The 117,850-nt window shown below is 38.7% G+C and overlaps 1 protein-coding gene across 2 annotated transcripts; it reads right to left on the bottom strand.

Moving 5' to 3' along the window:
* Positions 1 to 10,737: 10,737 nt before the first annotated feature.
* ALCAM (activated leukocyte cell adhesion molecule) lies at positions 10,738 to 86,417 on the bottom strand. Of its 2 annotated transcripts, XM_072136068.1 has the most exons (16): positions 85,915 to 86,417; positions 45,903 to 46,009; positions 44,517 to 44,736; positions 42,739 to 42,803; positions 42,553 to 42,640; positions 41,036 to 41,218; positions 38,585 to 38,712; positions 37,238 to 37,367; positions 34,890 to 35,002; positions 33,299 to 33,431; positions 32,415 to 32,548; positions 29,737 to 29,869; positions 29,073 to 29,111; positions 28,434 to 28,539; positions 13,642 to 13,757; positions 10,738 to 12,401 (listed from the first exon to the last, which is right to left on the bottom strand). In XM_072136068.1, the coding sequence occupies exons 1-15, from the start codon at positions 85,970 to 85,972 to the stop codon at positions 13,670 to 13,672; spliced, it is 1,725 nt and encodes a 574-aa protein (XP_071992169.1). In that variant the 5' UTR covers positions 85,973 to 86,417; the 3' UTR covers positions 10,738 to 12,401; positions 13,642 to 13,669. The 2 variants fall into 2 exon arrangements, with proteins under 2 accessions (XP_071992169.1, XP_071992170.1); XM_072136069.1 differs by lacking the exon at positions 29,073 to 29,111.
* Positions 86,418 to 117,850: the final 31,433 nt, after the last annotated feature.

Below are 117,850 nucleotides of genomic sequence, written 5' to 3'. Positions count from 1 at the left end.
TGGTGCTCTCTATCGGAGCAGTACAGAGGATGCCAGATTTATGAAGAATGGGTGCCACAAATCATGAATCTGTCACACCCTGCACAGTAGACATGTTTTAAGTAAATGTGCCCCCGTGTTTTGTGAAACGCTTTACAGCAGCATCATGGCCATAAGCAGACATTGTTGGGAGCAAACTGATTGGTGTCTGTAGAGACTTTTCTATGCATGTTCTGTAGAGATCTTGGGTGTATATAAACTGTTATATCATCAGTAGTGTAGATAATGATGGTGTTTTTGTATAGATGTTCTATATTCTAATGTAATCTCGTCTGCTGATTAAATGAAATTGCACAGAAGTCCCCAACAGAATTAACAAGGGTCAGTCTATTATTAAGCCTACTGTTCTGAGTGAGAATTGCAGGGTAAAGTACTTTTTATTAAATATAGATAGTGCCATGTAGACTTTTTATTTTTATGGTTGCGGCGGTGACCTGCCCCCAAGGATCATCACAGCTGACATAAGTTGTAAAATTTAAACAGGCTAGAAATAGAAGAGCAGGGAGATATGAAGACATGTTGTATTTTTAAATACCCACACTAAGTAGCAAAATTAAAGCATAACTAAAGCTTTGAAGATTTTATCTTATTTCAGAAATTAACAGAGCAGCTTTTCTGCATATTTTTTCTGCTTTTCGTCTTGTAGTGAGCAGGGTATCTAAAAGACTTCTCTTTCCATAGAGAATATTTACCTGGATGAGTAAACCTTGATTATCCAGGGACAGTCTGTCATTAGTCAGTTAATCATGTTCCTTTATCTCTGAGCTATCAGTGGAGTAAGGAACAAAAGCTAATTTACACAAACGGTTTGAATGTGGAAGAAAGGCAGGGGAAAAATATATATTACAAAGTTTACCATTATCATCTACACATAGTTACCCTTTAATAATAGAAACAAATTGTAGCCCGTCAGTTTGAACATGAGCATTGAATTATTTTAATGAATACAGTTTCATTTGTTCAGTTTCCTCTTTTCTTCTCTTGCCTATATTGCTAACCTGGTCGGAATGTTATGTGTTACTTTTATTTTATAATACGACCTTTGCACTTTCATTGTATGTTTACATTTTTTGTAAATACCATCTGCCACATAGATAATATAAACAATACATTACTTGACCTTCCAGTCTCTTTATTTGACCCTGTCTATTGTCAGACAGAACAGCTGTAACTTCCATAACAGGTTCTTCATCACTTGATGAAGGAGGTCAATTCTGACTTTGGTTTAGTGGAGGAAAATGTGCATTAGCTCCATAGGGAGTAAGCATTGTTTGTGCAAAGCTTGGTTATTACCCTGTTTTTCAGGATAAGAGTTTGACCTATAATTAATGAAGTATAAAAATAGATCAATTAGAGAATTTGTTCTGCAGCCGCACATGTAAGAACGCATTATGAGATGCCCACGAAGCTCACAGCTGCAGTACTGGAAATGAACCTACAGGTTTATGCTGTGATATGACAAAGTTGGCCGAAGACTTGTGTAATCTAATTAATTTGAAGCCATAGTAATTAATCCTCCCTGTAATGACCTCAGCTGGCTAGCACATATTAATCTCTATTGGAATATACAGCAACAGAGGCGCTTTGAAACAATGCGGCACAGTACCATATTAGACTATCAAAATGACTTTAAATGATTATTAACAAGGTCAAATAAAATATTAATATGTGTGTCAAGAATTGTACAATTTACTCAATGTATTGCAGAAACATCCTTTGCATTAAACATGTTGTAACCCTAGGGAGGTAGAAAAGCAGTTATAGTCACATCTATGCCCTAGTTAGGGATGATGTTAGCATCGGGCAAGGTCTTGCAAATGGTAGGTAGACATCAGGTTGTATTCTCACAGGGCTTTAGGAAAGGGGATTCTCATACTTGATTTGGCTATCTGTGTTTAAAAGATGTTATTGAATTTCATTTAAATATTTAACAGAATAATTTAGAATTCTTGGTTCTAAACCAACAGGATTGAGGTCACAGAGTAGTCATTCCAATTACCTGACTTCAATTACATAGACAACATGTGGGGTGACATAAAAATAATGCAGAGTAATTATAAATTAAGGTCCAACCTTTTGGAACTGAAATACCTGTTCATTAGTTACAGAAGTTGGCTGACTCCATGGAAAAGCAGAAACAATGGCTGTACCACTAAATATTAGCCCAGTAAAGTGAGTAATTGAGTTTCTTATTTTTTAAGTTTTTAATGAACAACAATGAACCTGCTAATTTTTGAACAATATAATATTTATTTTTCTTTACTCCTCGTAAAGGGCTGAAACACACTTAATTCTATATGTTTTTCTTTTAGAACTAAAAAGATCTAGTATTTCCAGCGCAATTGCGCTAAAACATTTTATTTTTCCATGTACAGAGCTGTGTGAGGGCTTGTTTTCTGTGTAACAAATTGCACTTCATAGTATTTTATATTGCATGCCGTGGAAAAAATTCCAAATGCAGTGAAATTGGTAAAATGCATTTGCGCCATTTTCTTGTGGGCTTGGATTTACCGGTTTTCTTTGTGCACCCCAAATGACATGTCTACTTTATTATTTGGGTCGGTGCAATCACGGGGTTAACAAATTTATATAAAATCTCCTATTCAAGAAAATATTCTTCATTTGGCCATCTTCCGGCTTTAATAACTTTTTCATACTTCAGCGTATGGAGCGGTGTCAATTTTTGGTGATGTTTTCAATGCTACCATTTAAAGGACTGTATGGCCTTTCAATCACTTTTTATTGATTTTTTAAAATTATTTTCAAATTGGCAAAAAAGCGTCATTTTTGACTTTCAGTGTTATATTTTGGGATGCAGCGATATCTAACGTGTATTATTTTTACTGTTTACTTATATTTTTATGAGTTATAGAGAGAGTGGGTGATTGAGTTTTTAGGTTTTTTTAATTTAAATTTTTAAAGCTTTTTTAAACATTTTTTTACTATTTTTCAGACCCCCAAGGTCCTTTAACCCTAAGCTGTCTGATTGATCCTACCATATAATGGCATACAACAGTATGGCCATATATGAGGATTTTACACATCACCTATTACAATATGGAAATCGCACAATGTAATAAATGGGTCAAAACCAGACAGCCCCGGTTTGACCCAAGGTTGTCATAGTAACTAACCACCTCCCCCGAAGACCCTAAAGGGGGCGGCGTACAAAGTCAATATGGTCGCACCCACGTGCTGCCAGGATTTAAATCCCTCTGGCAGCTTTGCCGAGTGCATTTATGGCTAACACCCAATTACATACCAGCACCGACCATAGGTGTTATATGCAGCAAACGCCCACCTTGTATGGAGAGTGCTCAGCCTGTGAGCCCTCTTCATACAGCGGGAGCCGATGTGTGAAGAACTATTACATAAAAATCTGAAACGGGAACAAATTCAAATTCTCCAGGAATTGTAGCAACCTACGACTGAAGTCATTATCATTGATAGATGGCACTATAATCACCAAAAATCAAAATGGGAATATCTCGAGAAATATACAGTATATCGGATCTAAAAACAAAACTTTCTCTGAAAAATGGCCCTTTCTTTTTACCCCCTGGAAGTGAGGTGAGGGGGGGGGGATCTATTTTTTTCTATGTAGAAACTATATTATGCATAACCCAGGAAAAACGATGTGCACATGCTAGTTTTCTGTTTTTTCAGGTGCTGGTTTAATGTGAGGCTCCTCACACATGCTCGATACATGATCTGGTCATTGCTACTTTTCTGAACACTCTTATATCTGTATAATGCTGTGCATTGTATGTTAACTCCTCTCGGAGAGCCCGCTGACTATAGGCATCAGCGGGCGCAAGTCTGGAGTCTTTAGACGTCGCTGCAGAGACACCTGGAGACCCTACGGAGAAGGGAGATGCGGTTCATTACCGCTTCTACCTTCTCCACTCCTCACAGCATCACGCTGAAGTATCACAGAGCCGCCGCCGTCTCTATAGACTGCCGGGGTCTAAATTGGTTACTCAGAGCTGCTGAGCCAAATTAGACCCTGTCTAACTCTGATCAGCAAATCCGGTGACAGGTGGTGGTTTCCCTCTGCAACTGAGGCTCTTATAGATGCCTCAGTAACAGGGGAAAACTTGTAAAACAAAAAGAATAAAGTAAAATAAGGAAAAAGGTGAACATGTTTTTTTATGACCTCATGGGGGACATATAAAGTAAAAACACGCACACAAAAAAATTAACAAATATTCATAAAAAATACATTCATATTTCCCCAGTGAATGTGAAGAACAATAAGTGTGAAGAATCTTCACACATATTGTTCTTCACTTACTACTGTGAAGAACACCTTTCTGCACTAATGTCTTCTGATAAGTTAGCAGATGGAAAGAACACAGTGAAGAACACATTGCAGATGTTTACATACATCTGCTAACTTATCAGAAGACATTAGTGCAGAAAGGAAGGTGTTCTTCACAATAGTATGTGAAGCACAATATGTGTGAAGAACACATTGCAGATGTTTAACACGGGTCATTCTCCTTTTTGACGTTCTACGAATATTCCATTGAATAAAAAAAACGAAGAAACAGAACTGACTTCCTTATTTCTCAATAAAATGACACATTTTATTGGTCTCCTTGAAAAAGTTTGACTCAAGTAACGAGCACTCGAGCACTTTAGTGCTCGCTCATCTCTATTTATTACAGATCCTGCCAAGATCCAGTCAGCTATGCAAGCCTCATAGGGGTCAACAATCTCCTACAATAAGGCAGAGTGCTCAATTTAAGGGCCATAGTTAAATGTTGAAAATGCATTTATATTCCATGATTGTAGCTGAACTTGAAGCACGCTGGTACACTGATGTGTGACATCTTCACACAGTAATGCTGTACAGCTACTGTAGCAGGTTTCTGCATGAATACTACAGGATTTACTCAGGAGGGAGGGGCTGTGCTGTGTTTAGCGAAGAGACCTTACACAACAGTGCGCCAGGTCCAGTTACAATCCTGGAATATGTGGTGCTGCTACTAACAGACACAATGATATGGCTAGAAAGGCCTGCAGACCAGCTACCTAACACTGTCTGCAGTTTTGCATGCATAATAATTGTATAAACATTGTACGACTAATAATTGTAACCCATAGTAGTTGCATAGAGTTAACAATATAATGCTGCTGAAATTGGCTGGTCTATAGGAAAACTAATAAAATAACTCCTGTGATTGCTGTCAAGTTTTCCTCAAGAGGGTAAAAAGATGCTTATTTGATCTGACAACTCTGCAAGAACATAGTGTTATCAGATGATTGAAAGTGAACCCAAATATAATAATAAAACATGAGACAAAGGGGTGGCAATAGTCATTATAAACATCTCCGACTATATCCAAGTAGTGAACAGCCATCCATTATTGAAGCTTGAAAGTGACCGCAAAGAGAATTACAAAAACAGCTTTTTGACATGAGCAAGAAGTTTCCAATAGTCAGCACATGGTAAAACTACTTATCCCGGAGAATCCCAGGTTGGGTTGGTACTATTTGTTCCCCAAGTTCCACAAAGAGGCTAATCCACAAAGACCCATCATTTACGGTATTAGCAAATTGATGGAAAACATCTCAGTTTGGGTGGAAAATATTTGTAAGCCACTGGTCTCATAAATAAATGCAATGCCTTAGGCACATGAATCAGCGGTACCATTCTGGCCACCATGGATGTGGAATCCTTATAGGAACACAATCCCCATAAAGATGGAATTGCAGAATGTCAAATACTCTTGATGAAATAAAACCTACAACAACAGAGCTTTGTGCTAACTCTGTGCCAACTTCTTGGCCTTTGGAGAGCACCTGTACCTACAGTAAATGGGAATATCAATGGGTTTAAAGTGTGCACCACAGTATTCAAATCTTTTTATGGCAGAACTGGACGTTGCATAATTATCTACATACCCCATGAAACCCATGACTTACCTTTACTACAATGGTGATATCCTGACCATTTGAACTGCACTTGAGGAGGTGCTTATAACCCCTTTAGGGCACAGGCAGTTTATGGCTTAAGGCGCGGCCCCATTTTTTGTAATGTGGCATGCGTCGCTTTATATAGTTATAAGTTTTGAAACTTTAACTTATCAAAATGATTTTGAGATTGATCGTTTGTCACGTGTTATACTTGACGTTAGTGGTAAATTTTGAATCATAAGTTTTGCATTTATTTATAAAAAAAGACTAATTTTATGAAAAATTTGCCATTTTCGGAATTCAAAAGTATCTCGTTTTCAGACAGATAGTTTTACCGCCCCAATTAGTCACTACATAATATTTCCCATATGTCTGCTTTATGGTTTCATCATTTTTTAAATGTCTGGATATTTTATTTTGAAGGCAAGGACAATGGTTTCCGTATTTTTGGGGGGATCATTATTGTTTTTGACGAGATGTGAAGTATAAAATCCTAGAAACTCCCTACATATCAACCCATTTTTAAATCTCCAACCCAAACTATCAGAAACAGCTTATAGGAAGATTGTTAACCTTTTTAATATTTTCATAGTAATTAAAACCAAATGGAGGTGAAATTTAGAATGGTCCAATTTTGTCAGTAATATTTTCATTTAGCCCTAAAGTTTATACATTCACACACAAAAAAACAAACCCATCTTAAAATTTGCGATTTCTCTTGAGTATTGATCCACACTTGTGGATGTTACTTGTTGTAGGGGCATACAATGGGGTCATTTACTAAGGGCCCGATTTGCGGTTTCCCAACGTGTTACCCGAATATTTCCGATTTGTGCCGATTTCCCCTGAATTGCCCCGGGATTTGGGCGCACGTGATCGGATTGAGGCCCATCGGCGCTGGCATGCACGCGACCGAAATGGGGGGGGGGCGTGGCTGAACGGAAACCTGACGGATTCGGAAAAACCGCCGCTTTTAAAACAAAAAATGTGTCGCGGAGCTTGCACTTACCTTCACTAGGAATAGGCCGGTGAACTTGAGCGTGTTCCGATGCTTTTCAGCGCAGCAGCGCCATCTGGTGGACGTCGGAGGAACTGACTTAATAAATCCCGGCCGGACCCGAAACCAGCGCAGAGAACGCGCCGCTGGATCGCGAATGGACCGGGTAAGTAAATTTGCCCCAGTGAGGCACAGAAGGGAAGGATGCATTAGCCACTTTTGTCATATAGAAATGAGTGATTTTTAGTTGGTTCACAGGAGCTATGTTTTTGTTTATGATGCCATGTGAAGGTTTAATTTTTGTGGGATGAGATGCATTTTTCAGTGTTACCATTTTGGGGTGGATATGCCATATTGCTGAAAAAGTATTAACTTTTTTAAGGGGGGGTTGTAGAAAAAAATTCATTCTGTAATTGATTTGCCTATTTTTTTTTTTTTCCTCTGGTGGTCACCGTATACCCTAACTAACATGTTTTCTTTATTCTATGGTTCAGTACGATTACAGTTATATCATACTGCTATATTTCTGCTTAATTTCTGAAAATTTTGGGGGGTTAAAATATAATTTTTGCATCACCATTTTCCAAGTGGCATAACTCTTTTCATTTTTGGTCAGTAGAGCTGGATGAGAGTTTATTTACAACAGTACCATTTGTTTAGATACCTTTTTAATCCTTTTTTATTGCATGTTATGTGGGACAAGATAGGTAAAATGATAATTAGTTTTTTAACATGTTTTACAACATTCATTGTGTGCCTTAAATAATCATTTTGTTTTATTGTACAGGTCATTGTAGACACAGCGATACCTTATATGTATGCTGATTTCTATGGTGATTTTTACTTTTTTGTTTTATATGTAAGTGTTATATGTATTGGGGCTTTTTAAATTAATGTTATTATCCTATTATTATTTATTAATTTTTTAAAAAAAAATTCTTTTACCCACTATGGGATATGAACAAGCAATTGTTTGATTGCTTGTTCAATACAATACCCTGAAATAATGATGTACTAAGGGGCGTTAGAACCTCAACCTATGCTGATGCATAGGCTGACGCACTGCCTGTAATTTCCTTTTATAGAGAGGACCTTACAGGCATTTAGTATGGACAGTCCTGGGGTCTTAGATCAGACCACAGGGTTGTCACGGAGCCCATCAGAGCCTCACAAAAATGCTTTGGGGCACCATTCATGCAGGGAATCTCCCTGCAGGCAGATTACTGCTAAAACCTCATTTTCCCTAATGACAGTTCAGATCAGACGTAGAGCTGAACTTTCATCGGGTCCATATACAGTCTACATGATACAACTGAATATGGTCAGAAAAAACAAACCTGGAAAAACACCTCCTAGAACTAAGTACTGAACTTCTCCAGTTGGACTACAGACGAAAAGTGATTGACAACAAAACAAGTAAAGCAGCAGTCATCAACAGAGACATCTTACCTACAGCCCACAGTTGGAGATCCTATGTCAAATTTGCCAGGGAACTCCAACCTATTTTATCCTGAGATAGGAAACTTAAAGAAATATTCCCAGTCCCTCCTCTCCCTTTCTTCTAGGAAACCACCATATATTAAACTTGCTGTTTAGAGTGCCCTGAAGCCCCCATCTGAAAATAGCACCTAACCAAGCCTTCATAACAGGTACAAAACTTCTTGACACATTTACACAAGTGACAATGTACCTACCCCACAATCCCAGCAGGTAGGATCAAGGGTACATTATCAAGCAGGTATTCCAAAGGGCTATAACTTATTATGTGTGTACCACACATATAATAATACTGCATGTCCCACCACAGGTCTATATGTAGGGGAATTAAGCCAGAGAAATCTGCACATGAACTAGTAACATTCTAATATTACCAAGAGCAGGAAAGATCTCCGACTGGCTGTACATTTCACCAGAGGGGACCAACATATTGAAAATATGAAAATGGATACACGTTTACTGTGCCTATAAGTAAATTTTTTACTTTATTCGCAAAACGATAATAAAGCGCACATATTGTGAATAAGTGGGCTGTCAGGGAACTTGTGATAGTTTGATGTGGCTTTATTATGGCATTGTGTCCATTTCTAAAGAGTTATTGTGACAATAGATTATGCAGGTCCTAAATGCAATACTCTGGGTTCTGAGAAGAACCACTTCAGATGTTTGATGCAAAAGGAACAATTTCTTTATCTTGCTAAGTAAACACACTTTAACATTTTTATTTTAACTTGGTGAATAAATAATTGTTGCTTAACCCCTTAAGGACGCAGGGTTTTTCGCTCATTTCTCGCTCTGCACCTTCAAAAATCCATAACTTTTTCATTTTTATGAGTACAGACCTGTGTGAGGGCTTATTTTGTGTGTAACAAATTTTACTTTCCTGTAATGTTATTTATTTTAACATGCCGTGTATAGGGAAGCAGGAGAAAAATTCCAAATGTGGAAAAATTGAAAAAAAAAACGCATATGTGTCACGTTCTTGTGGGCTCAGTTTTTACGACTTTGACTGTGCGCTCCAAATAACACCTCAGCTTTATTCTTTGGTTCGGTGCGATCGCGGTGATATTAAATTTATATAGGTTTTATTGTGTTTTAATACATTTTCAAAAATGAAACGAATGTGTACAAAAAAGAAAAAACTATTTTGCCATCTTCTGAAGCTAATAACTTTTTCATACTTTGGTGCACGGAGATGTGTGAGGTGTAATTTTTTGCGAAATGAGCCGACGCTTGCATTGCTACCATTTTGAAGTCTGTGCGACATTTTGATCATTTTTTATTCCATTTTTATGTGATGTAATAAGGTGTAAAAGTCGCATTTCGGACAATTTGGGTGCCATTTCCTGTCTCGGAGGTCACCGCCGCCCGTAACCGTTTTTATATTTTGATAGATCGGGCATTTTGGGATGCGGCGATACCTAATATGTTTGTGATTTTTACTGTTTATTATGTTTCATATCCGTTCTAGAAAAAGGGGGGTGATTTGAATTTTGAATATTTTATTCATTTTTTAAATTTTTTTAAACTATTTTTTTTTCACTATATCTTAGACCATCTAGGGTACATTAACCCTAGATGGTCAGATCGTTACTACCATATACTGCAATACTTCTGTATTGCAATATATGGCATTTTTGCAGCTCATTCATTACAATGAGCGACTGGCTCACTGTAACGAATCTGCAGAAGCCATTAAGCCTCGGGTCAAACGAAGACCCGAGGCTACTATGGCAACCGATCGCCACCCCCCGATGACGTTCAGGGGTACGGCGATCGGAATAAAGATGGCGGTGCCCGCACGGCGCCGTCTTTTAAATGCCGCCAGCGACTTTGCCGGTGGCAATAAAAGGGTTAATGAAAGGCAAGCACCGACCTCGGTTATTAGCGTTGGGGGTTTGCTGCAATATGCAACAACCCCCACCTTTGTATGTAGAGGACTCAGCCCGTGAGCCCTCTTCATACATTCCCTATACCTCTGCGCTGTAGAGCTACGGCTCAGAGCGTTAAGGGGTTAAACTATCTTGTCTTTTGCCTAATGTTTAAAGAAAATGTATACATAGTATCACTTTACTCATTCATACATGTAAGACAAAGGAGAATATGCATAGGAATAATGACTTAGAACTTTACTAATTGCCGTCTACTTTAACCCCTTATTCTGAGAACAATATACTGTACACATGCATTATGCAATTGCAGCGTTTTTCATTTTAGTTCACAGAACAAATAAAATAACTAATAAGAAGTTTGAACGTTGAAATAAAACACAATTCCACAAATTCCAAAAGAAATAACTATTATTTTTTAAAATCCAAGAAATCAGTGACAATCAACCAACTCTGACCCTTTGTAGTAAATACACTTTATATGTACAGTCTCTGGAAACATTTCTGGTTTACAGAGGATCAAATACATCCTGTGATACTCAATGCATTTGTTGCTGTCCATTTACAATACCATTTTTACACGCATTGTAGAGTCCACATTATTTTTTTTTTATAAAGTTACAAATTTTAAATGTAACAAAAAATACTCAGACATCTTATTGTTTTGTATATTTGATGATAAATTATGTACCGGTTAACACAAGACTGTGAAGTAGTGTCAATAAAACAAAACAATAATGCAAATTAACCCATTCACTGCTGCAACGCACTGCGAAGCAGGCAGCTCTAGAATTACAGTGGTAAAGGACAGAACATTACGAGTTGCAAGTGGACTGTTCTCATTGATGTGCACAATACAGATGGAGCATGCTTATGGATCCTTTAACTGAAATGGAGCACCTGAGTGTCCTTCTTGCATCATAAGACAGATGCCATGGATCTGAAACAAACATGCTCCATCACACGGTGAACAGTCACAAGCCTGCAAGCTTCTTAATGCTGCCATCTTTACAGCAGCAATTCTAATTAGCAAAGCACACAGAAAATCAAGATCAACATAGATTTGAAGTGTCTTCTACCTTTGTATGATGTGTTGCATTCTGAATATGGCTAATAACAACTTTAACTGTTCATACAACAAACAATAATAATGAGGAATGTGCAAAAAGCAGCACTGCTGGAGATGTACAGACCACGTGATACAGAAATTAAGAATGAAGTTTAAAGCTTAAGCCAGGCTACGAGACAATGGCAATCACTCATTTTACCCTGGAAATGTTACAACAGTTGGTGATGGCGGAAAACACAATTAAAACTCTAATTATGAAAAAAAAAGCGTGAAAGAAAGCATTAATTATAAGTTAGGTAGGTCCTTCAATAATTAGTCTTCTTCAACCATGTGAATAAAACACAGTTTTTGAATGCAGAGCTGTGGCGGTACATGTTTCCTTTCTTGAAGAATGCTGTTCATAAGGCAGTGGATAACCAAAATCAAGATTCCAGTCATTGTTAAATTAATGATATGAAAAACTCGGTCTGTAATGCTATCGGTAAAATAGGTGCGTTATCTGGATTATTTAACAGATAGAGGTTATTTAAGAATAGGGTTAAAATAAATCTTTATGGAAAGTCTTTTTTTTAACCACAGTATGTATCTTTTTACCGATGGCATTCAGAATTAAAAATGTACCTGCGCGTCAAAACAGTGTCATAAAAAATAATAACGTTACACTATACAACTGATTGACAGCAACTCTTGGAACAAAGCCTTACAGTGTATAAAAATAGCTACGTAAAAAAATTTACATAAAAGGCAAACAAAACAAATTTTCAGTGCAGACATTTACATAAAAATAATAGAACACAACATGGTAAGCTATCATCATGGCTGTTGGAACAGTTTTTCTTGATCCTTTTCATAGATAATTTTCCTCATAATCCTGGGACAACTTGGTACAAATGTTTAATACTTTGACTGTGAACATTTGCAGTTCCATTGTAAATATTCCATTGAGTACAATCCTTATTCATGCTTCAAACTGCTCATCATGGTTTCCCTACAAACAAGAAACGGTATGCAAAATATCATTAGCTTTAATATAGCTGCAAATCTGTTAAAAACATCAACTTTCAACTTGTGTGCCAATGAACAGGCATGAGTTATTTACTATATATAATGTGGGGCATTTATCAATTTTGGCACACAAATCATGCTATAATTGTCACTGGGATGTTATATTGTGGCGCAAAGGGTTAATGAATTGGTGCAGAACAGAAAAAGGTTTAGAACTGTCTCCAGATTCAAGATGGTGAACTCCATAGAGCAGCTTTTTGCAGCTCTTAGAGTGCGCCAAAAACGTGTTAAGAAACTATAAGCACGGGAGAAGTGTCAGTTTCCCAAGTGGTTTCCAAGTACATTTTGTGAGTGTCCCAAAAGCACCAATATTGTGATGCTTACATTTCATATATAAAGCACGGGGAAAATAACAGCTTTCTGTTGAAAAGTCAATAATGAATGCCCCCCAATGTCTTTCACCACTGCACAAAGAGTTACTTGTGTTTCTGCCAAGTGTATGGCTGATATTACACCTCCCTTAAGAGGCCATTGCCAAATTGTCTTTGTTTGCTTAGAATACAAAGACCTCCAAAGTTAAGACATAAGGAGATTTACCATTCAAAATGGAATAGTTGGGTACCAATGGTCCACATGCTACAGAAAACATTATAAATAAAACCAAGGACGGGATAGACAGAATTTTAAAGATCTGACCTCACCTCAAGGACCAATATGTACTATATTTGATTTTGTGGGGTATTGTTGAAGCTTAATATTACCCATAAACACCATGACAAAACTCTATTTTGCAAAGTATGAATGCACCTGTAAACATATCAGTTATTGTAATGAAGATTGTTTTTGAAATGTAACATTACAACTGTTGGAAAACCATATTTTATTATAAAATTTAAATTTTTGCTTTGGTTGACATTTTTTCAGGGCATGTATTGAAGCATTATGCCTCTGTATGTCCTATAAATCAGTGACATCACAGACATTTCATTTCAAATATTTATGAGGCTCCGGCTGCTGACAAATGATCAGACTCATGAATTCTGCAAAGTGGGTATGAGCCAGGTGCAATATGAGAAGAATCTGCAATTCTCTTACACAAAAGTTTAATCTGTACTTTGAAAAGATGGAGTAGAAATGATGAAAGCGTTGGATTACAGTCATCCCAGTAATACTGCTTTGTGAAACATACCATTTTAACTAGAGGTCTAATTCGAGGAAATTACCTTGAGTATTGTGTTATTTATGTACTTTTTATGCTTCTAATTTATGATTATTTTCTTCTAGCTTCTTGTTTTCTTCTGTGTTTCCAAGTTCTTTTCCTACATGTTTAGAAGCCGGGCTGAAATATAACAAAAAAAAAATTGAGATCTGAGTGCAAATAAATTGGTAAAATGTTTAATGAAATGAAAAAAACACACACCATATATCTTGCTTTGAAATGCACTGTAGGAACATGGTTCCTCATTTATTACTACTCAGGGTACAATTACATGCTATATTCTTGAAATTACAGACATAAAATTAAGTTACGTAGCGGCAAATAAAATATTAAGTAGAACTTAACCTGAATGTGCAGGCTTCTTTCCAAAGGACCATACACCCTATTGTCCCACTGCAATGCATTAGGAACACAGCCAAGATATCCACTAACCTATTTCCCCTTAGTTAAATTAATGTGGTTTGAGAAAATAGGATTTATGATTCTTTAATCCATAGAGAAATGTAATATAGGGAGATAGAATACCCCAAAGCCTGAGTATCATCGATTAGACATGAGGTACAGTAAATCAATCTTGTATTTTATGTGAATAAACACATTGATGAAAGCGACACAATGGGAAAGTGTCATTTCCACTGAACTGTAAGAGAAGCAGCAATTTGTATATATGAAAGAAAGTCCCTTTATCACCTAATTTTACATTTCCAAAGTTAATTCAAACAAGAACCGCAGTGCTTCATCTTTCTGCATAAGATTTATATTAAAAAATAACCACACAAGCCACTGTGAAACTCTCTCCATGCCCTGCAAGGCACGGGAAGGAATGTCAGGGATAAGGTTATGACTGTTTACCTGCATACATAGGAAGAGACAAATGAATCAAAACTGTCAGAAGAATAACCTTCACAAATTTTGTTAGCAAGTCAGCAACAACATGTCTGCTGTGAAAGATTAGTGAGGAACAACGTTTTCACTTCAGGCTAAGGGAAAAAACACTTTTCCTTTACAAATTCAATGTAGAAGCCATGTGTGTATTTACACTGCACTAGGAGCCATAATCTTTCATTCGGGTTGTATTCAGAAAGTGCAGTTACAACAAACAAATAAAAAATCATGTAGGTTCTATTGTGTTTTAATACATGTAGAAAACAAAACTTTCTGTACGAAAAAACTTTTCTTCTTCCCCATCTTCTGATGCTAATAATGTTTTCATACTTTAGCGTAAGGAGCTGTGTGAGGTGTAATTTTTGTTGCAGGACGAGCCGAAGTTTTCATTGCTACCATTTTGGGAACTGTATGACCTTTTGATCATATTTTACGAGATTTTTTATACGTTGCATGGTGAGAGCGGGGTTTTGGAAATTTGGGTACTAATTTTCAACTCCCACAATAACCGTGTTTATGATTTTGTTTTTTTTTAAATATTTTTATATCAGTTCTCAGGAAAGGGGGGTGATTTGAACTTTACATTTTTTAAAAATGTTATTAACTTTTTAAAATTATTTTAACTTTTTTTCAGACGCCCTATGGTACTGTAACCCAAGGTTGTCTGATCAATCCTACCATATACTATAGTATATGCAGATTTTGCACATAATTGCGGCACATTCTAACAGATCTACATAATTGACATAGCTACGGCTCTTACAAAGGCTGTCATGGTAACAGACTGATGCTCCTGGATGACGTCCCAAGGGGCAACGATCAAAGCCAGTATGGTGGAACGTTCAGCTTTTGACTGTCGTCAGCAGCAATTTTCATTGTGTTCCTAGAACCTAGATTTCTTCAGGCCCTGCACAAGGTATAATTCACTTGAGGTCATTTATCTTTGAATTATCTCTTTTTTTCTGCAACCCTTTTGGCACATTTGATATATTTGCACCTAAATTTGAGACTTTTCTATTTGCCCAGCAAAGTTAGCCGTGCAGGAATTTTTCAGTGTTACGCCTTATATACATTTAAAATCCAGATGTGAGCGTATGAAAAAGGAACGTAGGAAAATCTTTAGAAGTGGCAGAAGAGTTTGAGACTTTTTAATAAAAAGTCACAAAAACCCTACAGACAGCTACCGCATACTGTATATCAACCTCTAAAATAAATGAAACAAGTCCAAAACGGAAAAAAACAAGAAAAGAAAAGCACAAATGTCCCGACTAAAGATAAATGACCCCCAATAAATTGGCTTCAACTTAAATGTGTTCTTTTAAAGTATAAATACCAGCACAAAATAGCAAAAGGTCAATCTGGCATACACTGCCAACTTTTCAATAGTAATATTAAGGGCAAAGAAGGTGTAACAATAGGGGGTAATATATCATCAAGCAGGCTCCTTGTGACAGTTGTATATCTGTCTTTGGAGCTCTGCTGCCTTCAGATTCATTAGTGACTTTTGTGGAATTGTGGATCTTTGCTGGCTGTTTTGTTCTGCTATGGGCCTTGTTTGCATAAAAAACAGCATAGACCAATGGGGAGGGGTGCCTGGAGTGGAAACTTGGGGCTAAACGGAAAGTCAGAATACATGAATTGTGAAAACTAGTCTATGGAAGTTTAAAGAATTTTGGGCCAGCAGGGTCCATGTCAAAGAGAGTTTTATTAGCCTATGTTTATTTCTCGTCATGGAAAACCACAACTGCGCAAAAAAGCAGCCACAACACAAAACAGGTGCAGATACTTCTTAAATACATGTGCAAGCAGTTTGCACTTTCTTTGTAGTGCAAAGTCAGGCAGAAAACTGGCGGAAACACTTTAATATATGTGGGCCATTGTGTTTCCTGCTAGCCTTTCACATCATTCTCTGAGCGGTGTATAATGCCAATGTGTGGTATTTGCATTTTTTACAGCAGATTATGTTGCAAAAAAAAGAGAGACATAGTAAAATGCTTACCTACCATACAGCCAGTTTTAAAATTTGCTATGGCTAGAAAATGTGCACAGACATCAAATTGTGCAGTTACAGATATTTGTTGATCCTTGAGATGCTCGTTTAGTGCTCTAAAACCGTACAGCACAATAATAATATGCAAAAAACCTCTTACTAGGCTGATCCCTCAAATGCGACCGATAAAATAGAAATAAAGCAATAACATTGCAGAAAAAGGCGCTCTGCATTTCATGACTCACGGCTCAAGGGTAACACATGATAATAGAATGTACTATTCTTATGATAACACAAATGAGCATTAGATAGCTGATAACTGTCATAGTGTAAATTTACCTAGTGTTATACTGATCAAATTAGTATCTCTTTATTCCTAGTTCACAAATATACAGCAAACACTTTTCATTTTCTTCCCAGCACCTTACATTTCAGTACGGTAATTCATCATCCAGTGGAAAATGATATCACACAGAACATAGCAGAGTAGATATCACTTTCTGACAATCTGCTAAACTACTAGAAGGCTTGCTTCTCTCTAATCTTTTAGAGACATGGCAGCTTGTTCTCTTTCCTGTGAGGTTTTACAGGCAAAAGCAAATTTATCTTTGAGTTTTTACAGGATTTAAAAATCAATAAATATGAGCTGAACGTGACAAACTAACAGCAACTGAACTACATGATATGTCAAAACTATTTTTACAGGGCATGATATTGTATGCAACATACAGTCAGTTATAGGCAAGTTCACCTTTATCAGTGGGTTGGCCATGCCAAAGTATTTTGGGGGGGATTTTGACAAAATATATAGATTTCTTAATTCCAGAAAATGCATTAAAGCACATATACACTCACCGGCCACTTTATTGGGTACACCATGCTAGTAACGGGTTGGACCCCTTTTTGCCTTCAGAACTGCCTCAATTCTTCATGGCATAGATTCAACAAGGTGCTGGAAGCATTCCTCAGAGATTTTGGTCCATATTGACATGATGGCATCACACAGTTGCCGCAGATTTGTCGGCTGCACATCCATGATGCGAATCTCCCGTTCCACCACATCCCAAAGATGCTCTATTGGATTGAGATCTGGTGACTGTGGAGGCCATTTGAGTACAGTGAACTCATTGTCATGTTCAAGAAACCAGTCTGAGATGATTCCAGCTTTATGACATGGCGCATTATCCTGCTGAAAGTAGCCATCAGATGTTGGGTACATTGTGGTCATAAAGGGATGGACATGGTCAGCAACAATACTCAGGTAGGCTGTGGCGTAGCAACGATGCTCAATTGGTACCAAGGGGCCCAAAGAGTGCTAAGAATATATTCCCCACACCATGACACCACCACCACCAGCCTGAACCGTTGATACAAGGCAGGATGGATCCATGCTTCCATGTTGTTGACGCCAAATTCTGACCCTACCATCCGAATGTCGCAGCAGAAATCGAGACTCATCAGACCAGGCAACGTTTTTCCAATCTTCTACTGTCCAATTTCGATGAGCTTGTGCAAATTGTAGCTTCAGTTTCCTGTTCTTAGCTGAAAGGAGTGGCACCCGGTGTGGTCTTCTGCTGCTGTAGCCCATCTGCCTCAAAGTTCGACGTACTATGCGTTCAGAGATGCTCTTCTGCCTACCTTGGTTGTAACGGGTGGCGATTTGAGTCACTGTTGCCTTTCTATCAGCTCAAACCAGTCTGCCCATTCTCCTCTGACCTCTGGCATGAACAAGGCATTTCCGCCCACAGAACTGCCGCTCGCTGGATGTTTTTTCTTTTTCGGACCATTCTCTGTAAACCCTAGAGATGGTTGTGCGTGAAAATCCCAGTAGATCAGCAGTTTCTGAAATACTCAGACCAGCCCTTCTGGCACCAACAACCATGCCACATTCAAAGGCACTCAAATCACCTTTCTTCCCCATACTGATGCTCGGTTTGAACTGCAGGAGATTGTCTTCATCACGCTAAATGCCTAAATGCACTGAGTTGCCGTTATGTGATTGGCTGATTAGAAATTAAGTGTTAACGAGCAGTTGGACAGGTGTACCTAATAAAGTGGCCGGTGAGTGTATCTTGTCATGTGGCTATATCTCTACCCCCCTCACTCACCATAATGCAGAGTAATCAGACATTAACATGCACCAAACTTACACAACTGTCCTTTGGATTTGAGGAGATCACACTAGAAGAATTTTCACTGGTTAGATGTTAGGGAACTTGTCAACCCTATTTGGAACACTAATCCACCCACAGGTCCTTAAGGACCAGTGGTTTATTTTCCCAAATCGCCCTTTATTATTTCAATCCTGACCCAATATTAAAGAAATAAATCATGTATACCTATCTCGGTCCTGGGCTCTGTGTCTGCACAGTAGTTCAGTGAAGCCAGTGCATGCACAAGGAGGCTGGGGTGCACTATCCCAATTCCATTGAAAAAACGTACAGGTGGTGGGGGGAGCACCAAAGATGCGTTTGATGTCTTATCGGACTCATTTCTAGGCAAATATATATATCTATATATATCATCATAATGCTGTGAATTTCCCCACTGTGGGACTAATAAAGGATTATCTTATCTTATATATATATATATATATATATATAAGATAAGATAATCCTTTATTAGTCCCACAGTGGGGAAATTCACAGCATTATGATGATATATATATATTTTAAATTTATATTTTAAATTGGTCACTGAATTATAAGCTAAAGGGTGACACTAAACCACAGGTTGATAAGTACCTGTAGTCGGGTCACAAATCCCACTGACAGACCCTCTTACACGATATAGCCCATCAATAAGGTATAATTTAGGCCATGAAAGTTGGCTAACGGCATTGAACATTTTCTTACTGAATATTCGATATGGTGAGCATGCAGTTAACAGAATAAGACATTTAATCATAAATACATGCATACAGAAAACATAGCTGCCTGTAATTATGGTGGGATATAACCCCCATGGCACTAAGAAATATGCACATGTGTTTAACAATAACTACATTGCCCACAGATGCCAAAGGAAACCCATATGCATCAAAAATGCATTGTAAGTATTGCATTCATTTCTACATTTTCTTTAACTACCGTATATACTCGAGTATAAGCCGACCCGAAAACAAGCCGAGACCCATAATTTCAACACAAAAAACTGGGAAAACCTATTGACTCGAGTATAAGCCGAGGGTGGGAAATGCATTGGTTACAGCCTCCCAGTATATAGTCTGCCAGCCCCTGTAGCATACAGCCTGCCCAACCCCTGTAGTAGGAAAAAAAATAACACTGTACTCATCTTTCCGACGTCCCCCATAGGTCCTCTTCTGTCTCAGACAGAAGAGGACCTACGGGTGACGTCAGAAAGGTGAGTTTTGTCTTATTTTTTTAGTTGACTCGAGTATAAGCCGAGTTAGGGTTTTTGAGCACAAATTTTGTGCTGAAAAACTAGGCTTATACTCGAGTATATAAGGTATGTCATTTAGGTTTATTTGGCAGTTACATTTTGAGGAAAAGAGAAATCAGAGAATATTGTGCTGTCAACTTTAAATATAGAAATGCTTCTGTACAGTGAAGTATCCATTCTTGTGCATTAGAGCTACACATGCTGACAGAAGTGGAGTTCTGATAGATGTGTTCTTAAAAATCAGAAGGTAAATGCTTTAAATCTATGTAGGCTGCTGGTTTTGGCAAGATGCAGTGCTGTTCTTTGAATGCTTGCCTGCTGCTATGTGATTCTTTTCATAGGCTACCTTCCATAGAGCTAAGAGGGATTTCAGCTCTAGCAGCCAATGCAGCAGGTGGTCTCTGAAAAATGATGCAGTGTTATCAATAGGATTCCAGACCCATTGAAATGTGAACACCTTCCTCAACACACAAAGATGCCCTGGATGACTTGGAGCCCAACATGGCATGTATGAAAGCCTACGATTTTACCTAATCAATTAAACATTTTACATGATACCAATTATATGAAGAATATTATACTGTTATTCATAGGTTTATTACTTTGCCACTAGAGCAACAGTTTTTCTCCATAATGATCTGATTTTACATATTTTACACATTTCACGTTTAGCACTGGCGAGTTAAGTCCATCGAACAAAGCAGGACCAAGACACCAGGTCTAGGAGTATATCTCAGGCACATGGATGAAAATGAAAGGGGATGCTATGTTCTTCAGGAGCCAGGAAGAATATTTCATACATCTAAATTACTAGTAAATACTGAATGACGGAATGATGCAGACATTTATATGAAATATTGGGATTGGTTATTGATTGTAATCATAATGCTTTGAACATAATTGTGAACCGTAACTGTATAGTGAACATTTGCCTGTATATATGAGACTTATTATTTGTCTTATAAAGTTAAACTCTACGCTGAAAATGGTCCCCAATGAAAGTGTATGACATATGATAATACCTGCAATGCACGTTACACAATGGCCCAGATGTATAATTGTGTCTGCGCCAGTTTTTTGTCAAAGTTTGTACCAGAAAAAGTAACTTTGAAGTTTGAAGTTTTTGCACCACAATTGTGTTGCGGTCGCATTTTGTCTGAAAATTTCGAAGGAGCGTGGTAGTGCTTTGTCAGAGTTTGTGACTGTAGAGTTTGTATTACTGCAGCCAGCATGTGATGTAATACTACGTCAAATGTCGGTAAGGGGTTAATTAACAGTGTGCGCCAGTAATGGATTATCTGGTGCAAGATGCACAATAGTGAGGCAAACTGTACTAAGGTGATTTGTACCACTTTTCATATGTTTGGGTTAGTGTCTCAGATTTAAACTATTTCACAGTAACACTTTGATCTCTCAAATTGGCTAGTGGCCAAGAAGTTCCATATCATGCAGTATAAAGAAAAGCAAAGTAAAATTCAAAAATAAAAAAAAACTCAATTTTTACGACAGTGGTCTCCAACAATTACTTTAGGCTTGTGTTGAGCTATGATGTATATTTGAAGAAAATGCTATATGTGACCAGTAGAAATCTTCCTTCCATTGGAATCTACACCGGACTTTGCATCATAAAACTAAAACAAAACCTGCACCAAAACAAGCATCAAAAACTTTGTGAGTGTCTAAGGGGCTGCCTTTGCGTCAACATAGTGTTAACGTAAGTTTACGTAAATGCAATACAAACACAATGATAATGTGTGAACACAGCCTAAGAAGCTTTATTAAATTCTGCTCTTTACTACAAATCCCATCCTTACTAACAAGTACCATGCCCCATTTCAACCTCAGTATATTAATGGGAAATATGCAAATACTATTTCCAAGGTGGGAAATGGAAAACAGTGCTTCCTTTTGTTACCTTGAAAGGCAGTCTCCTTAACCCCTTAAGGACGCAGGGTTTTTTTGCTCATTTCTCGCTCTCCACCTTCAAAAATCCATAACTTTTTCATATTTACGTTTACAGACCTGTGTGAGGGCTTATTTTGTGCGTAACAAATTTTACTTTACTGTAATGTTATTTATTTTAACATGCCGTGTACTCCGAAGCTGAAAAAAAATTCCAAATGTGGAAAAATTGAAAAAAATTCTTGTGGGCGCAGTTTTTTCGACTTTGACTGTGCACTCAAAATAGCACCTCAGCTTTATTCTTTGGTTTGGTGCGATCGCGGTGATACCAAATTTATAAAGGTTTTATTGTGTTTTAATATATTTTCAAAAATTAAACGAATGTGTACAAAAAAGAAAAAAAAATTTTTTGCCATCTTCTGAAGCTAATAACTTTTCATACTTTGGCGCACGGAGCTGTGTGAGGAGTCATTTTTTGCGAAATGAGCCGACGTTTTCATTGCTACCATTTTGAGGTCTGTGCGACATATTGATAATTTTTTATTCCATTTTTTATGTGATGTAAAAAGGTGTAAAAGTCGCATTTCGGACATTTGGGCGCCATTTCCCGTCTCGGAGGTCTCCGCCGCCCGTAACCGTTTTTATATTTTGATAGATTGGGCGTTTTGGGACGCGGCGATACCTAATGTGTCTGTGATTTTTACTGTTTATTATGTTTTATATCAGTTCTAGGGACAGGTACATTAACCCTAGATGGTCAGATCGTTCCTACCATATGCTGCAATACTTCTGTATCGCAGTATATGGCATTTCTGCACACTATACATTACAATGAGCCACAGGCTCATTGTAATGGATATGCAGAAGCCATGTATCCTCGGGTCAAACGAAGACCCGAGGCTACCATGGCAACCGATCGTCGGCCCCTGACGGCGGCAACGGAGGGGTTAATAGCCGCGATCAGTGCAAGCACCGACCGCGGTTATTAGCAGTGGGGGTTTTCTGCAATATGCAAAAACCCCCACCTTTGTATGAAGAGGACTCAGCCCGTGAGCCCTCTTCATACATCCCTTATACCTCTGTGCCGTAGAGCTACGGCGCAGAGCGTTAAGGGGTTAAAATTAAGCATGACCTACATGAAGCCTAATAACATGATGTGGGATTAAATTAAATAAATATATCTATTCCAGTGGGAATGGATTCCCAACTGTACAAACTCTCCATTAGGAGAAGTCTTACTTCCAGACCCTAGTTAATAGCCTCTCACCAGTTCCCTACACTGTACTGAGGAGACCCAACCAGGTCAAACCGTGCTGTCTACAGTTGGGAATCTATTACTTCTGGAATACATATATTGGTTTGGTTTAATTCCACATAATGCTCGATGTTAAGGGTCTGCCTTTCAAGGTAACAAAAGGAGACATTGGGGCACATGTATCATAGTTTCAGCTAGGCAAATTGTCAAATTTTAGCGACTTTTGCAGTTTTTGCGACTTTTATCTCTGTTCTTTTTCAAGTACGCCTTGTCTGCACCTTTGTTTTTATTAAAAAAACAAAAGGTGGCCGGGAGGGGGCTGCTTAAAAAATAAAGATGTACTTACCTTCCGACGCCCTCCAGGTGTCCCGCACGGCCATGGCCGGTAGCTGAGTCTAGCACTGCTCCCGCGGTCATGTTTGTTTACATGGCACGCGGAACGGAGCAACAGCAGCGTGCGACACCCGGAGGGCGCCGGAAGGTAAGTACATCTTTATTTTTTAAAGCAGCCCCGTCCACCTTTTATTTTTTTAATAAGGCTTGGAAAATCCCTTTAACCCCTTAGCGCTCAGCGTCCGATATATCGGACGCAGATCTGATGCCGATTCAGCTCAAGATCTGAGCCAAATCCGGATACACGGGATGCCGGCTGTTACCAATAGTCAACACCACAGTGTAACACCGGTGGTCAGAGTGGGCTCCAATTGCGGGTGTTTAACCTGTTAAATGCTGCGGTCAGTGTGACCGTGGCATTTAACTTTGGGGGTCTTTCCCCCACGATTGGCCCCCCCACACCGTTTTAAATCAATAAAAATGCCCATAAGCCCCATAACATATAAAGAGACACATAACCCCCAAAAAAGTCTAAATATAATAATTCTTATAATTATAATAAATCATATTAAAACCCCACATATATAGTATCACCGCGTCCATAACAATCCATAGAACTAAAGTAAATCATTATTGAACGCGCACGAAAAAGTACAAACATGTCCCGAAAAAATCAAGCCATTAAGAAGGCTCCATAGCCAAAAAATTAAAAATGTTATGCCACTTGGAAGACGGCAATGCAAAAATGATAGATTTTTCCCACATTAGGGTTTTATTTGACAAATTTAGTAAAACGTAAGAAAAAATATTCATGTATCGTATCCCTGTATTAGGCTATACGGAGAACACAAAAAAAAAAAAGTAAGAAATCCAGTACAGAATTGATGCTTTTCTACCCCTGCCCTTAAAAAAAAGTTCTTAAATTTTCAACGATAGGGGATAACAACCCCAAAATGGTAACGCTGGAAAAAGCATCTCATCCCGAAAAAAAATGCCATCCAATGGCCCCAATAACGAAAAAGTGAAAATTTTATAGCCTACAAAAGGGACCAATGGGAAAACTAAAATCCTGGCAGCTGCAGGGCACTCCTTCCCTTCTGTGCTTTGCTGTGCGCCCAGAAAACAAGGAACGGACGCATGTGGGGGGGTCTTGGAACTCGGGAGGAATTTCAGAACAAATTGTAAGATCTTTTTATCTTTTGCATATGTGTAACTTTTAGGGCTAAATGAATGTATAACCGACAAAATTTGACCATACTAAATTTCACCTCCATTTTGACTTGATTACTATGAAGATCTCAAGGGGTTAACAATCTTCCTAAAAGCTGTTTCTGATCATTTGAGGGGTGCAGGTTTGAAAATGGGTTGATTGTATAGGGGCATTTAGTGTTAAATATGTAAAATTTCATTCATGGGTATTTATCTATTCTGAAAAAACGGAAAATCGATATTCGATTTGTAAGCCACGTGACATCAAAATAAATTATCCAGACATTTCAAAAATTATAAAAATGTAAAGTAGACACATTGGAAATGTTATCCAGCAACTGAAAACGCAATGATTTAGAATTTTGAAAATGTCAAATTTTTTTTTTTTAAATCCTTAATTCATTTTTTTTTTTTTGTAAATAAACACAAAACTTATCATCCAACATTTACCCCTAAAATGAAGTACAACATGTGGGGAAAAAACTATAAAACTATCTCAGAATCGCTTTGATAAGTAACAGTGTTCAAAAGTTATAACCATATAAAGCGACGGAAGTCAGAATCCAAAAAATGGGACTGAGCCTTAAGCTATAAAATGGCTGCGTCCCTAAGGGGTTAAGATACGTGTGCCCCAATGTTTTTTTTTTACTTTATAATAAACTTTTTAACAACATATAATACCAAGAATGCAATAAATGATATGCTAAAGATACACAATGCAACCCACCACAACCCACCGATACTAAGTAGAGTGCAGAATACAGGGCAATATACCGTAATACACTATTGCCTGGGCCCATTGAACAGGGAAAAGTAAATGTGAGCCGTCAACTCTAACTCATCACATTTAACCCCTTAACGACCAAGCCCTTTTTGGTTTATGCAATTTTTAATCCCCACCTTCAAAAATCCATAGCTTTTCCATGTAAGGAGCTGTATAAGGGCTTCTTTTCTGTGTAACAAATTGCACTTCATAGTGACAGTATTTAATATTCCATGCCGTGTACAGGAAAGCGGGAAGAAAATCCAAATATAGTTTGGGTAAATTCCGGGAATAACCGTTATTATATTTTGATAGATCGTACAATTTGGCGATACCTAGCATGTTTATGGATATAAATATGTTAATTTATATCTATATCAGTTCTAGGGAAAAGGGGGTGATAAGAATTTTTAGGGTTTTTAAAGTTAATTTTTAAAAATGTTTTTTAAATTTATTTTTTTACTATTCTTACTATTTCAGAAACCCCCCAGGGTACTTTAACCCTAGGTTGTCTGATTGATTCTACCATATACTGCCATACTACAGTTTTTTCACATCATCTATTACAATCTGCCAATCACACATTGTAATAAATGGTGTGAAACGAGACGTCTTTGTGTGACCTGAGGCTGTCTTAGCAACGGATCACAGCTCCCTAATGATGCCAGGGGGAGCAACGATTTGAGCTAAGATGGTGGCGTGCACTTCCTGGTTATGATTTCAGCTAAGGGCTCTGAGGCCAGAGCACTGAGGGCATTCATATGAATTAGGACAGCATGTTTTTTATTGGACAACCTGAAGCATGTGATGAGTCACATACTTGTGACATCCCTCAAGGTCCTGGTTTCTTGCTCTCCTCTATTATTGCCCCTCCCAACAAGCCCCTTATAGTCTCTAGTTTTACTATACAGATTCCCATGGTTTCCAGGCAAGTGAAGTTTAGCCTGGGAGGACAAGGTAAAACATCTGCTAGAAGCTAAACACCTGCAGATAGCTAAATAGAGTATATTACAGAATCACTTATTTTTGCTTAGTTCAGAGTTAGGTAAAAGTTTTTACCTAATACAGTCTGCAAAGTATCTGGGCTGTCATCTTTTGGGAATCTGTTCCTTATGGAACAGATATACTGGTTTGACCATTATCCTGCTTCATGTCATTTGGCCTTCTGTAAAAGTCAAGTTTCATGTTAAGGAGGCTTCCATACAAGGAAGTTAAGAGCCAGTGTTTTCCTTATGCCAACCTGGAAAATATTTTTGTATATTTCTCTTTAATAAAGTCAATACATTTATAGTGGTTAATATAGCCACTGTTTTTTACATAAAAGGAAAAATTTGATTACTCAGTGGCACTAACTAAAGGTTATCAAGGCAAAGATTTTGCTTACAATTCTTAGCAGCAATACTAGCTAAAAGGATGCCAAATTATGTTTTTAAGGTTTCAACAAATTCTCAATACAGAACAGAGAACACGATAATATTAATTTAATATTAAATATTAAGTTATTATAATTGTCTTCACTATAAATGTTATATTTTCCAGACTTTTCAAACAAGCTACAGGCGGTCCCCTAGTTAAGAACACTCGACTTACATACGACCCCTAGTTACAAACGGACCTCTGGATATTGGTAATTTATTGTGCTTAGTCCTAGGCTACAATGATCAGCTGTAACAGTTCTTATAGGTGTCTGTAATGAAGCTTTATTGTTAATCCTGATTCTTATGACAACCCAACATATTTAAAATCCAATTGTCACAGAGACCAAAAAAGTTCTGGCTGGGATTACAACAATAAAATATACAGTTTCGACTTACATACAAATTCAACTTAAGAACAAACCTACAGACCCTATCTTGTATGTAACCCGGGGACTGCCTGTATATGTAAACTATAGTACCGCTTGACCACATACAAATTTCTGCTTACAAAACAAAAAATTCCATATTCTCATTCTCAGCTCAGCTTGCAGCACTGATTAATGTGGACCTCCATAGAAATTTAATATGCAAAAGCCTTCAATGCAAAAGGAAAATACTGTAGAAATTTCAACACATTTCCATAAGGATTTCACCCATTTTTACATCACATTGTGTTATAGAATACAGAAAGCAAAAATGTAACTCATGTTTTTCTATGAAGAAATAAATTGATATGCTTTTTTTCCTTCCCTTATTCCATGTCATATTCTTTTCCGATGTTAACATTAAGAACAAGATCTATTTTTTTTCAACCACATGTTCAACCACTAAGATGTTCAACTAAGAAGCATCACCTTCAAAAACTAGGAAAGATTCCACAAGATGGAGTCTGGTTTTGTAGTGAGCAATGGAAGGCGTTATGTTTGATATTAGTTCTTTTCACTACTCTAGCAAAGCAGCAAATTTCTTTATAGCAGTTACAAGACTTACAGGGCCACATCAAAACTGACAGCAAGAGATAATCCTTGTATGAAATATAATTAAAGGACATATCACTTAGGCACGCTGATTGACAGAGATGGGCCTATTAACACTTCAGAAGCTTGCGTTTCTGATTTTCACTCAGAGAGAACATTTTTTCTAGAGAACATATTTTTAGACTCCAGCTTTTCACTATTCTTAAGCTGGAAGACTCAAAATAATAAACAGGAAAAACACTTGTGAGTTTAATAAAAAAAAAAAAAAAACTGAAATAGCCACCAGCTATATTTTCTTTTTACAGTAACGTTGCCACACTATTTTATAGGAAATCAACCACATAAAAAACCTATAAATAATCACCTCCACTCCTTTTTATGCCGGGGCTGTCCGTCACCGGAGGTGTTAATAATTAGCAGCCCGTAGCGTCGGACATCTTGTCCCTGCACTCCGTGCTGCCAATTTAAATTTGTTTTCTAGGTGATCCTGGGGTATCAAGATAAGCGAAGGATAGCACCGGGATCAATATGAAGAGGAACAGAGGTGAGTATTTGTAGGTTTTTCTATGGGGTTTATTTCCTTTAACTTATTCAATAATTTTATTAACATCATAGAACAATTAAGAAATAATAAGTGTGAATAATAAGAAATGTGCATTTACCTTGATCTCTTACTGTATATCCAGTAGGCTAATCCAGCAACAAGTGCAGCGAGTAGAAGGCCAACAACAATTCCCACAATGAGTTTGGCATGGTCATTACTTTCACCTAATTTTTTTAAATTAAAATAAAAGAAATGTTGATAAAACTTAAGCCGACAGCATATATTTAGAATCGTGCTCTCAATAGAAGAACATGTGAAAACAAACAAATGTGACACATAAAAGTGAGCATCTGCCTGAGCAGCGTTGTGAATTTATCTTTCCATTACAAAAACATGAGATACAAGGATGACTTTGAGACTTGCTCTCAAGCTTCATGTCACTCTCTCAGCCCAGACATACTAATTGTATTTCTTCCCTTGCATAGTCAAGTATTTAGTATGCAAAACAATATACACAAGGGCTACAATCATCCCATCACATTACTTATTCTTCTCACCTACCTAAACTGAAGATTGCTGACTTACAAAGACATCTTTTAGGACAGTTCTATGAGTTAAAGTGCAGCAGAAAGAAAGGTAGTGTCCTTCATTAATCTCAAGCTGTGCAAAATTATAATTAAACTAAGATGTGCTATTCAGAAAGGAAAGTGGAAAACCCAGGAAGAAGAGAAACACCTTACGCTACTACTTTACTTACCACTTCTATCATTAGGCTCAACTGGCTCTGGGATTCTGACTGAAATGAAAAATTGAGAAGTGAAATTAAAAAAAAACCTTCTGATGATGATGTATGAAAGTCACCTTCACCACTTATATGTTCTGTAATCACCCGCAGTAAAATGACTCTTCCCTCAGTGCAAGTAAAACTATTAAGAATGCTTCACTTTTTCACTGATATAATAGGGGCATGACTGACCAAATCTTCTTTCTAGAATGCTCTTCTATTCAGGATGACAAGGTTAATATGGACAAAGGAGAACTGCAAGGTGATAATTCCCAAATCACAGAGAAGACTGTAAATCAGGTCAATCGGGAGGCTTCTTTATCCATTTCATTCTCATTATGCTTTATAGAGGCCCAGTGGCTTCTTTCTGCAACAGTTTAACTCTGCCGTAAACTGCCATCTCCAAATTTGCAAAACAAGAGACCGCCATCCTTACATCCATGCATTCACTGTTCCACAAAATATCAGACTATGGGTTGAACTCATGGCAAAACTGATTAATGAGGACAGAAAGCAGGATTTTAAATGTTGGAAAGAGGAAATGAATGACTGATAGACAAGTCAGGGAGGTGTTTTCTGATGCCACAATGAACCAACATAGACTTACTTCAACATGCATGACCGACAAGCTACTTACTGGCAGAGATATTTAAAGAATGGGATTCTCTCCCCAGTTTGTTTTCAGCACTGCAGATAATAGTGACATTTTCTTCCGGAGAGATGATAATTTTGGCAGAATATCTTCCATTACTTAATGTGGTTTCTTCAGTCTGTGGAATACGAAATATGAAGAGGGTAATACTATAACATCATAAATACAATGTATAAAAAATATCCAGGCACACAAAGTTGAAGTTAATGAACAAAGTTTTATTGCGGTATAAAGTTTTGGCTAAAATAAGCCTTTGTCAAATACTGTGAAAAGTCAAAACAAAACAAAGTTATAAATGAGTCTTAGTGATCTCACATAAACACTTGTTATGACTCACAAGTTGTCCATATACGATATGTGTTCACCAACCATCTTAGTATATATTGTACATCATATTATGTGTATAATCATATCTCTGTATTAAATAACAACATCTCAGATGTAAACAATATCTCAGAGTTAAATAATAACATCATGTGCACATGATGTTATTATTAGTGAGATCACTTAGACTCATTTATAACTTTGTTTTAATTTGTCTTGACTTTTCACAGTATTTGACAAATGCTTATTTTAGCCGAAACATTATACTTTGGTTTAAAATTAAAACTTTGTGTGCCTGGATATTCTTTATACATGTAATGGGGTAGGATCCCTTCCAGAAGCACCAACCGATAATAAGGAGTGCATAACAAGGACATTTGATATATTATAAAAACAATGAGAATTTTTTTTCCAATGCACTTGTATACAAATGGATTCTTAAATAGTGACTTATTTATATCATTATATACAGACTAAAAACATATAAATAAGTACTGTATATACTCCAGTATAAGACGACCAGAGTATTAGCCAAGGACCCTAATTTTACCACCAAAAACTGGGGAAACCTTTTGACTCGAGTATAAGCCGAGGGTGGGAAATGCATTGGTCACAGCCCCCCGCAGTATATAGCCAGCAAGCCCCCAATAGTATATAGCCAGCTTCCAGTAGTATACAGCCAGCCCCTGTAGTATATAGCCTGCCAGCCCCCTTTGGTATATAGCCATCCCCCAGTAGTATTTAGCCAGCCAGCCCCGTTTAGTATGTAGCCAGCAAGCCTCCTTAAGTATACAGCCATCCCCCAGTAGTATATAGCCAGCCAGCCCTCTTTAGTATGTAGCCAGCCAGCCCCCTGCAGTATACAGCCAGCCAGCCCCCTGCAGTGTACAGCCAGCCCCCTGCAGTATACAGCCAGCCCGCCCCCTGTAGTATACAGCCAGCCAGCCCCCTGTAGTATACAGCCAGCCAGCCCCCTGTAGTATACAGCCAGCCAGCCCCCTGTAGTATACAGCCAGCCCCCTGCAGTATACAGCCAGCCAGCCCCATGTAGTATAGAGCCAGCCAGCCCCCTTTAGTATACAGCAATCCCCTAGTAGTATATCGCCAGCCCCCTTTAGTATATAGCCAGCCAGCCCCCTGTAGTATACAGCCAGCCAGTCCCCTGCAGTATACAGCCAGCCCCATGTAGTATAGAGCCAGCCAGCCCCATTTAGTATACAGCCATCCCCCAGTAGTATATAGCCAGCTAGCCCCCTACAGTATGCAGCCAGCCAGCCCCCTGCAGTATACAGCCAGCCCCCTGCAGTATACAGCCAGTTAGCCCCTTGCAGTATACAGCCAGTCAGCCCCCTGCAGTATACAGCTAGCCCCCAGTAGTATACAGCCTGCCTGTCCCCAATAGTATACAGCCATCCCCCATGTAGTGTACAGCCAGCCAGCCCCATGTAGTATACAGCCAGCCTGCCCCTTGTAGTATACAGCCAGCCAGCCCCCATGTAGTACACAGCCAGCCTGCCCCCATGTAGTACACAGCGAGCCTGCCCCATGTAGTACACAGCCAGCCCCCATGTAGTATACAGCCAGTCTGCCCCATGTAGTATACAGCCAGCCCGCCCCCTGTGGTATACAGCCAGCCCGCCCCCTGTGGTATACAGCCAGCCCGCCCCCTGTGGTATACAGCCAGCCCACCCCCTGTGGTATACAGCCAGCCCACCCCCTGTGGTATACAGCCAGCCCACCCCCTGTGGTATACAGCCAGCCCACCCCCTGTGGTATACAGCCAGCCCACCCCCTGTGGTATACAGCCAGCCCACCCCCTGTGGTATACAGCCAGCCCACCCAGCACTTAAAAAAAATAAACTTACATACTCACCTCCGGTGGTTCCAATGTCAGCGTGGCTCCTCTTCTGTCTTCTCCACGATGCTCCAGTCCCCGCGGCTCCTCTTCTTTCTTCGGTATTCTGTAACAGCCGGCAGAGGCGCGGCCATGTGCTCTGCCAGCCGGAGCATACTATGATGCAGCCACTGAAGAGGTCATAGTGTGTGCCGGCTGGCAGATAACATGGGGAAGACTAAAGAGGAGCCGCGCCGACATCGGAGAGCCACACTGAGCATCGGTGGCGCCAGAGGGTGAGTATGTAAGTTTATTTTTTTTATTCACTCATTTGTAAGCCAAGGTGAGGTTTCTCAGCACATTTTTTGTGCTGAAAACTCGGCTTATACACGAGTATATATAGTACTTTACTGCCTCTGTAGTATTCTGAAGTGTCACCTGTTAATTTGATAAATGATAATGAAACCTGGATCATCCATCTGGAATGAATACAGGAAAAACTCACCTTGTTTAAGTACAGTCCATTTCCTAAACTGACACACTGCACTTCAGGTTTTGGAAAGCCATCTACTTCATAGACAATAGTTTTTGATTTCCCATCAGCATTTGTTTTTTTCGACAACTTGATCCGTGGTTTTCCTTTAAAAGGAAAAAAAATATGTTACATAAAGCAACCAATTGAAATATATTCTTTTAAATATTTCTCTTCAGAAATATGGCTATATACTACAGGGGGCTGGCTATATACTACAGGGGGCTGGCTATATACTACTGAGGGCTGGATGCATATATACTACTGGGGGCTGGCTGGCTATATCGAGGGGCTGGCCGGCTATATACTGGGGAGGCTGTGAATGCATTTCCCACCCTAGGCTTATACTTGAGTTAACAGGTTTTCCCAGTTTTTGGTGGTAAAATTAGGTACCTCAGTTTATACTCAGTTTGGCTTATACTCGAGTATATACTGTAAGTAAAGATTGCTAGTAAAGCCTTAAAATAGGTCAACTTGGGACCCTAAAGCACAGGTCCATATGACCTGTAGTTAGCTTAGGGTCCCAAATTAACCTGACAGGTCTTCTTCAAAGCCAAGGTTTCAACAATTTCATACAGGTTTAAAACATCATGGAAGGAAATATACAAAGGATTTTTATCAAAGTGGGATTTGTTGCATTATGTGGCCCAGCCGATTTACTACATTTACACAAGAAATTGTCCTAAATTTTAGTGGTAATTTCACCATTATAGATGGAATTTAGTGGTGCAATCACTGCCATATTGCACTAAATTTTAATGCATCTTAAAAACTCATCTGAAAATCATCTAAAAGGCCAATCTTAAAAAAATCTGCCCCTCCATTGTTAGTATGTTTTATTGGCAGGTCTTACCAACCTTCTACAGTAAGCCTCAATGTTTTTTTTCTCCGTAGACCGTCAACTTCCAATAAACTAGTCTCACATTCATAGACACCTGAATCCCGAAACTGCAGATTCGTAAAAGTAGGCTGTGTAAGAATTTTTTGATTCTGAAAAAAAATGAAAAAATTCCATTATTTTCTTGCTGCCAATGGTCTAAAAATTGTCTACCAGTGCAATACATATGTTTTTCTTAATTTTCTCATAAATCTAAAAAAAATTTTTCATCAAACAAAACAAACAGGAAAAGTTAAACAATTTTCTTTGGAATAATATGACTTTATTCTAGTCACACTGGGCCAAGAAAAACAAAGCCCTTCATATACTGTAGATATGTTAGCTATGGAGAAGGTACATTAATGGGTGTTCCCATAAAGACAAATTTCTTAAATGTACTCAGCATAACAAAATCGCACATTATCTAATTCACAAAAATACAGCATTTCACAGATATAATTCCAACCAGTTGCCAATAGACAAGGCCCTGTAACCATCTTGCATGAGGCTTCACTGAGCTTCTCCGTCTCTCTCTCTGCTCCCTGCACTCTAGCCCGGCAGCAGCAGCGTGAGGAGAACTACAAGCTACAGACAGATATTTACTTGGGTAGGCACAGCAGATCTAATGTGTTGTGGAATGGCAGAGATGTAGGAGAGCTTATTGTCATTGTGTGTAATAGGCATCTTATGGATCTCATGATCTCATCTCTGAACTGTCTCATCTTTCTTTCTATGTGTCAGATACTTGTACAATGTGCAGAAGCAAGATGATAATCTAACTAGACTGTCACCACACAGAACTAAAGGGATCAAAATGTGTCTGCTTCCATAATGTGGAATCTTACACTGACCATCACTGAGTGATTGGAGCTGCAACAGCAATAAAACTGAATACAATTGTGAACTAAAGGGTTAAAAATGATCTTTATCGTGTTAACATCACTAGGGAAATTTGAGAATTTTCTTTCATGGGAAGACCCCTTTAAGATATCAAATGCACCTATGTTATTAGACTAGAGTCACCATGAGACTTTAAAAATAGTGTGTAAATATAGAATATAAATATTAACTACAATAACATATAAATTACATCTAGAGGCGGTCCCCTACTTAAGGACACCCGACTTACAGACAACCCATAGTTACAGACAGACCCCTCTGACCTCTGGTGAAGCTTTCTGAATGCTTTACCAAAGTTCCAGATTGCAATAATCAGCTGTAAGGAGTCTGTAATGAAGCTTTATTGATAATCTTTGGTCCCATTACAGCAAAAAATGTTTAAACTCCAATTGTCACTGGGGCCAAAGATTTTTTTGTCTGGATCTACAATTATAAAATATACAGTTTCGACTTACATACAAATTCAACTTAAGAACAAACCTCTGGACCCTATCTTGTACGTAACCCGGGGACTGCCTGTATATGTGTTTCACATGTGCATGCAGAAGTAATCCTTATGTAAAATGTTTTACTTCTTAGAAGACTCCGCTCACACAATTTAAGGATTTTCTATTCTAGATATGTGTGTATAACAGATGTTTGTGAAGGCCATAAAAGGGAATAAAACTCACTTTCATCCACGTAACTGAAACATTTTTACTGGCAGAAGGAATGCAAGATACCGAAAGACTGTCTCCAATCTGTTTGGTAATATCTCCACTAGGTGTCAAGGACAAGTCTAAATCTAAAAGACAAGAATAGAATTAGAGTTTGCTAGGAGCACATGCTTAATGCTTGCAGGAATCATTTTATTTTCTCTTTACTAATTTACATTAGCATGGAATAAGAACCAGGTAAAATACAAAATAGCATCACAATACCAAGACAAATATTCTCTAATAACCACAATGTGAGAAACAAGCAACTCATTTCATTGTTTCATAAATCTTGACTAATATCTTATTTGTTTTAAACTCAAAATTTGGGAAAAACCTACATAGAACGACCCAGAAACTGGGTAACGTATGTGCTGTAGTGCTCTGGAGCTGTACATTTGTTTTGGACTCCCTATAAGATCCAACAACATAATAATGGCATTGTTTGTAAGGCTGTAAAAGACAATCCAGTAAATTGTCACAATTAGTTCACTGCAGTATGTGCTAAATATTTTATTCATCAGAATGTGTGGAAATTATGGAATGTTCAATAAATGTCTGTTCTATTCATGATCTAAGGATGTAGGCTTTTAGTTGAGATGAATGTGGATGCACTTTTTGCTCCTGCTCATTAGCTCCTCACCTACAGATCAGAGGGGAAGGAATGTCTGCACTAATGTTAGAACTAGTAGAGTGATCAGGAAAACTGGATTAAAGGGGTATTCCCACTTCGGCAAATTAATCTTATTGTTTGTATGACGTAACATAGTATGATTTTCCAATATACTTTCTTTATCAGTTCCTCACAGTTTTCTGGATCCATGCTTGCTGTCCTTCTTTGTTTACTTCCAGTGGACAGAAATCTGACCATGGTCACACAGGTGCACAGCCTGTTAGAATCATAGAGAGTAATCAAAGTTGTGTGCCAGGGCCAGCACTGAGAAAATCTCGGCAAGTGCCAGGGCCAAGAGCTGCTGGGGGGCCCTACATAAGGCTGTACATAAAGAAATCCATAAGGGTGAGGGGGGGCTGTATCTAATGAATCCATAGGGTGCAAGAGGGGCTTATATAAAATAACAATCCATGAAGGGGCTGTTTGGTATGATAAAATAAGGAAATTTTTAATGCCACCACATGAGTTCACTGCAAAGGGGCCCACTGAGTCTCTTTCTCCCAGGGGCCTACTGAAACCTGAAGCCGGCCCTGCTGTGTGTTATAAAGAGCTGTGCACCTCTGTGACCATGGTGAGATTTCAGTCCACTGGAAATAAACAAAGAAACTTTCTATAGCATGTATTGATGCAGAAAGTATATAGAATATTTGCAAAACTTTTAATTATTCAAACAATATCCATTACTTGCTGAAATGGGAATACCCCTATGAGGAGTCAGAGGTTTGGCTTACCAACTCCACAGCCTTGCTGACAGATCATCTTCACATATTCACACATTTTTCAAAATTCACTTTTGGTTAGCCACACTTTTTTTAGTCTTTAAAGGGAGGTCCTATCTCCGAAAACTAGCATTGTGTAGGGCACTTCATGAGCTTTCTAGACCTACCTTTTCTAATTTTGTATGAATTATTTTTGTAAATGCTATTTTTATGTTTATGCAAATTAGCTTCTCAATGTATCGGGGCAGATCCAAGTCTGCAGGTTCACCTATTTTTTTCCATGCTACCCAGCACAGGCTTTTTACTCAATGATTGACAGAGATAAAAACAGGTGCATCAGCTGTCATAGCCCACCCCGATGCACTCACAAACTAATTTACATGAAGATAAAACCAGAATTTTCTCTAATAAGAAAGCTGCTTTGGGAAAAAGCAATGTTACTATGGAAAACTTACTGTCAGAGCTTAGTATTATATGTAAACTGATATGACAATGGCATAGCTTGGGAATGTATCTAGTGAAAGAAAAAAATTTGAACATATAAATTTTTTTCTTAAACTAAATGTCAATACTATATATAATGGTAATGTAATAAAGGCCACAAAAAAACTCCTGAAAATCAAAACATACAATTTTATAAAACAAACAAGCTATAAATAAAAATAAAAAAAGAAATATTTATGTGCTGGAACAATAAGCAATATAAATACAAGCTCCATAAGCCATGTTCTGCTGTAAACATATCAAAATTCATCCCATTTAAATGAAAATTCTTATTATCCTAAGTAGGAAAATTCCATAATGTTTGCTTCTCTGCAATGACCTCAATTTCCAGTATAATCAACATATTACAAAAACAAGCACATTTTACCGAAAAAACTGAAATCTATATTGCAAGGATGAGTCTTGTGCTGTGTGACAATTGTACTTACAATGCACAGTAACCATTGTAGAGGCAATCATGACTTTGTTTAACAATGAGCATTTGTAATCCCCAGTAGCATTTCTTTTTATGTCAGTTATAAGGTAGGCACTTGTACTGCGTATCCCTTCTTCTTGACCCTGAAATGAAGACAGATACGGCACTTTTGTATGCAACATGTAAGGAACAAGGTGATTTACAAGGATGATAAGACAGACTTAAGTAATCCACTCTTGTGTTTAAAAAATGTAAATAGAAACCATCTCCTTTAAATGTCAAACCATTATTTTGCCATGCTTAAAAACTATATAATAAAGTGCAAGTATTGTCTACAGTATAGAGTCAGATTTTTCTGTTGGAAAATGGACCCAAAATACGGTAATTAACCCAAAATGTGTCTACTTTACAGAGGGTAATGATTGCTTTAGGTCTCTACTTCCTTTCCTTAAAGAGGACCTTTCACCACATCCATCAATTCCAATGGTTTGCATTCTGCAAAAGGTTTTGGCCCACTGATTACATTGTAGTGTAAATTTTCTCAATAGCTCTTACCATTTTTGAGCGATGAATGCCATTATTTTTGGGTTCTCTACAGTGAAATGGGAGGAGCCAAATCTCTATTTCAGACCAGGACCACCCATTACACAGCAGGAAGTGTGATAAGAATTACAGGAACTACTATGAAATAGTAGGGTAGGGTGTCGTCTAGGAGGGGGAAGGGGGCGTTGCAGCTTGAAGTCACTGTCTCACTGGATTACTATGAGGCACATGAAAAGTGTAGGGGTTCATTTAATAATTTTCAGAAGCTACTGACTTGTTTCGATATCATCATAGAGATGATGTCACTAGTGTAAATAAGGTAGCGCCCTCAGTTTGGGCGGCTACAAGTTCTCTTTAAACTACACTTATCTCCGGTTCTTTACCCTGCCCTACTTGTTTATTCAAGCAGTATTTGTAAATGAGATTTCTGTCATGTTCTCCACTGAAAGCTAGAGATAAAGGAACCTGAAAAAGTTCCTAATGAATTTACTCTTCACAGTGAGTCTATGTGTAGTCTTATTACTTTAGAGAGCTGAATAATCACGGGAAATATTCTCTGGGTATGGACAAAAATTAGTCTCTAGCTTGCTTTCCTTTCTATGCTAAGTACAGGACTCTAGATACAATGCTCACTATAGAAGAAAGAAGGAGCAAACAAAAGGTATACAGAAACTTCTTTTCCTAATGAAGTATATTAAAACATTTACCATTATCACTTGTACTATTTATATTTGCAAAATTGGTTAAAAGATTAAGTTTTAACAATATCTGCATCTGAATACTACTGTACATCAAGCCATCTAAAAAAAAAACTTACTGGAAGGTAAAACAAAAATTCTTGTGGGGGTGGATTGCCATTTCCTATACACTTCAATGTAATATTATCTCCTTCTTTGATCGTTTTTTTGGGGGACTGTACATGTATTGTCACTTTCTCTGTAGGGTCTAAGAAAAAAATGCACACTTTTATTAGTACACCATTATGCTGTATATAATACACAATTTAAATGATTGAATCACACACATTTTCAAATTAGGCAGGCCAATGTAATTGCTTTAATGCATCCTTTATACATGGATTGAAGATAATGGGCACTTCCTAAACACAACGCCATTATTAATTAAAGAGTAACATGAAGAAATCCTATAATACAAAATATATAACAGAACAATCTCCTAAGTGACTATTTCTCTCAGCAAAGGACTAGCACTAAGAACTTCACCGTAAGTGTTTTATTGTGAAAGGTTTTTTTGTAGTGCTACTTTACTAGACCAAGCTCATCTATTGTTTATACACAGCGAAATAACATGGTTCCAGTACTGCTGGTGGAAAAACAAAATATGGGTCCACTGTTGATGGTATAAAGAACATTTTTGAGCAGCATAAAATAGATGTTATGTTCCACACTTGTTAAGTGTTTAGATCAGAAAATTATAAGGAAGACAAACATTTTACCAACTGTGTTGGTCAATGGTATGTACAATAAATAGTTAGTGCAAATGGTACCCTGATATTTTCCTTTGGATTTTTATGTGTGTTGGTGCTGAATTCTTTTGAGAGAACCAGCAAGAAAAACTACATAAAGCAAGTCTATTTTTTTTGCAGAAAACACCTTTACTTTTAAAAAGCAAGTAAGAAAAAAGTCTAAGTAATTACCAAAGAAGTCCCCTTCTAATGGGACTATTAGTCAGCAGTGTCCAAAGGAAAATTAGAGAAAAACCATTGTATATACAGTTATACTTCTAATCTTTCTATGGCACATACAGATATGCCTTCACGTACATACTTACAAGCATCAGTGACCTTCACCTATGCCTGCATTAGTCAATACAATATCAATATTGAATTAATTTAGTTTGGCCTTTATTTCATTCATATAAAAATCTGTCTCATGTCCACTGAAATGTAAAATCTGAAAATGGGCTATGCTTTTTTTTGAGTGCAGAAAATTGGTAGAAATAGTAATTTCACAAAAATATGCTTCATTAGCTTGAAAGAAAAATGTTCTCAAACAGCCAGTCATACAATTTACATAAATAGTTGTTAGTTATGGCACAATAACTGGAATAAAATAATAAAAAATGATAAAAATACAATCACTCATTTCATGTCTGGCCTGGCACAGATTTCAGCTATAACATATGCCGAGTTCCTAACCCTTGCCTACTTAAAAGAAAAGTGGTACAAGTGGTGCAAAAGGGCCACAAACCCACAAATTCCATTGCACTAGGAATAATATATTAGCCCCAATCAAAACATACTCTTATGTCCAAAACAGGTGAAGCTAGTTTTATAATGATGCAAAAATATTGCTGTGCATTTGCTGTTACCAGCTTGTTTGAACAACATCTATTCCTCCCAATTACTCCCCCAAAGACATGCACCCTCAGCTCAGCCTTGTTCTAGAAATTTGCCCTTTTAGGGAAATCAGCTAATCTGGGTATTTTTTATTTTATGTATATGAACAGCTCTGGAGTTCTGATTACTATTTAACACCTTAATTAAAGGAAAAGCACCAAAAAACCTAGAAATACTCACCTCCGCCCTTCTTCATCTTGATCCCGGCGTTTGTCTTCGCTAGTCTTGACACGCCGGGATCACCCAGAAAAAAGACTTATAATTTAGCTGGCAGGAGTGCGGGGACAAGATGTCCGGCGCTCCAGGCTGCTAATTATGCACACATGCGCCACCTTCCTCACTCATGCTGGGAGCATTGGCGAACAAGGTGACATTACGCAAAAGGCGTGCAATTTATGACTCTCCCAGCATAGGAGAGGGAGGAGGCAGGGAGTGATAATTAGCAACCTGGAGCACCGGACATCTCGTACCCATGCTCCATCCTGCTAATTATAAGTCTTTTTTGTAGGTGAACCTGGCATGTCAAGACTAGTGTAGGACAGCACCGGGATCAGGAGATGAAGAGGAGTTGAGGTGAGTATTTCTTTTTAGTGTTTTTTGAGTGGTTGATTTCCTTTAAGTTTAAAGTAAGTTGTCTTAAGAACAAAGAAATGTTATGAAATACTAAAAAAATAATTATTACATGTCAAGTAAACACAGCATATAAATTAGTATATTGGGTTCCTAATGACCATTAGGCACTATGTTTACTGCTGTGTGATGCCTCAGTTTTCTTCCTTGAAGCAACATTGAAGCATTATTCTGTTAGTTGCCCAACCCAAACATCTAGAAATTTTGTCTAATATAAGCAACATACACAGGCAAAAAATAAATGATACACAATATATAAAATTAATGTATAACACTTACAATAGATATCAAAGATAACTGGATCAGATTCCATTACTGCTATTCCATTTGGCATATAGTACGTTACTGCACATGAAAATTCTGCATCAATGTCATTTTTGTTTGACATGTATTGTAGTGAAGAATGGATATTATGAAGGCCACTTGTTGAGTTTCTCTCTTTTGACGAGACTATAGAAACAACTGAACAAATTCAACACTATTAGTAAGTAATATATGATTATTCCACATATCCTGGAAGTTCAATCACAATTTCATAAAGACTGCTTATTATATCAATTTCACATATGACTTAAAGGGGTTGTACAACTAACAACATCTGCTGGTCTAGACGATCAGGAAAATCTGATTTGACTTACCGTATTTACTGGATGATAAGCCGAGTTTTTCAGCACAAAACTGTGGGGGCTGCTGGCTGCTATATACTGTGGGGGCTGCTGGCTGTAAAACGGGGCAAGGGGCTGCTGGTTGCTATATACTGGGGGGGTTACTGGCTGTAAAACAGGGCAGGGGGCTGCTGGCTGCCATATACTGTGGGGGCTGCTGTATACTGTGGGGGCTGCTGGCTGCTATATACTTGAGGGACTGTGACCAATGCATTTTCCACCCTAGACTTATACTCAAGTCAATAGGTTTTCCCAGTTATTAGTGGTAACATTAGGGGCCTCGGCTTATATTCGGGTCGGCTTATACTCAAGTATATACAGTATGCCTTATACACAGGACATAGGACAAGTGCATGGTTCCTGGCAAAATAAGAGTAGTTGACACCAATTCCCTTTTAGAATTGCATGACCTAGGACATTGCTGGATTGCCAAAATAGGCTATTCTATCCATATGGGAAAAGTCCAATATCATATTGTAAGCAATAAATGTCATTAGTGTGAAAGCCCCAGCCGTAAGTCACAAATATAAAAAGAAACATCATGATGTAAACTACAAAAAAAGCTCCCCAGAATCATCGAATGATTACATGTTAATTATTTGTTTCAGTAAAATGTTGTAAAAATGTGTCATTTGACACATGACTCCAGAATGTATTTCTATATCTTGGCCTGTAAACCAACTGCAAACAAGTTGGATCCCAAACATTATTAAAAAGGAAAATGGAAATAATATTTTGGTACTGAATATTGGATAAAAGAAGTATCTACTTGTAAACAGAAGGACAACCACATTAAGCTTTGTCCTTCCACATACAATTACAGCATTGTGTTAGGATAACTAGATTTTAAGTGACTTAAAAAGAGAGCTCCTGTATGAAAGCAACCGCGGCGCATCTGGGTGTAATTAAAAAGCAATAAAGTGATGCTTGTTATTTCTTCTTTATTAACTTAGTTCTACCAGAAGTGGAGTTAGTCTAACTGGAAACTGTCAGAAAATATTTTCTTCTATTTCTTTCTATTCTATGCCTATGTTCAGAGTGATGGCAATCTATAGATACAGTAAAACTGTATCCACCAATTTTTCTATTTGTCAGTGACATCTTAGTTTATATATAAAAACAAAAACATACCTCCATCTACTGATACAAGAGCTTGGCTATTTCTATACCACGTAATGTTGGCATCTGGGTAACTATCTTTAGCGACACAATCTCCAACCTGTAGAAAGAACAAATTGGAATACAATGTGAACCAACAGACTATGTAAAACTTCATATGACTGAGCATCAGAGCAATAATTTCCTGTGCATACTTACAGTGTTTAGCTTCCCTGTTTCCATAAATGTAGGTTGGTTAGTGATCTCAGGTTTGGAAGGTGGCTCTAAAGTTGTGAGAATGAAAAAGTGCATTTATAAAGCATGGCGCAGCCATAAAATAAAGCAGCAGCATAAAAAATCCCTTTGTAACAAACACCCATCTAACCAAGATTTCTGTACTATATTGTACCCTTTATTCTACGCAAAAGTTAAAATCTGCAGGGACATTATATGTAACAAGTATTCCCCATTTTGGATTTTTATGGCACGCCTTCTTGAGAAGTGCCCACGTTTATTTAGAGATCCCCTTATTTGTTTCACAGCAGACATCAGGGGGGCATGTCCACCTCCACTCACTTCTATGGCACTTCAGTGACTAGCCAGGCCTCCCTGTGCAGCTAAATGGTGGTGCAGGAGTCAGACATAAACGGAGAGGACATCAAAAGGAAAAGCACAGAAAAGCACAGTAATATGGCTAAAAGCGTTATGCCATGTCAACTTTCAATAGAACCCAAACCTAAGCTACATATGAGTAAAATAAGTTAATATACTTATATAATATAAAGCTGGTCCCAGACTTACAGACATCCCCTAGTTACAGACGGACCTTTCTGCCCACTGTGCCTCTGGTGAAGCTCTCTGAAAGCTTTACTGTAGTCCCAGGCTGCAATGATCAGCTGTAAGGTGTCTGTAATGAAGCTTTATTGATAATCCTTGGTCCCATGACACCACAGAATTTTGAAAATCCAATTGTCACTGGGACAATTGTCATCTGGAGCTACAATATTAAAATATACCAGTTCTGACTTACATACAAATTCAACTTTAGAACAAACCTAAAGCTATCTTGTACGTAACCTAGGGAATGTCTGTATATCACGGCAATCTAAACTCACTTTGCAAAAATAAACATTATAGACACAAAATAAACTTTGTGATATGAAAAAAATGATGACCACCCAGTTAACAGTGTTCCCCACATTCTAACTGTAAAAAACTCTTACAGTTAATACTAATCAATGACAATGGATATTGTCAAGGACTGCTGAAAATCTGAAAAAAAATCCACATGTATTTATGCTAATTTTGGTGTATTTCACTACAGTTTCCCTCCTCTGATTTCCACTGTTCACAGCTTTGTAGATGACATTTTTGATCTCATCCACATGACTGGTACTTCAATTAGATGTTTCATGCTTTCTACCTGTGCATTTACACAGAGGCGTGAAACTTGAAAATGTCCTCACAATTGCATCCAGTTGCTTCAGTTACTTACATAAAGAACATTGCTGTTCAGTTCTGTTCAACTCAACAGGTAAAACAGCCTTCATGAATTTACTGTTTGATTTAGTCATTTCTTTCCAGGATAAAGAGGTCTAAAACAATAGTAAGACCTCCACCTGCCTACAGTCAAACAGGCATTGCTATCTATTATTGCTACTATATGCCCCCTTATATCCCATGAATATTTTAAGACTGTTCTAACATGTCTAACAAATGCATGTGATGAAAAGTATACCCTTTCAAAATACATCCTTTTTACTTCCATGGTGCACAATTACCTCCAAACCTCAGGATTTGGCTTTTTAAACAATGCAGCTCTAATGTAAGGTAAGAAGTCAAAATTGCATCTAATGATGAGTATGATTCAGAATTTTCCTGTTGCTTGACAGCGAGTGATGATATAGAACAAAATGTTCCCGTTTTTAATTAAGCTTCCTGGAAACTGTCCCCGGACACAGAATCATAAATTTGGTGTAATGGTAATGTGAACTTACTGAAAACTTTGACTACAGTCGGCACTTCAAATACAGTTTCTTCTGTTATGAGCATACAAACAAATCTCTTCTCATCGCTGATCCTTCCCTTTGAGATGGATAATGTGTAATTTTCTGACAGATCCAACCGTCCATTGTATTCTGGTACATCATCAAAACTGGTCCTGTTTTTTACGGCAGAGCGAGTCGCTACAGATACAGCATTGCCATCTGGTTGTTCCTAAGCAGAAATACATACCTTCAGATACTGTGTATATAGAATGTTTTATAGGTTATTATCAAATCACATTAAAAATGCACTTTTCTTAAAGGGAACTGTCACCAGATTTCACAATGAATAATTGCATCCCTTATTAACCTGATATTTTATGCAGGATGACACTGGTATCTGTACTTGGAAAATCTAATCTACATATTCTGGGAAAAAATGCAAATAGGTTCCAGGATGGGATAATGAAAACCACACCTCTTTTAGCTAACTTCAGAGGCAGCTCCCTTTACATCAAGCATGACCGACAAGAGGCCTTATGACATGATGCAGGATTAAAACCAAACCAGACTCAACTGTAGACAACGCTGTTTCGACCTGGTTGGGTCTCTTCAGTACAGCATAGGGAACTGGTTTGGCTGAGTGAGAGGATTTGGACTATGTTCGGGAATAAGTTTGGATTAGCAGACTGCAGGAGACTTATCCATAATACAGGCGCATAAAAAGTTCCCTTAAAGGGAACCTGTCACCACATTTTTCACAAATACAGGTAGTGACAGGTTCATATAGAGCCCCAGGTAACTGACACCCTTCTTTTAGCTAAAAATAGTTTCCCTCAGATCCCCATACAATCAGAGTTATAAACGTGCCTCTTTGGAGTGAGTCAAGGGGCGTTGCCTAATGTCATGTGACCAGGGTGACATCATCACAGTTCCCTAAGCTACTTAACATTAGCAAACCCCATATACATATCTGACCACATGAACTTCTACTACTCTCCATGCAGGCTGCTGTGATTTCATGTGATACAATATGCTGTGATTTCCTGAGATATATGCTTGGTGTACAGTTTTCTAATGCTACAGGACCTGCGATGATGTCACCCTGGTCACATGACAATACAGCTGCATACCGAGATAGGATGGAGAGGAGCTGCTGGATTCAGACCAAGGAAGCCACCCCACCTGGACTCGCTGTAGCCATGCTTAGATACCCAGTAAAACTATAAAGTTGAATATATGGGAATCTGAGAGGAACAATTTTTAGCTAAAAGAAGGGTGTCAGTTAGTTGCTAGGGCTCTATATGAACCTGCCTCTAGCTTTACTTGTGAAAAATGTGGTGACAGGTTCCCTTTAATACACTGGTACTCTAATTCACTCATAACCATCATACTTACATATTTCCATTTTCCAAACATTAGACCATTAATTTTGTCTTGGCTATGACCACAGGGTATATCAATTGTTTCTCCATAAATTGCATTAACAGTATGTAAACCAAAACCTGCAAATGAAAAAAGAAATATTTTATTTTATGCCGTAAACAAACCTAGGAACATAATCATTCAGCCATGAATGCACTGAAACACGATGTACAGCAATTTACACTACCAGGCATCTCTGGAACTTTTGTCACGTTATTGGTCAGAGTCATTTTTTAAATGTTGACATTTACAAATAAAAACAAAGTTACATAAAAGAGAATTATATTAAACCCAAAGAAAACATATATTTTCTGAAAGCAGACTCTTCCAACATTTTTAAAATTCCATTAAAGAGTTTATAGACATACAGACCCCTTGCTGTAATTTTGATTCAAAGTGTAACATTTTAGGAAAAATACATAAAATATGACTTTGATGGCAAAAAAATGTGCTCCAAACAGATAAGATGAACATGTGTAGAGTTCAGAGATATTTCATAGTCATATGTTCACTAATAATAATATCACTAGAAATGAAATAGCTAAATATCTGCATGAATAAAAAGCAAGGGCACCCCTAAAACTTATACCGTATATTCCGGCATATAAGACGACCTGGTGTATAAGACTTTATACACCTGTTTAAAATATAGAGTTTAAGATATATTCACCGTATAAGACTACCCCTTTTCCAACGCATACAAAACACCGGTAAAAATTTAAAAAAAAACAGATTTGAATTTAACATGGTCCTTTTTTTAATTTAAATTCTTATGACATGCAGGTATATAGCAGGAAAACTGTCGCTCATAAACATAAGGCATACAACAACATTACCATTACAGCACAGCCCCAGTAGTATACAGCACAGCCCCCAGTAGTATACAGCACTGCCCCCAGTAGTATACAGCACAGCCCCCAGTAGTATACAGCACAGCCCCCAGTAGTATACAGCACAGCCCCCAGTAGTATACAGGACTGCCCCCAGTAGTATACAGCACTGCCCCCAGTAGTATACAGCACTGCCCCCAGTAGTATACAGCACAGCCCCCAGTAGTATACAGCACAGCCCCCAGTAGTATACAGCAGTGCCCCCAGTAGTATACAGCACAGCCCCCAGTAGTATACAGCACAGCCCCCAGTAGTATACAGCACAGCCCCCAGTAGTGTACAGCACAGCCCAGCCCAGCATTAAAAAAAAAATACTTATATATTCACCCTCCGGTGGCCCCGATGTGCTGCGCTGCTCCCCCGATGTCCGCGCCGTCTTCTTTCTTCTGCTGGGCGCCGCCATTGATCTTCCCCGGCAGGCGCCTAGTATGACGCGCCGCTGCTGACGTCATACTAGGCGCCGCCCCGGGGAAAGACATGGCGGCGCCCAGCAGAAGAAAGAAGACGGCGCGGAAGATTGAAGACGAGCGGCGCAGACATCGGGGCCAGAATCGAGGGTGAGTAGACATCGAGGGTGAGTATGCGCCGCTATCGCTGTGAAAACACCCGCGATCGGTGCTAGCTGCAATATGCAGCAAAGACTCAGCCCGTGAGCCCTCTCCATGCACCGGGACCCGACCGCCGCCGTGAATACACGGCGGGCGGTCGGGATTACCGGCGTATAAGACGACCCCAGACTAGACAGAAGATTTTTCTGTCTTCAAAAGTCGTCTTATACGCCGGTATATATGGTATATTTTTTGAAAGCAGACAACTAGGTGATTTCATTTCCATTGATAAACAGTTGACAGCCTGTACCACCCTCATGTAATTTTGTGACAAACACAAATTATTAAAAATATATTACACAGAAAGTAAGAAGCTCCTATTCTGTCAAAATCACCACCTACCATGTATACAAAAATATGTTTTAAATTCATGCACATTACCAGTTTCATTGCAGAAAACAGTAATACATTGCAAAAATTACATAAAAATTTAAAATTTCCTTTAAAATATGTACAAATCCAGCATACTTATACTTTATAAAGAAAATATACTTTCCTAAAACAGTAAGATGTGAGGAGATCATACATACCCCACATATGTATATTCACCAAAATATGCAGCAAAGGGAAAGTTAAATCCACAGGGGGCCTCAAACTTTTTTTGTAGAATTGCACTGGAGCTTCACACAGATATTCGGTATTATTGTATGCTCACTTACACAACGGTAACCCAAATTAAAAAACTACATATCCATAAACCAAGCTAATGAGATAACAAAAGTCACTTTCAGATGTGCACCATTGTATTACCTGCACAATAACGGAACCCATTCATAAGAATTTGATTACGAATGCCATAACAAAGGCATAAATAATGGAGGGATGGGGTGAAATAAAAACTTTTTTCAGGAATATGTGTGTGCTTTTCGTGTTACATATAGCTTTATGGACATGTTCTGTTAATATGAAGCCACATTAGCTGAAGAGGATCGAATGTTCATAGTTTTACTCAATTTTCTTAAAAAAAAAAACATTCAAAAATACAAGACAATTAGAGAGCAAGTGTGTTCCCAGATTGCTCTGAATAGGAGAGGTTAAAAACATGAACATTAGTTGATAACCATTAAATGCTAAGTGCCGTTGGGAGTGATTTCTTTATATAAAATCGCACCCAAAATTCTCACTTTAAACATGAATATCTCTGGTTCCCTGACACTCAGAAACACAATTTAGATCAATTTGAAAGAACAGAGTCTCCTCTTTCTTAGGAAAAAGAAGTGTGTTTCTAGGTGCCACAGAGCCGATAATATAGCCCTCTGAATTGAGGAGATATCATGCACATTATTGGCTATAGATATGCTACACTGTGAGGACTTATGGGATGCATCCTTGGCGGGGGAAAGGGCTAAAGAAAAACAACCACTTGAAAAAAGTGTTTTATAGACGTATAGATGGATCACTTCTTGAGAAGGCCAAGGTGGGCCACGATGCAATAATAAAAATCGATAAAAACTAAGGCTGACCACGCTCCCCCATTACATAATTATGCACACCTATAGCTGCATGTGCTGGCTCTTCTATAGGGGAATGGGAGGGAGAAGGAGGGAAGAGCATAATTATGTAATAAGGGAGCGCCAGAGCTTTTCTAGAACACTCAAAGCTGTGATCATTTTTATGGCTTTCACTTGGTGCCCCAAATGACACATATTCTTTGTGTTCATTGAGATACAATTTATATAGGTTTTATTATGTTGTATTAGTTAAAAAAAATGCAGTTCTAAGGCTGTGTAAGGTGTTAATTTTTGCATGACGAGTCGACATTTTTCTCTTTTATATCAACTTGGGACCTATATAATATTTGATTACTTTTTATTTAAAAAAATTTGGATGGTAAAATGGCAAAAAAGAAGCGATTCAGACATTTGGCCTTTATTTGTTACAGCATGCACTGCATGAAAAAAAAATCTATATATTTTGATAGATTGGGTATTTTTTGATGTGGAGATACCTAACAAGTTTGTGATTTTATTTATTTTCTAGGGGAGTGATTTTAATACAAGATGGCAGCAACCTCCTGCAGCACTGTTACCAGGTCAACTGCTGTGGTCGATACCAGCAAAGCAACATGCTATACCATGTGCGTGTAGGGGGTTAAACTATAAATATAGTCTATTCAAGTAATAATGATACTGGTACAAATATGTGTCCAGCAACATACATGAATGTGAATCAAGAGTTGCGCTAGGTAACATAAGACCGGGTACTTAGGGTACTTATTTATCTAGATGACCATTTTCAATGCCCTTTACTACCATATTTATATCTTGGAAAATTGTATTGTAGAAACTGTTGGACTTACTTAATAATATATACATTATATACATTACATATAAACATTAACATAAACATTTCTGGCATTAACTAAGCCTTCTAATAAACTGTGGAAAGAAAATCTAGACACTGTTAAAGGAAATCCATTAAACTATCAGTATTATTATGTCGGGTATAAAACATCCTTTATAAAATCCCCTTTTTATGTTGTACAAAGTGAAAATGAGAAGAGACTAGTCATATTGTGCTCAAGATGATTCAAGTTTAGAGGATGCATGGGGCTTGTCACTTCAGATGCCCCTTTCTTTGGTTCTATAGCACCTAGAAAAGTGTTTTCAGTTGTTATATTAACCCCTTAAGGACCAGGCCCTTTTTCGTTTTTGCGTTTTTATTTTTCACTCCCCACCTTCAAAAATCTATAACTTTTTTATTTTTCCATGTACAGAGCTGTGTGATGGCTTATTTTCTGTGTAACAAATTGCACTTCGTAGTGATGGTATTAAATATTCCATGCCGTGTACTGGGAAGCGGGAAAAAAATTCTAAATGCAGTGAAAATGATGAAAAAACACATTTGCGCCATTTCTTGTGGGCTTGGTTTTTACAGCTTTCACTGTGCGCCCCAAATGACAGGTCTATTTCATTCATTGGGTCAATACGATCACGGGGATACCAAATTTGTATAGGTTTTATAATGTTTTCATACATTTACAAAAATTAAAACCTCCTGTACAGAAAAAAAATTCTTCATTTTGCCGTGTTCTTGCGCTAATAACTTTTTCATACTTTGGTGTATGGAGCTGTGGGTGGTGTCATTTTTTGCGACTTCTGATGACGTTTTCAATGCTTCTATTTTTAGGACTGTTCGACATTTTGATCACTTTTTATAGAATTTTTTCTATTTTTCAAAATGGCAAAAAAATGCCATTTGCGACTTCAGGCGCTATTTTCCGCTACGGGGTTTAACGCAGTGAAAAACGGTTATTATATTTTGATAGATCGGGCATTTTCGGACACGGCGATACCTATTGTGTTTATGATTTTTACTGTTTATTTATATTTATATCAGTTCTAGGGAAAGGGGGGTGATTTGAATTTTTATGTTTTTTTAATATAATTTTTTTTTTTTTACTCTTTTTTATTTATTTTTTTTACTATTTTACAGACTCCCTAGGGTACTTTAACCCTAGGTTGTCTGATTGATCCTACCATATACTGCCATACTACAGTATGGCAGTATATGGGGATTTTGCATACCATCTATTATAATGTGCAGATCGCACATTATAATAGATAGCCTCGATCATGACAGCCTGGGATCTTTGTGTGATCCCAGGCTGTCATGGCAACGGATCGCCGCTCCCCGGTGACGTCACGGGGAGTGACGATCGGAGCCAAGATGGCGGCGCCCACGCGCCGCCGGCTCTTTAATGCCGCCGGCAGCTTTGCCGGCGGCAATCAAAGGGTTAACACCCGCGATCGGTGCAAGCACCGATCGCGGGTGTTAGCGACGGGCGTTTGCTTCATTATGAAGCAAATAATGGGTACGTCTTATTGCGCTATGGGGTTAAGGATAGGAATCGTATCAGGCATGTGTAGACACAGGCAGTTAGAGAAATCTTTATCGGTATCTCACATTTACAATTATGTCTCACTTTCAAGTGACTATGAAGAGTTTTATAGGTAAATGGGTGAGATTTCAAATAAAAGAGAGAATTCTAGAAAGGGCATTTAATTTCCTACCTGAAAGGATAAGTGGTTTAATGGGGTAAAATTTGGTGAAAGGTCTCCTTTAAAGGAAACCTACCATGTGATTGATGCTTTATGAAGCAAACCTTGAGAATGCTGTAGCCACACTGATGCAGGATCATATATTGGTCAATCCCTGAGCTGAGTGGTTTTTCTGAAAAAACAATTATAACATTCAGGACCTTGGGAAAGCTGGGTCAGGCTGGCTGACATAAACACATTACACATGGGAGCTTGTAATTACAAATGGAGGTTAGTCAAGACACGACTAATCAACCTGAGCTGGATAACTAATACACAGCAGCTGGAGGATAGTGCAGCGTTTAATTGTTCTGTCTGGAAGAGAGAACAGTGATTGTATCCTCCTCTCCTGTAGAGAAAAACTCACATGCTAGGACAAGCGCTGAACCAAGTGCTGAAGGAACCATAGAAGTGACAGAGCTTCATTATCATAATGATATATCTGTTTTATCAGCAAAACCACTCAGCACAGGGACTAACCAGGATAGATCCTGCATCAGTGTAGCTACAGCATTCTCAAGTTATGTTTGCTTCATAATATATCAAATCAAAAGGTAGGGTTCCTTTAAATTACATCAGAATTATAATTCCACATCAGACAATTTGAAAAATCTGCTGTATTATAAAACTGACTGTTTATCTTTGCACTGCCTTACTTTTAGACACTTTTGATCTTCCTCAATGTGCAGATTTCCATGGGTAGTTATATTAAACAAATGCAGGAAAGACAGTTCACCCACAGAAGACATCAAATACTGGTTGACCACAGATTAGCAAAATCAATACTTTATAAACCTTGGTCTGTGGAACTATAAGTACCACAACTACAAGTATGTGGAACTACAATTGACTTAAACACACAAGTTCTGGTGAGTGAACAGTCCAGCAGGAATGAACCTAGACTATTGGTAGTTGGGGATGCATGTTTACAGCTTCATGGTTAGTACGAGTGCAGGATTACTAGCACTGTGACCCAGCCTACCAACACTTCCGGAAGAGAAAGAGGGACAAAATCGTGGCACGGCGATTACCCACCTCTAAGCCACGACCCAAACAGGGAGTCCTTCCATTATATTCCCAAAAGTCCGGATATTTCAATATTTTAAAATAGATATTTCCGTTGGCTAACCCTGTAACGGAAATAGCACCCAAATGTCAGAAACCAATTTTTTTTTCATTTACATTGCGACACAAAAAAATTTAATATAAAGCGATCCAAAGATCATATAGTCCCCAAAATGTTAAACGTCATCAAATACTGCAAAAATGAAACTTTAAACATCTACTTACAGAAAAGTATAAAAAAGTTATTGGTCTCGGAAAAGATCTACTAAAACATAATAAAACCTGTCTAAATTTGGTATCCCCGAGATTCTACTGACTCAAAGAATATAGGGCATGTGTAATTTGGAGTGCACAGTGAAAGTGAAATTTGGAGCGCACAGCAAATTGTAGGAGTTTTTTTATGTCAAATTCTCCACAGTACAAGGTCTGGAATATTTAATACCGTCACTAGGAAGGACATTTTGTTATTTTGTGGAAAAAAAAGGAAACGCCAACATTTTAATGGGCTGTTTACTTAAGGGGTTAAGTCACATCTGGTAAAATAAAAGGAGAATATTAGGGCATGGAGATAATTGGGGATGGGGAAGGGGGTCTATGGTAAGAGAAGCATTTAACACTTTAGCTGCTGCCTGCCTATACAGACAGCGGTCACAGGAGCGCAGAAGTACCTAACATCACACTGTAGCCGCTGCACACTCTCGGCCTTGCTGCATCTCCTGTATTCCAAGGCTGAACTTCAGTGAGGAGGAGGGCGCAGGGACCTGCTGCTGCCGCACAGAGGCAAATGTGGTAGCAGAGCTGGTGAGCTACAGCCTGCACCGAGGATGATCCTCCGAGGCCTGTTGGGTAGTGGCAGATCATAGAATATCACCCTCTGCACTGCCACTCATTTTACCTCCATCCATGTGGAGAAACACTGAAACTCCAGCGTGTAGCAGTATCTTGTGCCAGAGCTCCAGCGATAGAACCTGGGGGTAGGGGGGGGGCAGGGCATGCTGCGGGCAGATTGGGCTCTGCCTCCTAGGCATCACAATCGGTAATGGAGATATCATTACTCCGCTTAGCGGCTTCACTGTCGTGACCAGGATGGAGCCCGAACTCGGGGGTGGGACACAGATCCCGCTGAATCTGGGACAGTTGGGAGCTATGTACCTGCTGTATAAGCACCAATGTATATAACCATCACTAGTGTGACAATATAAAATGCTGCCACATTTATCCTTATACATGCTGAGAGTCAATGTGGAGAGATCCCACTGAACCAGTGAAAACCCCCAAAAAAGAGACACTGGTACCACAAGTGCTAGCAGAGCCTTCTCTTCCTAATAATAACACATTGACTATGCTGGGCAGAGCTACAGCAAGAAAATTGTCTCCTTTGAACTGTGCTTATTAAGGGGAATCTTCACTTCAAATGCGGATTAACCTTGTTTTTTAGATATGTGAAATACATGCTGACTGCAAAATATTCACTGTTATATTCAGCTCTTTCATGTGCGGTGACTGTAAATCCTAGAATAGGTGGTTTCAGCTATTGAAACAGGAGCTTATACAAACTGATATATAAGAATATCGGAAGCACATGCTCCTGCAGATTGGATAGTGGCGGGGGGTTCTGTATTGAAAGGGAAGCTATAAAAGCAAAGGTAAACTGTTCTAAGAAACATCCACCTGTAAATACTGTATAACCTAAAACCTTCTTACATGCGGCCCTTGTCACAGACTAGATTGGGAAGAGGCCCAGATCCTGTAGGTGTGTCTGTAATGCTTTTCATCAAACTAAGTGTCAATTATGTGTCACCTTCCGACCTGTAGACTATTCCTTTGTGACAAACATAAATGACTGCATCTGTATTTGGATAAAAGCTACAAGTTAATAACTGAGGAGCTGTCATGTACAAGAGATGGACTAATGAATAAATTCCTTTAAGAAGAAACAGTTGATCCACACATAGCTTCCCACAATGTAAAGAACTGTACATCATAAGAATATGGGCCTTTACGAACAAAGCAGTTATGGTCAGTAAAAACAGATTGTTCAGACTAGAACAGTGATGGTGAACCTTTTAGACAGAGTGCCCAAACTACAGCCAAAATCCTCTTATTTATTAAGTGCCAGCAGTAACTTATTGCTACCTGTTCTTCCACATCGTTCAATCGTATCGGCCCACCGAGGCTACCAATACAGTTAAAAAGGAGGAGGGTATATTCAGACTATCATTGTAGCTTCTCTCCGGGGTCTCTCTGTACAGGAAGGATGGTTGGTCCAGAAGAATGACCTCCAAAGATAATGCAGTGCTGTCAAAGCTTTCTCACTTTTCCCACGGTTCAAAACAGCCAATGAAGTGTCACTTTAAAATAGCGCAGCGAGCAGCATCTCTTAAGTTTCCTGGGACTGCAGGAAGATTCAGTGTTTGGTGAACTCTTGTCCAGTGACAATGGCTCGAGTGCCCGCCCAAAGGGTTCTGAGTGCCACCTCTGCCACCCGTGCCATAGATTCGCCACCACTGAACTAGAACATGCTCTGTTTTAAACCCCTTCATGGCGCAGCATTTTTTCTCAAATTTTTTGCTCTCCTCCTTCAAAAATATACTTAAATAAAGTCTACTTTATTTTTTGGTTCTGTACAATCCTGGTGATACCAGATTTACACATGTTGTATTCTGTTTTAATAAATTTTCACAAATTAAAACAGTGGGGGAAATGTATCATAGTTCTTTCTTTCTTTGGTGAATTTTAGAGACATTTGGCAGCTCTTTTTGCGCCTTATGTATGATCCTGTCTTTTTTCTTATGATACAGTCTTTCCTATCCTGGCAGGCGCAAATTTTGGCTTCTTTTTGATGCAAATGTCTCAAACTGATGTGGACACAAGCCATGTGAGGGGGTTATATGCAGGATTGGACACTACTGTAAATTTTGGATTTGAGTCCATGTTCTGCATCTTTAAGCACTTTAGTCACACTCCAGGGAGATGACCACATGTGAGGCTGCAGTCATAAGTTTGCGTTTACAAAATGCATAGTATGCGGGATGTTAATGTATGCGCTGTCACATTTACATAGCATTTTGTAAATGCAAAAGTTAACAGTAATGTAATTAGGCAAATCACCTCAGCTGTTGCAATGTGATTCTAAACGCTATTAAAACACACGCAAAATACCACATGTGACCATGCCAATAAATTTTTTTTTTAATTAAATGACAAAAAAATTATAATTTTTTTTTTTTTTTAAACTGGTTACTATGCAAAATTTTGAACATTTACAGCATGTGAAATAATGAATTCCAATTTACATGTTAGAATGGGGTCCATGAAAAAATCCTTCCTTTGCACCTGCCCATGACCAGGTGCAGACTTGGTGCACCTAAAAAGTAGCAAAAATGAGCTAAAAAAGTGATACATAAGTGAAAAGTTGCACAGAACATCTGGAAAATAAAGATACATAAGGCACACTGCACAAGGTGCAGACCAAGGCGTCCTTGAAAAACGACAGCAAGTGTTACAAAAATGAGACAATTTGAGTAGCAGAAATAAAGTTACATGTCCCCCAATGTGTAAGAAAAAAAAAATTGGTTTTAGGGGGTCTGATCTTTCCTACAATATAATGCAATACTAGTGTTTTGCAGTATATGGCGTTTCTAAATTGCATTCACGGATCTGCAGAAGTCATACAGCCTTGGATCATACAAAGACCCGAGGCTGTCATGGCAACCGATTACCATTCCCCGAAAAAGTCACAATGAGTGTCAATCTTAACAAAGATGGTGGCGCCCATCCACCAACAGCAATCAGAGGGTTAATGCCTGAAATCGGTGCTAGCACTGATTGTGGGTATTAGTGGTGTGTGTTTGTTGCAATATGCAGCAAACCCCACCTCTGTATGACAAGGGCTCACCATGAGCCCTTGAGACCATCTACATCTTTGCATTTCCAAGTACTACATGATCAGGTAAGTAAAAAGACTCCTTATGGAGACTGTGCCATTAACCCCTTAACGCTCTGCGCCGTAGCTCTACGGCGCAGAGGTATAAGGGATGTATGAAGAGGGCTCACGGGCTGAGTCCTCTTCATACAGAGGTGGGGGTTTTTGCATTTTGCACAAAACCCCCACCGCTAATAACCGCGGTCGGTGCTTGCACCGATCGCGGCTATTAACCCTCTAAACGCCGCCCGCAAAGTCGCGGGCGGCGTTTAAAAGACGGCGGTGCGTGGGCGCCGCCATCTTTTTTTCGATCGCCACGCCCCCGAACGTCATCGGGGGGCGGCGATCGGTTACCATGGTAGCCTCGGGTCTTCTCTTGACACGAGGCTACATGGTTTATGCAGGTTCGTTACAATGAGCCAGTGGCTCATTGTAATGTAAGACCTGCAAAAACGCCATATATTGCAATACTGTAGTATTGCAGTATATGGTAGGAGCGATCTGATCATCTAGGGTTATTGTACCCTAGATGGTCTAAAAAATAGTGAAAAAAAAAAGAAAAAAAAAAGTTTAAAAAATAAAAAAAATTAATAAAATATTAAAAGTTCAAATCACCCCCCTTTCCCTAGAACGGATATAAAACATAACAAACAGTAAAAATCACAGACATATTAGGTATCGTCGCGTCCCAAAATGCCCGATCTATCAAAATATAAAAACGGTTACGGCCGGCGGTGACCTCCGAGGCGGGAAATGGCGCCCAAATGTCCGAAATGCGACTTTTACACCTTTTTACATAACATAAAAAATGAAATAAAAAATGATCAAAATGTCGCACAGACCTCAAAATGGTAGCAATGAAAACGTCGCCTCATTTCGCAAAAAATGACCCCTCACACATTTCCATGCGCCAAAGTATGAAAAAGTTATTAGCGTCAGAAGATGGCAAAAAATTTTTTTTCTTTTTTGTACACATTCGTTTAATTTTTGAAAATGTATTAAAACACAATAAAACCTATATAAATTTCGTATCACCGCGATCGCACCGAACCAAAGAATAAAGTAGGCGTGTTATTTGGAGCGAAGAGTGAAAGTCGTAAAAACTGAGCCCACAAGAACGTGACGCACGTGCAGTTTTTTTTCAATTTTTCCACATTTGGAATTTTTTTTCAGCTTCGCAGTACACGGCATGTTAAAATAAATAACATTACGGGAAAGTAAAATTTGTTACGCACAAAATAAGCCCTCACACAGGTCTGTACACGGAAAAATGAAAAAGTTATGGATTTTTGAAGTTGGAGAGCGAGAAATGAGCCGGAAAACCCTCCGTCCTTAAGGGGTTAAAGGCCATCTCCACAGGCATAAGGAGACTTACAGCCATTGATGTATCAGTAGTGAATTCTGGGTACTAAGCCATCTTGGGAAACTCTGCCTCCTAGATACCCACACACACTGCATAGACGGCTATAAAAAAGTTTTATTAGTGGCTTAGTCTCAGGCCTCTCACCTAAACAAACCAATTCCCTACAATGTGCTGAAGAGATACAAAGACATTGAAACACACATCATTAGTCTTTCTGGAAGAGCAATGCTTGATGTTAAGGGGGCTGCCTTACAAAGTAGTAAGATACAATGGGGCAGAATTATCAAGCTGTCTGAAAGTCAGAATATTTCTAGTTGCCCATGGCAACCAATCACGGTTCAGCTTTCATTTTACTAGTTCTCATGAATATTTTAAAAGGGAGCTGTGATTGGTTGCCATGGGCAACTAGAAATATTCTGACTTTCAGATAGCTTGATAAATCTGCCCCAATGTTTTGCATGTTTGCAAGTACTACATGTGAACTGTGTTGCATTCTATAATGAAATAGAAAATTAATATGGTTGATACTTATTACTTTTCATATGCTAACGTACTTCCACAATGCCACATTACTGGCTATTTAAGCTTGTAGCAGAACATAACACAGACTATGTTAATGAAGTGAGATCTAATAATAATTAAAGAAAGTTCTCACATTTTAATCTCCTAGTCATATTTACACAATAAATATCATTTTTAACCCCCTTACTTTGCAATTTTAGTCAGTTTATAGCTGTTTTAGCTCCTATCACTCAGTGATGGTCATGGAAGATTCAGCAGTGTGAGTGGGGACTATCTTAGCAGACACTTCATGATCCCTTCAGAAAGAAAAAAATCCACGGATCCAGCCCTTGACAAAGTAAAACCGCCTTTATTGGTCATCACATGGCATCCAAAAGCAATATACAGGTATAGAGGTCAATATCAACATGTTTCTAGCACTAGTCCATGCTCTTACTCATGACTGAGCATGGACTAGTGCTAGAAGAATGGTGACGTTGACCTTCTGTTGACCAATAAAGGTTCTTTTACTTTGTTGAGAGCTGGATCCACTGGATTTTTTTCTTTCTGAAAGTGACCCAGCAGCAGGGTAGGATCTGTGCATACAAAGACACAACCATGGATCAAGGTGAGCTGGAGAAACTCTATTCACTCCTTCATGAGATGCTGTGTGCTGACAATATGCTGAGATTATCAGGGTTGTTGTAGAAAATCTGTATTATTACAGATTCTGTTAAAAAAGATGTTTCAGTGCTGAAAAAGGGTTGTGGAATAGCCAAATTTAATATATGAGCATATCTAAGTAAAGCTGCCCAAAGGTAGTCAAGAAACATGCAGTTTGTAGATATGTATTCTCTTTTAAACTGATTTTTGTGAATAAATATGTTGGTAGCTGTATAACTCTTTACAGCATTCAGAGACTTGCTTTACAGTTGCTATATGTAATCTGGAGAAATTACTTAGATGACAGCATTTCTAAGGCCTTATTTACAATCACATTTTTAAACAAGGAATACTGTCTGTGTGGACTGGGTCTATTTAGATGTCCATGTTTTTAATGGGCAGTGAATACATGACAAAAAACACTAAGGTCATGCTAATTTTGCTAGACCAAGGACCTCCATAAAGTCAATGTTCTATGAAAATCACAGACAGCATAATTATACCAGTCATGTGCTAATTGTGGTTGGTTTATCAAGCTGTCTGCGCCATAAATCCTGGAGTAATCTGTGTCAGCTAACTGTCTGCAAGGCCCTACAGTACATATTTAAGGGTCTTAGATAATTTGGAGGCATTTTTCCAACTTAATCGAAAAAGGGGTAAAAAGGGGCTTTACAGCAAAAGGTCAGTGTGACAAAAAAATTGAGCGGTGTGCCCAAAAATTAATTCGTTTGAGCATTAAGCTAGAGCAACTAATAGATGATGCAAAGTATGACTTGACAGCCTTAAAGAGGACCTGTCCAGGCGATTTGGGACACTAAACCACCTACAGGTCCTTATGGACAGATTTAGTTTTACAAGTCTCCCTTTACCAAGTCCTTTAGTGGATGTGAACAGTAAAAAAAAAAGTTATACTTACCTAGAGATGAGTCCGATGAGGTGCATCGGTCTTATCTATTGTGCTCTCTGCATCGTTACTGTTCTGCAATGAATACAGAGCAACCCGGTTTCACTGCACATGTGTCATAACTATGGTGCATGTGCATTGAAGTCGGCTTCACTGAAGGACCGCACTGGTGCACGGAGCACCGGACCAAGGTAAGTATAAAGTTTTTTATTTTAATACCGGCCACAGAGATGAACTTGGCACAGAAGGATCTAGTCCTACTCTGCACTAGTCTAATGTGCAAAACTTTGATAAATCACAACCTATGATGAAAACAATGGTTCAACTATGGGCAACACACACAAAGAAATCAGTGGTATTGTGTACTCCATGAACAACCCAAACTGTACACATATGTAAAATATGGAATTCAGATTGGGCAGGTCTATCACCTAGTAAAAATGGTATAGGTGGTACTTTTTGTAATCCTACATGTGATGATTACAATATGCCTGGTAAACAGAGGCCTCAGTGGAACAGGAACAGTTTACTAAGATTTTTAAGAGGACCTGTCACCCTGAAATACGGCACTAGGAGGAGTTTACTACAGTTAGCAGCTGTAGTGCTGTATTAGTAAGCAGCTTCTAGTGCCGTATTTCAGGGTGACAGGTTTACTTTAAATTTACTTTAAAATTTATTTTTTAAATATCGAGGAATGACATTACATATTTAAAAAAACAGATTCTTAAAAAACTTATAATTAAAATATTAGTCACTTTCGGATGACACTGACTACCGTATTTTTCGGACTATAAGGCGCAACAGATTATAAGGCGCACCTTCAATAAATGCCTAAAACGTCTAGGTTCATATATAAATTGCAAGAGTAATACACGTCGCTCAGTGCTGGTGGTGCGGGTGCACAAGTAGGTTACAACACCTTGTAGAACAATATCAGAAGAAACTCGGCCATCCTGTTGCGGGGTCTCCCGCTTTTCACACACCACAGCGCCTCACGGTCATTGTACCGCTACCTTCCTTCCTTACATATGCCTAGCAATCCGTGCCTGATGAAGGTCTGATGTTATAGGACCGAAACATTGCATATATTATTTACTTGAATAAAAAATATATCTTACAAACTCAACAAGAGAGGAGTGCCGAGTTTCTTCTGATTAGGTACATATATAAGACGCACCTGATTATAAGGCACACCGGAATTATAAGGATGAAGGACCAGCAGACCTGTGCACAGAACATGGCAGCTGTTGTCTGTAAGTGCAGTTCATATATAAGGTGCACTGGACAAGGCGCACCTTTGATTTCAGAGAAAATCTAAGGATTTTTTATGCGCCTTATAGTCTGAAAAATAGGGTAATATCAATGTAGAAAAAAATAATGGTCTAACTGTGGAGAATTGCTTATAAAGTCTTCCCTCAGGTAACAGATTGGGCATAGTGTTCCAGGCTGTGAAAGTAGTACAGTGTGCTTTAGTCCTTTCAAGGAACAGGATACACACATCTTCCTAGCACTGTGTTCTACTGATTTTCTAATGGAAAACTTCTTGTACAGAAGGATCATTGGAAATGTATGCAAACCTGCAGTATCTTACATGGCTATTAAAGGAAAGCATATAATACTGAATACATAACAACCTATGGTGAATAATTATTACTTAATCAGTGTCTCATTTTAAAAGTGCAAAAAAACTTGCCCCGAGACAGCTCCAATAAAGTGGTAAGATCACAGAAACAATAAAGGCACAGCAGGATAAAAGGCTGTATGCCCTACCGTTAACACTTGGAACAGCTCACAATCCATTGTTCTCAACTATAATGTTTCACAATTATTTCACAGAAATGTTCCAATGCGTAACAATATCTCAGTAGACTTCGAGTCACAACCGTGCTTCATGTATGACTGAAACTAACGGATATTAAAACTGTCCAGCTCAATGTGTTTCATGTGGTGAGTATAATACTACAGATGTTATTGAGTTGGATGTGTGCCATCTAGGATAACCTACTAGTTTCTTATAAAACTAGCACGTTTGTCATAAAATACATTTCAGCATGTCAAACAGGCTACTATGTTCATTGATGACAAATATACAACAACACAACAATACCTGACTTATGCATTGTAATATGATGGAAGCAGCACACCCCTGCTCCCTCCACAAATATAAAATAGCAAAGCCCTTATACACTATTACCTAGTAAACACTCAGGGTAGGAAGGTTTTTTTTGAATTTGTTTAAGCCCACTCAAGGGGCATTACTTTCCTTTACACAGACAAATGAGAACAAATGCTCCCTGCAATAGGAGTATGCACAGTGAAGGAAATAATTATTTGCTGCCTGGCTGATTCTGTAAGTTTGCCCACTGACAAAGACATGAACAGTCTATAATTTTAAGGGAAGGTTAATTTTAACATTGAGAGATAGAATATCAAACATAAAATCCAGAAAATCACATTGTATAAATTATAGAAATTAGCATTTTGCTGAGAGAAATAAGACTACAGACCAGTTTGCATCACCTCATTACCTGCATTACAGGCAGCGTCTTATAAGACATAAATGTATAAAAGACTCCTGTCCACAGACTCCATTAATCAGTCAGACACTCTACAACATGGACAAGACCAAAGAGCTCTCTAAGGAAGGCAGCGATAGAATCATAGACCTGTACAAGGCTAGAATGGGCTACAAAACCGTAAATAAGACGCTGGGTGACAAGGAAACAACTGCTGCTGCAATAGTAAGAAAACAGAAGAAATAGAAAATGACTGTCAATTGACATCGATTTGAGGCACCATGCAAAATCTCACCTCCTGGGTTATCATTAATCATGAGAAAGGAGAGAGATCAGCTTAACCCCTTCCCGCCTATGCCTTTTTTTGTTTTTGCATTTTCCTTTTTCACTCCCGACCTTCAAAAATCTATAACTTTCTATTTTTCCATGTACAGAGCTGTGTGATGGCTTATTTTCTGCATAACAAATTACACTTCAAAATGTTGGTATTTAATATTCCATGCCGTGTACTGGGAAGCGGGAAAAAAATTCCAAATGCAGTGAAATTGCTGAAAAAACACATTCGTGCCGTATTCTTGTAGCTTGGATTTTACGGATTTCACTGTGCGCCCCAATTGACATGTCTACTTTATTCTTTGGGTCAGTACGATTACGGGAATACCAAATTTGTATAGGTTTTATAATGTTTTCACACATTTACAAAAATTTAAACCTCCTGTACAATTTTTTTTTAAATTTTGCCATCTTCTGGCGCCAATAACTTTTGATGGCAATAATTTTTAGGACTGTGTGACCTACCAGTATGATGCAAGTTGGGAAGGGGTTAAAGGCCTAACTTGCTCATCAGTGCTCAGCCGCTCGCCGCTCTGTCAGACTAATGGAGAAGAAGGCCACACATGACCGTTTTGCTCCAATAATCTCGATGGAGCTGCCCTATTATTTTTGTTGTAAAACAAGAAACAATGATTTTTTTAACCATCACCAGGAAAGAGTTAATCCAATCGGATTATTAGCGAATGAACCCCCTTGTAAATTATGTACCTGCAAAGTGGATCTCATACACAAAAAAAATGATTCCCCATGTCCAAATTACAAAAAAATAAACATTATATAGCCTTTAAAATGTGACAATGCAAATCTGCTCTGAATGGCGCCTCCTTCCATTCTATGCCTGACTGTGTGCCCATACAGCTGTTTACCAACACATATGAGGCATCCTCATACTCGGCGGAAATTGGGTATCAAACTTTGTGGAGTTTTTTTTTTTTTTTTTTAATCATTTTATAATTTGTGGTGGTGTAATTTTTGCCCAAAAATAATGTATTGTCGAAATAAAATTACACCTCCATTTTGTTTTAACCCCTGTGAAACATCTAAAGGGTTAACACACTTCCTAAAGTTGATCTTTCACACATTTAAGGGTGTAGTTTCTAAAATTGTATAATTTACGGGGTTTTACTGCTATTTAGGCCTCTCAAAGTCACTTAAACCTAAGCAGGTGCCTCTAAGGTTATTTTCGTAAAAATGAGAAAAATTGCACCCAAAATACTGAACCTCCTTACAACCTACAAAAAATAGCAGATGCATAAAACCCTGCGCCGATATAAAGCAGACATTTGGGAAATGTAAGTTATAAAGTTGCTTTGGTGCTATAACTATCTGCCTGAAAAGCAGAAAATTTAGAGCTTTGAAAATGAATGATTTTTAGACATTTTTGCATAAATTTCCATTTTTTTTATAACTAAACACAAAATATATAATCAAAATGTTTCTATTACTTTGAAGTACAATTTGTGACAAAAAAATAGTCTCAGAATACCCTGGATATGTTAAAGTGTTACAAAGGAATAACCTCCTATAATGGCAATGGGCACATTTTAAAAATCAGGCTTGTTCCTAAGTCCCTGAAATGGCTTAGACCAGACGGGGTTAATGGCCCAGCTTTTGAAATACAGAGTATAAACAACATAAACACCAAAACAAGGTCTTTGTCCTGAAAGGGTTAAAGTAATTTCAATTTGATGTACTGCAATAATCATTTAAAGGGGACATTTACCAATGAAAGCTCTGCAGTGCAGTGGTAGCCTAGTAGATTAATCCATAATTATGTGAAGACAGACCAAACACCCCTAAATTCTTTACATACATAAACCGGTTCACGACCACCCGCTGTGTATTCATGGTGCGCTTCGGGTCTCGGTGCATGGAAAGGGCTCACGGGCTGAGCCCTCTCCATAGCCGGTAAGTCTTTGCTGCATATTGCTAGCACCGATTGCAGGTGTTATCCCGGCGATAGCCGTCGACTTCAAAAAGATAACAGCGCATGGGCCGAGGCTGTCTCATTTTAACCCTTTCATTACAATGTGTTATCAGCACATTGTAATGAATGAGGAGGAAAATCCCCTTATGCTGCCAAACTGTAGTATGGCAGCATATGATAGGATCGATCAGACAACCTAGGGTTAAAGTACCCAAGGGAGTCTGAAAAATAGTGAAAAGAAAAAAATATATATTTTTTTAATTATTAGGTATCGATGCGTCCAAAAATGCCCAATCTATCAAAATATAATAACGGTTTTTCACTGCATTTAACCCTGTAACGGAAAATAGCACCCAAAGTTGAAAATGGCACTTTTTTGCCATTTTGAAAAATCTAAAAAAATCTATAAAAAGTGATCAAAAGGTCGTACAGTCCTAAAAATGATATAATTGAAAAAATCATCAAAAGTCACAAAAAATAGCCACCAACAGCTCCGTACACCGAAGTATGAAAAAGTTATTAGCGCCAGAAGATGGCAAAATAAAAAAAAAATAAAAAAATTGTACAGGAGGTTTTCATTTTTGTCAATGTATGAAAACATTATAAAACCTATACAAATTTGGTATCCCCGTAATCGTACAGACCCAAAGAATAAAGTAGACATGTCAATTGCGGAGCACAGTGAAAGCCGTAAAATGCAAGAAAACGGGGAAAATGCATTTTATCACCATTTTCACTGTATTTGGAATTTTTTTTCCTGCTTCCCAGTGCATGTCATGGAATATTCAATGCCATCACTATGAAGTGCAATTTATTACGCAGAAAACAAGCCATCACAGAGCTCTTTACGTGTAAAAATAAAAAAGAGTTATTGATTCTTGAAGGTGGGGAGTGAAAAACAGGAACTGGCCTGGTCCTTAACCGGTTAAATATATCTCCCATCAGACACAAATAAATAAAACTTCCTTTCAAAGGTGGGTGTAGCCTTTTGATTCTTTATGCTAATGAGAGGTTTGGCCAGTGCAAAGTGGTCTTTCAGTCCAAATGCTCATAGGGGACATATACCACCAATGAAGGATTGTAAACCAAAAACACTGACATATTGCTGTGTGTCTCCTCTGGCAGGATCCAGTTTTCTTTAAGCTTAATTACCCATGCTTTTAAGGAAAAAAAGGCTTTAAGAAATATGCAAATGAGCCTGAGAGGATCCATGCTACATTAAAACCTATAGAGCCAAGAGTCTCTCAGGGTAATTTGCATAATTTTAAAAGCCTTAATAATAATAATAATAATAATAAAAAGAGCAGATACTGCCAGAGGAGGCACCCAGTATGTCAGTGTGCTTGGTTTACAATCTTTCATTCCTGGTGGTAGATGCCCTTTAAACATTGAGACACTGTATGATGAGACCCAATCCTTACTCTGTTCAGTGCTCAACTGGTTGCAAAGTTGAAATGATTACCCATGGAGATTCTCTGCATTATCCTGTCCTGTCTTGCATTTGTCTTTTGAGGGCAACCTGTTTGAGATGTTGAGATTGCTATTACTGACAGGGTCAACCCTTTGGCCTTCATCTGGACAACCTATTGCCGGAAGGTTTCACTCGCTTTGGCACAGCACACAATTTTTGCAACTCAGTGCAAAATGGAAAGTTAGGCTGCCAGTTAAATAGGGTTTGTCTGATAATTAAGGAAATTAGCACCAGGTTCCAGATTACCACCAATATCTTGCAAGTATCTCTAGTCTTGATCAGTGTTCTTTCATAATTATCTCATTTATATTTTTATTCTGTGCTTAAGAATATATACAATTTATAAATAAGCTCAAAATACTGCTATTTTACACATGTTAGTATATACTGACATGGGACTACACAATGACCTTGTCATGTTCCTCTTTGTTCTAAAGAATTATTTCATACTATTTATAAGCTTTGCAATTAGTGGTTATCAAATAATTGTTTTTGGTCTTTAGCTTAATAAAAAAAACTGAAAGATGAAATTTGTGGGTTTTTTTTTAATTTGATTCAAATTATGAAAAGAAATGGTGATGGGAAAAAGTGGTTGAATGCTTTATACACATGGGGTAAGTCATGTGGTGGGGAATCCAATATGATTTACAGTTGCTGCAAAGTGAGTGGCCCCCTACTTAAGGACACCCGACTTACAGACGACCCCTAGTTACAGACGGACGTCTCGGCCCACTGTGATCTCTGGTGAAGCTTTCTGGAGGCTTTACTATAGTCCCAGGCTGCAATGATCAGCTGTAAGGTGTCTGTAATAAAGTTTTATTGATAATTCTGGGTCCCATTATAACAAAAAATTTAGAAATCCAATTGTCACTGCTACAAAAAAAATGTACATACAAATTCAACTTAAGTACAAACACAAGGAACCCATTTTGTACTTAACCCGGGGACTGCCTGTATATTACTTAAAAGAACTGTTCTGAAGGCGTTGATTTGATATTTTAGTGGTGTGCTTAGGGCCATTGTCTTTTTAAAAGGTAAACCTTTGGCCCAGTGTGAAGTCCAGAGCACTCTGGAAGACGTTTTCATCCAGGATATCTCTATAAATAACTGCATTCATCTTTCCTTCAATTGCAACAAGTCATCCTGCCCTGCAAATAAAAAACATCCTAATAGCATGATGCTGCCATCACCATGTGTCACTGTTGGGATTGTATTTGGCAGGTGATGTGCAGTGCCTTGTTTTCTCCACACATACTGCTTAGAATTACCATCAAAAAGTTAATTCTTCATTTCATCAGACCAGAGAATATTATTTCCCATAGCCTGGGAGCCTTTATGTTTGTTATTACAAACTATATGCAGGCTTTCATATGCCTTGCACCTAGTTGAGGCTTCCATCGGCAGACTCTGCCATATAGGCCCGACCGGTGGAGGTTACAGTGATAGTTGACTCCATGGAACTTTCTCCCATCTTCCTACTACATCTCTGCAGCTCAGCCACAGGCATTTTGGGATTCTTCTTTACCTCTCTCATCAAGGCTCTTTTCCCATGATTGCTTAGGAAAGCCAGTTCTGTCCTGGGGGGGGGGGGGGGGGTCCTCTTGACACAGTGCAGGTGGTAGCTGAGAGGAGGACACTGTGTAAGTTGAAGTCTATTCTGGAGAATAGCTCCCATCCCTTGCATGAAACTGTGGTGGCATTGGGGAACACATTCAGTGGCCGACTGCTTCACCCCAAGTGTGAGAGGGAGCGTTATCGTAAGTCATTCCTCCCCGCTGCCATCACGCTGCTCAACAAACCAGGCCCAAACAGAAGTAACCTGCGCCCCCCACCTAAAAAGTCCCTGCAGGTCCCATCCACAGACTAAACATCAAACTGACGATCATTGCTTGTCTCTTTTTTGTCTTTTTATCCCCCTTTTTCTTTTTGTTCATTTATCCCTAATATTATTGTTGTCATAGTTTGTACTTCACTCTCTGTACCCTCTCTGCTGCTGTAACACTGTGAATTTCCCCACTGTGGGACTAATAAAGGATTATCTTATCTTATCTTAGTTTGGCTGGACGGCCAGGTCGAGGAAGAGTTGTGGTCATTCCACCCTCTGCAGAAATTCTTTTTGTTCATCTGGACATTTAATAAAATGTATCTGCCATATACATATATTTCTTTAGTTGGATGTTATTAAAATAAATGTTCCTGTCTGAAGCTATACGTATAAATGTAGAAATATGGTCCCTTACAAAGAAGATAGTTGTCCTTTAAAATGGTTTTATCAGTGAGTGCCTGGATTTTTTCTTCCAGTTGGATTGTCTGGAGTGCCACTATTGGCATTGCTCCGTAAACCCCGTATCTTTCTCATATGTGAACTGCTGATTATTGTTGCTGGAAGGACTGTGCCTGTTGGGTTCTCTGTTATTTTGCCAATTTTTGCTAAATCTGCACATTTGTGTGCTTATGTAAGGCTCTGTAAACTACACATATAAACTACATATAGCTTCCATGTTCAACTTCTCTTACTATTACTCTATACTGGAAATTTTCGAGAAATCTGCAATCATCTACAAATAGGGAATAAAATTCTCTTGTGTTGCCATGTAGCCTCAGCTTGATAATTTCTCCTGTAATTTGGGACATCAGTGTAGTCATATATTATTATACATTCCTCCATTTATCATGCTCCTGACCCTGGAGGAAATGTGCAGTGATTTATTTTGACTTCTAATGGTCTTTTTTAATATTAGTAGTGAATAGTGATTTTCCAGCCTTCCAGAGATTTGTGAAACAGATAACCTCGATTTATTTTTTAATATCTTAATAAAAAAAATTGCAATAAAATATTAACCTTTTTATTGGGTGTACTTACTTTCTTGCGGCGCATTAAATAATGTAAAAGAGAGAAGATTAATTCTCAGTAGAATTTCTTACTTTATACATAGTTGGAAATGGTAACCATGAGGATCAAATAGCAATGAGAAATGCATTTTAAGTTTCTACATTCCCTTTTCCGCTGCTTTTTTTTAACCTTACATTAAAAGCAACATACGTCCTAGGAATCTTCAGAAATGACTAAATAAAGGCATAAGCTACAACTGCTAAACACACTCTAACATTTTAGCTAAATCACAGTGTAACACAAATTCTGTTACTTCTTTCCTTGTATTTTCAACAGAAAAAACAAATCTTTAATATAAATGCAAATTACATTTGCAGTTATTTATGGCACCAACAGCTTTTGCTTTTGGGTTGTGTTATATCAATAGTAAGATGGACAAATTAGCACCTCTCAAGTATGCTGTTAGGTTCACTACCTGGCAGAGTCTTTTGAAGACCTCAATCATTCTCTACAATAATGGATAACATTCCACCTTTTACATAAAACATGCTCTAAACATTATTCCTGCGGAAATTAGGATGACTCTTTTAGGTCCATCTCCAACATCTTCCTCATTTGTCGTAAAAAGGTCTAAGCAAGGACAAATACCCCAGTACAAATATCAAGGCTTGTCAGTCACTGCTGAATCATTTTAGCTGTATCCAGTTTCAGGCCATATAACCATCTCATCACATCGTCCTCCACACTACAGGCAAATCAAATAGTAGCTGAACCTCAGCTTCTTTACAAGGTATCAGTTTAATTGACCTGTAAAGTCACATGGCAGCAGAATGTAGTCACTATCACAAATAGGTGAAATATTTATGGATCTAAATTGCTGTAGTGACACAGAAACAATTACACTTACTGAGGATTAAACATATGAACCTATAGACATATAATATCCATTCAAGAAAACTTCTGACATTACTAATCTTAAGGGAAAGAAAGATTTGAGTAAAACCCAACATGTCAGGTCCCTGTTTTGCTGTACCTGAGCTGCGCATATGATATGTAAAATATAATACATTGTAATATGTCATGTGTATAATAGTTTATTCAACAGATGTGACAGCGCTTGCTTTTCCATAACTCCTCATTTCAATGGCGACCAGGACAGCATGCACAGACTTGTGGCTTTACAGGTAGTCCTGTAAAGTCATCAGATTTCACACTGATCAGCTTCTTTGTGTAATATACAGTGGGTCACGCACATAACACTTTTGTAATGTCATTGAAAAATAAAAAAAATAACCTTTTCACCATCCTCGAATTGCTGGGAATTTCTTTCTACTAAATTGATCAGCTTCTTACCAAATCTTATCAGAGATGGCAGCATATATTGCCTGACAAGTTTTATTGTTTTGAGGTTATTGCAAATGAAAAAGGTACATTTTAGTCGCCTGAAGTTACAACCCCAAGACAGAGATGCTTCTGCTTTTGTCTACAGATTGCAACACTTGTTTTATCTCTCTCTTGCAGCCAGGGGGAGCTAATGTCAGAGCAAGAAGCCAAAGGGTATATGCTCTTGCATTCCTTCATAGAAGAAAGACCAAGGTGGAGTCAAGATTTTAATTTAGGTAAAAATTGCCCAGCCTATTAAAAAAGTCTACATGAGGGAATGTTTACATGGCAAAAAGTGGCCATCTGAAACCTACATTTCTACCATGGAACCCGTGTTAGGGCCCCATCCCTTGTTTTGTTCCATGGCTCTCAGGTAAATACAACATTCAACGTGGCTAATGGGTGTGTTAATTCATGACTGTTTCACCACTGTTTTTGTGCAGGATAGAACATAGGGCAGCTATGTGGAGTCAGAGTCATTAAGTGGAAATTGGTGGCTATTTTGGTGGAGTTGTGATAAAATTGGCTGACTCCAACTCCTCAGTCACATATTAAATAATAAAAAAAAATCTTGAAATGTCTGTTCTTTTCCTGATCTAAGTTATGGATCTAATGTATTGGTCCAAGGGCTAAATTGTCATAATGCTCAACTTTGAGAAACTGCACCAGTAACCAACATCCTCGATACACAACCACAATACAACAAAATGCCACCACAGAAATTAGAAATACTGCAGTACACCAATAAATACCACCCCAGAAACCAAATTAATCAGATAATGATAGAGGAGACCCCAGATACAAATAATACTGGAGAGAGCAGAGCGGAAAACAATAATGGAGAGACCCCCAGAGTAGACAATAAAAATTCTAGAGTATTAGAGTGCAGCTGACAGCCACTCATGGGTCCTCTTCTGCACGTGTGGCCGCTCTGCCCTGTGTCTTTACCCCAATGCATACAACCAGTGTCAGGAGTCAGAACACAGAGCAGAGTGGTAGGAAAGCACTGGGGAGCAGTAGGGACTTCTCAGCTTTACTCACTACTACACGGATTCCTTCCCCAATGAACACCGCAACTCATGGCTTGACAAGCTGCATGTGGCCTGTCGATGCAGGTTGTGCATCCTCTTTTAGTTGCAATGAATGTGTGCTGCATGCTAAGTAGTGTAGCTCGTCTGCTACGGATCAGAGGAATAAGACACTGGGAATGAATGGCTGCATTTATTTTAGCACTGCTAGAGTGACCATGAAGTGCTATTACAGTGAGCAGAGCAGGTCTCCCCTCCCCCTGCACTTCCTGCTGCTGCTAGATTACACAGGCAGAGGGAGAGCTTAGGGGGTTGGATGTTCTGCTCATTGTAACAGCCTGTGTAGCTATTGCACTTTGCTTTGGTAACACCTCCAGAGCCCTTCTTAGCATCATTTTACAAGTTGATTTTAGAAGTAAGGATTTAATGGCTAACAAATTTAAGTAGATTTCCACAGTCACTGTGCCTAGATCTGTGAGTAACTTCCCCTAGTTTAATCATGGTGGATTGTGCAGGTGGATTTTCTTTAACTGGAGTTTATCTGCTCCTAAAAGTCCCCACAAGTAAAAATAGCATGATTCTGGGCACTTTACAGGCATACATTTGCTGTTTTCCCTTAAAACAGAAATGTCCATGAGATGTTGCACTACAAAAATTCCAACTTCTGCTGTTGTTGCTAAAAATAATAATAACATGAATGCAGTATGTAAAAGCTACACTGTAATTCCATCCACAAAAATATCAGCTAAAACGAAAGTGCAATTCATTGTATTTGTATCCTAACACATCACTTCCCAGACTAGCACTGAGGACACTGGAAAAGGCTTCCACTGTTAGGCTTAACTGAAACATCATTGTATCCACATCTGGCTAAGCCCAAGTAGATTCTTTATTTGCTGAAAGTGCTGTTTCACCATAGAGGAAAATGAAAAGCGTCACCTGCTAATTGTATTATGGGAATTAACTGAACTGATTTGTTGTTGTACCTATTCTAAAAGGCAGAATTTTAAAACACCAGAGATACTTCATAGTAAAATATGATTTGTTTCCCAATAATAACATAAATTAAAGATACTGTACAGAATTAGTTATTTATTCTGATGTAAAACTATCCATGTTAAGAATTGAAACAGATGGTAAAATAAAGTACATGATAAATAAGACATTTAATCTATTATTGGCAAGATTAAGTACAGGTAATAGGGTAAATGCCCTCAAAAGTGTTTCTAATGTGAATACATCACAGAAGCATAAATTCTGCAATTAAGGCAATTTTTTTCATACTCTGTAGATGCTGGGTGTGGATTAGCGGGAACCGAATTTTCAAAAAACTGTCCTAAAACTTAACTTAACGAAAAATAGCAGCCCAGCATGTAACATTTTAACACAGTTGAGTGTGATTATTTAATAATTTAATAAAAGATAAGTTTTAAGCCTGACCAATAAGGCTTTTTTTCTGCCTCAGGACAGTTTTGAAAATTCGGTATATATCGCCTTGGCAGTCCTAAAGGGCTATCACTGGAGGAAATTGTTGGATTAGCGGGAGGAAGCATAGCTTGAAATATAACATTCTCACATTTTGGCAAAAACTAGGTTAAACATTAGATGATATTAAAGGGGGTTGCCCATGGAAGAAAGTTCTAAAATCGCAATCCCCTGGTGGTGCTAAATTGAATGTTTAACCCCTTACTTTGCAATTTGACTCAGTTTTATTGCTGTTTTTGCTCCCATCACTGAATTAACTGCTCAATCTAAGATTCAACTCTGTGAGCACTAGCTAAGCAGACATTTCCTCAACCCTCTTTGCTGGAGCAAAAGATGCTGTGTGCTGACAGTGTGCTTAGATTATCATAGTATATGGTTTAACTACACTTTCGTTTAGCTTTAAAAGGTTTTAATAATATTGGACACATAGAAAGAGAGATGAGACGATCAGTCATGAGATGGATATAAGATACAATGGGGGTCATTTCAGTTTTGGTGCAAGTCACCCTAAAATGGCCCAATTTTGGCACAAATAAATTCCAGTCAAGCAGGCCTAGGCAAAAGTTTATAAGGGGGTTGCAGAATAATTTGTGACTTTTGTGAAAGTGTTTTAAAACAAGGTGCAAAAAACATATCTAATATAACACCTTCTAAGATAAATGCCAGTCCAAAACAGAAAAAGCCAAAAAAGACACACAAATTTATTGACATGTTCACTTTTGTTATCTCACCTAACCAATAAAACACACAATCCAAACTGCTATGCCCCCTTAGACCAACACAACTCTTCTCCACATGCTGCTCCTCTCCCTCCCCCCTGCAATACAGAAGATTTGTGGTCATGTGAAAGGAATCTGAGAAGACAAGACGATCTTCCCGACCATAGTCAGGACTGAGCTTATGGTTGTATCAAAGGACAAAGAAATATATATGAAATATAGTATTTTTGTCTGTTAAATTGGGTCCATAAAAATAACTTATTTTTGCAAATGAGTGGAACCATTAATGTTAATTATAAAAACATATGGGGACAGTGTATTAAAAAGTCTATGGAAGCCTGTCATTAGGTAAAAAGGTGTGTCCTGATGAAAGATTCATTTTAAAGTGAAGTGGACAACTCTTTGTTCGGTTAGTGGTCCGCTCACATTCTTCTGTAAGGAAACTAAGCTGCAGTGCCTTCGTTCTTTCGCTACGCACAGATCGGCTTCCTGTTCTATTGTCTATCATGTGTTGAGGCCGGTTGGGCTAGTGCACATGAAAATTGCAAAAATCATCTCTGCAAAATGGACATTAACAACCCCTTTTCACAGCTGAATTGCTCCACTTTTTCAAGCATCCTCATATGCGCCATGTGAGACCACACCCACTAGCTTAGGGACCCACTAAAATGAGGTCACTGTGAAATGATTAGTGGACTTGTGTTGTTTGATCAAATTGTATCTAAGAACCTATTTCATCTTCAAAATTTTGGTATAGTTTGAATTCTGTCCCCTCATTTATTTAGTTTTTTTTTTCCTGCAATCGGCAATCCACCACGTTTGGACCTGGTGGAGACTGCATAAAGTGACTGCCTACTTGTTCTCAGACGATTTCTGAGACCTCATGGAATGATGAGTATTCAAGACCTGTTCACACTGCATGGCGTCTGCTGTTCGTGTGCTGCAGTGCTGGTGGGGAGCCAAGGCCCAGAACATTCGGGTTTAGCCTGCCAGAATGTATACTTGGAGGCTGCTGGTGGTCACTGCTGATGGAAGTGTTGCAGTAACAGTGGACATCATCTGATACAGCACCCACTAGAGAAGGGACCCACTAAAACAAGGTCAAAGTGAAGAGGTTAGTGGCTTCAAAATGTATCAAAATGTAACTAAGAACCTTGGGTTCATCAAATCATTGTACAATGTGTGGATGTGCGGTCCAGATCTTTCTCTCTCCAAATGCTCATAGTATATCAGTAATCCATTAACAGTTCTAACCAGCAGCCGTCTGTTCAAAAAATGGACAGCACACACACGATTTTCCCTGTTCTGTTCATCTGGTTTTACTCTGTGGTGATTCTGCAAGTTGGCTTTTTACCAAGTTGATATATATGACTAATTAATTTTATTAACCCAAGCTTACTTTCAAATTGGATCTGGACCGCACATCCACACATTGTACAATGACTCTTATACTTACTTCAAAAGGAAATCCACCATCAAAATCCATCAAGATAAACCCAAGGACACTTACTCAGGCACTGTGACTGTTGTAATCTTCTTATATAAATATTATATATTTATAATTCATGGTCTCTTTCCTTCTAAACTTCCTTCAACTTTTATAATTATGCTAACGAGCCTGAAAGGCTGTTCCAATGAGCAGATCCCTCCCCTGTACTTTCAGTTGCTGCTAGTTTACACAGGCAGAAGGAGAAGGGAGAGCATGGGTTAGGTGAGATATATTCTGCTCATTGTAACAGCCTGTGAATCTGCAGCACTAAGGGGCTCTGGTAATGTCCCCAGAGCTCTTCAGTCTCCTTAGCATAATTTTAGGAAAAGCTTATTTTAGAAGGAAAGAGGGCATGCATAACACATAAAAGAAGAAGATTACCACAGACACGGTGCCTGGATCTATTAGTAATTGTCCCTGGTTTATCATGATTTTGATGGAAGATTTTCTTTAACTCATAGTAAATGTTCTTTCCACAGACTCTTTTAAACAATAAATTTTGCTTTAAAATATTTTATAGCCATGTCAAGACAGAAATCAGAAAATACTTTGGCACTGAAAACCCTAAGCAAACACATATATGCAGTAGACCAGGAGTGTGACCTTGTAGCAACCTGCCAGTAGAAGCGTTACAACAAAGGATGTACAAATGAATGACAAGCAGTGGTAAAAGCAACTGAGAAGTAGTCAGTATGTTATCCCTTATTTGATTTTAATGGTATGGAATTGACCAAAAAAGGTTTGCGCTTTTAATGCATAGCACTTATTCATCCCTCCACCTAGGCATCTGCTCTAAGGCTAGTGACTGTGTATACAGAATATGCAGCAGGCAGGCACCAAGGCAAAAAAAAAACATCAGCTTCTTTGAGTTCATAATATAATATCAACCTAAATAATTAAAACCTTGGTTCTGCAATTATTGTGATTGTGATATAGAAATTAAACGCATCAATGCACAACCCAACAACATATAATAAAGATTATCAGAATGATGACTGATCTACATGTCTACACAAAGCTCCACTGGAAGAACAATGATGCCCACAGAAAAGGCACATCCTGAAAATCTAGCCTCTGTTTGTTCCTAACCTTATGCAAACACTGAACTCAAGCATTCTGTGTGAGTGCTTTGCAAATAAGGGCTGTAATACACTGAAGAATAAAATGCTTAATGTGGATTTCTGTCACCAAGTTCCTACCTGCGCTAATATCGGCTGCATGTGATTTCTGCTCATGACAACCAAACCCCAAGCTTTACATGCAATAAATGTTACATTAGACACTTAAAGGGAAATGATCTGACTACTAGTTAGACTGAATCTTCCTCCATAAAGCCATACCAAAACCTGCAGGTTGAGGACACTTTCACATTGCGCATTTTGCTACTTATTTTGTATTAGTCCAAAACAGATCCAGGTCCATTACACAGAAGTGGTGCCAGAGTTTCCATTTTCATTTTCTATGTGACTGTTCCACTTTTAGTTTTGACTTACAAATAAGGATGTTAAACACTGACCAAAATTTGCAAGAGTGAAAATAGCCTTAGTATTTCTAGCGGCAACCTGCATTTCAGAATGAGTGAACCATAAAAGAGAGATTTTCTGTAAGCGCCTTTAGCTCATTGTCAATGGTCCTTACAGTTTCTATTATAACCGATGATTGAATATGGAAACATGGATATATTATATTAAAAGGTATCTATTTTGTCCCTCAGACGCTTTCTCCAATACGGTAAATAACAGGGAAGCTGCCACTGGCCCCTCAGGTACAATATTAAAAATCCTTTTAAGAATTCCTTCTTGTATGTTAAATATCACCTGTTTACCTATAATAAGAGAGGGGGATGCCACAATATTGGGCTCTACTGCACTAAGAAACATGCTTCCATGCTTCAATATAAAGATTAAAAATCTAACCTAAATCTAATCTAAATAACAAAATCTTCTGTTCTTAGAAATACTGCACTAAAAGACATAATTAGAAATGCAAGCAGCTGATAAATATCACATTCTAAGTCTTTAACTGCCCATTAATTTCAATTCAACGCAACAGAAAACAATACTGAGATTCTCATTAAAAGTTCACAAGAATTTTGATTATATGTACTATAAAGCCCATGATAGGGTGTCTGAAATGGAGGTCAATTGCATGTAAAATATGGATGCTTATAAAGATATTTCATACCCTCCCGAAGTACTTTCATGGCAAAAATGCTGGTGATAGGTTCCCTTTGAGACTGAGGTCTATGGATTTGGATGTCGCAGGCACGACATGTAAATTACCAACCTCAATATAGGAAGGTTTGGGTCAATACCTTTATTGCACCTTAAACGAAAGTTAGCCAAGCACAGGTTCTAATGGTAACTTTTAGGTTCACTGGAGTGTGTTATTACTGGCAAATCCCTAGTCGCATACTGAATGTAACTTCTTCCCAACATGCCCATAGGACCTTAAGTGCCACACTGCTTGAATAACTGGAGAATTTTTATCAGTATGAACACCTTTAAATTAGGTCACTGCGCATAACACTTATGTTTAATTCTATCATTAACGCTTATTAAATTATGTCAAGTATAAACTCTTTAATGACTTATTTAATTAATGTTGTCAAGTACATCTGAAACATGTTAACTACCAAAAGAACTTATGAATATTATGATGTAATGCACTCAGCTGAATGTTGCAACTACTGAAAGCAACTGCAACTATGTATTGGCTGGGTAACCATGGGTTTACTGCAAAATGTAAAAAAATTTAATGCTCTAGGACCTGTAATTACTGAAAAGTTCTACAACTTGTGGTAGAACGCTTTCAATTTTTCTTTCAAGTGACAACCAGCCTAAATATTTATATTTGTACTAATATTTTACAGGCTTAGGGCTATTACTTTTCCAGAACCAGAAGCTTTGATTTTAGTGACAAGGGGGAATATTTATCAGGACCTCTGCGCCACGCCCCATGCTGGCGCACTCGCTGCTGCCGGCGACTTTTCATAGGCGGAAACCTCTTGATGTATGGGGCTGCGACTATGCAGCGGCGGGGCTATCATATTATTAATAAAACCATTACAGAAAAAGATAAAAAAAATTTCATAGCGCTATAGAAATATATTATAATGTTACAAGTGGCAATTAGGGATGATATATTTACCTATGTCCACTGACAAATTTAGATCTGCAATTACTAGAAATCGGCAAGGTAAATATGCTTTACAATTAAACTTACCGTATATACTCGAGTATAAGCCGACCCAAGTGTAAGCCGAGACCCCTCATTTTACCACCAAAAACTGGGAAAACCTATTGACTCGAGTATAAGCCGAGGGTGTAGTATACAGCCTGCCAGCCCCCATGTTGTATACAGCCAACCCCCATGTTGTATACAGCCAGCCCCCATGAGATATACAGCCAGCCCCCATGAGGTATACAGCCAGCCCCCATGAGGTATACAGCCAGCCCCCATAAAGTATGCAGCCTGCCCCCATAAAGTATGCAGCCTGCCCCCATAAAGTATACACCCTGCCCCCATAAAGTATACAGCCTGCCCCCTGCCAAGCGTATAAAAAAATAAAACGTAATACTCACCCTTCGGTGTCCGGATCGTTGGCGCAGGTCCCGATCTTCAGCGCGAGGCTCCCGATCCTCGGCGCAGTACCAGGCGGCTCATCTTCTTTCTTCAGTAGCCGGCAGATCGCGTCCATGCGATCTGTCGGTGGGCGCGCACTATGATACGGCAGTGTCGCGGCTGATGACTTCATCAGCCGTGACACCGCTGCATCTTATTGTGTGCCCGCCGGCAGATCGCATGGACGCGATCTGCCGGCTACAGAAGAAAGAAGAGGAGCTGCCGTATGGTACCTCGCCGAGGATCGGGAGCCTCGCGCTGAAGATCGGGACCCGCGCCAACGATCCAGACACCGGAGGGTGAGCATTACGTTTTTTATTTTTTACTTGACTTGTGTATAAGCCGAGGTGAGGTTTTTCAGCATATTTTTGTGCTGAAAAACTCAGCTTATACACGAGTATATACAGTAAATGAAATCCAACATTATAGCCCAGCCTGATAAACCAAGAAGACTTACTCATAGATCCAGACACTGTGACTTTGGTTATCTACTTATATTTATTATCCATGGCCTCCTTCCTTCTAAAATTAACTTTTACAATTATGCTAATGAGCCAAAAGGGGTTACTAGAGCCACTCTGTGCGGCAATTACACAGGTTGTTGACACTGTCTCCCCTCTCCACTACTTTCACAGCACTTTCTGTCTCCCTCTTCCTGATGTAAACTTACAGCAGCAGATAAAGTTTCAGCACACAGTGGGAGGGAGGAATAGCATTGAAGGGCTATGATAATGCCAAGGAGCCCTTCAGGGCCATTGGTATAATTTTAAAAGTGTATTTTAGAAGGAAGGCCATGGATAACAAATATAAAAAGATTACCACAATGACTCTCCAAGCTACAGGCAAAATAAGATCTTTATAGAAGGGGAAGGAGGCATATAGCAGAGCTGACTCTGTGTGTGTTATAGATGAGATATCTATAAGAGCTGACAGTGTATGTCATGGTTACGATAGCAGAGCTGAGAGTGTCATTGTGTGTTATTTCAATCTCATGGATGTCATCATTGCTCATCTCTGATCTATCTCATTTCTATTTTTCTATGTGTTAGATACTAGTAAATGTTCAGAAGTGTAGATAAACCTTGCACCTTGATGATCTAAGTACATTGTCAGCACACAGCATCTCATAGCACAGAGTAATCATGAAGTGTCTGCTTAGAGAATCCCCGTCCACACTCTGGAATTTTACACTGACCATCACTGAGTTATATGTGCTAAAACAGCAATAAAACTGAGTAAAAATGTAATGTAAGGGTGTGTAAACATTTTAGGGGGTTAACATTTCAGAATATTCTTTAATGAGCAAATCCCTTTAGAGGGAACCTGTCATCAGGAAGGTAATTTTTTCATGATGACAGGTTCTAATAGCCTCTTACATGGTGATTTCAAAACTCAAACAGCACCAGTCATATTCTCCTTAATGCCACCCCTCCCTCAGCTTCCCCCCTGCCCCCTCCCACTTATGTCAACACACTGCCAAAAAGTCAAGCCAAATCAAGCAGGTGTTTGCTATATGGACTTTTAATGGACATTCAATAATTATAATATGTGGAGTTTTAAAGGAAAACTACCATCAGGAATCTACCTAATAAGGTAGATAAACCCTAAACTATGCTTTCCTAACCCTATAACAATTTCTAACCTAATCTAGAGTTTATCTGTCTAACATGCAAAGTTTTCAGAGAGGCTACCGAGGCATGGAGTAGCTTCTCTGTGGAGCAGGAGAAAAGGCTACTCCAGGCCCAAGAAAGCCTTTACTGTCCCTGCCTACCTTCATGCTGCCGGAGCTCTGTGCACGCTTTCAGTGCTGGGTGCAAGTGATAACGTGCGCAGGCATGCCCAGTGCAGTAGCATAGGCTACTAGTACAAGGAGTAAACTTCATGCCCCAATAGCTTCTCCGAAAATTTTGCATATTAGACAGATACATTCTAGATTAGATTGTTATAGGGTTAGGCAAGCAGAGTTAGGGTTTAGGTTACCTACCATCAGATTTACCTTAAAAGGTAGATTCTTGATGCTACCAAGAATGCTACCCTTTAACTGAATCCCTATACTCTTGGATGATCCTTGCACACGTGGATTCACAGCTTTCTCTTTTTTTTACTTCTGCAGTTGAAAATCAGTGTGATGCTGTGGCTTAGTGAAGTAAAAAAAAGAATATATAGTGGAAAATAGTTTAAATAAACCCTTTGAGCAAATACCCCAATGAGTTCTCACTAAAAGCAGCATGATATTACTGACTGCCAGTAAGACCGCTAATATTGCCAGCATTACATTATTAGTTAAGGGAGGACTATTTGACACACAGATTCAGTTAGTAATATTAATAGTAACTGTTTTTCAGGATTTCTTTAGTGCACTGTGTTAAACCAATGCTTGGGTTAGACTGAAATAAACATGGAGGAAAACTATCTACACATTTACAGGTTTATGTTGTATACAATTCACAACTGGTTTTGGCATTAAAAACTTCATAAACAAACTGAACATGTATCTGTACCCTAGAGTAAGGACCTTTAGAGGGGTATTTGGGAAAAGTGAGGAAAATTGTTCTATCTCCCCACCATCAGTTCTGTCATTCCAGTTCTTTCTGCCTCTCTTCCCTTAGGCTATAAGTTCTTTACCAGAGTGAAAAAAAGTCCTGCATGCAAGATGTTTTCATCTGGGATTTTTGGGAGAATCTGTCATAGCTTCCAACATAGATATGAACATAACCTATGTCTAACAATGGGTCTACATTAAGATATACCCTGCATTAACTATCTTCTCCAACAAAATGTAAGAGACCAGAACGAAACAATCAGGAAGCTCCATTGTTATTCAGTAGTGCTGATAAGTTTTCTGCTTCTCAATGTTGAGAGTCTATGTGGTATGATCCATCAGGAGTAGCTTGTGCTCACCCCTCTACGGAGCGTCCATTAGCAGGATCCTGTCAGATACACAAATCCATGTTATTTATAGCAGGTCCCACTGATATCACATGACGTAACAGACAAGGAATTTTAGATAAGAAGCAATAACTAAATGATGTAACGCTCACTGACTGGGGACTGAGGAGAAAGAGAAATAAAATTGTCTCTAAGAATTCATTCCTTCCCTAACCATATTGGCTGTAATATTTTACACTTTATTTTTGCAATCATAATTTGTTTTTTATAAGGAAACCAATGTAAACTATGCTAGTGATGCTGTAGCTATTTAGAATATTTAGGATGTATTTATTTAGAATATCAGGTTTCACTGTGATCTATTTTTCTTGGATTTTTCTTTCTTTGATTTTCTATTCAAGAAAAGATCACTATTTACAGGAAGTGTGGAATGGATAGAGAAGACTAAATTCACTTTACCATCTGCTCTCTCATGTGAAATACTGTAACTTCCCATTGCCTGAAGCAACTAATAGGAGTGGCCAAGACAGAACAGCACCATTGTCAGCCATGACGTAGTCAACGGTTTGTCACTGGTGTTCCATAAACAGCTTTTGCTACTATTTTGTGAAAATGTCTATCTAATTCTGAATTTACACACACAGATATTTTCCTTCATTTGCTTAGCTATGTTTTTCTGATCTGAAGCACTGCCATAAAAAGTGATATTTCTTTTAAAGTGAACATTCATGAAGTTAGAAGAGAAACAACCTAATATTACACTGTATGCTGAGGAAGTCACAATAACACATTATCATCAGTTTCCTCCAGGCATGAAACCCTATATTCCTTTGTACTATGCTGAAGGTTGGGGAGGCTGGGTGGTCCTTTAAATACACTATCCAGTTCTCAGCACAGAAACAAAAAGAAAAAGTACTGTTTTCTCTTTGTGTAAGGTAGATATGATTCATTCACGACAAAGACCAGAATAGTAACTTGATCTTAGCGTCTCCCAAGTACTGCCTCATATGTGGCCTCTCCAGTAATGTAAATATTCAGACTGCAGGCCAGGCTAAGAAAAATATCACATGAATATTGAAAAAAGGCCAAACCCCTAATAAGACATTTTTATTCATGTTATATGCATTATTTGAGAAAATATGCAAAACTTTATCTTTCTATTTCCTATATGTATCAACAAGCATTGTGTACCCATAATCACATAGAGAGGCTATAGATTTCCTCTCTGCACTTGTTCTGGATGCTTTCAACACTGGGACACAGCCATCATCTGAAATGAGTCAAAGGTATTCTGTCTTCAATGATGACCCCCAAAATCTGAAGCGCTGTATAGGCAAGGTTCATAGGGCGCTTTACACTATATGCTTTCCGCGCCTCTACCTCTTGGTGAAACCTATAGTATCCAATCAGAAAAGCACTTCAAGGGAGTATTTAGCGGTGGACTAGGGCACTAGAGATGAAGTAAATACTACCTGGGCACTTGTGACCCCGACAGCAGGAGGAACTTAGATTTCACAGTTACACAAAAAGCAAGAGCATACTACACCTAGGTCTGTTTCTCGCCTCTCTAGTAGTCTGCTGACAGACCTTTAAGCTACCAACTAAGTAGGTTCAACAACTGCATAATATACTTAATTGTATAGAACATAAAAAGAAAAACATTGAGGTCTATAGCAATTTGTTCATTGTCCCTTATCAGATTATGCAAATGATGTGTTCTCCGTTGTTATTATCTATTTACTCTTATGAGTGAACCCAAGTATTATTGGGCTACTTATCTACATTTTAATATCCCTGATATGTGCTACATTCATGACTTAATACCGTCTTACACATAAATACTGAGGGATTTATGTGAAGTCATATGGGCACAATAGTTCAGTCTCCTCTGTGTTGCTTTGAGGCAGCGCTTTCTTAGCTGCACAGAGCTAAGCCTGTCATTTAGTATTACATTTCTGTCTTGAATGATTCCATGGTGGCATTGTAAACCTTAGCAGGGCACCATTGTTATCTTTATTAATGTAAGCAAAGCTAAAACAGAGCTAAGTACAGTCCACCCCAGACATTGCATCTAGAGAATTGTAATCTGTCTAGTTTCTAATCATTGGACGTCCACCTACTGATGTTTTACATACATGTGTCACATTACTGCGCTGTTCAATTTCAATCCTTGCATTCCCTCTAACTTGTATTGGCATTTTTGTCACAGTTAATTGCCAAGGCATTGTGAAGAGAGTACATTTCCACTGCCAGAACAAGACTGTTTCATGTAGTTAAGTCTCTGACTAGTAAAGTATAAGAGCAAAAATACATTTCTTCACCATGCACGGTCCAGTGAACTACAATAAAGCCAATCCTGCTGTAAAATATAACTAGCCCCCAGATATATGATATGGAAATCTCTCCAATTCTTTTGTGGAAAATGTATCTGACAAGCTTTATACTTAAAATATGGACCGGAAAACACAAACAAATAAGAGTAAAGTAGTGTTTTGGCGGGGTTGGTCAGCACAGATCTGCAATACAAAGCGCTCACAGCATGCATGGTACACCACCATCCCATACAAGCAAATAAAAAAAATCTGATATTCTTTAACTTAACTCAAAGTTTGCTTTTCAACTTTCTCAAGCGCATCTATGGATTTCAGGAAACCCATGGAACCCACCCATTTGTGGCCTATGATACATTTTGTCATTGTAAACATTTCCACTTCAAATGTTCATATATCTGTATATATTGTATCTAACATAAGAAATGGTCAGATACTTGATGCTTCAGTGAGTAGAGCAACTGGGAAGTGGCACATCCTCATACGTTTAGATGAGAATATGTCACAAGCATATTCCTGATTTACTAACTGCAGGAATTATGTTTTATTGAAACTCCTGACTACATCATTGTTCCATACCACCCACCTCCACTAGTAGGCAGTATTGTAACAGCCTAGGCAATTCTGTCTGCAAAGCGACTGTAAAAACAATGCAGGACAAGGTAATTTAGGTAAGAAATTACTAACTATATATGTATATATATTATTTTCAAATCAAAAATAAATAATATGTGTCTCTCATGCCCCATATTAACCACTATAACAGCGTAACAATTCCCTGTAATTTGATTTCCTTACAATGTAGGTATAATATATGTAAGACTAGGAGTCACGTCTTAAAGGAGAGGCTAAGCTGCAGCTGGCTGGCTGTGCACTATACTGACTGCACACATTCCAGGCTCCAAATTGCTCTACAATACCAGAGAGATGGATGCTGCCGTTAAATTGTGAAATAAAATTGTTTTATAGCCCACTAGTGCAGACAGTAAGAGATGTGAGAGCACTGGAAGATCAAGTAGCAGATATATGGCCACAAATTTCTGGATGCTTTTATATATGGACTGTGCTGGTGGACTCGACAGCAGCCAAAAAGTGGCGCTCCCCTAAACACTGATCCAGTCCCAGGTGGCGCAGGGACATGCCACCTCCATGTTATCTCCTCATCTCTGCATTCCTCTCACACCAGCACAAGTTGTGGAGCCTTTCATTAACACCAAGTAGCCAAACCAGAAGAGCAGCTCTGAGCAGACTCTAGGCTATTTCTTCCGTTGCCCTTTTGTCTGATGAAACCGTGAAGTTTCAGGACTCCAAGAAAAGAAGAGTAAACAAGTTGAGCACAAGCAAAAGCAAATGTTAGTTTTTCAAGGCTTGAGAGTCAGGAGATCCTGATGTCGAGCACTGCAATGGATGAACATGGCAGCTCCAGGATATGCACAATATGAGGGTCATGCTGGGCACTGGGATCTGGTCAGATTTGGTCACATCTCTTCAATAGACAAACCAAGAAAGCATTGACAAGAGCTCACAAATCAAAGGAGGCTCCTGCTGAGCATGAATAGAGGTTGTCCTGGTTTCTAGCAATAAGGGGCTGAGAGTTTACAAGCCATGAGGGGATCAGTCACATCACCATACACTAAAAAGAGGGCACTACTAATGCCCAGCTATGTGCAGACTGGCACCAAGCACAGCAATGACTGGTAACGGGTGTTATACATGGAATTAGTAGTGTATGTAGAGATTAATGGGGGGTGGGGCATTATTTGGGTGCCAAAGGTGGAAAGTTCAATGTGCTGAGAGAACAAAGGCGGGATGGATGTGGGGGCCATCACACTGTATCCAACAGGTTATGAGAGTGGCACCCAGCCTGGCAGTGCCCACCACTGGGAGTTATGGCACACTGACCATGAGTCGCCCCCACAAATACAAGCGGGATGTCCCAGAAACTTGTAGCCATTAAAGTGATGGAAGTTTCCTAAGGCATAAGCGGCCCCGTCATTACCTGTCCGGAGAGTGGCGGCACACAGCACACACACGGTCAGGAGGGCACTCGCTGCCATCACTCAGGGCTGATGAAGATGAGGTGCCCGGGCCGGCCGGGGTGGCACCTGTGGCACTAGTGTCCAGGGGTAGAGATGCTCTCGCCGTCCCTTGTAAGGGGATCACACTGCAGTCACCAAATCACCCTCTCCTTCTGCCCCCTCACCAGGGCTGGGCACACGCGTCCAGGAGATTCCCTGCAATATCACAAAACTGCAATCCGTGCTCCACAAGACGCAGCAGGTGCTGTGCACACAGGGAGGCTCCGTCCCGCAGCCGCTTCTCCCTCACACTGACTCTCCAGCACTCCCTCCTCTCAGCACAGCCTGCCTGCGCGCTCCCGACACCAGGCGCGTGCATGGGAGGGCACTCTCCCCGCGGTGTAGATAGGGCACGGCGTGAGCGCGCACAAAGTTTCCCAGGTGTCGCCCGCCCTCCCTTTACTCTTGCTGTACACACAGACGTCTGCTGAGCGGTGCCAGTGACATAGGAAACCGTCACACACCGCCAGGTTCCCCTTCTCTGTACGGGATAGCAGCCGCAGGTGTCGGGCTGCGTGCTCCCGTGTACAGCAGGTGCCTGCTGCCGTCCTCCTTGCGGCGCTGCAGGACCTTGAGTGAGGGAACAGCTGCCTACTACACAGTCTCCGAGCCCTTGTGTCCCCTCTTCTCCTGCGACAATGGGACAGCCCCAGCAGTGACACGGCACCTGTGCAGCATCTTCCACACATTCAGGGGGTGGCGGCTGCTAACTATTGTCACACGTCCCTGACGTGTATGAACGCTGTGCTACATGACTGAGGGAAAGCTTCAGTTACATGGAAGGCAGGCAGTGCCGCATACAGTACACACGGGAGTGTTATCTGATAACACCCTGCGGGAATGTCCTGCGGGGGAGAGGAGGCGCTGCCAGCCGCGGTGTAACCGATGTTATCCACTACAAGGATGGGCACATTCCTGGGAGCTGACTCCTGCCAGCCTGTATTTGTACAACGGCGCGACCGGGGCGCGGACACGAGTCCTTTCCACCTGGACGAGCGGAGTAATGTGGTGTCAGTACAGTGACCCGTGGCAGTAAAGTTTTTTGTTGGATCTATGGGAAGGACATGGTCTGCTGCAGCTTGTGACTCGTTGCTTATGACCCGGCCTGTAGTTTCACTTCACCACATGGGATAAGGGCACAGATTTCCCCTCCATGGAGGGGCTTTCCAGGGGACATTCCAGATGGCTGTGTGCTAGAAATGTCATATCATGTGTTTCTACAAAAATCCTGCACGAGTCATGTGCTATTATTCATGATGTAGCAGGAAACGTCTCATAATGTATTACAATAGTGAAAACAATGTAGAAAACTTAAAACGTGTATTTGTCTGTGAGCCAACTGCAGATGTGTTAGAGGGTGATTCTGGGGTTTCTCTCATGGTTTTGTCTACTAATTGATACTGTGCTAAGATGCTACTGCTTAAAAGCTACCAAGGGCAGTAATGCATAACATAAAAAGTCCACATCAAACCATATAGCTGCCTACATGATGTTAAAGTGACCTGTGCAAAAAAGTGCATAAGCTAAAGTGTCCTAGAGCCTACTCATAATAAACCCCTAGTAAAGCATGTGGTGCCAGGTAGCGGGGGATGAGAAAGGCAGGCAAGTCAGGTGGATAGGGATTGGAGCTCTAAGACGCCTTAGCTTATGCACTTTTTTGCACAGGTCACTTCAACATCATGTAGGCAGCTATATGGTTTGATGTGGACTTTGATATTTTGACATTACCATTTGTATACTTGTGCAATCTCAATCTGTTGATTGAGATAGGGAGTTCTAGGCATTACAGGCAGTCCCCGGGTTACATACAAGATAGGGTCTGGAGGTTTGTTCTTAAGTTGAATTTGTATGTAAGTCGAAACTGTATATTTTATAATGGAAGTTCTAGAAAAAAAATTTTCTTTTGCCCCAGTGACAATTGGAGTTTCAAAATTTTTGCTGTAATGGGACCAAGAATTATCAATAAAGCTTCATTACAGACATCTTACAGCTGATCATTGCAGTCTGGGACTATAGTAAAGCATCCAGAGAGCTTCACCAGAGGTCACAGTGGGCAGAGGGGTCCGTCTGTAACTATGGGTTGTCTGTAAGTCGGGTGTCCTTAAGTAGGGGACCGCCTGTACTGCCCTTGGTAGCTTTTATACATCTATAGGGTGTATTTTTAAGTGTTTTTAACCTTTTTTTTTGTCCTGTGATATATATTGTTTCTTCATGTATTAAAAAAAATTCTTTTTTTGGTTCTTTGGATTAGCTATTGGGATGCGTGGATGTTGCATCAATTTTGTACTTTGGTAGTGCCTGCTCATTTTTTTGTTTAGTTAAGATGCTACTGCTTATCATTCAGATCAGTGCATCAAATTATGTAACTGCATGTGGTCCCTGACTTAAGGACGCCCAACTTACAAACGGCCCCTAGTTACAGACAGACATCTTTGTGATGGTAAAAGCTCTGGTAAAGCTCTCCGGATGCTTTACTGTAGTCCCAAGCTGTAAGGTGTCTGTAATTAAAGGGATATTCTCACCCAGTCAATGACATTTAATTTAATCACAATCTATTATATACATACACTTCTTCGATTGGATGTTATAAAAATATATATACCTGTGTGAAAAAAAATTTCCCATAACTGTAGCAATTATGCCCTTTAGAATCAAGATTTTAGTCCTTGGTTACAACCACCATTGGTTGAGTGATTGCACAAAGAAACAAACTGGTTTTGCAAATGAAATGTCCAGGAGTTATTGCTTGTCCCAAAGCCACCCTATGGTAATGATTACTGAATCCACGTGGCCAGGCAAGACTTGTCTGACCATGTCTGACCACTGATGCCCGGGTGTAGAGTGGTCGTATCCATGGGAGCTATCTAGTTTCTAAGGGACAACATGGCTACATTTATGGAAAAATTTCTAAACATTTAAATTAAATTAAATGTGAATTCCCAGGTGAGAATACCCCTTTATTTTATTGAAAATCCTTGTTCCCATAAAGGCACAACATTTTGAAAATACAATTGTCACAGGGACCATTTTTTTTTTCTGGAGCTACAATTATAAAATATACCAGTACCGACTTACAAACAAATTAAACTTAAGTGACAACCTAAAGAACTTATCCTGTACATAACCCAGAGACTACCTGTACAAAAATTTGGGATATCTGGCTGGTGGGTGAAATTTCAGGATGAAAGTGCACCTTTACATGTAAAATAAATGTGACTTTGAACTTTTGAATGTATGTGTCCAACTCATCAATGTTTCATTATTTTTTCACTCTCCGTTAGATAACTTTGTGTTCCCTAACAAGGAGGCTAAATTCACAAGAGGTTTTTTTAATTTTCCGGGTTCAATTAGAATTCGTATTTAAACAGCCCTCTTTATCATGCTGTTTACATTTTGACATCAAGATGACACCGAACAATTGTCCAAGAGTATTGGTCAATCAGGATGCTCTCAGAAGGAAGAGGCCACAGAGCGTAGAGTGTCACAGAGTGTCATCAGAAAGTTGTAACAGAGAAGTGGACATGCTTTGACCACATCCCACACTGATGACTGTTTCATTGTGAATAATGCCTTGTGGAACTGGGGGGTGAGAGGGTCATTCAAAACATTTAAATAAGAATGGCCTGCATAATAGAAAACCTGCAAGAGTACCTTACCAATCCACCGTGTCTTGCTTGGATCAGGGAGCATCTATGCTGGACTAGGGACCAGTGGGTATAAGAGCTATTCATTCATGCCAGGCCACAAACAAGTCGGCAGATTGCGATTATTTCAGGGATTCTGCTCCACGTCAGTCCTGATAAAGCCCTGTTAAATATCCCCATAGAACTGTCCCAAGCAGCCTGCCTAATGATAAATAACCCAGTAAAAGTCCATCCTCAACTGCACAAGCTCTCCTCCAGCTGCAGTTACCAAAACAGATTGAGATTTAAGATACATTCTCACAGGCGTATGCCCGCCTGCATACAGCAGAGCGCTGGAGAGGATGAGGAGGTGACCCCTGCATAGCAAAAAGCGCCACATAGCCAGACACACAGGGAAAGATAGAGCATTTTCTATCTTTTCCCCATGTATGGCGCAGAACTGCCCTCTGAATGTACCCTTGGGGAGCATCAGTTAAGGTCACTTCATTTCACTATTGCATTCTGTTCCCTCTGCAGAGCTTTGGTTTGGTGATCATACAAGTGTATGTTGTTTTTGATAATATACATAAACATTCTTATACAGTGGTTTATAATGTGATGTGTTTTAAAAGTTTAATATGTGGCTGTCTTTAAAAGGTAAGATGTGATTTAAAACAGGATGACATGTAGATAATATGAAAGTTTGTTTCATGTTTATTATTTTCCCTTCTTCCTCTTAAAGCAGGTTTCCCACAAACAGCATTCAAGGCATAACCACAGGCTAGATCATTGCCGCTTAATAGAGGTGGCTCAGTGGACCACCTTTCTCAAAATAAGTGCCAGTATAATATATCTTGTGAAGTCATCACAAATTCATCACAAATCATCACAAATGTTTTTGGAAAAAATCTTTTAATACTAAAATTTGTATACCTAGTCAATTTTCACCAGAAAGACAAAAGTATACAACAAGACAAGTGTCTTACATGTTTATGTATCTGGTAATATGCATCCCTATACACTGATATAGGAAAACATTCCAGCCTCTGTATTCTCACCTCTTTGCATATAACTCCTGCAGCACAATGTCATGCAAATTTGATGGTTACTTGTAAATGGGCCTGAAGTAAGCACTTAGTGCCGGAGGGCTTCTAACCAATTCTGAGCCTGCTCTTCCAGTTTAAGTGGAATTGAATTTTCAGTTAATGGACTTGTGTTATTTGGCAGTTTTTCTTATGGCTACAACCACCTAATTTCTACATCTCCAGTTAACTATGAAAGAAATGAAGGTGTGGTTGAAGAAGGGCTGAGACATAAGACAAAGAAAGCTAACATCATACCAGTGAAACTATAGAAGGATTATTATGTGGAGCTATTTTCCATCAGATATTATTTCCCCATTGATTCACATGATCAAACAATGCCATTCTTTGATCCAGCTTTGGGTAACATTGTACTCAATATGCAAATAGCTCCACCTTTGTTTTCACTGAGGTTTGTCACTTATTTAGTTAGTGTCATTGAGGCAGGTGTGTTTGCTGCACACAATGTTTGGCCTGTTTGAACTGTCACTTAAAATTGACTATTCACAAACTATAATTAATAATACAGAATTGTTGTCTTTCATTAGTGTGACTTTTATAAAGGTTTGTTTTCTTATATATCAGTCCTGAGAGTTTCACTGTGAAATTTTGGGACCATGACAAAGAAAAGACTGGAATTGCCTTCTACAAATGCTTGAACACATAGTATGAGATATAAATGTACAATGAAAATATATCACAAAGGTGCCATAGACATAACAAAAACTATTGATCGCTTCGAGAAAAGCGGACAGACTTGATGACTTGTCTATTATGTTTCATTGGTCCGAAAATTTAGGAATCAGAAATTGAATTGTGTGTTTTGTTCCTACTATTGGATCTATTGTCCATCGTCTCAGCAAAATATGTTTTTTTATTCTAAAAATGTTAAGAAGAATGTGTGGTAATTATTATTTATGCTGCTCCCAAAAATGTATGCCCACATCTAAAATTGTTACCTTATAAAATTTTATAGCAGTTATTGTGCTTCTAGAACACTACCACTGTAGCAGACAATGCCATAGTGCTATATATAGTGCTATAAATCAGCAAAAGAGAGAAAGCTGTAATTCTTTTAATGTCTGGTTTTATTTATCTTGTTTCTTTTAATGTTTGGTTGTGTCCATTAATTTCCATTAGAGGATAATAAACTATCTATCTATCTATCTATCTATCTATCTATCTATCTATCTATCTATCTATCTATCTATCTCATATCTATCATCTATCGATCTATCTATATATCTATCTATGGATCTATCCTTTTCATTTTTGCATTTCTGTTTTATTTTTTGAATACGTTATTCATTTTACATTTACTGAACTGTATATGCAATGGTGTGCCTCCAAGATCCGGGATTCCCGCCAGCCCCACAGGTAATGACCACTAAGAGTATGGATGGTTTTGACAGGTTCGTACTAGCAAAAAGAGAATGTACGGTATCTGTATGTTTATGCTGTTGGAACGATGACATTATCACATCCCGTACATCCTTTCGCAAAGGCCAGGGCAGAAGAAAGCTGCATAGGAGCTGCCAAAATTTTATGTGGTTGCTGGCAGGTAAATTTTCAAAATGTTTATGAATTAATGAGGCAGGCCCAATTTATGAATTCATGAGGGAGACAAGGTATATGAATTCATGCGGGAGGCCAGTATATGAATTCATGCGGGAGGCCCGGTATATGAATCCACGAGGGAGGCCCAGTATATCAATACTTTAAGATAGCCTGGTATGTGAATTCATGATGGAGGTTCCAGCATATAAATTCATGAGCTAAGCTGAGTATATGAATTCATGATACTATTTAGGGTACTGTGTACACTTTGATAACTTTTCTTTAAAGCTTTATGGGTGGTACACTGTTGAAAAACTGTGATTTGAATGATTTTTCACTATGGTGTGATGATGGTTTTATCCAGCGACATCCATGTGGATTAGGCAATGAGGTAACAGCTAAGCACTTCCCCAGATCACCTACATTAGACTATAACTGCACAAAAGGATTGGGATTGAGAATCTATATTTTAATATATTAGTCAAAAATGTGTTCCAGGGGAGGGGATAGTATCAGACCCACTTTTGTCATAAATGATAAGTTAAAGTGGCAGTACAATTCACTTATAACAGACATACACAATGGCTATGTTACCCCTCTAAAAGCTAAATATTCTTGTGTTGTGGTAAGAAATGAATGGCCAGACATCTGTTACAATCTCTTTCTGTGGTAGTGATCTGCACTGGAGGAAAAAAGCTTTGTGGTAAGAAAGGACTTCTTAATTATTGAGTAATGTAATACTGAGACAGCAGTGTGGCACCTGAGGTAGGGCTTCTCTGTACAATTGTTATATCCTGTTAAAACATTGAAGAGGAGCTGTCGCCTTTTTGTCATTACGTAGGAACATCGCTTGCAGGGAACTTTGTAATTTACAATATATATGGAAGAGTAGCTTTCTCAGATCAGGCCAGCTCAGTTCCCTAAAAATCCCCACATGGATGTAAAATGAAACTGAGCTGCAATGCAGTATGACACTGTTTATTCTGACTGGTAATGCACTTGAGAAGACGCTTTTTTACTGCAAACCTGTCCAGCTTTAATGTTAAAGAAAGGGGCAAATATATTTTAAGTTCACTTCATAGTAATACGGTATTTCTCTGCTCTTTGCAACATATTGATGTAATTTATTATATAAACTCAAAAAAGAAGCATGCCATAAAGCAAAACGCTTTATTACTTACACCAAAATACTCAAACCATAAAGTCTATTAAAACAAAGCACACAACAGAGATATTGTGGGTTGCCTATGACTATATAGGCAACTTGGGAAGGTGGCTGTGAAGGTTCTGTTATTATATTGGCTATGGTGGGACTATTTTGGCTACTGTGGGGGCACCGTTAATGTATTGGGTACTGTGGGGGCACCATTGCTATTTTACTCTAGTGGGGGGGGGCCTATAACTATAATGCTGTTTTGGGGGCCCTGTGACTATGTGGCTGTTACAGGGGCCCTTTGACTATATTGTCTATTGTTATGACATTGGTATTACATTGGTTACTCTGGAAACCCTGTGACTTTATTGGAGACCTTGTGACTATATATAATATATATTATATATATTTATATAGCGCTATCATATTCCGTAGCACTCAATGTAAACTTTATTCTCTACTATGGGTACCCATTGACTGTATTGGCTAATGTGGGGGCTCTTGGGACTTTATTGGCTACTGTGTGGGGCATAATTGTGATTTTTAGGGGAGCAAAAGAACAGCATTCATAACATAATTATTTTCCTCTGTACCTGTAAAAAGCAAAAACATGTAAGAAAATTGAAAACATTGAATTTTAGGAAGGCTAAATTCCCAAAATTCAGGGCTGCACTCCTGGGCATAGACTGAGATCAGATACTGTCACATGATCATAAAAACAGGCCATTAAAAACATATAAATTTGACAGGTCACCAGAGACATTCAATGCTTACAAAACATTTACCAAAATCTATAAGACGGAAATAAAATCAGCCAAAATACAAAATGAAAGATAGGTGGCCAAAGATAGCAAAACAAATCCTAAGAAATTTTTAAGTATATCAATGCAAAAAAAGTGTTAGCGCAGGTTGAACCCCTTTATTCTAAAAATGGGGAATTGGTGACCGGACATCAAGAGAATGTGGAGGCGTTTTTTTTTAGCTCTGTTTATACAATAGTAGAAAGAACTTCTGCCGTGGGTTACTCCCCAGAGTTCTTATAGAACTCAGTTCTTTTATTGCTGTGCCACTATTTAAAACCTTCAGGGATTCCCTAATATCTGGTACGGTGCCAAGTGACTGGTACAAGGTGAATGTTATGCCAATATTTAAAAAAGGCTCCAGAACTTCGCCAGGCAATTACAGGCCTGTAAGTTTAACTTCCATTGTGGGGAAATATTGAAAGGGATCGTAAAAGACTACATACTGGGGATAGTATAATAAGTGACAGCCAGCATGGGTTTACTAAGGATGGAAGTTGTCAGACTAACCTGATCTGGTTCTTTGAAGAGGTGAGCAGATGCCCGTGCAACCTCCCCCACTGGGGCCTAGCATTTTCTTGGGGCCTAGAGGCAGCTGGGGCCCAGAATACCGAAGTGGCTGGCAATTGCGGCCTAGGGCACGCTGATGTCATGGTGCTTGGTATGGAGACTGGAGGGCTGTCCTACAGCCTGGCAGGTCTCCAGCAGGTGGTGTGTGCAAGAAATAAGGAGGGAGAGGCTGATGTACTGGTTTGTCCCTGGGGCAACCTCTAAGTGTCTGTAGGATGAGTCCCTGGGTAATGGATGGGGAAGATCGTGGTGGAAGACAGCCATAACCAGGGATCAGATAGAGGCAACGTTGTGCAAATAAACTCAAGGTTCTTTATTGAATAACAGGTAGAAGGCAATGGGCCAAAATGGTCAAACAGCAGATTCGGATTCTGGTACTGTGGCCGTGGAGAGTGATCCGCAGGATAAGGCACCAGCCTGATGGTATATGCAGGTTGGGATAATTGAGATGGAGCCATATCCAAACTGTGGAAGCTGCAGCTCTGGGTTAGGGTCTCCTGGGATTGGTTTCTGTGGCAGCACTGAAGGTGTGCTCCACACTGTCTCTCTGTTCACTCTGACTCTGCAGACTAAGACCATGTGCTCAAAGACTCTGCAGACTGGACCATGTGCTCCCCCAGCGGGTTTTATACTCCCCTTGTCAGGTGGTAGCACCTCTCCAATCACACTCCAGTTTACAATACAGCCACATAATTGGATAACATCTTACACCCATTTAACTATTACCTGTCCAGGTAGAATCTACAGCTTCAATTACATAATGTCCAGGCTCTAGAACCTCTATAGAGGGTTTGCGACTCATCCTAACAGCTCCTGACCTGGAGAGGGCGCTATTCGTAACTACCAGCATGCCTATGTATTGGCAAGGGAGTTGCACCTTGACAGGGGAGCGGCTGTGGATATTGTGTTCTTCAATTTTGCAAAGAAATCTGACACAGTCCCTCATAGAAGATGCTTGATGGGTAAAATAAAGTCTATTATTTTGGAAGGAATCATTTGCAATTGGATTGAAAACTAGCTGAATGATCATATCGCACATTGTAATGCACGGGTTAAAATCAGACAGCCTCAGGTCTTTGTATGACCGAGGCTGTCATAGTAAGCAATTGCCTTCCCCCGATGACTTCACTGGGGCGGTGATCAAGTACAATATGGTGGTGCCCACGTAGCATCGGGATTTAAATGCCTCCGACAGCTTTGTGGTGCACCTTTGTGGTGCACCTTTAACATAGGGCGTGTAACAGACTTTGCATGTGAAATATGGTGCTTGGTCTGACTGAGCGCCGAAATGCCCCCTAATTTGTGTTGCATGGAGGCTAGTGCAGCTACGCAACAGAAGAGTTGTGTGTGACACAACAGTGGCGCGGACACTTCTTAAATACCCGTGCAACTCATTTTCACCTAAAAGAACATGCAAAGTCCATCAATAAAAACGGTGCAAAGCCCTTACTAAATGTTCCCCTGTATGTGCTTTTAAGTGTTCAGTCCTGCAGTCCAAGGCCACCCAGGATATGCTATGATCTGTATTATTTTAAAGCAAATCATCCTTGGCTGCCAGGGATTACAGGAGGAGCAAGAAGTTATGGACAGAGCTGGATAATCATTGTTGCTCCTGTTCTGGGCAATTTTTCTTGTTCAGGGGAACCTGGAGGAAAGCTTGAATAATAATAAGAATTTCTCCTCCTTTTTTCTGCTGTATTTGTGTACTTAAGATGCTCATACAATTGAAAACTGTGACAAAGCAGGAACTGAAAAGTTACAGCTTAAGTTGCCATTTTGGCACTTTGTGATAAATAAGTGGGTTTTTGCTGCAATTTTGAGACCGTGTCTCAAAAGGGTTTGTCATTGCCGACCTAGGGGGCTGAGGTTAGGAGCAGGAGGCCAGGCAGGATGATTTTATTTCTATTATGACATTGTGCCACATAAGCTCCACTGATTTTTGGACAAGAGAAGTTAATTGAATACTTTCTATAGGCTCCCAAAAGCCAGAAGGAACATACTATACTTCACTGACTTCATATTCAGCATCAGGACCAGAGGAAGGTGTCCAGATGTTTGGAGAAGCAGTGTAGTTAAGAGGTTCATATTAAAAATATTAAATGTTTGAAGAGAAGCAAAAATATAAATTGTGTCAGCCACTGGATAGTGTAGTAACTAGGCAGATAATGAACGAGCTTATAGCAGGCTTTAGGCTTTAGTGTATATTAGCCCTTTCATTGCTAGGCATTTCTGGAAAGTTTGTCACATTATTGGCTAGAACAGCTTTTACAATTTTGACATGTACAAATAAAACTAAAATTACAGCATAAAGAATTATACTTTTTTATGGAATTTTATGGAATCAGACACTAATCACAGTTTCAAAATTACATTAAGGTGTTTATAGACATAGGCATACGCACACATTAAAAAGTAAATGCCCCCCTCAAACCTATATATTTTTTTAAAACAGACAACCCTTGATCAACTGTTGTGTTGCAGTATATGGTAGGAGCGATCAGATCCCCTAGGGTTCAAGTAATTTTAAAAAATATACAAAATAAGTCTCCCTAGAAGTAATATAAAAAAAAATTAACAAAATTATAAATATGTTGGGTATTGCCTTGTCCCAAAAGTCCCCATCTATCAAAGTATAAAAACAGTTAATCCCAGTGATTACTCTTTTGCCATTTTGCGACACATGAAATTTTTAAAAAAGTCTCTAAAATGTAAGAAAACAAATGTTGGATGATCCCATAAAAATATTACACCTTACACAAGTCTGTACACCAAAATATCAAAAATAAATTAGTGTCAGAATAGGGCAAAATGAAGACTTTTTTGTACAAAAGGTTTTAGTTTTTAAAAATCTATTAAGCTATAAAAACCATATACATTTCATATCGCTGTGATCATACAGACTCAAAGAATACATGGGATGTGTTGACCTTAAAAACAGTGTAGACAAAAAAATTGACAATTTCACTGCATTTAGAATTTATGTCTAGCTTCCCAGTAGCATGGAATATGAAATACTATCACTAGAAATTACAATCTATTATGCTGAAAACAAGCCTTCACATACCTCTTTACAAAGAAAAATGAAAAAGTTATGGATTTTTGAAAGTGGGGAGCAAAAAATTGAAACACAAAAACAATAAAGGGCTGTGGCATTAGGGGGTTAATGAATCTTCAGGGGACAGAAATAATAGTCTGTCTATCTTGATACTTAATTCATACAGAATTTGGGAGTGTATGATATCCAGACCTGTTAATTTGTTTATTTTACTAAAGTTTAAAAAAAGGGCATAGTGGGGGATTTAACACCACATTGTCTAGTTTCTTCTACATTTTAATACTTTTTTTTGTCTCAGTCTGAACTGCGAAAAATGTCTCGAAAAGTTGCACAAGAAACCAGACATGGTGGTAATAAATCCCCCCATAGAGTTATAAGAGTGTTACAATATAAATGGATGATACAGAATTTCATCAGAAATAGAAAAATCAGAAGTGGTGTCCGTTCCTCTTTAAGATAAATAAAAGAAGGTGTTTTTTTTTTAAAAAAAGTAGAAATATCCTAATTCCAGATGAATAAAGGAAGTTTGCCATAATTTCCCTTAGCCCAGCAGTCTTAAAACAAAATAATGTAGTTCAATTTCTGGTCCAGCGCAAACATCGGTAAAAAATAGAAAATCATTTTGTTTATATGATAATACACACAGCTTCCGTCTCCTTATACTGCCACAGGTAGCAGAACACTAGTTTGCAAAGCACTGCAGGATCTTCTGTAACTACTGGGTTAAGTGCAAGGAGGAATTCAATTATAGAGTGGATGAGTAGCTGGTGAAAAAGAAGAAGAATAATGTGCCTTTGCAAGGTGCCAGCCCTACTAGGGCAAGTGAAAGGCCAATGCCTGAATTCCCTGTTGCATTAATAGGTAATAACAGAGCTCTTTTGTAATGTATCATCAGTTCTATTGTTTGTGGCTATAGCCAAGATAGGTGTATTCTGAATAGTGATTCTCCTTGGCAATACTCCTGTGAATGCGGGGTAATGGTTTCAAGCAACAGGGGGCATGTCTGACTTGATTGTAACTCTTTATGAGTGCCTTCCTGACTTTGTGTCTTATTCTTAAGAATTGCCATTTCTTTAAGAATAGAGTCAAGCAGCACAAGCAGTTTTACAGTTTTTCGGTAGCTATAAAGTACAGTTGAATGCAGCATTTTCTACATTTAACTTTACTCTAAAGACCTGTTTATATGGTAAATAAGAAGTTAACATTACAAAGCCAGGCTTTTCAAGTGTCAGTTCTGAAGTTGGAAGGACTAGTTTCACACTAATATGAGGGAGTGTGAGATATGAGTATTAATTTGAAAGTCAGAAACTGCAAAAGGCACATTAATTGCTCTGCAGATGATAATTGCTTTTAACAATCTATTTTCAAAATTGAGATGGAATTATTATGCAGCAGTTCCGTTAGACTCCTTGTCATGTTCTTGTCAGATCACAAGTATAAAAGAAAATAATCAGCATCACATAGTACATTTTTACTTGAGGGGAACATTTTTTTATAGAAATGTATTTTTATGCAGTAATAAAGTAGCGAGGGATTTTTTTGTATTATCTTTATTTTCTTTTAAAAATGCCTCTATCATTGATCCTGGAAATGCTGTACTATTGTTCACAAAACATTCTTTTCATTTTAGCTGTAGTTGACTATAAGTGTGCACAGCGACCTAACACAGGCATCTAACATCTGACATGTCTTTTATAATACTTGTGTAATAGAAATTATAGACTCAGACAGGACAGCGAGCCCTAAACTCCAGCCCTGCAACATCCCTGCCTGCTTGCCTCTATTTATCCTACTGGGACAAAACATTAAAAAATAGAAAAAAGCTTTTCCTATTAGCACAAGTCAAGGAAGATGCAGACAGGAACGTAACAACTTGTGTCTTCTTATAGAGGAGGTGGGTTCTTAAAAGGAACCTGTCCTCAGGACATACATTATTACCGAATAAAAGGTTCCCATAGCTTTTTAATACTATTTCCTAATCTTCTTTTATAATTAACATTACTGGTTCCTCTTACTTTCAAAAGTTGGTAAAAATCTACCTGGCTCAATGCCAGCTAACTGTATTCAGTCATGGTATTGGAATCCCTGGTGGTGTTATTATCATCATCTCCTCTCTGCCTAGGTAGCTTTCTTCCTCCCACCTCCTATCTGCAAAGGTGAGCTGCTTGGAGAACAGGTGCAGCTAAAGGCTGCATGAGGGAGGGACTCAACACATACTGCTGGCAGGGAGACAAATAATGTAAATCAAACTATTAAAAAGTTCTGAAATGATCCAGAATGCTGACATAGGCATTTTTAAAATCAGCATAGCATAGGCTATTGGAACCTGTCACCAGCTAAAAATCATATTTCTGGTGACAGGTTCACTTTAACTATTTTGAAATTAAACCTGATATAAGCAACAACAAATTCTATTGCATCATTATTTAACAAAAATTAAGCTAAAATAAAAAAATAATGTGAAAAACCAAATCAGTAGTAAATAGAACTACCGTTAACAGCATTCTTTGTATTACTTTATCAGTCTGTTACGTGAAACAAAGCATGGTTTTCCTTGTCCATCCTGGAAAACCTATTTGCATATTACTTCATTCTACAGTAACTTAGGTCTACTCTTTGCAATGTTGCTAATTTTCACTGAGGTTTTTCACATTCCTTTATGCATGAATCTTGTAAAGCACTGCATTTCAATTGGGTTGAGCTCTTTGCTTTGACTAAGACATTGCAACGCCTTGATTCTTTACATTTTTGACCATTTTTTGTAGACTTGTTGGTCTGCTGCTATCATTGTCTAGTCCCCTTTGGCCCAATTTTGGCTGCTGGCTTAATAATAATATTATTTATTTATATAGCGCCATCATATTCTGTAGTGCTTTACAGATCATTGGGGTATATAGAAATAAAATAAGACATTACAGAAAGCAAAACTATGACACAGTCATCATAAGTTTTGTCGGTCAGATGTCGAATATATACATGCCTATATATTATTAACTTTAAAATTACATCATCAATATAAATATATGTCACCGTGGAAACCTAAATCGTAACCTTTCTACATGTCCAGCAGTTATATTACATGTACAGGCGGTCCCCTACTTAAGGACACCCGACTTACAGACAACCCATAGTTACAGACGGACCCCTCTGCCCCATGTGACCTCTGATGAAGCTCTCTGGATGCTTTACTATAGTCCCAGACTGCAATGATCAGCTGTAAGGTGTCTGTAATGAAGCTTTATTGATAATTCTTGGTCCAATTACACCCAAAATTTTGAAACTCCAATTGTCACTGGGGCAAAAGAAAAAAAATTGTCTAAAACTTCCATTATAAAATATACAGTTTCGAGTTACATACAAATTCAACTTAAGAACAAACCTCCAGACCCTATCTTGTATGTAACCCGGGGACTGCCTGTAATTGAATTGGGAGATTGTCCCATCTGTGTGAAAATGTTAGAAAGTGTTTAAATTAGGCCAATTGCACCATTTAGGATACTCATTTTACTTTTACAACCAGCACTTTATTGATTTATTTGTGTGATTGGTTTCCAGCTGTCACCACTTTTTTTTTAATTGCATAAGGATTTTTATGAAGAAATGGGGCACATTTATCTTAAGTCTGGCTTGTTGCACTTTTTTGGCCTTTTCTGTTGGTCATAACAAATACATTTGGTGTTTGAGGAGTTAAGGTCTTTAGTGGATTTGCAACTTTTTAAAGAAAAGCTGCAAAAATATCTCCCAAATGTTGCACATGACTCTAAGCTATTTCTTACACCTGGTAGAGATTAGGTGTGGAACTTTTTTTTGCACCTTTTAAAAAACATAGCAACGTATACACCTGGAATCGGATGATAACTCAGCGAACATTGCAGAAAACTTAACCATGGCAACTTTTGTGTGGAGGTTGTCTTTGGTGTAAAAAAAATAGCAAAAGTGCACATGTACCATGAAAAGTTGCAGGAATAATAAGAAAGAGATAATAAGCCAAGCAAAAATATAAGATAACTGTGGCGCACCAGGGGGTTATTTATCTTTAGTCTGGTACTTTCTACCTGTCTAATTCTTTTCTTTTGAGTTTTGGGCTTGTTTAATTCTTCTTGGAGGTTGATGTATTTTGCTTTTGAGTTTTGTTGAGTCTTGTACTGCCCATACCATTGTTGGTTATGTCTACTCGTGACTGGAGTTTAATTTGCACAATAAACTATGACTTTTTACTCTGATTGTGGAAAAACTTGTGACTTTTACATATGTCCACATCTAGATTTTAAAGATATATTAAGCACAACACCATACCTCCCAGCTATTGTCGCAGAGAAAGAGGAACAAAAACGATGTACGCCACAAACATTTTTTCACCCTGGAACACACCTTTTTCTCCACCCCTGACTCCACCCTCACACAATTCACGTTGTGTCCCATCAGGTCCCTGTCACATTGTAGCCCCTCTGATATTGTGCCCCTAACTCCCCCTTATATTAAAGCCTCCTTCTTATTTTGCGCCCAGCAGCTCCCTCTCTTTTTGTCCCCTTGAAGCTCCTCATTTTATAGTGACTCCATCAGCTCCCCTTTTATTGTGACCCCCACTAGCTCTACCACTTATTGTGACCTCTTTTTAACATCCTTTTATTGTGCCCCCCAGCAGCCCCCCCTAATAATGTCCGCCACAGCTCCTCCTCTTATGTTGCCCCCTTAAGCAGTTCACCCTGTATTTGTGCACCCCCCCCAGTAAAATAATTAACACAGATGCTCCCTATTCCCCCACAGCAGCTGCTCTATTCTCTCCCTCTGCTGTATGTAGCAGTGAATCCGGCAGGCACGGATGACATCATCACATGACATCATCACCTGCCGCCTTTGCTACACACAACAGAAGCAGTGTCACAGTGCAGGGATACCGACACTTGCCCCCCGCCAGGGTTGGGACAGAGCTCGAAAATCAGGGTTGTCTGGGAGATATGACAACACAACAAAAAATGGTTGTGGCAAACTTTGCTGGGCTGCTGAAAAAAATCGCAAACTTTTGCACAAATACTAAAACTCATCAAAAAAGGTGGAAAAATAAGAGAAAAAAAGATAATGACTGCTGTAGATTTTAAAAGTTTTTTTTCTAGAATCATGATATTGATGCTGTGTCCATAAAATAAACATTTGAAGCTGAGCAGATCGATATATAAAGTTTTATAGCAAAAGAGGCCGTATAGATGATTATTTATTCATTTATAGCAGTGATGGCAAACCTTTTAGAGACCGAGTGCCCAAACTACAACAAAGACCCACTTATTTATCGCAAAGTGCCAACACAGAAATTTAATTTGTGATTTATACTCCCTTCTCTGTCACAGTTTTCATTGATACCAGCCCCTGAGGACACCAATAAAGCAGAAAATAGTCCCAGGTACAGCTGTCACTTTAAAATACCTCTGTGCACAGTAAGTCCTGGGCTGTCTGGGACTGCAGGAAGATACCTGGACTCATCTATGGTGATGGCCTGAGTGCCCACAGAAAGGGCTCTGAGTGCCACCTCTGGCACCAGTGCCATAGGTTAGCCATCACTGATTTATAGTATTGATGCTCTTAGTCTTAGAACTTCTAATCATAGGGGTGACCGCTATCACTAGAACTCCCCGATTAGCAAGATGACTGCTTCCAAGAGTAAATATATAAATGAAAAAAATGAATCTTTTCCCACAATATTTTTCATTCGGCTCTGCTCCTTCTGGTCTATAATACTCTGCCTGCAGATCAAAAGGCATTTTAATGGTAACCTCGCAGGTTATGCAAGAGAGTATGAACTACGGAGAGTGTTCACGCTAAAACCTAAAAGCTTTGCCTATTGGTGTATGTTTCTAGACAGTGTTTTCAGTAGATCACTTGGCAAAATATAAAAAAACACATAATTTAAATTTCCTTTTTCTGATGTAGAGAAAAAAGGTACATTTTCTGCACTAGGCATATACCATTGTGCCCAAGGCATTTTAAAAGGAGACAATGTAATGTCTTCTGAAAACCTGGTGATGTGATCAATTTAAGAGGGTTAAGAGTAGCTGTAAAGGTTTAAAATGACAGATGCTCCTGTTTTATGTTACATGTGTGTCTACTGCTCGCCACCTATTTCAGAATAAACAATACAATCATCCTGAAATGTAGAGCAATTACAAAAAAAATAGTTTCATAAGAAGGTATCAGTTTTTCTTTTTTTTTTCAAATCAATTTTAACAGTTTTCACAAACATGCTCGATATCTATTTTTCTGCCTGCAAGTAACCCCCTGATCCTTCTGTTTGGACATGGGAGCTTCACTGAAAAATAGTTAAAGAGAAGGAAATTACAAGTAAAATTTTATTAAGGACATAAGCCCTGTTGTCGCCACAGGAAATTGAATCTGGAGTAATCTTCTCTAAGACAAGCATGCTCTCAAGTCTTCCCTTGTTTCATTTTCCTTTGCTTTGTGACACACACAGGATAAATTATTACCCCTCAATACAGAACGATTGCAAACATTATAGCAGTAAATTGGTTAATAACATTTTCACTTTATTTATCCTGTCATCCTGTTATTCTTTAAGTTTGAATGATAAAATACTGACATGTAGCAAAGCTGATTTTGTCTGTTATCTGTTCTTTTTGGACTAGTTTCTAGATTTTCCAAAAAAGGAGACTGACATAGCATTGTAAGAATACGGTGAGCTGTGCCAAATGACAGTCAGAAATGCTAAATCCTTTTGTGGAGACATTGTTAAAATGACTCAGCTTTTGCTTCTTCCGTAATATATTTTGCTTCCTGTGTACTATAGCAGCTGAATTTGTCACATCAGAGCCTCTATTTACAATATAATAACAGCATGCATTGTAATGGGGAGTTCATGAACCATATTGACCCTTGTCTTTCACTACACTCAATGAATGTATCACTTTACCTTCTTAAGAATGCATTGTACTGGATGACCACAAGCAATAAAGGCAAACACAAACTATAGCCTTTGTAAGTATTGAGTTTTAGGTTTTATCAAGCTGCTGGAGGTATTGACAACATTATATCATTTTATATTCATCTTCACAAGAGCATTTATTAGTATTCTGCAAGTAGACCGGTACATAATGTTTGACTTGATTGTTCTTTATTATTGTTGCTAAAAAGTTTTGAGAGTTAGAATTTATTAAGAAGCAAACAGTGATCTGAGTTTACGATTTATGGTTGGCAATGACATGAGATATTTGTGTCTATGCTCTAATTTATTTTGCAAAACAAATCATAGAGGCCACTGTCTCTAAATGCATCAGCATACTTATCAAAAGCCTATCTATTTTATATGTTTCCCAAAGCAGGGGCTTTGATCTTTCATATTTTATACTGCAACTAGTTATAGACTGTATGACAGGTCACCAAAAGAAGGAATCTTTCCTGAAAACCATGTATTCGATTAAGATTAGAAGGCAACAAAAACTTTAAAGGGATCATATGGTTGAAAAAGAACTTGTCTTCACATGTACCACACAATTAGCCATGAATGAAAGTATTGCATAAACTACAGTAACTAGGAAACCCAGATGTCAAATTTAACTATTAAAGACCCAGCATTATGAGCATGAAAGCTTTCTGCCAAAGGCACTGTGATGTTGTACAATATATGCTCTCAGCTAATAGAAGCATGTAATGGTTCTCAATCCTTTTACTCTCTACGCAAATGATAGTGTCAATAATAACACCACCAGCTGTTTTTCCTCCAAGTAGTAACTGCAGCTCTTCTTTTGACCTTACAAAATCCACCGGATATACCAGAACCATGCTGACAATTTTTTGGAAAAAGTTGCCATATTTATTTGTGCAGAAAGTCCCAGAAAAGAAAATAGTCTTCAGAGTCCATGTACACAGCAACATTTTATATACCTAAAATATTCTACGGAGATAGACTAGACAGTATTATTCTGCACCAGATTCATATAAGTTTCTGGTGCTGGTTGATAAATCTGGTGCAGTGTAAGACTGCCTAGTCCTTCTCTGCACCTCCTAGTAGTTGGCTTACTTTACGCCAGAAAGTTTGGACGAAATTCTGTCTGGTCAGAAGTATTTTAGGAGCAAGGAGCATTTTTTTTTTTTTTTTTGGAGCGAGTCGTATGAGAGCCAGAAAACTGTCTAAAACCCTTTATAAATGTGGTGCAGACAGTTTTTAGTGCTAACTACAACAGAATTCTGTCGTAGACAGATTAATAATTCTCGTCCATTATGTTTGAGGACCTTTATTGAGGTTTGAGTCAATATACACAGCAATGCTGTAAACCTGAAATGCCCTACAGAGCATACCTAAAATACATGGAAAGTCCATTTACTTTATACCTATGCTTTGCTGTTTTTAAAAATGTCTTTGTCAGCATTCTGAATCATATTAGTAGTTTACATAAGTTTAATTCACACTACCTGGCTCCAGCACATGGGAGGGGGCAGCTGCAGCCAGTCTGTGCCCTTGTTAGTCTTCTTCAAACTCATGCAGCTTGGATGAGAGCAAGAATGCATGAGTAGATACGGGTCCACTGACTCACAATTGGCTCACATCAGTTTTTACTTTTTAACCACTTCTGTACAGCCTGGCTGTTTAATTCCCATGTAATTCACATGCTTTCATCTGGGCCACAATCTTGACAAGAATCGTGATCCACCACCCTGACAGCTTGGAGTCTCTGTTAGACTTCAGGGCCATTTAGAGAGATCTATAACAGTCTGTCAGTGACCGATACAGATAATGTACAAAGCTACCATATATGCATTACAACAATATTACTGTATCTGGTATCAGTGATCACACCCCTAGGGTATTTGAAAAAAAAACCCTCCTTATTCCCTATATTGGAAATAACAATAAATAAACAAATATAATCATAAACAAGTTAGGTATTACTGCTTCCCAAAAGTCTGGATCAATCAAAATATTTTGACAATTATGCCTGGCAGTGAACCCTGTAGGGAAAAACAGCAAAAGTCCAGGAGAGAATCCAGCACAAATTACAGGGGATGTGTTTTTAAAAATCCAGTTTCTTTATTGCAACATCGTTAAAAGTTACAGGACAAACATAGGCATCAGAACACAAACAATGTAGCACAGACCTACGCATTTCGTCTAATCGACTTTGCTCATTTATGACTTTGCTCTAATAAAAGAATTAGATTTATTTAGTCTCAAAAAGAGACAACTAATGGGGGGACATGGTTAAGTTAAAGGAAACCTACCACTTAGTATGGCAGGGGTAAGCTGTAAGTACCGAGCACCAGCTCAGGGTGAGCTGGTGCCGGTACTTACTTTCGTTAGTGTTAAAACCGCGGTATCGCGGTTTTAACACTTTTTAAACTTTAGGGCAGAAGGGGCTTCGGCGCTGCGCGCGACCGTGCGCGCGCAACATCTCCGCTATTTCCTATGGAGGCGCGCGCACGATCGTGCGCACGCAGCGCCGAAGTGTCTAATGCTCTAAAGTTTAAAAAGTGTTAAAACCGCGATACCGCGGTTTTAACACTAACAAAAGTAAGTACCGGCACCAGCTCACCCTGAGCTGGTGCTCGGTACTTACAGCTTACCCCTGCCATACTAAGTGGTAGGTTTCCTTTAAATAAATATATATATGTTCCGTACAATAATATGATGTGAAGCTGTTCCAGGTTAAATCAATTCAAAAGACCTGGGCGCACTGTCTCCGCCTGCAGAAACCGGAAACTACAAGACTTCTTTACTGTGAGATCTGTGAATCTGTGGAATAGCCTGCATCAGGAGCTGGTTATAGCAGGGACAACAGAGAGCTTCAAGAAAAGTATAGATGTTTTTTTACATCAAAATAACATATGATAGTTATTTTATAATGCAGAATTTTGTTCCCCTTATCCCATCTTTTTTTTCCTATGCCTTCCTTTTCTCTCCTTTGTTGAACTTAATGGGCACATTTCATTTTCAATTGTACTAATGATGCAACTACATAATAATCATGTACATGTTACATGTATCATAATACCCTGTAATTGGTCTTTGTTATGTTGTTTTCCAAGGATGTAGGTTTTGTTATTTATTCTGGAAGGTGCATTCGGAGACCAAAGGACACATGCACAATGTAGGTATAATCACAAACAGGATCTAGTTTACCAGGGCTGTAGCATGAGAAGCACTATCAAGTAATATAGAAGATTTGACTTGCAACTCCACAATTGTAGTGTTTAAATAGTTGACTACTGCTTTACCATTGAATTACAATAGCAACAGAGTTACTTTATTTTCAATGTTGTAAAAGATGACAAAGGTGAGATTTTATACATTTGCAGCTGTTACACTCAAACGATGTTAACATTTCCATTAGAAATTGTGAAAATAAAAATGTAAGCTTTCTTAAAATGTCTAGTAACCCAATATAGTATATGATTTTTATTTTCTTTTTTCAAAATTTGGACATACTGTATCTAGTAAGCGACCAGCCGTAGAGTATATTTCTGTAAAGATGCATTATTATATTTTAAACACACAACTATTTTTAACATGATCTCATCATTGCTGCTCATTGTTTGAAGGAAAATATCATTAAACAACAGTATTTATTGCAAGAAATTCCCTTAAGTCAGATCACAAGCAGGATACATGTATTGACTATAAGCTTGCAAATCATATTATGTGTTATGCTAAAGCCATTTTGTCTTTCATTAAACAAATTCACTGAATATATTGAGATCTCCAAATACACTTCATGCCCTTTATCAGTTTAAAGCCTTCAAGAACATCCATCATTTGTCTGTTATTAATGTGCATCTGCCTTATGTCAAACACACTTCCAGGCTGACATATACTGAATATACACAACCATAACCTCATAAGAAACAGAACAATAAAATGCATAATATAAACTCTTTAGTTCTTCTGTTCAGTAGTAGTTTTCTTTCCCTCCAAATGATGCTCATTGTTTTCATGATGTGCCTCATGTTTAAACTATTACAGTTAAAATTTGATTGTCTGCCATTTTTTGATATGGATAGAGGCTTTTTCCCCCCTTGCACTGCATTTTAAAATGGGAGCCTTTACTTTTGTTACAGGCTTCCAGATTGCAGAGTATGTTGCATTAAGCAACATTGGAGGGATTTATCAAGCATGGGCAAATTGTGCGAGAGCTCGATCCTGCCCACAGTATCAAGAAGCTCCAGCCTCCTACTATATTCGGCTATGCCTTGTGCAGAACTGCGCTCTAACCTGTGCCAAGAAAATCCCATGCCCCACTCCTATGCACCACCCTATTAGTCCTGGATGCGTGCCAGAAATGTCGACTATCAAGGTTGGTACAGCAGTACAATCCTTGATAATCCCCCCAATAACCTTCAAAAGATGTGTTATTTTCCACCTAAATCAAGTTTATTCATTCTGGGATTTATCTGCTAAATATTTGTTTTTACAAAGCATGCTTCAACATATAGAATACAGTATACACTAAATTATTTTATCCACATAACAAATATGCCTCAGAATGATCAAGCTAATTTGTGACCTTTACTGAGCCTTCCTTGACAAATACTGTGTTATGAATTATTGCATATTCACTATATTTGCAGCCTAATTGTATTCTAGTGTGCATGAAATATTATAGACAGATAATGTCTGGTTTCTTCAACAAGAAAAAAGTCAAAATGATGTAAGGGATGGAGAGTTTTAATAATTACTGTGCGTCTCAGCCCATTTACCACACAATCACTAATTGCAACTGCCTCATCTGTCTCTAAATGATTCATCAGTATTTTTTTCTCAAGTCTATAACACTACTATATGTCATAATACTGATATTACAGTGATTGAGTGCCTCTATAAGTGAAAATGTTAAACAATAAAAGTACATCTTTAGGAAATGCAATGAATATAACAGTAGTATTGTTATGTTTCACATGCTTACACAAGCACTGTAAAAATACAGTTATTCCATTATTTGGCCTTTGATATATACATACAATTCTATAGTAACAGTTATACAGTGGGAAACTATTAAAGGGAACCTTTTATCTGATTCTATCTCATTTAGCTACTAGGGTATGTCATGCTCTCTTTTCAGAATGCCCTCTTTTATGTGAAATCTCACCTATTTACCTATATAAAACTTCCAAATTCACATAAAAATGAGCAGAGAAGAGTAGTATTTTTCTCAGTGTCACTGAGACCAGAACAAGGCTGACACACAGCCAAGGTCTGAAGTGGCGGATACCGCTTCTATCTTCCAGGCTTAGGATCGCTATACAGTGCAATCCGCATCTTTGGAAGGTCTTTTTGACCGAAACATCATGTATATGTATTAAAGTGGATTGGTACAAGAATAAATGCATCTATTTTCAAAATTGGATTGAGTGCCGTCTTCCATATCCTTACGATTATAAAATATACCTGTTACATACAAATTCAACTTAAACGGAACCTGTCACCAGGAGACCCATTTTTAGCACTCCCCCAGTCCCCACAGAGCATAGTACATACGCTGCCAAAGTGTTTTTGTATAAAAAATGGGTTCTACAGAAAAAAAGATATGTTATATTGTACCTTTCATTAGCATCTGCTGTGTGACTAGGCAGTTGCCAATTGGGAGGGGCTGCAAAGTAGAAGTTCCCCCCCACCCTTGGGAAACATGTGACCTTTTCAAATATATAAATAACTCCCAACACTTGGGATTGGCTGTAGAGGAGCAGGGGGCGTTGCTAAGCCAAGTGATGGGTGGTTTCATAAATGTCACATGGAGAAGCATGTGAAGCAATTTTTTATACAAAAACACTTTGGTAGTGTATGTACTATTCTCTGTGGGGACTGGGGGAGTGCTAAAAATGGGTCTCATAGTGACAGGTTCCCTTTAAGTACAAATCTAAAAAACCTATCTTGTACATAACTCGGGAACTACCTCTATGACCTTTGATGGACATAAAGTCCCATAGAAGAATATGGAGGTCCTGTTATAACTCAGTGTCTTTATCAGGCCATATACAATGCCTTGCAAAAGTATTCAGCCCCCTCGAACTTTTTTACCTTTTGCACATTTTAGGCTTCAAACCTAAAGATATAAAATTGTAATTGTTGAATAATTGAAGAATCAACAACAAGTGGGACACAATTGTGAAGTGGAACAAAATTGATTGGATATTTTAAACCTTTGTAAAAATATGCAATATAATTTGGCCCCCTTAAGTTAATACTTTGTAGTGCCACCTTTTGCTACGATTACAGCTGTAAGTCGCTTGGGGTGTGTCTCTATCAGTTTTCCACATTGAAAGACTGAACTACTTGCCCATTCTACCGTTGCAAACAGCTCAAGATCAGTGAGGTTGGATGGAGATCGTTGGTTAACAGCAGTTTTCAGCTCTTTCAAAGATTCTTGATTGGATTCAGGTCTGGACTTTGACTTGGCCATTCTAACACCAGGATATGTTTATTTGGGAACCATTCCATTGTAGGTTTTGCTTTATGTTTGGGATCATTGTCTTGTTGGAAGATAAATCTCCTTCACAGTCTCAGATCTTTTGCGGACTCCAACAGGTTTACTACCACAATGGTCCTGTATTTGGCTTCATCCATCTTACTTTCAATTTGAACCATCTCCCTGTCCTGTCCCTGCTAAGTAAAAGCATGCCCAAACCATGATGCTGCCACCATCATGTTTGACAGTGGGGATTGTGTATTCAGAGTAATGAGCAGTTTTGCTTTTATTCCAAACATATCGTTTGGCTTTGTGGCCAAAGAGTTTGATTTTGGTTTCCTCTGACCAGAGCACTTTTTTTTTCCTAGGTGACTTGTGGCAAACTTTAAATGATACTTTTTATGGATAACTTTGAGAAATGGCTTTCTTCTTGCCACTCTTCTATAAAGCCCAGATTTGTGCAGTATACGATTGTTGTCCTATGGACAAAGTTAGTTTGCTGCACTGAAAGTAAAGGGGCTGAATAATATTGCACATTTAAAATACCCAATAAATTTCTTTCCACTTCACTATTGTGTCCCACTTGTAGATTCTTCAACAAAAAAAATTCAATTTTATATCTTTATGTTTGAAACCTGAAATGTGTCAAAAGGTAGAAAAGTTCAGGGGGGGGTGGAAAACTTTCACAAGGCACTGTATAGTTTTTCTTCTGAGGTCTTAAAGGACAGCCAGATCTTGTGCAGTGAGCTCTGCAGATTTTTGTGGCCGATGCTGCAGAAAGACATGGCCGCTAGCAACCAGGGGAATGTCTGCTCCAGTAAGAAGGGTAATGGGAGCACAGGCAAGGTCAGACAGGTGCTGGTAGTGGGAGATTCCATTATTAGGGGAACACACAGGGCAATCTGTCACAAAGACCGTGCATACCGAACAGTGTGTTGTTTTCCGGGTGCTCGGGTTCGGCATGTTGCGGATCGGGTTGACGGATTACTGGGAGGGGCTGGTGAGGAACCAGCGGTCATGGTCCACATTGGCACTAATGACAAAGTAACAGGTAGGTGGAAGGTCCTTAAAAATGATTTCAGAGATTTAGGCCATAAGCTCAGGGCAAGGACCTCAAAGGTAATTTTCTCCGAAATACTGCCTGTACCACGTGCCACACCAGAAAGGCAGCGGGAGATCAAGGAGGTAAATAAGTGGCTCAAAAGTTGGTGTAGGAAGGAGGGGTTTGGGTTCATGGAGAACTGGGATGACTTTTCTGTGGGCTACAGGCTCTACAGTAGGGATGGGCTGCACCTCAATGGGGAGGGGGCCGCTGTTTTAGGGGAAAAAATGGCTAGAAGGTTGGAGGAGTGTTTAAACTAGAGACCTGGGGGGAGGGCAATTACACTTGTGCAGGGCAAATAGACGGTGTACATAGAGAGCTGGGAAGGGTCATAGTCCATGGGGGAGGAAGGGGGGCTGGAATGAGATTGGGGAATAAGGACAAAAGGAATACGGACAGGGAAAACCATATAAAGTGTATGTACACAAATGCCAGAAGCCTCACAAACAAAATGGAGGAACTGGAACTCTTGATGTTGGAACGGAAATATGATATAGTGGGTATCAGCGAGACATGGCTGGACAGTAGCTATGACTGGGCTGTTACTATAGATGGTTATAGTCTTTTTAGAAAGGATCGTATAAATAAAAAAGGGGGAGGGGTTTGTTTATATGTGAATTCTTGCCTCAAGCCCGTCCTGCGAGATGACATCAGTAACGCAAATGTGGAGTCCCTATGGGTGGAGATAAGAGGAGGGAAAAATAAAAATAAAATATTACTAGGGGTTTGTTATAAGGCTCCAAATATAATGGAGGCAGCAGAGGAAATGCTGATAAGTGAAATGGATGCGGCTTCAAAGCATGGTGAAGTACTTATCATGGGGGACTTCAATTACCCAGATATTGACTGGGGGGCAGAAACCTGCAGGTCCTTCAAAGGTAGCAGGTTCTTGTCAACAACAAAAGACAATTACCTGTCGCAACTAGTCCTGGAGCCAACAAGAGGGGGGGCACTGCTGGACCTTATCCTTACCAACAGACCTGATAGGATATCAAAACTACAGGTTGGGGGGAACCTGGGGAATAGTGATCATAATATCATTGATTTTGTATTACGCTTTACTAAGAGCGTTAGTGAAGGGGCAACCGACACTCTAAACTTCAGGAGGGCAAATTTTCAGCAACTAAGGGAAGACCTTAAAGGCATAGACTGGGATAATGCTCTCAAGGACAAAAGCCCCCCCCAAAAATGGGACTTTTTCTCATATATTCTGAAAAAGTCCTGTGAGAAACACATACCTTATGGGAAAAAGCATAAAAGGAACAAGAAAAACCCTATGTGGCTAACTAGTCTTGTAAGGAAAGCAATAAGCGAGAAAGATAAAGCGTTTAAGGTGCTAAAACGTGAAGGTAGCGATGAGGCATTACAGGATTATAGAGAGAAAAATAAATCCTGTAAAAAGCAGATAAAGGCCGCAAAAATAGAGACTGAGAGAAATATTGCCAGGGAGAGCAAAAATAATCCCAAATTATTTTTCAAGTATATAAATGATAAGAAACTAAAAACAGAGAGTGTGGGTCCCCTTAGAAATAACATGGGGGTCATGGTGGAAGGAGACGAGGAAAGGGCCAATCTACTGAATGTCGCCTTCTCAACTGTCTTTACCCAGGAAAATCCCCTGGTGGAAGACACAATGAGGAATAATGTTAATTCTTTTTATAATGTCAACAGTTTAACCCAGGAAGAGGTACGGCGCCGCCTCGCAACCACTAAGATAGATAAATCACCGGGGCCAGATGGCATACACCCCCGGGTTCTGCATGAATTATGTACGGTGATAGACAGACCGTTATTTTTAATATTTGAAGATTCACTGAGGACTGGTTATGTTCCACAGGAATGGCGCATAGCAAATGTGGTACCAATATACAAAAAAGGATCAAATAGCGATCCTGGAAACTACAGACCCGTAAGTCTAACTGCTGTGGTGGGGAAAATATTTGAGGGGTTTATTAGAGATGCTATCCTGGAGTATCTCACTGTGCACAACCTTATAACCCAGCGTCAGCATGGGTTTATGAGAGATCGGTCCTGTCAGACTAATCTGATTGGTTTCTACGAGTAGGTAAGTTCAAGACTGGATCTGGGGGACGCTGTGGATGTTGTATATCTGGACTTCTCAAAGGCAATTGACACGGTGCCACATAAAAGGTTGGTATATAAAATGAGACTGCTGGGAATAGGAGAAAATCTGTGTATCTGGGTAAGTAATTGGCTTAGTGATAGAAAACAGAGGGTGGTCATTAATGGCACATTCTCAGATTGGGTTGATGTTACCAGTGGAGTGCCACAGGGGTCAGTATTGGGGCCACTTCTTTTTAATATTTTTATTAATGACCTTGTAGTGGGTTTACACAGTCAAGTTTCAATATTTGCAGATGATACTAAGCTGTGTAAAGTAATAAATACTGAGGTCGATAGTTTAGCATTACAGAGGGATTTGTGGAAGCTTGAGGGATGGGCAGAGAAATGGTTGATGAGGTTTAATGTAGATAAATGTAAAGTTATGCACTTGGGCCATGGAAACAAAAAGTATAATTATGTTCTAAACGGTCAATTACTTAGTAAAACTGAAGCTGAAAAGGACTTGGGCGTATTGGTGGATGGTAAACTTAATTTTAGAGACCAGAGCCAGGCGGCTGCTGCTAAAGCAAATAAAATAATGGGATGTATCAAGAGAGGAATAGATTCTCATGATAAAGACATAGTTTTGCCCTTATACAAATCCCTGGTCAGACCACACATGGAATATTGTGTACAGTTTTGGGCACCAGTGTATAAAAAGGATATAATAGAGCTGGAACGGGTGCAGAGGAGAGCAACCAGGATTATTAGGGGAATGGGGGGATTAGAATACTGACGGATTACAAAATTTGGGATTATTCAGTTTAGAAAAAAGACGACTGAGGGGAGACCTCATTACAATGTACAAATACCTGAACGGACAGTACAAGGATCTCTCCAAAGATCTTTTTATACCTAGGCCTGTGACCAGGACAAGGGGGCATCCTCTACGCCTAGAGGAGAGGCGATTTTACCATCACCATAGACAAAGGTTCTTTACTGTAAGAGCAGTGAGACTATGGAACTCTCTGCCGCAGGAGGTTGTTATGGCCGACTCTATGTACATGTTCAAGAGATGCCTGGATGACTTTCTGGAGAGAAAAAATATCACGGGTTATGGGGATAAAACATTTATTTAATTCTTGAAGGTTGGACTTGATGGACTTGCGTCTCCTTCCAGCCTTATATACTATGATACTATGACATCTACCATCAGTTTTGCTGATGGTAGACATGTCCTATTAAGAAGTTCTCTGAGGTGCTCTGGTGATGTAGCTGAATATTTATAAGCTGACCCCAGACTTATAAAAATTTGTATAATTACACGTCTAGCATCAGGAAAACTCCCCAGTAAAGTCCCTTAAGAAAATGATAAATTGCCTTAGATTGGGTATGGTATAGCTAATACCAGTCTGCTTTTCCTTATTCTCTGCTATAAGCACATTGCAGTCTAAAATATCTGGCAGTCTGGTTGCTAAGTTTTTATTTATTAGAGGCCACAGAGAGATAGAAAGTGAGACAGAGATACAGCCTGTTGAAGAGAGAATTTTTATATGTATTCACTGTACAATAAAACCTAATAGGGCTCAGCATATGATTAAGTAAAAATTAATGTTTCTGGTTAATTTTTCTGCTGCCCATTCACTGACACTTCCATAATTGTTGCAGCAGCTTATAATGTATGGTTAAAATGTATATGCCGTAACAGCTGTAGTTGTAGTGCATACAGAGGTGTCCCCCAACAGGACTGCTTCATTGACTTCTTAGCATAGAAAGAGTGAGAAATAGAAATGAATAAATTAAAAATTTTACTGAATCTCTGTATGGATTTTCTGAAACCATACATCAACCCGCTCCATTCCTCCTGTGCTATAACATGCAGAGTCAGCGGATTAGAATGCATTCTCATTGTGACAGGTTCACTTTAAAGGGATATTCTCATCTGGGCATTCACATTCAGTTTTATTAATCTGCCAAATATATACATTTCTTCAATTAGATGTTATTAAAACCTCCACCTCTGCTGGAGCGATTGCACTAGGAAACAAAATGTTTCCGAATATTAAATGTCTGAGGAGTTATCATCAGTTCTGTGGTAAAGAACGCTGAAGCCAGGTGCTCAGGCAGGGCTCAATAGCACATCTCTGGCCATTGCTTCCAAAATGTGAGGTGGTCGTAAATTTGAATGCCCCGATGGGAACACCCCTTTAAGTATATATGATGAACAATGTTTTTCATATGAAAAAGGATTCAATAGGAAGACTTATCTTTAGCAAAATATAGACTTTTCCATTAAAATATTAGGTAATTTTACCACACTCGCTTAAATTATATTTTTTATATATAAAGCAGATAGACGTTACAAAAGTTATGTTGTTTTTGAAATGTGTTCCTGAATATTGCATCAGGTTTTGTTGACACACTGAGCTAAAAGTTAACTAAAATGGGGTAAATGAAACATAATTTGTTACTGTGCTTTTGCAATAACATCTTAATCACTCATTTTATTTACTCTTACTGTCTGCTCTCATTTGACATATGATATTCTAAGTGACTGAAGCCATTCAATGGGTGGGTCATCAATATCAAAATCCTACCACAAAAGATTTGGTGCAAAATCTTCAAGGTTCTTCTGGAATACTGTTGATGCATTGCCAAAAAACTCCTGAGACAAATATAAAACAGTAAAAGGCTAGTTTCACACAGCCATACGCTCGCCCGGCCTTTTACTGACGGGCATATGCAGCCTCTCCATAGTGAGCTATGGCACCCGGCCATAAACACAGAAAAAGACAGAGCATTTTTTATCTTTTTCTTATGCAGGGTACGGTATGGTGCCACACACAGCAGCCAAATACCAATTTCTAAATATAAAAAGAATCGAGCCTTTCCTATATTTGACTCATCTCTTGGTAGATATGAAGATTTTTCTCAATATGACTATTAAGGGTAGTAAGCCACTGGTCTATAACAATCTGTGAATGATTTATTGTACTAAAAACCCGACAAAGAAAAATTGGCCAATCCTGCCACCATCTATAAGACAACTCTGCTAATAATATCGTAACATCCACGCCAACGTCATCCTCTGTACGCAGAATGGGGATGTACTGATTTTGTCTTGATGCTTGACATTGACTTGACATTACTTGACACTTCCATGTTGGCAGCAGTTAGCACACAGAGGAATGGGAGAAGTGCTCCTTGACACTAACACCCTTTAGTAGCTACAGCATGTTTGATAACGCCCACAGGTTGTCTTGTTCATTATGGTGCCTGGATTTATCAGTAAGAGACTCTGATTTATTATCCTGGATTTTGATTTTCTTTATTCACCAAAGGTAACAAAGGTTATGCTTTGTATGGGAAAGTACAGTAGAATATATTTTCCATACAGTTAAAGAGAACCTGTCATCAGGTTTTTAACATTAAAAAACACTCAGATCTA

The sequence above is a fragment of the Engystomops pustulosus genome, chromosome 2 (assembly GCF_040894005.1).
Source record: "Engystomops pustulosus chromosome 2, aEngPut4.maternal, whole genome shotgun sequence".
NCBI classification, from domain to species: Eukaryota; Metazoa; Chordata; class Amphibia; order Anura; family Leptodactylidae; genus Engystomops; species Engystomops pustulosus.
The sequence above is the reverse complement of the archived record's forward strand: the minus strand, read 5'-3'. Positions and strand labels throughout refer to the sequence as shown.

Excerpts from the sequence above, each read along its gene's own strand:
- ALCAM (XM_072136068.1), bottom strand. The coding sequence starts at position 85,972 with ATGGCAGCGAGTGCCCTCCTGACCGTGTGTGTGCTGTGTGCCGCCACT. Across the intron at positions 38,713-41,035 it reads AGTTATCTTTGATATCTATT|ACCCTACAGAGAAAGTGACA; the intron begins GTAAGTGTTATA and ends TTTTTTTCTTAG. Across the intron at positions 37,368-38,584 it reads AATTTTTGTTTTACCTTCCA|GGTCAAGAAGAAGGGATACG; the intron begins GTAAGTTTTTTT and ends TCTTCATTTCAG.